The 116,266-nt window shown below is 45.1% G+C and overlaps 4 protein-coding genes across 20 annotated transcripts in view; 2 read left to right on the top strand and 2 right to left on the bottom strand.

The window, feature by feature from the left end:
* The first annotated feature begins 9,234 nt into the window (after window positions 1-9,234).
* masp2 (MBL associated serine protease 2) lies at window positions 9,235-18,481 on the top strand. Its single transcript, XM_076276817.1, has 10 exons — window positions 9,235-9,242; window positions 9,356-9,572; window positions 9,658-9,835; window positions 10,020-10,154; window positions 11,570-11,766; window positions 14,272-14,419; window positions 14,623-14,763; window positions 17,196-17,321; window positions 17,404-17,478; window positions 17,718-18,481. The coding sequence occupies exons 1-10, from the start codon at window positions 9,235-9,237 to the stop codon at window positions 18,479-18,481; spliced, it is 1,989 nt and encodes a 662-aa protein (XP_076132932.1).
* Window positions 18,482-20,368: 1,887 nt separating this feature from the next.
* Window positions 20,369-28,371, bottom strand: dffa (DNA fragmentation factor, alpha polypeptide). Of its 3 annotated transcripts, none has more exons than XM_076276082.1 (7): window positions 27,987-28,371; window positions 27,020-27,178; window positions 26,740-26,897; window positions 25,913-26,108; window positions 25,422-25,549; window positions 21,281-21,530; window positions 20,369-21,013 (listed from the first exon to the last, which is right to left on the bottom strand). In XM_076276082.1, the coding sequence occupies exons 1-6, from the start codon at window positions 28,078-28,080 to the stop codon at window positions 21,318-21,320; spliced, it is 948 nt and encodes a 315-aa protein (XP_076132197.1). In that variant the 5' UTR covers window positions 28,081-28,371; the 3' UTR covers window positions 20,369-21,013; window positions 21,281-21,317. The 3 variants fall into 3 exon arrangements, with proteins under 3 accessions (XP_076132197.1, XP_076132198.1, XP_076132196.1); XM_076276083.1 differs by having other exon boundaries at window positions 21,317-21,530; XM_076276081.1 differs by having other exon boundaries at window positions 20,369-21,530.
* A 100-nt stretch (window positions 28,372-28,471) lies between these two features.
* Window positions 28,472-87,877, top strand: pex14 (peroxisomal biogenesis factor 14). Of its 2 annotated transcripts, XM_076276080.1 has the most exons (10): window positions 28,472-28,576; window positions 31,650-31,694; window positions 56,196-56,280; window positions 65,234-65,365; window positions 68,748-68,833; window positions 72,598-72,700; window positions 76,758-76,855; window positions 83,424-83,515; window positions 84,743-85,220; window positions 86,490-87,877. In XM_076276080.1, the coding sequence occupies exons 1-10, from the start codon at window positions 28,541-28,543 to the stop codon at window positions 86,493-86,495; spliced, it is 1,161 nt and encodes a 386-aa protein (XP_076132195.1). In that variant the 5' UTR covers window positions 28,472-28,540; the 3' UTR covers window positions 86,496-87,877. The 2 variants fall into 2 exon arrangements, with proteins under 2 accessions (XP_076132195.1, XP_076132194.1); XM_076276079.1 differs by lacking the exon at window positions 86,490-87,877 and having other exon boundaries at window positions 84,743-86,470.
* An 8,585-nt stretch (window positions 87,878-96,462) lies between these two features.
* casz1 (castor zinc finger 1) overlaps window positions 96,463-116,266 on the bottom strand; it is a 185,274-nt gene continuing 165,470 nt past the window's right edge. For 6 of the 14 annotated variants that reach the window (XM_076276070.1, XM_076276064.1, XM_076276065.1 and 3 more), the window contains 12 exons: window positions 114,959-115,908; window positions 110,383-110,539; window positions 109,746-109,809; window positions 108,587-108,750; window positions 108,207-108,329; window positions 107,748-108,068; window positions 107,411-107,609; window positions 106,149-106,320; window positions 103,887-104,035; window positions 103,355-103,589; window positions 101,806-102,180; window positions 96,463-100,855 (listed from right to left, as the gene is read on the bottom strand). In XM_076276070.1, the coding sequence (XP_076132185.1) occupies window positions 99,516-100,855; window positions 101,806-102,180; window positions 103,355-103,589; window positions 103,887-104,035; window positions 106,149-106,320; window positions 107,411-107,609; window positions 107,748-108,068; window positions 108,207-108,329; window positions 108,587-108,750; window positions 109,746-109,809; window positions 110,383-110,539; window positions 114,959-115,908 (4,249 nt within the window). In that variant the 3' untranslated portion in view covers window positions 96,463-99,515. The remainder of the gene's footprint in view (window positions 100,856-101,805; window positions 102,181-103,354; window positions 103,590-103,886; window positions 104,036-106,148; window positions 106,321-107,410; window positions 107,610-107,747; window positions 108,069-108,206; window positions 108,330-108,586; window positions 108,751-109,745; window positions 109,810-110,382; window positions 110,540-114,958; window positions 115,909-116,266) is intronic. The other 8 variants (XM_076276067.1, XM_076276071.1, XM_076276077.1 and 5 more) reach the window with 4 other exon arrangements.

Here is a 116,266-nt window from a genome sequence, read left to right as displayed (position 1 = left end):
ATGTCAATCTGACCTAGGCTCAGACTGAGAGGAATCAATGGGAGATGTGTTTAAGCAATCACAATTAAAAAGTATGGGGAGGGGGGACTCTGCGGAAAATGTCACAGAATCAATCAGGTGTTCAATAATGGCAACAAAATAAATTATGAAATTATGATTCCTCCTAAAGTTGGGCTATCAGAGGTACTGTGATCAATCATGTTGAATCCAAAAAGATCATTGCGCGAGTGTGGAACATCTGGTTCAGCATGAAAATGACTGGTGGATAACAATGAAATGGTCTATTATATACTGTTGGCAGCCCTGAGCCAAAGAATGCAGATTCAGTGAAATCTCAAAGTATGGGTTCAATGGGCAGCTAGAGCTGAGTCTAGATAGTTGAACAAACAGAAAAATGCATTTATTGATAAATAGCCATCTGAAAAACATAAACACAGCTCAGCATTAGCTGATTGGCCATTCTTGAGGGTAAAATACTGGTTTGCTTTGACATATTTTAATTAATGTAAACATAGATTTTCGACTAGAAGACAACATTAATCAGCCAATTACAGGAAGACAAATTTCCGATTAATTCCCTGCCCTTTGCACCCCTACCTGCCGTTAACGTGTGTGGACTTGGCCGTTTCACAGGTGTGTCTTCTGTTATAGCCTTGTGAGCTTTTTAGCCTGACAGGATCTTGTGGTGACTAATGCAAATAAAAGGCAAATGTCAATCCCTCTTAGCGTAACCCTTTGTCGTCAAATGGGGATGATCACACCTCATTTTCTGAAAACTCTCCTTCAAAAATATGTGTGAAAAGGCAGGGCATGACCAGGGGCGACTCATTCATGTGATCTCTCTCTCTCTCTTTCACCTGCTCTCTCTCTCTCACCCTCCTTCTCTCTCTCACCTCTCTCTCTCTCTCCCTCTCTCACCCTCTCTCTGCTAATTTCTGTCTCTCATATTCTCTGAGCGATGTGTGCAAATAAAAAGCTGAAACAGGAATAATAATGTTGTTACAAAGTAGTGAAAATAGATTAGAAAATATATGGGAGGTGGTAGAAGAGGTTGCTTTCCCACAAAGGGAGTTTTATTCCATTTACATAGAAATGAGTGCTTTCAGTACATTTTGGAGAGGTCAGTCCAAATTAAATTTCCTCAAGTCACAAATTTAATTTAAAAAGGAGGTAGATGAGTAATATTAAAACATTGTTGAATGACAGTGCTATAGCTATTCATTTACTCAAATGTCTTATTTGTGTTTGGGCAAATGGTGACTTATGACTCTGTGCTGACTTCATTGCAGGAGTCTCTGTTTCATAAGTAAAAGATCTGTGATGTTGTTGAATGAGTTGAAGGGCGAGCTCCCTGTGCGCCCAAGCAAAGTTGCACGTCATTAGTTCTGAATTTTCAGACTAGCCACAGATGCCGATAGCCAAGAGCAAGCCTATTTATCAATGTCAGTCATAGTAAATTTGTTTAGTTGTGACATTTCATATGGGTTGTCTAGGGAAACCAAACACACTATGGGTGAGTAGCTTCAGATATTTCAACCCTCCCCCCTCACCCCTGTCCTTCCTCTTAAAGAAAAAAAAAGAAATGAAATGTCATGTAATAAACAAAACAATGACTACAGTGCCATTAGTGATAGAATTTCAATTTTGGATACATTTGATTTATTTGAGTCATTTCACAAAGAGTTCATTACCCTCCATCACGCAGCAGGGGAGGAGGACGGGGGGGCGGTGGGACTCTGTCTGTGAGACGGCTCACCCCCGCACCTTCCAACCTCCCCATAGCACCCTGCCACGGCTTTGTCTCATGACGACGAGGCCGCCCCAGTCCGACTGTGGGCTCATGGGAAAAAGAGGGGCTGAACGCGGAGCGTGTGGGAGGGTTGTGTGACTCACGTTGTAGTGAACTACAAGACGTGGGAGTGTGTCAAGCGTGTGACACACATTGCTCATGATCGCTGTCAGCCATGGCTCATCGTAGAGTATATTGTGTGGTGCTGTCGTGTCAGAGTAGACAAGGGATGATAACAGGTAAACGGGATAATCTGGGTAAAGTGAAATAACTCATTGGACAGTCACTGTCTCTGGCAAAATCTGTTGTGTACATGTGCCTAAACTTTTATACATACAATTTGTATCTTCATGTTGCTGCACCTTCACCAACACAATAACAGGTACAGGTTTACAATGCTCTGTTGAGTTTCTACCAGTGTTGTGTTACAAGAACTGTAACCAGGTCTCTCCCCACTCAAAGAGAGATTTGGGATGATACATTAAGCTGCACAGGTTAGTACCACTGGAATAATACAATTTCTCTTCTCATTGTGAACTAATGAGAGCTGATGCGTGGTGCTGTGATTGTTTGGCTAGTAAGTGCTGTCTAAAAGCATATCATTATCCCTCCCTCGTGTTCCAATGCCACAGAGATGACTGAGAAAATAAGATGGTACGGACTTCATGAAGGGATGGGGCATGCCGGTAACCATAGAGACCCTGCCCCTTGTCAGAGGGTGCCTGTTTAGGGGGAAGGGACAGGATTTGTAAGTGACAAGGCAAGAGGGGACAACTTTTACCTGCTTATTACTGTGTGTCTACTGAACAGATCGATAGGCAATTTGATTCTCTATATGTCTATGTTAAGGAGTTGTGATGTGTGATATTATTGATTGAGTCCTAATTGCCACAGAAAGTATTGTAATTTACAGACACATGTTTAAAGATCATCAACATGCCCATCAATATTCTCTTAAAGCAGGTGACAGTGACCATTTCTCTGTCTGATTTGCTCAGTCATGCTTAATGTTTAATAATACAATTGAAAACTCATAATTTTTGACTGCCACAGATCCTTTTCATATTGCTTGTTTAAGACACAATAGTTTGGCCCTTGACTTTATATCACAAGAATATATAATTACTGCACTATGTGATGACAAACATGTTTACTAAAGCAAGCACTCAACAAAAAAAATGTTTTGTCGGAGAGAGTCGCTTGATGCATGCTTTTCAGCAGCCCCGTGCCTCTGCATACACATGCGAGAAGGACTGGCTAACAAGCTGAGCACATGTGGAGGCATCGGCTGATTACCTGCGAGGGGACTCTTAGGGGCTCTCCTGGCCATTTCATCTCTCGGTGGCTATTAGAGAAAATATACTCCCGTGAGAAGAGGCCGACACATGCAATATTGACCATCTTGTTAAAGTGTGGCACTGACCTCTAAGATGAGTCCCACAAATGTCTCAATCGGAGAGACCTGGTCTTGCACACAGGAAAAAAGGATCAAATTAACCTATGGTCTAAAGGAGACGGAGACCTGTAATGAGTTTGTTGCTATAGTACACCATGGTATAGAATATGATTCTGACATTACTTACAACACTACAGAAAAAAAAACGTGTTACCATTCCATCCTCACACAGTCCGTGGTCTTGCCAAAAATCTACAAGTGCATGGAGGGTACAGTTTTACAACAACAGTCATTTAACATGATATTGTAAGAATATATAAACTATGTAAGACTTTTTCCTGATGATAGTACGAATATTAAATATACTGTAATTTACAGAAGGATTTATATGCAGTTGCAGTGACTTTCCCCCCTATAATCCTATATGTTGAAATGGTGCCATATGATTTGTTTTATTTCTTAAACATAGTACCTACATAATATAAAATGCATTTCTCAAAATATTTGTATCTGCTCATAGTGTCCAATTAACTCATGAGAAATGATTCTTCATTTGAAGCATTTTGAGTTTTGCTAATACACCCTAATGTATATCCTGTTTCACATTTTAATGCAGGTTAGCAGGTGGCTAAGTGTTCAGAAAGTGGTCTATTAGTGGTCTAATTCAGTTGTTGTAGGTACACTTATTCTTAACGAGGTAGTCAATGCTTATTTTTTATTGTTTTTGTAAACATTCTAACAGACACTAATGATTAAACTTTAAAAAATAAGCAACAACATGCTGGCAATCAATTACCTTCGATTCTCTTAATTATTACATTATGACAGCTCATAATTGAATTTGTTCAAAGAGCACTTTCAAAAGCCAGGCTGGTGGAAGAGTGCTTTTGTGAGCCGTACAAGAGACTGTTTGGACAGACCAAACGTGGGAAGTAATTCTCACAGCGGGATAGAGGCGACTCTGGCGCCCTGTTGTATGTAATCTGTGCTGGCATTACTCAATAATCTTTGTTTCTATCGCGGACAGAACAAATGCTAATGTAGAGAGAGCACATCTGTGAGCGCAGCACCTGTGCACCATCTCTCATCATTGCCTCCTCACTCCCAATCATAGATGAGTGTCGCGCTCTGTGTCAAGGCACCGAATTGTCAGAGAGCCGTGGGTGCACGGAACGGGCCATATGGGGACTTTAATCTGTGAAAAGAGGCATAGGGCTAAATTGAAAGAGTAATGGCCAGATGACGTCAGAGGTGAACTTCAACGCATGAGACTCAGCATTGATTTATCAACTACAATAAGGCCATCGTTAGTTTTTTTTCCTTTTGGTTAGGAAGGGGTTGGGTCTAACTAGAGCAGAATACGGCTTTTCTACCCGGACCGAGCTCTCCGTCGCCCTGTTTTTTTCATCTTCCTGCTGTGGCCGGTGTCAGAGGTAATCACCTCACGCGGCTCACAATTAACACCCAGATGCGCCCACGTCTCGTGTCACAGGCCTACACGGGGAACCACCGCTCACGTCTCCACACTTGTCACTGTTGTCACTCCTCAACACAGTAGGCTTGAATAGACATCCTAAATAATGTGCCATCTTAACGTGACTTGCTGCAAATCTACACTTAAAGTATGCATGTGTTTGCTGTCCTCTGAGAATGAGTCACAACCATGTTAATAGGCCTACTTTTGGTCATGCTTAATGGGGACCACACAGCAACACAATTTTATAGATTTGTCCATAAGGTCATGCCTATAGAAATTGACTGGGTATGGCAATCTGATGTTCTCATCCATGGATTGATTATTTATTGTAGTGTTTTGATGCATTGTTATTTTATAATTACTTGATTGATCACAATAGAGTTCTGGCAATTTCCCAGGTCCTGCAATTAGGGTCAGTGGTTTTGTATTGTAATTTCACCTAACTTTGTGATGGACACAATGAATGGAACAATGGAGTTGGTTTTATCATCACTGTGAATCCTGAGGCCATTCTATTGATTCTGTTTGCCTGAACAGGCCGCTGCTATCTGCTTGAGGCATCATACAACATACTACGTTGGATGGTAAGAAAAGATGATCCGTTAAGTGCAATGCAAACCCAAAATAAAACACCCAAGGTTTTCCATATATTGGGGACAGGTGTTTTTTATTTTTATTTTGAGGGATATCTTGCTGTACTAATAGCTACCACTGACAATAATGTATTTTTTGAATTCCAGTTTTAGTCTGTTTCATGCAGTCATGCGTGCTGTATATGTTTAATAATGGGGATATTAACACATCAGATATCAACTGTTTCCGCTGGAATTAATGCCAGTGAAGCATTTATGTAATGAAGCATGTATGTATCTACTTAGAATGATAGAACGAAAGAAAGAACTAGGAGAAGACACTGGGATTTTGTAGGCACATTTCCCACCATCACTGTCTGCCACTACTGTCAGTGTCAACTAATGTCATCCATACAATCTGCTCCATATATACCAAACAATTTAGAATTTCATTCAAATTCAGTACACTAAAATATCCGTAACAGACGTTACCTTACCAATTTACCTGTGTGACAGTTTTACAAGGCTCTGCACCTATGAGAGAGAAGCGGTAAGAGGATGAGACGATATATAAGGTTGGCGTGGGAGCAACAGCTTGTTTTCTGCTTGGCTGCATTCAAGTGTCTTTGCCATTCGTTCTGCACCGTTCACATCCTTTTCCTCTGTGTTAGTGATCCTCGCTTGGAGCTGCCACTTGACATCCAAAGCCCATTGTCAATGCATTTCTGTCTTTTATTTGTACCAGAGTGGTGCATAGTCTGGCTAATGACTTGCTGGCTTTTTTGGGTGAAAGCTCTTCATTATCTTTTACCCCAGGCGGCAAGCAGAATAAAAGACCTCAAAAGGCAATGGAGGTATATGGTTGACTCACAGTACCTGGTTTCAGCATGTGTGTGTGTGTGTATATGTGTGTGTGCATGTTCAGGCTAGTGTGTGTGTATGTGTGTTTCTCCTTTTATCAATGTGCTCATGTAAGTATGTGTGCCTTGTGCTTTCATGTGTGCACACTCTTCTACTGCTGCTGTTTCTGTGAAGGTGTACACGTAATATCTGGTATCATCATATGGTCTTTCAATACAGTTGCCCACACATTTCTCCATACACATCAACAGGGTAGCTGAGATCCTTCATCAGAAAACAAGTACAGTAAACAAAGCTAATGCAATATTCAACATCCAATATTTGAAGAAATTAAGTATTCTTGAATTCAGCTGTGATTACACTGCTAAACTGTTCATTGTTTTGTCATACCTCAGGAGCCCAACCAGATGGGAGAGTGGTCTAATCAAGCCATGAGTCATGGTTTTAGCATTAGAGCCATTACAGACATTGAAGAGCTCTTCACTGTTCTCAAGGTACCTTCCATTTGATTGTTTGTTTCTGATGCACTTTTGGAGTGCTTGGAGTGACGCATAAATAAAACCTGTCTTTGTTTCTCTCCCTAATTGTCTCCTTGAATTTCATCATTACCACTTCTTTCTTAGGATGTCAGTTTGTTTGGCTATGACATCTGCAGGAACATCATGTCAGTGTGATTATTCTTTCAGGCCTGAGGATTTCACAGGGAATCCTTTTATAGCCCATTACCTCTATAAGACAACGTCAAGGTATGCCACCTTTGTGACAGTAGGCTAGGCTATACTGGGCAGCGAGGCTTTGAGTGTTATTTTTGATGTCCCTCATCTTGACTGGATGAAGATTGAAATAGACAGCATTTTCTGACAGGGGAATTTTCCTGTCACTTGTTCATCTTTTGTCTCCTTGTTTCCTCCTGAAAAAAAATTATCACTGCGATGTCTTTATTTATCTGATGAATCTTAGATCGCAAAATGGCTCAGTGTTGCGAGAGCTGTGAATGAGAGCAGGCAAACAGAGATGATGGTGCTGTCATGTCGTGGAGACATATGACAGCAGGAATATGCATTTGCATATATGCATATGCATGCGATCTTTCTTTGCAGAATCATTCGACTCTTATGTTTACTTAACCAAATAGATTTTTAGTTTCAACACTTAAAAATGTTTGCCTCATTAAACTGAGAGAGAATGTTAGCCTGTCTAGGCTACCCCCGGGTGCGACAACACATGCCAAAGATGTTGGGTGGAGACGTTAGACAATACTAACCTGGTGAATTGCACAGGGCAGCAAATGAAACCAAAGGACAATTGAAAGCAGTAATGGTTTCCTGGAGCTTTGCATGAGTGTAATTACTGTGTTCCCCAAAGTCCCGAATGGGGCAATCGGGGGTCACTTCGAAATTACCTTTCTGCTATGATCCGTGATTACACTTTTTTTCCTGGGAGTGATACGACGGCCACCGATGCTAAATGCTTCCAAATGGAGGCCGCACGAAGAAGATCATAAGTAGGCTAACTGAGACGTTACATTCTCCATAACACACTTCAGCTGAGCTTTAGCAATCTGTGACCTTAGCAGGGAGGGGAGGTCGCAAGTGTGTAAGACGGGCCTAAGCGCCTGGGGCATTTGTGACAGAAAATTACCATTGTCGTTTTTGCAGATAATTATTATAATTCCCCATGAACCTCAGTCATTACCAGTGTGGCGTGGTGCGGAAATGGGGCTGTTTATTGAAAGCTTGCTTGTGGCACATTTGTGGCTTCATTCCTCCTCTCTAAAAGCCACCGCTTTTCAAACGACAGCTGAAATTTCATTTCATCTTGCATCACAAGGTGTAAATGAATGTGCGTCGGCCCATACAAAAGGCATTCAGAATGAACTCTGCTCTAAACATAATTGCTGCATCATTTTGGTGCAGGGCTTTCAGCTTACCCCCTTTTGTTTTCCAGTGATGCAATCTGAGGTCCATTCATCCCAACTCCCTGGCCTGATTGCCTGTCGGAGGTGCTCCATCAGCTCCTAACTCTTCCACTCCCCACAGCTAACTGGGTCACCCGAAACAACCCCACATGTCCCTCCAAAACTCTCCCCTGAAAAAGAGAAACATCCATATCCTTTTTTAAGGCGCGAATGCATCCAGGGCTCTGCATTCACACTCCTCACGTTTGCACATTGACATCACACCTCATCTCAGCCATTACAGCGTCTCACCTCAGCCATTACAGCGTCTCACCGTCAGAAACAATTAACCTGATTCAGGAGGCATTTTTTCAAATCTGACGTGTTTCGCGTCTCTCAAAGTTGCCTCGCTGTTGCAGTATTCAGCTCTTTTGTGCGTAAGCAGTTTTGAAATTCAGATATGATTCACGCGATGGCAAGGCCTGTTGAGAGCCTGAGTGCCATTTGTGAGGGATTCACACATTTGCGTTAATTGCCTTTCTCGACATGACAAGCTACCTGCCGCTGTCTTCTCTGTTGCGCATGGAGAGAAATGCTGTTCAAAATGTGTAGCCTTGTCTATGAAAACCTCAGGATGTCGTATTTGAAAAAAGGCAGAACATGAAAGGACCTGCATGAATAGGGGATTAAGACTTGGATTTTAATATTTACAAAAGTGCATTCATTTGAAAATAGACAAATCTCTGTGGTCAAAGGAACATTCACAAAGTCTCTTTGTGCTCAGTAAGGATTGAACTGTCACTTTAAAATGACACACACATTACAAATAGTGTTAATCGTACAAACAATAAAGAATGTTTCTCATGTCATGTTGAGAATATCTGGAGAGACCAAAAATGAATGTGTTACTCATCCAACTGCCAGTTCTAATTCGTATCAGTTACTATTATTAAAAAACATTTAAGTGCTAAGAGTAGGAGAACACTTCCAAGTGGGCTGTTGTTGAATTCATTTATTGAAATAAAGCATAGATTTAAACATCCACACAAACGTTTTGTAATGTAATTCAATACAATGATCATGTTTTGACCAAATCAGTAAACAGAAGTCATCAGAGCCTTTCCTCTCACTGCCTGCTCAGTGGGTGACTGACCTAAAGTCCAGTGTTAAACAAACATGACCAGTCCAAAACTTCCCAGCAGAAGCCTGAACTGTATTATCTGATTCTCTGCTGAAACTATCATGTATAGGTAAGCTCAAGGATTTGTAACCTGGACACTTATGAACTATAGGCTAGACTCCATTGTGGGTATTTCTCTAGATGGTGAGTATGTCTCTCCATTCCTCATTCTCTCTGTTGCAGTGTTGTTCTGACTGTCCTCAGCCTGCTTCCACTGGGCAGAAGTGTGGATCTAACAGGCCTGTATGGCACCTTCACCTCCCCTAACTTCCCTGACAACTATCCCAACAACCATCTCACGGTCTGGAACATGACCGCTCCAGAGGGCCACAGGATCAAGCTCTACTTTTCAGCTTTCAGCCTGGAACCCTCTTACCTGTGTGAATATGACTATGTTCAGGTATTCTCTGTGGCTCTAAGTTCTCCTTTAGAGTAGGACAGAATTGACACATCTCTTGTAACGTCTTTCCTTTTGTTCCAATAAGGTCTTTTCAGAAGGCAGTGAGCCTGTCCGCTTTTGCGGGGAGGAGGAGAAAGACTACGATGACGCACCAAAGAACACAGCACTGTACTCAGCTAAGAACACCATGTCAGTTGTGTTTAGATCCGACTTCTCAAATGAGGCAGAATACACTGGCTTCCAGGCTATTTACACCACAGAAGGTATTTATGTTAAGACGTAAGAGAATGGACTATTAAAAAGCAGACATATCTATCACCCAGCATTAGTCTATATTTGGCACTACTTATGTGTTTCCATATCAAACACCCCCTTGTGCACTAATGCACGTGAACGGTGCTTTAGCTGTTTTTTGGTGTTGAGTGACATCTGTGGTGTTTTGGACAGATATCGATGAGTGCTTGAACACTGCGGAGGATGGAGAGCCAGTGTGTGATCATTACTGCCACAATTATGTTGGTGGCTATTTCTGCTCTTGCAGAATGGGATACCAACTCCATCCAAACAAGAGAGCCTGCAATGGTAAGGGGAATACACAGAGGGCACCAGAGCAAACAGAATAATTGAGCTTATATTGTTGCACACTGAAAGGTTAGAGTTTGCTTATGCATTATGGACAAACTGGAGTATCGATTAAGCTAAATGGAATAGATGGTATGTTCCTTTAAATGCTGAATTATTGTGATTTTTGACATTTGACATTACAAACAAACAATTTTCTGTAATACAAGAATGTAAACAAATAAATGTTTGCTTGGCTTTGTTTAGCATGTGTTTCATTCTATGTTAGCCTAGTTGTTTGCATGTTGAAAATGACAAATAAAATAGACTGTGGCTGCTATCAGGTGAGGGTCAGTGTCTGATTGACTTTGAAGGCCTACCATCTGAACTCTGCTCCTTTTAAATAGACAATGATCAATGAGCTTGCGTTTTATGGTTGACTTAAAGACCAATGCCAATGAATTTAATAAATAATACATAATTCTTATGCTACTGGTCACACAACTGAGAAAAATATCACACTTTCCTTTTGCTCTCGCACCAACTGCATTCTGAGATTCCCTCTCCCCATCTCAACTGCTCATTGAAATGTTAAGAGCAGTGAAGGTTCGCTCCTTGGGAAATAGCAGCACTGGGTAAATTATAGGTTTCCATCAGCTGGCGGAGTATTCAGAGAGAATATAGCGTGCACGTCCTGAAACTGACTGTGTCGGCTTCAATGGATTTCTAAGGAGGGTATGCTTGCCGCGTTTGAGTTGGAAAGAAGATGTAACCATATCTTTTTTTTTATATTGTGTCTCCATCTCAAAAGAGTCAAAAGCTGTCTCTGAAGTAGGCATGAATAGAGCACTATAATATCCCGGCCTGCTTGCATCTGGAGGAAGCAGCAGACGCCAGTTGCACAATTGCTGGAACGGTGGTTAACAGACTGTGGAGAGGCGGACCGCTGAATAAAGCAGTTGATCTCTGTCAGTCAGCTAGAGTCTGGGTTAATTATCGCGGCCGCCTGAGGGAGCCGTGCTCCGTAGAGCAGCAGAAAATTGATACCTGTTTGCAGCTGTAATGGTGCGCAGAGGCTCGGTAATTAATCACAATTACCAACCCAGACGTTCGTGGTAATTGTTATTCTTTGCTTGTTGGGAAAAAAAATGGCATCACGTCATATCGGGAGATGAATAGATAGAGATGACGACCCCTGTTTAAATTTCCTTAATTATATAAATTACCAGAACTCTGCCCCCTTAAGATGGGTCCATCCATTTGTGGATTTCTTGTATGTTCATCATTTAGGCATAAATTCCAATGAAATGTACTCATGGTGATGTATCTAAGAAGCAGACAGAGCTTAAATTGATTTGTCTGAAATGACATTAATCGGATGTCTCTGGGGGGTGTCTGTCTCATTGTGGGTTTGTGTGTCTGTGTGACTTCTGCAGTGCAGTGTGCTGGCCAGTTACTGTCCCAGAGGTCAGGGGAGTTCACCAGCCCAGACTTCCCGAGCTTCTATCCCAAGCTCAGTCAGTGCGACTACACCATACACCTGCCTGAAGGCTTCGTCCTCATCCTGGACTTCCAGGAACCTTTTGACGTGGAGACACACCCAGAGGCCCCGTGTCCATATGACACCCTAAAGGTTTGTGAAGTACACTGTCAACAGGCGGTCTCATGGATACTGGCAGCTGTCAAAATAGCAAAACCTGGTAAATCACTGCCAGATTCAGGGAAACAGGCCCATTCCTGATGTTAGAAGGTACTACCAAATAAGGATATCCTTGTGGTATTACACTGCAAGTGTCTGTGGTTAGTGGCGTTACACCCATGGGTGGTGGACTTGGCATCAAACTAATCCTACCTCCATCCATTTGATGAATGCTGCAAGTTTTATCATGTTGAAAGCTTCTCTGCAATCCATGACTTTTGTCTCTTTCCCTCATACCAAAGGGTATGTTTTGTTTCTAAATAGATTTATACTATATTGATACTAATTTATTTTTCATTTTACAGATTAGAAGCAAAACATACTGTGCCCAAACATGATGACATCTCTGACAGCATTATTTAGTTTTAAAAAATCATGGTGGTACAAATAGTAGTCATGTTTTTATATCTAAGTCGTGGCAGTCATGGCTTACTGGATGTCGGTTCGATCCCCGACCAGTAGGAATGGCTGAAGTGCCCTTGAGCAAGGCACCTGTCCCCTCACTGCTCCCCGAGCACCGCTGTAGCAAGGCTGCTCACTGCTCTGGGTTAGTGTGTGCTTCACCTCACTGTGTGTTCACTAATTCATGGATGGGATAAATGTAGAGACCAAATCCTTGTACGCAAGTATACTTGACCGAGAAATCTGATTTACGTTTACATTTACATCTAAACATATAATAATAATCTAAGCATCATGTTTATACACAGGCCCAGGGCTCAAGGAAAATACATTGGAAAGTACATTATTGGCATCTTGGATTCTATATCTATAGATCTATCTATAGATTACTGTTTTTTTTTGTTATGCTCAAAAAGAAAGACCACAGTGTATATATAACCTGTAAGAGATAGCTTAATTGATGACTATGTAAGATAGTGTCTCAATTTAAATCCACAGATCTTAGAGAGAGTGGATTTCCAATGGGTTTTCGGTTGGGAAATAACAATTTTGTTGGAAAAAATGTAAATGTCTTATGAATGACTGGTAGAAAGTCACCATGAGTGGTGTCTTCCTAATTATATGGAAATCTAAGCTCTTCTCAGTGACTGTCAAATTTTGGACTAGAAGGCAGTGAAAGAATATTTTAGGAGAGGGCACACACCGACCTACTTTTAAGAACTGAGAATGTTGCCGTGTAACTGGTGGAAAAGGATAGGGGATACTGAGGGTGCTTAAAACAGGCCAGTGTGCAAGCCTAGAGACATTGTTGAACCAAACCCTTCAGTCTAAAGACTAAGACAGCAATCTGATACTGAGTTCTCCAAGTGTATGCATGTAGCCCAGTCTATGTGTGCTAATTACTGCACCCAGACACATTTCTCTTCAATAGCTTTACTCTGATTTGTCTGTATTATTATTATTATATTATATTATTTATTGGTGAAACATACTCACACAATACCTCTAAAGTGGCTCAACAGACAATTGTTTCAGCTGCTGAAGACTTTTGGGTCAGCCTATCATTTACCATGCAATCATTCAAACACACTGATCACTAGAACTGTAAAACATATGTGCTTCGTTTATTTTTGGATGGGATCTACCAGGCACCTGCTTAGCATCCCCTTTCTGTTGTGAAACTGAATGGAATTGAGTGCTGCAAGACAGATGCAAGGACTCACCCGCTCAGGCTATTGTGCTGAACTGAACCGGTAATGACCTTCAACTAACTCTATGTGGGGGAACTGCAGCTCTGAAGACAAGGTAGTCATTAGTCAACAAGGTAACAGGGATATAGATGCTTGAATGTTGTTGCATGTGGTCATATGTATATATCTGAGTCGGCTGTCTCGGATAATCTCATGAGGCTGCATCATGTGCAGTGGTAGTATACATGTAGGCAAACTGAGGTGAGACAGTCAGTTGTCCACACAATAAAACCTGAACCTCCAAACCCAAAGATCAGTCTGTATCGCTCAAGGACAGCAGCCAACAAGGTCTGCATTAATGGAACTCACCTCAATTGAAATTAAGCTGTTTTCATCTCACGCGCCTCAAAAAGTAAATGATGAATTTAGCACGTAGCATGGTTCTTTCACGGTGCATAATCAGACGAACGAGGGGATAAATCACAGGGGTCTTCCGGGTGTAAATCACTTCACCCATGCCTATACCTTCAGCCTCTTCAGTGGTAAAGCCCAGTTCATCACGATAGACACAGGGGCACTCTCTAAAAACCAATCAGTCAGCTGACGGCTGATAAATAAACAATGTATTCTTCCTCATGCCTGCTGATGAGGTTTGCAGGTCCCCTTCGCCTCGCGTGCTGCCCCGAGATGGATGGCTGAGCTGTTGCTTGCATTCATTGAGAGGTCTGTTATGCTCTTCTCATTCTGTTCTCATGTTTATGCGTACGTGTGTGTGTGTGTGTGTGTGTGTGTGTGTGTGTGTGTGTGTGTGTGGGTGTGTGTGGTTTGTTGCTTTGTGGGTGTCCAGATCACAGCAGGTTCACGGGAGTATGGCCCATTTTGTGGAACCACAAGTCCTGGTAGGATAGAGACCCATAGTCATGAAGTGCGTGTGATATTCAAGACAGATGATTCAGGAAGAAACAGGGGCTGGAAGATCAAATACACTAGTAAAGGTATGACAAGTTGTCGTATAGCAATGACATCATGGCTTTTCAGTGATATATGAATTAATTTAAAAATGAATAAATTAATTAATTTCTTCAATTGCTTCTGTGATGGAGTGAACACCTCTTTGATGTCTGTTATGCTGAATCTTTAAGTGAAGCTAAACACCTTTTCTCTATTTTCCCCCCATCTCTGACTGTTCCCCACACAGCCATGCCATGTCCAAACCCAGTGATTCCTGCGGGTGCTCGCATTGAGCCTCAGCAGTCTCAGTACATCTTCACAGATACGTTCACCCTGCAGTGTGAAACTGGCTATGAAATAAAACTGGTAATTGAACTGGATTTACCATGTGACTGTCAAGACTTTTGCAACCTCATTTCTAAAAAAAGGTCGGAGGGGGATGTGCATGTGTGCTTTAATTCTTCAAATAAAATACAGTAACTCCTGTTTTCACCAGGGTACAGAATACTTGGAATCATACCACGCAGAGTGCCGAAAAGATGGCACTTGGAATGCTGAAATGCCCATCTGCACACGTGAGTCATATACATTTACAGTTGGGTGCAAAAGTTTGTCACTTTAAAAATGACAAAAGGTGTAAAGCACAGAAGTGAATTGTCATCAACACAATATCTAATGCACAGTCACTTTTTACAAATGTTTCTTTATTATTAAAAGTAACATATAAATGGTTAATAGAATAAATAGAAGTGATCGTGAAAGTTTGCATCCTTCTTCATGAAATGTTCGGAAATACTTAATGTCTTCCCTTTTGCCTTTATTTTTAAACTCCTCCAATTTCTGTACCCTCTGAGCAGCTTTTGTGTCCTTTCAGGTGTACTTTGAGCCCATTCTTCCTGGCATATTCATACCAAATCTACCAGTTTACCTGCTGTCCACCATACAGAGGTGTTATATTATACTCAAGTCATAAGCCTGGGAGGGCCATGGCAAACCTTTCATCATATTGTTTTTTTAAACCATTCCTCAGTTGAGCTTTCTTAGTATTTGGGTCATTGTCGTGTTGAAGGATTCACTGCCTCTTCCTTTTTAAAGGTTGTATCAGCGATTTCAGGCCCAATGATCACATTCATCTAATCTTTCCTAACGATCCGCTAGCTGTCTACCCCATAGCAGGCCGTCAAAAAAACGTGTCTCTGTAGGCACCCTAGGCTCCGAGATCTGTACACAAAACCAATTGCTACCAACAAGGGTTGGCAACCCACTCAAAAGCAAAATAAAGTGTTTCAACCAATAGCTGACGAGATGCGCGTTTAGGAGAGTTTTAATTGCACGGGAGGGAGGGGGAGGGAGTAGCGAGCTAGCTCTCTGTTTTGTTTAAAAATCAACAGAAGTGACGTATCCCTAGCCTAGAAATCTAGACGCACCCTAGCGGCAGCAAATTACATTTGCTTCCAGGGCTAGTCTAGCAACTCTCCTTTGGCTTGTGAGCTCAAAAAATTAAACTTCTATCAGGCCAATCAAATCGTATATAGAGTCGTTAGGCGGGCTTAACATAATGATTGATGGCAGAGTTGCAACGGTTTGGCTTGAATTCCCTGCTACTTAATAACAAAGAAGATGGATGTTGCTGTTGGCCAACAGTGTGACACAAGTTTTTGCTTGTTTTAAGTTGGCAAAAGTTTAAACTAGCCAATTAGCTCCGCTGGTGGGAAACGCATGAGACTCAGCACTGTCCTATTGCGTGCAGAGGGAATTTGAAAGACAACCGATTATCCCGCCCCTCGGACTGAGCACTGCGAACGGTGAGTGCCCAGACCCTACATTTTAATGTGGGTCTGGACGTATCCCCGCTATCGCTGATACAACCTTTAACCTTGTCACTGATGCTAGGAACGCCGCCTTTGCTTTCAAATCTCTTCCTCCTCAAAACTCCTGGAGGACTGTATAAAACCTGCTGGGGGCCTGATCTGATCTGGCCCCCAGGCCTTATTGTTGACACCCCTGTTTTACACACAAGTCAGCATGCTTTGTACAGTAAATGCTAAAGAACATGATCAAGCCAAATGAGTTTTGGAACTAGAGTATGTGGTCACATGAGACCAAAGTCATAACAGCAAGAAAGAAAATTGCCTATGAGGAGAGCTGAATTCATAGCAATAATAAAACTTAATGGAGGCTGGATGTCTACTTAGTGGAGGTGTATATCTGCATCAGGCACCGGCTCTTTGCATCAAAGGAGGGCTATTTACTGTGTAACCACTGTACACATGAGAAATAAAAAAACAATATCAAAAGATTTTTTTCAAAACAAAGCCTCCTATCAACAGCCAAGACACTAAAGTGTCTGCAAGCACGCATGAATCCTTCATGAATAAGTAAAGTTTTGACATGGCCGTCCAGACTTAAATATAATAGAACACCTGTGCAGAAGGTTTAAAAATGCTATACATGGCATAGCAAAGTAAAAAAGTAGATTTAGGACAAATACAAAAGCTGAATACAATACTGCTGAAAACAAAAGCTGCTCAGAGGGTAGACAAAGAGATTGGAGGAGTTGCAGGCATATTGAAGACAAACTTTTGCACTGATAATTTGTATTTTCGATTCCATCATGTTTTTTTATACACTATTTGTCCGTATCTGTTACTTTAAATGATGTGAGTGTAGAAAGAACAGTTTTACACCATTAGTTATTTTACAGCCTAGAGGGACGCAAACATTTGTACCCAGCTGTAAAGTTTATTTTCAAAAAGAGAGAATATAATGCAATAATACAGTTAGGGACAGCCAATAAACAAATTTATTTTGCTTTTGCAGCTGTTGACTGTGGAAATCCTAATGAAATTCTAAATGGTGTTGGTGCTTACACCCAAACCACCTACAAGTCTGTGGCTAAGTACATATGTGACGCACCATTCTATACAACAAAAACTGGAATGAATGGTGAGCTTCTAAAAGCATTCTTGAGATTACATGGTTAAGGTGAAAGAATAGCATCTCACTTTACCATTCTTACATTTCCCAGAAATCTACACGTGTGATCACAATGGTATCTGGAGAGACTCATCTGGTGGCAACCAACCTCCTAAGTGTATACCTAGTAAGTGATTGAGCATGTTGTCTCTCGTACTTCCTCTCCAAGCATGTGTGAAAATATACCACCCAAAGGGCATTGATTATAGATTAAGCTGAAATCACACAAGTCACACCCTGGGAACTGTTAAAAGAAAATACAACCTGTTATTAGTCACACAGCATGAGAATACTTTAGAGACAGATTGTACAGTAGCTTTACATCGATTGTCTTGGACTGACTTAAGGTCTGATTATTTTATGCAGTCTGTGGAAAGCCAACTCACGTGGCCCTGGGGAAAATTATTGGGGGCCGGACGGTGGAGAAGAAGGAGATCCCGTGGCAGGTATTGGTCATCTTGGGGGGCCGCATGGTGGGCGGGGCGGCGCTCATCAGCGACGAATGGATCCTGACAGCCGCCCACGTCCTGCACGGTTACGGCGACGTCTCCAATCTGATAGTGAAGATGGGCATGGTGAAACGCAATGACCGGGAGGCGGTGCAGGGCCTGCCCGCGGAGGTCTTCATCCATCCGGACTATCACCACGATGGGGTCAACTTCAACAATGACATTGCCCTGATCAAGCTGCAGAAGAGGATGGCTATCAATGACATGGTCATGCCCATTTGTCTGCCGGGCAGAGATGAGAGATACACTCTGAAAACAGACAACATGGGAAGGGTGTCAGGGTGGGGTGTGTCACATCGCAACAGCTTAAACCTCCAGTACACTGACCTACCCGTGGTTGACCATGGGACTTGTAAAGCTATATATGATGGCATTAAGGAGAAAAAACTAACGGTGACTGAGAACATGATCTGTGCCGGCCTAGCCGAGGGTGGTAGGGATGCCTGTCAGGGTGACAGCGGAGGATCTTTGGTGTTCCAGGACAGCAACACCAAGAGCTGGTTTGTGGGTGGCATCGTCTCGTGGGGTTATAACTGTGCTGAGCCTGGCTACTATGGAGTCTACACGAAAGTTAACAACTACCTCTCCTGGATAGAGGACTCCATGGCTAAGAACATTTAAACATTACCTATATGTTTCATGCATGTTTTATGATAGAAAAGGGACTTGCAACATTGGAACATACAGTAGAAGTATTTTCTATTTCCCATTACTACCCTACTGGGGTTTAAATACTGCTTTGGACTATGGTACTCCATAAGAGCTTGTCTGTGATTACTTTACATGTAAGTGGATTAAGTCGCAGAACCCACATTGAGAAACAATCATTTCTGCTGAGAACTTAAGCACAACCAAAGAGCCACTTGTTGCTCTTCGAATGCGTTGATGCGAACAGGGGGGGTTAATGTAGAGGGGCTGTTTAAAAGTCAAATGAGCCACAGCGTAGTCTCCAGGCTCCTGATCCGTGATGTGCGGTCATTTACCCCTCATGCATAATGGAACTGATCTCGGCACCACCACGGCCTCCTTCTATCTAAAAACCAGTTAAAGGTTTCTCCTCTCATGTAATTGCCTCTCCACTGTCATTTTAGACCTGCAGTCTCCCAGTGATCTCCAGTCCCAACTAACACTCATGTGTCCCATCAAAAATCCTCATGCTACGTTCACTCTTAGAAATGTTTTCACCTTGTCTTCATAAACATGCAGTAATCACATCAACAGCCTGGTTATAATTGGGATATTGTGGGGGGGGGGGATAATAATTATTGTGAGCCGAAGTGATAATGTCCTCCCTTGAAGCCAAGGAACAAAAGCTATTCAGAGGTTATTGTTCTTGGAGGAGTCTAAAAGGACAAAGAGCCGAAATGGCAGGAATACAGATGTCTTTGTTTGCTTATTTGTGCCAATAGTTGTTATGGTCTACTTATTCCTGGAAGAACAGAGTATGTTGCTCACAGTTGGCTTGTTTGCCCTAAGGGTAGATCTATTGTCTAGTGACAATGTGGGCAAGTGTGTTCAAGAATATCGACTCAACGTATGACATTACCGTGACATTCAAACACACTATTTTTTCCCCTCCAGTCTGATCTTTTTGCAAATCACTAAACCATAAAAGTAAACATAGATTCACGTGAAGATAGCCACGTCTTTTGTGTTTTTGTTGTTAATGAAAATAAATAAATACTTGGAGCAAGTAAAATACAGTCCATGAAATGTGAAAAGAGGATATCGAGTGACAGATCACATTCTACACACAGAAATCAATCCCTGAGGAGAGAAAGCTAATGCTTTCCTTTCAGGAAGATGTCTGATCCAACAGGAACTGTGCACACTGTGACCTCCTGTGTGGCTGATGCTTGGCTTGCCTTTAAAAACCCATAAACCTCTCAGCCGCTGTCATCATAGCCAATGAACTCAGAAGCACACTTGCTTCCTGGATGTAGCCGAGATGAAAAAAAAAGATGCCGTGTGTTTTTTAGAGGTTGTGTAGTGTGTGGATATGTTCCATCGACTCTGGTGGCTTCTTCAAAACCTTGCCCAGTTTCCTTTCATGTCAGGGCCATCAGCAGGGCAGTACTTTGCCCCCACGTGCTCCACTCCAATCAGAACTGATGAGGGCTCATTACAGTGCCAGGCACAACAGACACCTTAAGAGAAAGTCCCATATCTTTAATGAGGCCACACTCCTATAGCAATGCAGTCCCTCCACGCAAAGCGCCCTGTGTTCGTCACTACGCTGCATTTTCATCATTAGAGATACAACCTGAGGTTTACTCCAGAGTCTGCTAGTGCCTACCAGTGTGTATGTTTATGTGTGTGTGTATGAAATGCATATCCGAAACATATTACCGGTAGCGGAGGATGTGAAATGTACTGTATATCTCAACTGCTGCCAATAGAAATGCATTAACAATTTTACAAATTATCTGCAAGTTGTTGAGTTGAGATTTAACACATTTTTATAGTAGCCTCTGAATTCATGTCCACACAATGATTATAAACAACACATATGACAAATTTAAATTTAATGGTAGAGGCTGGAGCCTAATAGACAAAACCCGCTCAAGCATATACTACACAGGGTATAATTCATTTTCTTAAAACAGTACAAAATCTACAAAAAAAAAATCCAAAACAGCAACAAATGATGAGTATTAAGAAAACCTTAAGATTGCTCTGCTGACATTTGCATAGGTATGAGGGTCAGGGGATTTTCCATGTAGAGCTCCGTCAGTTTTGTTAATGGTGTTGCTTACAGGCATTTTTATAATTTAAGTAAACCTCAACTTATTTCTAACCAATTTTCCCCATAATAAGAAAGGAGCAAGATCTTGTTGCCGCAGGTGCAGGGAGAGCCACTGAGTGCCATGTGTTCCTTATCGCTGCAAAGATGATGGAGTCACAAACAAGGATAATGAGAAAAAAAAAACAGCAGAAAAACACTCTGCCATTTAAGGGCTGGAGTCTGTGACTCACACTCACATAGAAAAACACCATAAGAGCAGGTGTATTGTGAGGTACAATACTGGATAAATATGGAATATTCTGAGTAAACAAGGGAATTTGGCACTGTGAAACACATCCCACCAGCGCTCATTTAGAAAGGCAGTGATTTTCTCCTGGTCTAATCCTCCACGAGAACCAGATATTTTTCTGAAAGGTAAATATTGGGTTTTAGGTGGTGAAATTGACAAATGGTGATTTTTTTATTTCCGTCACATAAATATTCTAACAAAATATATACTAACAGCAATTATTTTATCAATCCTTTCAGGTCAAAACACATTTTTATGAAATAATGTCAAAATGTAAAAAAATAAAATGCAACAAAAATCTTTGTGTCTGATTCCACACATATTTGGTCAGTCACGATTATCCTTGCTGAAAAGTACCCCTTATGAGATGTTTAAGAATAATTACAGCTCTTCGTGAAGTTCAGTTTCTTTTTATTCCTACTCTATTTGCTGCGTTTGGCCTTGATCTTGTCTGCGTCCTTTGTGCTTGATGCGTCGCTGGGCTGTTGGGACTGAGCACTGAGAGACGCGAGAGCCTGGACTTGCTGGAGACGTCCCTCCAGTTCAGCCTCACAAGCCTGCACCAGGGCGGCAGTTCTGTCTGCGTCCCAGCCAAGGATTTGCTTCATGAAGGCAGCACCCTTATTCACCACCATCTGCAGCAGCCAAAATATAACACATAAAAGTCAGGTTATGTTTTGGCCCACATGTTTGAAGTTTACAACCTCTTGTTGAGATCAACTACTGTTTTGTCTGGATTTATGCCTGAAAGGCAAGAGAGTTAGGAGAAATTAGGGCTGGGCGATATGGCCTAAAAAAAAAAGATTTATTTACGATTTTATTTTGATTGAAATCTGCATTTTTAATGGAAATCTGCATATCCTTCTTTAACAAGCATCTTACTCCATATCTTTAAGCAAATACAGTTGTTTATTTAAGATAAGTGTACGTATGCTTTAACTTTTGTTGTGGGATCCATATTTTTCACACATTCATGACCACTCGCAGTGGGAAAAACAACATAATCACGGGGGCGGTCCCTAATATTCCCAGGTGGCATGAACGGACCATAAGCCTCTATGCTTATGGATGACCTCACTAATGAGCGCCATTACTTTTGACATCAGATCCTGCTTATATTTGCTGCCCATCGGCAGCTGGATAAAATTTAGAGACATTGGACATAGCCTATGCTATACACACACACACACACCTATGCCAGATAATTTAGAGACATTGGACATAGCCTATCATTTTTCAGTAATCGGATTTAGCCTGTGCCAGATCATTTTTCAGTGATTGGATTTAAAAATCGATTTTTATAAAAACAAATCGATTTTTATTAAAAACCTCGATTTTCTATTTAAATCAATTTTATGCCCAGCACTAGGAGAAATTCCATAGTTTGTGCAGTGCATGGCATCATTTTTGCATGAATCAACTGTCAAAACTTGCTCCAAATTAATGCTTAGAGAACATCAACATGATTCCCTAGTCAATTGACTTGATCTCACTTTAAGTTGGTGCTTACGTTTGCAGAGCAACAGCGCCATACAGTGGATATTAGAACACAGTGTATATTAGTTTTGGCCACATACACTGGGTGCCATACAGACACAGAAATCAGGGCCCGTATTCACAAAGTTTTTTTATGGTTAAAAGTAGCTCCCAACTGGCTTCCTCATGAGACAATGTACTGTGTATTGGGGGGGGGGGGGGGGGGGGGGGGGTGCAGTGTGCTGTAAGTATGTTGGGGATGTGTGTTGGAGAAGCTTCCTGATGAAATAATGTGCTGTGTATGTAGGGGAGAGGGGGGGGGGGGGCAGTGTACTGCAAGTATGGTGAAGGGACTTACTATTGCAAGCAGAGCTGGTTTGGAAATTGGACTAATTTTAACATCACTTTTTCCCCTTTTAAAATATATTTTCTTTTTTTATTTGTTTATTTGTTTTGTTGTCTGTCTTGTATGTCTTGGTGTCACGCTGGCGACAACGCCGCTCCGTCCCGCATTTTTTTGTATTTGTTATTTTTTAAATGTATTTGTCTTGTCTTGATGTCATGGGTACGCTGGCGACTACGCCGCTCCATCCGGCATCTTTTGTCTTGTTGTTATGTGTCTTGTTTGTGGAGCGCTTTGGATTGCACTATGTGCATGTTAAATGCGCTTTATAAATAAATCTGACTTGACTTGACTTGACTTGGAGTTCCCATACCAGGTGATGATGCTACCAGTTAGAACACTCTCAACCGCTGAAGTGTAGAAGGCCTTCATGATGGATGTAGAAACTTTGAATTTCTTTAGCTGACGAAGGAAGTAGAGTCGTTGTCTGGACTTCTTCAGAACATATTGAGTGTTAACAGTCCATGTTAAGTCTTCAGTAATGTGGAGACCAAGGTATTTAAAACTTGTGACTCTCTCTACAGGTTGCCCGCTGATCATTAGTGGGGTGTAACTGTAGTTCTGCTGCTGCCTTCTGTAATCCACTACCATTTCCTTGGTTTTATTGACATTCAGTGTCAAGCTGTTAGATTGACACCACTGTGCCACCTCATCAACCTGATCCAAGTAGAGCTGTTTATTGTTGTTACTAATCAGGCCCAAGATCACTGTGTCATCTGCAAACTTGATGATGGAGGTATGACTACTGTTGGCTTTGCAGTCATGTGTGTAGATGTTGTACAGCAGTGGACTCAAAACACAGCCTTGGGGAGCACCAGTGCTGATGGTTAATGTGTCAGATGTCAGACCCCCCACTCTAACCACTTGTGAACGGTTGGTGAGAAAGTCAAATATCCAGTGACACAGGGTGGTGTTCAGTCCTAAGGCCTTCATCTTTGTGACCAAGGTGAGAGGTACTATCGTGTTGAATGCTGAACTAAAGTCAATGAACAGCATCCTCACATAATTCCCATTCCCCTCCTCCAGGTGAGTTAAGGTGGTGTGCATGAGGTTTGAGATGGCATCCTCTGTAGACCTGTTGGCTCTGTAAGCAAATTGGAAGGGGTCGAAGGAGGCAGGGAGGGATGAGCAGATAATGTTTTTCACAAGCTTCTCAAAACACTTCATCACTGTAGACGTCAGGGCTACTGGGCGGTAGTCATTCAGACATGATGGACTTTTGTTTTTCGGTACTGGAACAATAACAGACTGCTTGAGGCAAGTAGGAACTGTCTCTTGAGCCAATGATGTGTTAAAGATATAAGTGAACACAGGAGCTAACTGAGCAGCGCAGGATTTCAAAAGCAAGAGTAACAACGTCATCCATAGCAACAAAGACTAACTCTTAGTTTAGGAGTTGTCACTTTTCCTTACTAAGAGCAGTTCTGAAAGGCTTTGTGAATAACTTTTAAAGGAGAATTCCGGTGTGATATTGACCTAAAGTGTGTTGAAACATGATACCGAGTGTGAATGTCTCATAGCCCATCTCGGCTTGTCCCCTGCACTCCAAAATCTGGTGCTAGTTAGCCGATGCTACCAACAGCTTGTTCAATGGTGGTGCTTCGGCATCGGGCTAGCCGTGCAAATAAATCACTGTTTTACACCATTTACGAGGCTCAATGTATCTCCACACTTCATTGGTATACTACCGAAGGCCCTGACATTTAAAACGAGACATTGAGAACTTTGAAAAAGCACTGGTAGTTTACTTACAAGACGATTTATACAGACAGTATCTTCACAAAGTTTAGCGTTTGCAGCCATCTTGAATTTAGTCACGATAAGTTGAGCGACGAGTAAGAATGAACAGGTATGATAAGGGATCAGATTCCAAAAAGAATTCAGTGGAAATGCATGGATTCCAGTTTCTTCTAGTAGCAGCAACTAGAATCCATGCATTTCCACTGAATTCTTTTTGGAATCTGATCCCTTATCATACCTGTTCATTCTTACTCGTCGCTCGACTTATCGTGACTTCGTGACTTCGTGAAGATACTGTCTGTATAAATCGTCTTGTAAGTAAACTACCAGTGCTTTTTCAAAGTTCTCAATGTCTCGTTTTAAATGTCAGGGCCTTCGGTAGTATACCAATGAAGTGTGGAGATACATTGAGCCTCGTAAATGGTGTAAAACAGTGATTTATTTGCACGGCTAGCCCGATGCCGAAGCACCACCATTGAACAAGCTGTTGGTAGCATCGACTAACTAGCACCAGATTTTGGAGTGCAGGGGACAAGCCGAGATGGGCTATGAGACATACGTTCACACTCGGTATCATGTTTCAACACACTTTAGGTCAATATCACACCGGAATTCTCCTTTAAGAGAAAATTCCTCTGTAAAATGTTTTAGAGCAATTTAGGAGTATTCCTAGTGGTTAAGATAAAATGCTTCGTGAATAGGGGCCCAGAGCTATAGAAAGATCATATATATTTTAATTCATTCATTCATTTAAAGACCCACAAACATTAAAGGACTGTTAAAGTCATGTATGTCTGAATGTGTAAAGTCTCCATGAACCCTAACAGAATAACACTATTGCATTCCTCAATAAATGCAAGACAACAACTAATAGCCTATAAAGCAGTGTCATGTTTGAGCTACTTGCCTGTAGCTCTTGATTGGAGAGCCGTGTCTCTGGGCTTGTCTTGCCCTTCAAGACCATCAGCGTCCTAGTGTGAAACCCTGAGACTGAGTCCACCTCATCCATATCATCAGTCTCAACAGCATCATCATCTGTCAAGGTGGACAAAATAATGAAAGGGAAGTTCAAATGCTGAATTACATATAGATGGTTACTTCCAAACACTGCATTCAGAATACAACAACAGAAAATAACTTTGGCTCTAGAATAAAATGTCTGTATTGCTGAAGGGACAACATTCCACTTCCCCCCTCTTTGTCTTCATGACACAGCAATGCCACCCAGTGGCTCAAAGAATCATCTCACATTTCATGGCACATCCGCTCAGGGAACTAAGTTCAACTCAGACTCAGCCACAGACTAATTCTACATTGCCAGTATTGTGTTCGTAAAAGAGGAGTGGCAGAGGAACTGATACAGTATTTTAGGGGGGGGGGGGGGGAGGAACAGCCAACCTTCTCCCTCCTGACTGGCCTCTTGCTCTCGCTCTTTTTCCACAGTCTTCAGGTAAAGCTGCAGCAGCTCTTTGGACTGCCTGCTCTCCTCTCTCCGGTCCAAGACAGTCTGGAGTGTGTCCTGCAGGGCTTGAGCCTTCTTCTGGGGAAAGCCCAACGCTGACGCCAGGTCTGTGCATGGCACATCCACCAGGGTCTGTGGTTACAAACAATCACAACCCAGGCAATGTTTACAGGAAAGGCATGTTGTTGTTGCTGCTGCTGCCCACTGTATAAATGGATGTGCTGCTTCTGTACTGGAACATACTGATAGAAATGAGAATGGTTGGTTTTGTTCCAGTATAGTGTGAATACACCAATATGGTGCATATTCTACAGGAAAGGGACACTCCTACCACTGGCTGGTAACAACAGCAAGTAAAGTATTCTACTTTTTTTAAAGGTCACAGGATAGCTCTGGTTTGTCATGCAACACATCAGAATGAGGACAGAAGCGGCTTTGGTGTATGTAAAGGTTCTACTATATACAGTAACACAACTTTGGTAGTTTTTGGGACTTTCAGTAGGTGTTTCAAGACTCATCTGTTCACCTTGCACCTGATTAATTAATTCTTATGTATATTTATGTTTTTGAAAACTCATTATTTTCATTGTTGATATTTAATATTGTTATTAATATTGTTGTTATTATTACTATCACTGTTATGCTTAGTGTAGGCTTTTCAACTTTATTTGAATATGTTATTTTTAACACATGTACTGTAAGTCGCTTTGGATAAAAGCGTCTGCCAAATACCATAACCATGTGTGGGGGCAGTGAATTTCACCTGGAGCTCAGCATCAGACAACAGAATGATGCTGGCAAGGTTGTGCTTCAGCTGGGCAGCAAGACTCTGCCAGGCGTCTGTTTCACTGAACACCGTATCCACTTCATCATCATCCAGGGCTATGGATTCTCGGCTTAACCAGGCAGTGCCACCATCAACTGTGAAGAGAGAGAAGACATGTTTATTTTTCTATTTGAAAGCTGAAACTTGTTTTATCAAAACATACTGTCCAAGCTGTAACAGAAAAAGTAACATTTCAAGATTAAGAGAATCTGCTTACTTTTATTGATAGGGGCCCAGGACTCTTTTCCATGCAACAGCATAAACTTTGTGTTGACAGGTAAACACAGGAAATATGCATCATCTTCCACAATAGTTCCATCATCCTCAAGCACCACCGAGACAGACGTGTCAGGGGAGAATCCTAAAGTTTCACCTCCTGGCGGTTGAAATGAGAAAGGTCAAAGGTGGTGCAGGTAGTGAACGTCATCCTATTGTCTTGCTACTACAAAAAAGGAATGTTGCCCTCCTACTTTGCATTAGGTAGGGTGCCAGGTAGGGAGATTCCATCTGTGTGCAGATGTGAAGAAGTAAAGCTGACAACACTCAGACTCTGAATCTTGGCCTAAGTCCTGTTTTACTTGTTTGCATATTGCAACAATAAATAATAAGAGATAAACTGGAATTATGAAAAACATGGTACATGGCTTAAATACTCCAGACAAAAATGTGTTTCGTCACGCCCAGTGGCAGCGTTCTCGGAATGAAAAGCTCGGAACAAACCCATGTCTTCCCCTAACCGGGCAAGTCCGAACACGAATTTATCACCCTGCGTTTCAATATTGCACTACACATGGCGTTGTGGCCTAGGCTATGTGACAGCAACCGGTACTTCTCTTAACACAATAATACGCAAATCCTAATGTGATACAGCAGTCCTTAAATAAAGTCTCTGAATATAGCCTAATGTCTAAGCCAACCCAATCGCCTACAAGTTACAGGAGTCACAAGTTCACTGACATGACAGTTTGTGACTGATGGATGTGTCGTAGGTTATACTACCCTAAAGAACAGATCCCCCTACTAAATAAACTAAATAAAGAGATGGCCGTGATGTCAGCTGTAATTTACAACAATGCAATAAGTGTAATTGTTTATCTGACGTGGCCCTTCGTGTTTCCCCCCGTATTTCTTGGCTGGCATAACCTAAACACACGCACGCACCCTGGACAATTCCGCATTCTTACCTTTCACTTTGAGTTGATCCAATGAATACACTACAAGTCCAACAGATTTTTGACGGCTGAAGTTGCATACTTTACAAGGTTTAAGTTCTGCCATTGCTATTATTGACTTATGTACTATGTACTTTGTCCCACTGAGAGAGATAGTAAAAAGAAAAGCTAATTAATCATGCTGCTGCCCCTGGACAGTTTTCCCTCGATAGGTTTTAAACAGGTTTACAATAACCAGAATCTGGGAAATGGAGTGAGAGCGCTAACGACCAATCTTGCGCTGTCTGTCCGGCATGTCCGGTTACAACCAAACATTACATTACAACGTTAACTTAAAAATTAACAGAGAACAGCACAATGTTACTCTACAACACACTGTAGAAAAAAACTTGACTGATGTGGGCAGTAGCAGAGCCCGTCTATGGCAGTAGTCAGTAGTGTGTCACTTCCTTGTTTGGATGCTGATCACGATCTGCTAGTTCGCCTGCGAGGCGAGTATAGTTGATTGCCTATTACCTACGGCTCTGATGCATGTTAGCTAGCTAGCTAGCTGTACATCGAAGAAGATGGCATCCTCTGAACAACCTGAACACCAAATACAGGTAGTCTACAACATTTGGTGTCGTTCAGTGTGGGTGGCTCTAACGTTCTTATAGCCCCGGGGTATCATGGTGTCGTCTTTAGTTTGCTTAGAAAAGAGCATCTTATTGTTTTCACGTTTTGAAAAAGTTTTAGCCCTTGCTAACGAGCGTCATTGACAGGTGCGGGCCTGCATCGTACTCAAATGTAACTTGTAATAACAATGCCCTCCTTAACTATACTCTCTATACATTTGACAGCAGTTAGCTGCTATACAACTTCAAAATGTGTTAAATCCCGAGCAGTTCCATTGTTAGAGTTAACCTTATTCTGCAAGCTAGCTTGCAGTCAAGAGCTAACAAACAAGCTCCTGCAAAGCGTGTTGTGCTGGCCAGCTTTTAAGGCACTAACGTTAGTCCAACCTAGACGCACATTCTTGTCACAAAACGGTGCATTAGCTTTGTCAAATTATCTCGTGAGTCATGAGCTTTTACTTTGCAGGTGATGTCTCAGTAGTTAAATGACAGTTGACGGATCAGCTATTTCCAGTGTGGTTATTTATCGTGGCTGAAATCGCAAACTGAAGTATCAGCTAAGTCATGTCAAAAATGTCGAAATAAAGCTTGTAGCCTACTTAGTTGAGACAGTATAACATGCCCTGCCAGTTATGGTCCCATGTTGTGCATATAGTATACTAAGTAACGTTGACGGTGAGGTAGTCACAAGTTCTGTTATGTATGCAAACACCGCAGAGCCATTGACCTTTCCATAGATACATGTATAGCGTAGGGACTGATACACTAGTAGTAGGCTACAGTGAACTGTGCTGTAGTGATTATCTCGGATGCTTTGAATTGTTTTCATTTGGGTTTGCCTAGAGTAGGCCAAGTAGGCCTATGTTAGGTGTTTTCATATTCCATGTTGATCAGTTTTAAGCTTATATTCCATGTTGATCACTTTGGTTCACATTTTCGGCTTTTCTTTATATTCTTTGTGGCTAAACAGTCAGGTATTGTCTTTCTAAAAGAAAGGAATTTGCAACTGATGCTATACAGTAGAAATCTTCTTTTCATTCCCATTTTAAGATTATTCTGAAAGTAGAGCAGAAATGTGTAGGACCCCTCATTACACATCTTCATACAGTGAACTGCACATGTTTTAATTGTCAGGTTCTTAGTCTTATCTTTTAGCCTACTTTAATTGCACACAAGCCAGTGACATCTTTCTTGGCTGAGCTCACAATTCCATTGGATATGAGCACAGCATGAATAATTGTAGTATGTCTCACTTCTGGATTCAAGTTAATTTACACAAGTGAATTCAGAGTTTTTGTGTGAAGTCTGCTCTGTTGAGCCACAAGAGGATGCTAGCTGTCACCAAGTAAAGAAATTATAATCACAAAAAACTTGATGAAAGAAATGAAAACACTTTGAGACACTGTGAAAATAAAAACACTTTGACATGCATATTCTAGGCTATCTTCTGAAGGCCTGTATATACAAATCCATGTTTCCAAGTCTTGAGAGCAGTTTTATCAGTGTATCCATGCCTAAATTTGTTGTTGGTATGGCAATAAGCGGAAGAGAATTGGGCTCCTATTCAGCTATTGCATATCGATCCCAGACAAGACTGGCAAGATAATACCTTTTGATAATGAAACTGGGAGATTGCAAATTTATATGGCCATACTTTACTGAAAATGTGTTATCACAAAAACTGAAATGGCCTACAATATTTTGGCATTGAATATACAATGGAGGATTAACTGTATGGAAAGTAGGCCTAAAGATATTGGTCTATAGTTGTTATTTTCTCCATTTTCTCCACAGATGGCTTTGAACAAGAATTAGAGGCACTTCCTCTGTTTAATGCCTGTGGTTAGATAGATGGGTTCAAGCCCAGGACAGTTGTCATCTAAAAAGTGGTAATTACAGACTGGTTAACTCAGCTCTGTTTGAAAACAGAGACTGGAGCAAATTATTTTTCGGTTAATTATTTAGTAATACAGAAGTATTCTGTTTTTAGTTGTTGGTTTGATACCAGTCTTGTGTTTCAGTGTGCGATGCCCCAGTGGAAATGATTCCTCTGCATTCTTGCAACCCAAGTGGAATTGCTCAACATGAGAGTTTTATCTGCACCGCAGAGATTCAGAGTGGAATAGCCTTTCATGTTTGTGGTTGTGTATCCTGTTGCAATTTCAGCAGGGGTAAAGATCATGTGCTTAAAATGCTGAAACCAAAGAAACTGAAACAATACCTAATTAAACAAACACACACAAGGACACACATATCCACATACATAGGTCTACACACAAAGACGTGGACGCACAACCAGTAAAATAATATCTGTTAAAAAATTCTATTCACATTTAAGATACATGACACAAAATTTGTGACTAAAATGGGACAAATCCAACAGCAATACAAGAAGTGGTTCCTCCCTACGAATAGGCCCCATCAAGGTCAGGCAGAACAAGTAGGCCTGTGTTGTGAAACATGAGCAGAGAGAGAGAGAGAGGGGGGGGGGGGGGGGGGATGGAGCCATGGCAAGAGATAGCAGTTGGGCCAAATAGCCAGGCAAAGGGAAGTTGTAAAACGGTATTAAAATGAAGCATATTCAATTCACCTGGTATTATCCGTCTTCAGGCTTTATCTGAAACGTCTGCGGCTGTGTTGTGGCGACGGTCAGTGGGTTACCATATTCAATTAAGCCTCTCAGGCAGACATGGCGCATGCAGAACGGAAGCATCGCACAAATTACCTCTGTGCTATTTTCCTGGTAATAATGTTAGGCTGTCATGTGTTCAGATTTGCCCCAGCAGGTGGCTATTTACCCTTGACTGCCATTTAGGACACGTTTTTTTTTCCATGCACCCCCAGTTTGCCGAGCATGCATGTTTTGCTTGATGTTAGTCGTCCAAAACTGATGAATGAGAACTATCTTTATTACACAGGCTTATCTGTAAAACTATGATCTTATGTTGAGTGTAAAAAGATCTGTGCATTTCCGATGCATTGGAGAAGACCACGTCATATCATGTAGTATTGTATTTGTACCATAGATGGCGCTCTAATGCAAGCTTACATTCTATTTTAGAATGGCTCATCCATCAGAGAAGACGCCACTACGCGGGAAGCTTTGGTAAGACCTTTATGTATTTGTGATACTGCACACATTCTCTTAGACTCTACATTGTATTAATGGGATGATGTGTAGAGGCTGGATGTAAATTAATATAAAAGATAAAATAAAATAAATGTTTCCCACAGAATTGAATTCTATTTGTGGTGGTAGGTTTGCAGAATTAACCTGAATGCAACATTTTTTAACAAATTAGTGCAGTGTGGTTATGATTCTAACCAGATTTAACACAATTTAGTACAACCAGGAAAATCATTGTGTGGTGGTCAATGTTGATATTGTGGTGGGCCGCCACAAATAAGTCAATGTATGGGAAACACTGAAAATACAAAAATTTGAAACACCTTTTGTTTTGTAGAGTGTTGAAAATATGTATTTTTACATACACATTCATCTTTAAACCAAGGTATGGTTTAAATATTGGACTGAAAGAGCTGGTCAAGAAAACAAATGAAAAACAAAAGCATTTTTACCTCAAAACTGAAACAGAAATTGCTTGTCACCATTACTCTCAGATAAGGCTTGAATCCAGCCTTTAGACTCTAAATAGAAATTATACTTGATATATTAGTCAATAACATGAACTCTATCTGTGTAATTGTATTGAAAAGAGAATATGAGATGTTTTGTCATTTAAGACGATGGCAGATTTTGGTTTGTGTGCCAGAACTGGACAGTGTGACTCTGTCTACCCATATTTACTTGACCGTTAACTACATCTATACATCATGATCTTCTAATTTCAAGACAAATCTAAAGGCTCTGCTTGCGTTGTGTTGATCGTGGTGATGACATCTTTGTCATCTCTGGATAATTAACTATGCTATTGTTTCCTGTGTCAATGTAATTTCACGCCATGCATCATGTCTAACAGTGTTTAAGGCTCGCTCCTTAGCAGCGTAAAAAATGTAGATTATTAAGCCTCCTACTGTGGCTGGCTGGTCGAGGACTCGCCTTCTCTCTTTTCTCCCCCTTTTCTCTTTTTGATGAGCTGCTCTTTCCCAGTTAAGTGGATTATTACATTGCGGGATAATTCATGTCACAAGGCATTATTTGGAGGAGGTGAATAATTGAAATTTGTGTCTGAAAGGATTTTATCTGGATGAGAGGAAGGGGACCAGTGGAGAGGTTGGAGGGAGACTCGTATGCGTGCATGCGTGTGTGTGTGTGTGTGAGTGTGTATGTATGTATGCGTGTGTGTGTGACAGGCAGGGGACACCAGTCACGTTAACAGGTTCTGACTCACCTTGGCCCGTCAGCGTGCTCAGGCAGTGCGTTTGCCGCTCCTGGGTGCCACGAAGCTGCGTTGGGCTGGGGAGGCGCAAAAGGCTGACGGCGCCACCGAACGCCAGAAGGTTTAAACCTGAAGCTTCAAGCGCCAGAATGCTACACCACGCCACCCCCCCCCCCTCTCTAGTGCTTGCCTACGGAGCTGCAGAACACTCATTCACTCTTAAACACACACACACACACACACACACACACATACACACACACACACACACACACTCTCTCTCTCTTCTTGGTTTCTTTCTTGCACTCATTCACTCACTCCCTGCCTGCCTGTCTGTTGGTTCCTTTATTCTCCTCTTTGCGGTTCTTTTCTCCTGTCCCACAATCTCTACTCCCTCTCTCTGTTCCCTCCTTCTCTATTCTCTTCTCCTCTCCTCTGCTCTGTTCTTCTCTCCTTCTCTCCTTGCATCACTCTCCTCCTCAGCTTTCCCTTTCCTCCAGTGTCTTGTGACCTAAGGCCCTGACAAACAAGCTGCTCTGTGTATTTATCCGCTTCATAATCGCTGTTTGTTTGTGGGCAAATGGCAGTACCTGGACAGCCCCCCCAGGATCTTCAAAGACTCCACGCTGCTCATTTTAGGAATGAAAACACCAAACAGACCTTTTAACCCTGTCTGCTTGTTTGAAAATAGCGCATGCATTATTGATCATCTCTGGCTCCATGGCATACTATTCCCCCAAGGCCGAGTGTTCGTGTGTGTGTGTGTGAGAGCAAGGGAGGGATGACTGCTGCTGTGTGGTGTTGCCTTGGTAGCAGCTTCCTCAGCGGAACTGGTAGCATGGTTGACCTGGTGCGCTGGGTTGGGCCCACACACACCTTCACCACCTGACCTCCGCTAGGTGCTGAATGGGTGGTGGACTGTGTGTGTGTGTGTGTGTGTGTGTGTGTGTGTGTGTGTGTGTGTGTGTGTGTGTGTGTGTGTGTGTGTGTGTGTGTGTGTGTGTGTGTGTGTGTGTGTGTGTGTGTGTGTGTGTGTGTGTGTGTGTGTGTGTGTTGGGGGGGGGGGTTAGTCCGTGTACACACTGGGAGAGGAGAAACACAGGCGTGGTGTTTGGAGGTGGGTAAGGAGGGGAGGGGGTGGAGCTGGAGGGGAGGAGCGAGAAGAACATCCCGGTCTCGCAGCAACTTCAAAAGCTCCCCCTTCCCCAGGATATTAAGCGACTGTGATGAAAAATTTAGCGAGCGTTAAATAAGGCGCTTTGAAGTGATCTGTTTTGGCTCAGCAGTCTCTGAATTTCCGGAGCTCCCTCTGCTATCACCACCACAGTGGAGGAGAAGGAGGAGGAGGTGTGGGGGGGGGGGGGTGCGGAAAAACTGCACCAAGCTTAGAAATCGGGGGCTGGCTGACAAGATGCCAACATTACCGCTGCAGCCACTGGCATCACTCAGGAGAACTCTCTTTTTCTCATCCTGGCTCTGTCTTTCTCTGAAACACGCACCCTCGTTCCATCTTATTGTCGTTCTCCCACTTAGTTCATTTTTCCCCCTTTCTTCCCTCTTTGCTGTCATTCTTGGCCCCCAAGTCATAAAAGCCATCTGTTGCTCATCTGGTCGTTTTTTGAAAATAAAATACTAGCTCGGGGATGGGGTGGTTGGGTGGGGTGGGGGGGTCTCTCCCTCTCTGTGTAACTCAATATCAGGATACGTCTGATGGGCCCTTAACAATAAAACCTGACAGCACTCTTCCTCTTCTGTGCTCCGGGGGTTCATGAATAGGACCGTGGCAAGTGCCGAGAGACAACGTTTTACTTTTGTTGTCATTTCGGGGTTTCAGAAAAGTTAATTATTCAGCGAGCGCAGCGTGGTAATGACTCCAAAAAGGCTTCTCTTGAATCTGTCGGAAACTAGGCTGCAATTTACTTTGTCAAGGGAACCTTCCTTGAGCGTTTCTTTTTTTCCCTCTCTTTTTTGTATTCCTTTTTGTTCATTACTTTAATTGTAATTGTAATCCTTTATTGGACCTGTCTGCAGTAAAGGAGAGTTACGGCTGGTGCGGGGGCATGAAGCACACAGATATTTCATGGTTATTGAAGAAGACAGTCACTAGGTGGCAGCGAGTAGTTCCAATCCTCTGTAATATCATTGTGGGGGTGATGTGTGTGTGTGTGTGTGTGAGTGTGTGATTTTGAAAATAAATATTATTTTTACACATTTTGTGACAATATGCATAATGATCTCCCATTGTTATCACTGTATTTTTTTTTTAAATCACATTTTGTAAGTCGCCATGAAGTTTACACAAATAGACACAAATGAGATGTGGCCTACCTTATTTGCCCAATATGCTGGTATGGGGAAAAAGGGACTACTAAGTTAGGCCTACATCATGTTAACATCAATTATGAAAATGTTCTTATAAATCACTACAAACAAGTGAGATCACGTTTACGGAAGTGTTTTTTTTTTTATAAGCGTAAGATGGATTTTAACAACAGATTTCTGTCCACTGTGTTCTGTAACTAACTATCTATCAAACTCTAGGATTTCATTGGGTTGTTGTGTCCTTGTTGTGGTGCTGGCCTGTCCTGCCGAGTGCAGTAGGTGAGCTGCCTTCTTCAGTTTCTCCGAGACAGTCAGCCAGAGAGACACCTGAGTCTGTTTGGAGTGGAGGCTGTGTGGCGCTTGAGTCCAGCCTAATGATGTGTTGTTGAGCTCTTGGAGTCGATGGTTAATGACACAGGAAGGGCCTGCTGTTTTATTGTTGCTGTGTTGCACTTTTTCCTCGCCTCCCCTCCTCTCTCTGCTCTCTTTCTCTCTATCGCTCCCTCTCTCTCTTTCTCTCATTCTCTTTCTCTCTCCCCTCTCATCCCCCGCTCCCCCTCTCTCCTGCCTCCTTAGAGGTCTCTGTATGAATTCTCACTGTCACGTCCAAGGACGAGCCGAGCAGGGTCAGCTAATTGCTTTTATGATTATGATTTCACGTCAGATTTATCGTGCGTGCTCTGTGCACTTTTCTTGAGGTCCGCCAGCGACCTGGCCAGAGAAAATGAGTTTGCAGTGCGGTGGCTTGGACTTCTCGTTTCAGTGCAGGTTGCACTTTTAAAGTCATCATGCCACATTGGAGGTGAATCACCAAAGACTTTAATTTTTTTGGAATTCCTCTTTGACTGTACTTGAAAGCCCTGTTTATCTGTCTTTTCTTTTCTTTAAGTGTCCTGCTTGTGCGTAATCCCGGTAAGATCTGGTCTGTTTACTGGAATAAAATATGATTAATTGTTTGACTGGGCTGTGACACAAAGCTGTATTCATATGATTCCCTTTTGAACTTGTTGGGAAAAAAAATAGTCAGAGGACAGATACTGGTCCACTGTGTATTCTCGCATTTCATCTCTCACTTTGTGATGCCATTCTGAGTTACAGAATTCCTGTATTCCGCCTTTTCTGTACTTGGCAAATGTTGCTCTTTTTGATGTTGACAGTGTCTCTGGAATGTTCCCCGCTCGCTCTTTGAAAAGGATGAGTCGATAAAGACGACTGGGCCCCAGATTTCATTATTCTGTGGTTTTTCTCTCTGATGTGTTCTGTTGGACCAGATCACCAGGGCCTGCTCCCCAGAGGCACAATTTAGCAGATTTACGGCCGGACATCTTCCCACATGAAAAGGCCATTTCTTCCCTTATTTTATACTGCAGGGACAATTTTCATTCATAATCTGTATGCTGACTAGCCTGCAGTACAGAAGACCCTCTGTAGCATGGAGACTCCGCTGAGGTAGTGTGCCCCCACGTCGTCATAAGTAATTTGGTGCCAGGAGAGCATAACATAAAAACGTCTCACTGTTTGATCTGGAAATAGAGTAGAGAGTGTTTTTAGAGTTAGAATTAGTTAGGTGAATTTAGATTTTAAACAGGCTAGCGCAAGGATATATAGTCATTTGAAGTTGGATTTATGTTACTGTGAATACTGAAAATTACATGGGGTTGGCCAAACCCGACAATAAAAGATCCAGTTTATCTTGTGTGACCATTTTTAGTCTTCCCATTACTGTTCGTCTCATGTAAATTATATTTCCCAAACCTTTACTACTGGGTAAACACTGCTTCTTTTTTTTGTTTTGGAAAGAGCCGTCTGCCTAGAAAAATCTACATTGAAAGTGTTGAAAAGCACTCTGAGAGTGTGTGCAATTACACATGCTCCAGGGGAAATGTAAAATGAATCAAATGAACTCCACATTAAGCCGAGGTGAAGGTCACAAGGGCTCTCTACCCCCAACAACAGTGACGTATTGGTCATCAATGTTTTGAATGCTGTGATCTGACATATTGCACGTGCTTACTCCAAGGTCAGCTTGTATTTGATTTTCAGAATGTAAATATGCTCATTTTTCTCTGCAGTTCAAACTGACAGTTACTACTCTACACCCTACAGCCAGGCCTGTAATGATTCTCCGATGAAATAGCCCTAAAGCCTTGAAGACCTCTGAATATTGCCTTAGAGAAGACATTGTTCGCTTCTGAATTTATATGTTTTGTACATGATAAACTGGTAAATTGATGTTCCCTTGTCCAGACACCCCTAGATCCCATGAAATAATGAGTGGCAGTTTTATCTCTAATCACAAAGTAAAGCATGCCTTTGACCCGCCATTTCTCTTTAGGCGACCACCCCAAGGTGCTCAGGGCCCACTAGTACACACTACATCTTTGTCAGCCAAAGACATCAGCCACTACTTACACATGCAGCAGCCTCCTAGTGATGGAGCTCAGAGTCTCCCATCCTCTGTTTGCACCACTTAACCTTTACACCGCTCTTGTGACTTGAGTGAATAGGTGCACTAAATGGTCTTGAAATGTGTTTTTAAAGGTGAAGACCCTGATTGTCGCAGCCGAGCAGTGACAAAAGGAGAAATCCTGGAAACAACCAGGAGTTCCTCATCATCTCCAGATAGCACTTGCAGCCCAGCAGGTGTTCACCGGGGTGGGGCGGTATAGGACATTGTGGGCTTGGGGGCCTGGAACAGCACAGGAGAGGGTTATCCTAGTAGTGTCCGCAAACAGAACGTTACAACCCCCGTCTAAGCATATTTTGCTGACCAGGGCAGGATGGCCTGCTAGGCTAGGCGGGTTTGTCCCTACGGAACACGTGACGCTCCGACAGAATGTCGGCAGCCCCCTTGGGAAGGTCCAATTAGATTTGTCAGGCGAGTCAGAAGCCATCAGGACGAGCTGAGCGGTCCTCGGGGTGAGTCAGGCGGGCCTTGTGTCTGCACCGTTTCCCGGCTGATTCACTGTTTTTCTGCCGCCGTCACCGCCCTGCTAGGGGGCGGATACTTGTCTACCCCCCTCCGCCTTTCTCCTACCCCCCCCTCCTCCTCCTCCTCTCCTCTTCAGGAGAGTTTGGCTCACTGTGGATGTGTAGTGTATCTCCCTGAACCATTACAAATCCAGAAGAAGGCTTCCAGCATTTGTTAACCCCGACAGAGGGTTTGGAAGAGAGATGTTTTGCACATCAATCACTCAGTGGCTGACAAAAATACAGAGTCTCTCCCCCACAGGGTGTGAGCTGGCATGCACCAGAGGTGATATATCAACAGAAACAACAGTAGGTTGCCTATGCTCTACCTATGTAGACCAACACCTTAGTCTTGAGTAGTCCTGATAGCCGAGGGCTGAAGTTTCTGGTTTTGTCTCTGGGTTTGCTTTGGGCAGGCTTGTTCCTCTTTACAGCTGCCACATGTCTCCAGCGTCTCAAGCATGTAACAAGCGTTTTACAAGCACTTGTGTTGGCATCCTCTTGGCATGAGAACCAACACAACCCACCTTGGCATGGGAACTACCAGCACACGCTTTGGTTCCTTATTCTGACTAGTTCTTTCACAGTGAGGAAAAGATTGTCTCGGTGCTCTGGACTGTTTGCTTTAAGAGAGCCAACGCCTTATCCGTCCCGTTCGCCAAGTGGTGGTGCGTGTTCGGCATTTGACCCCGGGACAGTGGGTGTGATGCAAGCCTGGGAATTTCAATCTTGTCTCAAGGGGATGTCTCACAATGTCCACAGCCATTCCAGCCACTTTTAAGGGAAAGTTCTGTTTTTTTCCCTTCTCTGTCAGACTGTCATTCGAAGTCTATGATTAAGCCAAATTCAATAAAATTTAATTTGTACTTAGACAATTCTGCATTGCTTTTAATTCCAGCAAATACATTAATATAAGCAATATGTCAACTACAGATCTATAATTTCCCAGTTTTTTCTTTTTCCTAGCCTGCCCAAGCTGTGTCATTATGCATTTTCCTCAGATGACGGAAATATGACACCGTTTTAATTACAGCCCTCGTTGTGTTTATTTTCCTAACACGCCTGGGAAAGGGATACGGTACTGAATGGCCATTTACACCAGTCTGGCACTTTGTAATTACTTGTGTCTGATTTAAAGTTCCCCCTTTTCGTCCTCTTTTGTATGTAGAAGGCGAGTCGCGGGAGGGAGAGACTGGTCCGCGGTGAGACTTGGTAGTCTCAGGGCTGTGGTGAGAGATGCCTCTACTGTCAAGCCTGTTCACATCACCTTACAGCCAACCAACCCCCCCCCCTCCACAAGCCCCCAGCTCCAACCCCCACCAATGTCACTTTCAAGGCATAATTACCCAAGTTGTGTTGATTAGTATAAGAAGCAATTATGCCGACGTTTTCACCACCGCAAATGAGAGTCGCGGCAGCCACTGATTGACAGGAAGCAGGCCTGCCTTTATTAAGTAAATGACTATGGTAATTCAGGTACTGGGACACCTAGCATCTGATTTTTTTTCCACTGTCTTTTTTTTTTTTTTTTTGTGGCTGCCACCGGTGTCTCTCTTGGTTGTGGTCGGGGCCCTGTGATGTTAATGAAGAGTTGTGATTGAAGCTGCACGGGGTCCCTGTAGCGGGCGGCAGCTGGCTCTGGAGCGTTGGTGGCGGCAGCGGCTAGGAGGCCGGTGTGCCGAGGCCTGAGGCCCGAGCCTTTCCCACCAAATGAGACGCACAAAAAAAGACACGCAGCCGATGCTGAACCTCTGATATTTTTTTCCCCTCCCCTCACTCCTGCTTGATCAAAACAAAGCGCAGAAAAAAGGCGAAAAGATGAAAACAGATGCAAAGCGATGTCGAAGCAACACGTCCTCGCCCCCTCCCCCTCCCCCTGTGTGCATTTCTTTTTTTTTTGTTGTTCCATGTTTTCTCTTTTACAGCTTGTGAGCATTTTCAGAGGTCTAGAAATCAGAGGAAAAACTGATTTGTAATTGACACGTAGGGAATGTTCTTTATCTGGCTTCCCAGTAAGTTATTAGCAGTTAATTCATCTGCCAACTCCCCTGCAGCGCCAGTTATTTGTTTAAATGGTGGGATTCCCATGGTGCATTTGTAACTACAGCAGTGCAAAATGCTTCTCTCTATAATTATTGAACATTACACGCTGGCTTATGGTGGTTATCGGTTGAGGAACATTAGCGGGGGAACGAGGGAAGTCATTTATTCATGAATGAGACATTTTCTTAGTGGAATGTCTGACTTTAGGGTTTAAGGGAATTTCATTTTGCTAACTGCTAACAGGAAGATGCTAGAGTAGCCTTTCAAGAACTTTAAGGCCTCTTTCTGTGCTCCGCATAGCTCTGTTGTAATAGCTCTCCCTGGTATTATTTTACCCAGTAGCTGCTAGCATACACAGTATATAGCGCTCTGGAAAAAAATAAGACACCATTGCACATTTTTCTGATGTCATCCTACGGTTGCTGAGTGACATTCAAATGAGTTGATGGTCATATTCAAATTTGCAGTGGTCTATTATTTTTTTCCAGAGCTGTATATATATGTATGTGTGTGTGTATGTGTATACATATGTCTGTATATACACACACATACACATAAATACATATGTACATTAGGAATGCACCGGTCCGACTTTTTCAGTCTCGATACCGATACCGATGCCTGGGCTTTGTGTATTGGTCGATACCCGATACTGATCCGATACCGTTGTTAAATAAATAAACTGTAGACCTCACCATGTGGAAGAGACTAAAGGCATCAGGCTTGACTTGCACATTACTTTCCCTAACTAAAGAGTTCTTTCCTAAGACAAAATGTAACAAAATAACACTTAAGAATAAATGTAATGAATTGTTGTTGTTATTATTATTATTATTATTATTATTATTATTATACAATAAACAAGCAGCAACTTGGAGCTGCATTCAAATTCAAGTTCAAGTTCACAGTTATTACCAAATAATAAATCTAACAAGCATACGTAAAACACACAAATACATTTTCCTCCCAACAAAAACAGCTTTGTGCAAAACACCCCTGCCAAAACGGTTCACACCACTAACCACTCGCCAAACCCCTCTATTTACCAATAGTGGTGCACGAGAACTTAGGAAGTTCACACAGAGTTTGAACGAGCTTGAATAGTGGTGAATAAACGGTATATGGATTTGTACGTTTTAACTAATAAATTTTTTTAACAGCCAGTGTGAACGTTTGCATTTATTGATACCAGGCAAAGTTTATATACCGGTAGATAAGAGATGAAAATTACAATGTATTTGGTTTGAGTATTTTGTGTTGAACATCACGCATTTCATGTGTTGCCTAAAAATGCAACAAAAACCCATGAAGATTGTAATTAATCTATGGCACATGGTGGTTAATAACATCATGAATAGTAAACCAGAAATATAAAGCCTCACATACTGTAATGACAATGATATAGCCTAATGACAAACAGCATATGTAATAGTGGCAGGAAATGGCTAGTTGTGCGCTGGATCTGGAAAATTTCCCGACCCCCGATCCAGCTATTTTGTCAATATCGGCCCGATATCCAATCTAAATATCGGAACGGTGCACCCCTAACACACACACACATACACACACACACACACACACACACACTCACACACTGTATATACTGTTTCCCCAAAAGAGCCCAGACTGACTTCATGGATGTGCTTGTATGATTGTGTGTGTGCATGTGCTCTAGCATGGCAGGTGTGTCGAATTTATTGCATGGTTTTAAAAGTTGTGAGGAAGTGACTGTTGGAGGCAGTATATATATATATATACACATTACCGTTCAAAATTTTGAGTCACTTAGAAATGTCCTTGTTTTCATCATTAATGTTCGCTGATCTTTAATGCAATATCTACATAAGTACCGGTATACAGATGCCCATTATCAGCAGCCATTCATCCAGTGTTCCAAAGGCACTTTCTGGTTACTAATCTTACATAATGTAATCTGAAAACTGCTGTCCTGATTAAAAAAAACAATGCAACTGATATCAGCTGGTATTCTGTCTATAATAGAGTGGAATAGAAATTTCTAAGTGACCCCAAACTTTTGAACGACAGTGTACATGACTTGCATGGATAAGTGCCTGCTTTGTAAAAATAAACATATCACGCTTGGATCTTCTAATGTTGTAGTGTCACCTCCTTTGCCTCTTCTAAAGCACAAAGTCCTCTTCCACTTTTGCATTTGCCTACCACAGTCACTTCCTCACAACTTTTAAAACCATGCAATAAATTCGACATACCTGCCATGCTAGAGCACATGCAAACACACACATGCACACACACAATCACACAAGCACATCCGTGAAGTCACTCTGGGCTCTTTGGGGAAACAGTCTCTCTCTCCACAGTGAGAGTGCTAACCTCCCAGGAGTCACATATGTGCTGCATAAATATAATACCGTCATTTGCACCAGCACTCACAAGGCCTGCCATAATTTACTGTACATGAATTGAGTGAGTGGTGCATTGTGGAAAAGCATGGAGTGGCCCAAACCCTCATTTGTCACCTCTAATAAATGTTGCCATGTAAATTATGAAGTTCTGCTTCAGATGTAAATGCACTTTATTTCAGTCCCCTAATGCAAAAGGCCTCCCTCTCCAATACATTAAAGGGGGAAGTTGAAGGGGGAAGGGATCCAAACATTAAAAAAAAATCTTGCCGTTTTTCTTAATCAATAATAAGCTCAAAAGACTGTAGATGGTTTTGGGGGCGAGCATTATAATATATCTGAAGTCAAGTTCATAAATTATTGCCGGAAAAAGCGACTTGTACACTAAAAATGTAAATACATTAATGTTATTAATAATGCAGTGACTAATAGTTCTTTCAGGCCTGTAATAGCAGTTTAATGGAATATGACAGCAAGAATATATTACACTTCTTACATTTAGTCGAGCTCGCGCAGGACATTTATCAGTGCTTTTTGAAACATACTATTTTGATTATTTTGTTCGACTAATTGCTTCTCACTCCCCACCCGCCACTCCATCGCTCTGCCTCGCTAAAAGAGGGGAAAAAATAACATGTAATAGATATTAATTAATACTTGTCAGTTTTGGCTAGTTTGATGAAAACGAATGAAAGGGAGATGCTAATTGGGTTTATGTTTCGCACTGTGTGGCAACCCGAGATTATGGCTTTATCAGGCCTATCTGGGGGGAGCGTGCTGCTCTGTCTAGCAGGAACGATACTGGCTCCACTGCACAGGGGAAGGGGAGAAAAAAACTTTGCCGGTGGAAAAAAGGGTAGTGTCATTAAAGACATAGTGAAACTTTGCAGCTCCGTGCACTGGGAGGTTTTTTTTCTAAACAGACAGCCTGTATGCACGTGCCGTATGCACCACTCAACTGGACTGCATAGTGTCCACTGTTGAACTTTGCAATGGACCTCACTTTAGGTCTTGCCCTTTTCAGTTCAGTTCATTTTGATTTAGCCCACTGGCTACTGTATATCATTCCCTCTAGCTGCCTCCCTCCCCGTGACCTATTTTGTCTGTCACCTGTTGCTGCCTCCTGTGTGAGCACTAGGGGCTGCTGGAGACTGCAGCGTGCTCACCTGCTGCTGCAAGGTGCAGTGCCCTGGGCCCTGGGCTGCCTCTCTGCTGCTCAGTCCGGTCTGCATGACCCAGCCAGAGCAGCTGCCTCCACAGCACCTCGTGCGGTCATGCTTCCAAGGCCACGTCTCCACCTCGGACGGCCTGCTCTCCGGTGGGAGAGGAGTGAAGCTCATTGAGCTCTTGGTGTGTGTTTGTGTGTGTGTGTGTGTGTGTCTGTCTGTCTGTGTGTGTGTGTAAGAGAGAGGTGGATATAGACGGACGTTGTTTTTGATTCAGTGAGGCCTGCCGGTCTATTTTGTCAGGCTATCTCAGTGGTTCTGGCAAATGGGCTGACGTCACATCTCCGGCTGTGTGGCCTCCTCCAGGTGTCCCCCCCCCCCCCCTCAGGCTTCTGTGATGTTGCTCTTGGAAGGCAGCGCAGGTGGAGCTATCTGGCAGAGGATCCGTGGCCCTGGGCACGGTGCCGTGCCGTGCCGTGAGGTGCTGAGCTGTACTTTGTGCTGCTGGTAACAACAGGGCCATGAGTCGTCATTAGAGGGGGATACTCATGTGTCTAGGCCAGTTCACAAATGTACAGTTACATGATGACTCCCAAATACCCCCCTTCACACACACATGCACAGGCACAGAGTGTCCTAGTGTGACTGACAATTATCTGATGTTTGGATGATCTATCTTACTCTGATCTCCTTTCTCACTGTTCAGGTGGCTAGCATTGTGTATGTGGGTTGTTTCTTAAATCTGATCTTGAGATTAGGCCTGGTGGTTTTAATTTTATCAATTTATTTTTTTCCGTTTCTGTTTTAACTTCTGCTTTTTGGTGCTGTGCACTGTGCTGTTTTGGTTTTGTGATATCTTGTTTTGTGATATCTTGTTTTGTGATATCTTGTTTTGTGATATCTTGTTTTGTGATATCTTGTTTTGCGCATGTTTCCGTTTTTTGTTTTTCTGTGTGTTTTTTTTTTAATAGCTCAAATGCACAGAAAAGCTGTGAGGTGTTTGCATCGCAGGGTGGCTTCACAGAAACTGGGCTGAGAGGAAGGCGAGTGTGTGTGAAAATTAGGCCTCGTAAACCACCAAGTGGTTGCTGAATGGCTCACTGCTGAGAAAAAGTGTGTGTTTGTTTTTGTGTTGGTAAATGCTACTTCTGCATTTTGGTTCAGACCTAGCATTTAGGTCAGGTGTGTGAGAGTTTGAGTGGCTATATGATTCACTGAATCAGAATCGCTGCTGAGATTGAGTTCATCTACCGTCATTGTTGTGTTTGTCAGAGCCATTTTCTCAACAAAAAAAGGATTCACTACTCTACATGTTGTGGTATTATCATATGCCTGTCGTCTAACCTGCCAAACATGTAAGGGTGTCCTCTTCTCAGACTTTCTCTGGTTATGCATCTTTCTGGTTACACTGTCTCTCTCTCTCTCTCTCTCTCTCTCTCTCTCTCTCTCTCTCCCTCACACTCACTCACACACACACACACATGCTATCTACTATCACTGCTTTCCTGTCTTTGATCTCTCTTCAAGTGTGGAATTTAAGTGATCAGACACACACACACACACACACACACTCACACGCACACGCACACGCACACGCACACGCATACTGTCACTGTTTTTCTGTCTTTGCTCTCTGTTCAAGTGTGTGGAAGGGGACATTTAGGTGGTCAGGGTGAGGGACATAGCGCTTGTGGAGGTGGGGGCAGGTGGAAGGGGGTCAGGGAGTGGAGGGGGAAAAGGAAGAGGGGGCCCAGCCTGAATGTGCCTGTCCCCTGGGAATGCGCAGAGTGGCATTGTCATGTGTTTTTCAGAGTCAAGGTCGGCAGCGAATGTCAGAACAGGTGTGTGTCTGTCACCAGCTAACCCCCCACCCACCGCCCTACCCCAACTCCCTACCCCCCCTCCTGCTGCCAGCTCAGCCCCTCTGCTCTCACGCACCCTCGCGGTCACATTGGAGGGGCTTCTGCTCTGCCCCCAAACGTGGTCCTCTCTCCCCTGATATCCACTCTCATGCTGCCCCCTCATCTCCACCCCCAAGCCCCAGAGAGCTCTTCTGCACACCATACATATGCACACCACACCACACCTTCACTACACTGCAGTCGCCCACAAGGGCGTTTGCCTTGGGCTGTAAAGATAGGCTATTTATTGTGATTGTGTAGAATATATCTGTACAAATTGTATCTTTAATTGAGGAGTGAGGAGAAACAATGCGACAATATAGGCGTGTGAAGAAACAATGTGAGTTTGCTCCACCTGTTGACGTGGTTTGAGGTACAAGCCCTATTTTGCACAAATTGCGTGAGGGTTTTTTGTTTTTGTTCCTGTTGTGCTGTCAAGTCAGGTTGATAATTGCCTAGGAATGCAGGTTTGGGTGAAGCTCTCCCATCAGATTTATATCTCCGGAGTTTGGGAGCGTGTGCGTGGCTGGGTGGCACCTTTCGACTGCAGACATGCTCTGGGCAAGTATGCAGTAAAACCTGTAGATTCTGGCTGAACGCAGTGGAAAAAAGATGATCCTTTTAACAGACGCGCATTTTTCAAATTCTGTGGGTGCAGTTAAGTCACAGCGATGTTTGTTTCTCCGTCAACAGGCGTAAATCACTCCGCATAGCTCGAAGCCTTGTGGATTTCAGCTCATCGTCGACATTCAGGAGATGAATATGGTTTGGTTTTGAAGTAAAGAATATAAATGTGTAGGCTACTGTGACTGATACTACTGTGGGTCTAGGCCCTGATCCTAATCAGGCCCCATAAACCCTGAGACTAAGCCCCAATTGCCCTGCTGACCCTACCTAAGTAAGTCAACTCCTTTTTCACCACAGCTATTTATAAATGTATAAAGAGAGGATTTATGAACAATCAAAAACATGGCAGATTCTGATCTGATGATGTTGGCAGTCTTTGTTTTTGTGTCATGTGCCACCAGTGATGGCAGGTGGAGTGGGTGCCTATAGAGTGTGTTTGTGTGTGTGTGTGTGTGTGTGTGTGTGTGTGTGTGTGTGTGTGTGTGTGTGTGTGTGTGTGTGTGTGTGTGTGTGTGTGTGTGTGTGTGTGTGTGTGTGTGTGTGTGTGTGTGTGTGTATGCATGCATGCATGTGTGTATGCGTGTGCACGTGTGTACTGTACGTGTGTGTGTGTATGGAGAGAGGCCCTCCTCGGTTCGGCCCTGCCCTGATCCCGAGAGCTGGTGATTTTCCACTGAGCAGTGCTTCAGACCGTGAGGTCCGGCGTCTCCGTCGCTGCCTAATCACTTCTGACAGCACGTACTTAGAGACGGGGATCGGGGAGGCCGCTGTGCACGGCCGCTCCACGACCAGTGCGCTCGCCGCTGCTCCACCTACAGCCCACCAGTAGATGGCGATATTCATCTTCTGTGACCAGCCCCCCCCCCCCCCCCCCCCCCTTTGTCACCACAGTGCTCGTCTTCTGTCTGTCGCTTCAGCTTGCTCTCTCGCTCTCATTTTATTCTCTCTTTCAGTTTCTCCGTCTCTCCCTTCTCTCTTGCATGCTGTTAGTCCTCTCTGTTTCTTTCTGACTCCCCCCCCTTCTCTTTCATTCTCTCTCTCTGGTTCTCTCTCTCTCTCTCTCTCTCTGCCTCTTGCCCTTCCGTCCACTGTGGCTTCTGGGAGAGGGTCACCCTCGTCGTGGGTCGTGCCACTATTTCTTAGCCTTTTGAAGATGGCAAAACTGTTGATCCGAGACGCGTGATTAGCATCCTCAGATATTGAATGAGAAGGAGTCTTGAGATGATAATGTCACCGGAATGTCACAATCTGTCTCCTGGCGGTGTGGGCCTCTCTTTCCCCAGTGTCACATCGCGTGTGCCGAGTGGATCAATTGATCACTGGCAGGCTCTCTCCTCTCCTCTTCTCTCCTCTCCTCTCCTCTCTTCCCACCAGCACGCTGCATGGATATTAGCCCATTTGGTAATGAGGAGGCTGCTGCTGTTCTGCCGTGTCCAAAAATCACATCGCTGGTGCCAGAATGGTTGTGTGCCCAACCACCAGTGTGTGTGTGTGTGTGTGTGTGTGTGTGTGTGTGTGTGTGTGTGTGTGTGTGTGTGTGTGTGTGTGTGTGTGTGTGTGTGTGTGTGTGTGTGTGTGTGGGGAGCATTGCAAGTGTCTCTGTGTTTGACTGTCACACTGAGCATACAATCATGCTGCATTAGCACTCCTGTGTGCATGTGTTCAGTTCAGTTTGGAGAGAAAGAGAGAGAGAGAGGGAAGGGAGAGATAGACATAGAGGTAGACAGACAGGCTGAATGAGTGAGAAGGGGCTAGAATGAGAGAGAGACCCCTGTCAGTATTAGTTGCTTGTGACAGTGAGGCTCACCTCCGGTCTGCGTAACACAACTTGTGTGCGGTGCGTTCGCTTGGACACCCGCTCCACATTGTCGCCATTGGTGCTGTTTGCGTTTTGCTTCAATCAGCTAATTGGACATGACGGCTCATAGTCCCCCCCCCCCCCCCCCCACACACACCCCTTCCATCCTCCGTGCTCTCGTTCCTATGAAGGACAAGGAGCCAGTGCCAGCCACAAGATTGCCATTGTGTTTATCTCTGCACTTCTCCTTCCGAGTCTATTATTCATGATTATGTGGTTAGTCACTGGCTTGTGTGCTTTGCTCTGGGGCCCTTACTTTCTGTTTTGTCTAGGTAGTATTTGTATCTTTTGCATGTTTTCCTTCAAACAATAGGGGAAAGGTAGGCCACTCATTTGTCTGTTTAAATATGTTCTGGTGAGACTACAAAGAGATAATCATGGTTGCCTGTTGTTTATTGATGGGGTAATGATAATCTTTTAACAATAAGGGGGTTGTTTATTTGTCTGTCTGTCTGTCTGTCTCTCTCTCTCTCTCTCTCTCTCTCACTCTCACTGTGTGTGTGTGTGTGTGTGTGTGTGTGTGTGTGTGTGTGTGTGTGTGTGTGTGTGTGTGTGTGTGTGTGTGTGTGTGTGTGTGTGTGTGTGTGTGTGTGTGTGTGTGTGTGTGTGTGTGTGTGTGTGTGTGTGTGTGTGTGTGTGTGTGTGTGTGTGTGTGTGTGTGTGTGTGTGTGTGTGAGAGTGTGTGTGTGTGCGCGCATGTGTTTTGGCCCTGCCCTCTTCACAGCTCTAAGACATGTGGACCGGCCTGTCACTGAATGTCATCATTGACTGTAAGGGTGGGGGTGGGGGGGGGAATCAGCAAAGCTTCAAATTACAGGAAAGCAGCACTGCATTAAAGAACAAAGGAGATCGATGGCAGTACATTAAATTTTATGCGATTGGAAAAAAAAAATCAACTAATTAAAATTGATTACTCTTGCTTTGTAAAAGTGTTTTTGAATTAAATTATAGTATGAAAACATTTTGACCAATCGAGGAGCTGAGGAAGTATCCATTACTGGATTGCTGCTAGAATATTTGTGGTGGCTGAATAAAGTGTGTATTGTGTTTGTATAAGTATGCATGTGTGCTTTTAGTAAAAATGCGCATGTGCGTGTGTATGTGAGAGATTGGGTTGCCTACATATTCACTGTATATCCAGTGCAACTGTTCCCTCTGTGTTGGTGCTCCAGTTAAATCCCCATTGACCTTTATCTAGTCTATCCCCCAGTGCCTTGTGCTGGGCTCTTTTTTCACCTGAATGAAGACGGATCGGCGGAAAAAGTCCCTGCTGTCTTGGCACTGGTAGTGAGAAGATGCTTTTAAACCGAGAAGCAGACGCTCAGCTGGGGGCTGTGGCCTTCCCACCGGGAACGGATCACCCCTGCTGTTGATCTGCTTCCCTTTTCGGTTCGAAAGTAAGTGGCGATATTTGTCACTCGTTCCGGGGGAAGTGTTTTTTGAGGGCTTGAGAGACGTGCAGCAGCGGCTCATTCAAACTCTCTTCACTGACTGACTGCGCAATAAATAATTAGTTTGTAAAGCGGAGCATTTAATATGGCCCCTTTGCCCAGCTTGTCTGTTATTCCTGACAAGGCCAGGGCCTGTTAGCAGCACAGCACTGGGCCTTTTTGGTCTGATCTATACGACAGAAAGGGACACCGCCGCAAAGACCCTGAAAGTATCCCTAAACCGTTTAGGCCGCCTCTCTCTCTTTCTCTCTTTCTCTCTCCTTCTCTCTGTCTCTCTCCTTCTCTCTGTCTCTCTCTCTTTCTCTCTCTTTCTTTCTCTCTTTCTCTCTCTTTCTCTCTCTCCTCTCTTTCTCTCTCTTTCTTTCTCTCTCTTTCTCTCTCTCCTTCTCTCTGTCTCTCTCTCTCTCTCTCTCTGTCTCTCTCTCTCAACTGTCGATTAAATATTGATATTTTTTCCTATATCAGTACCGCAACGGGCACCTTCTCAGTAACCAGTTTAAACAGCCATGACATAAGACTCTTTGACGTGAACAGGCCCCGTTCTCATACTGTCGAAAAGGAGGGGGGAAAAAAGCAAGTGGAATAGATCAAATGAAACAGCCCGCCATGTTATTAGCGCAGTTTATAGGCTAGTTAGGATTATGACTTGAGATTAATCTATGTTAACAGAAGCGTTTCCAGTTGGGGGAAAAAAGGCGCTGTACACTTAACTTGTTCTATTGATTTTCTTTTTAAGAGGAATTATTGCACGTCTGTAATCGGAAAATAGTGAGCCTTACAATTACAGATTAGGAGCTGAGTCTATGAAGGCAGAACTCTGTCTCGTTGTGGGCTCCTTGACTGGCCTCTTATATAGAGATGGGGGGAGTGCATAGGGCAGGCTGATCTGGAAAGCCTTGTTTTCTGATGGACAGCTCTTACAGACCTATGGTGACGCCTCATATGATGTCTGACTTGCCACACACCCCCCCACAAAGACACGCTCATGAACATGTAAAACATGTTTGGGTGTTTGTGTTTTCCGATTGTGTGTGTATGTTATAGGTCTACTCATAATTGATCTAATGAAAGAACATTTTATGGGAAACATTTTAGGGAAGAAAATGCCAGCTGAGCATAAGTCTGTTGTGTGTGTGTCTGTGTGAGTGAGTGCATGGGGCGAACATGTGTATCTGTTTTCTCCCGATCCTGTAAAAATTGCATAACGTGCAGTTGATGTCATGTTTCGTAGCTTTTTTGCCCACGGGGGCCTCTGTTGTCACACATGCGAGGAGCTGCCTGTTATTTTTAAACCTTTGCAGAGCAAAACGTCAATGAAGTTTTCCATCTGCTTTTTTTTTTTCGGTGCACAGAAATGTTCTTTCTGACCTTTACTTTCAGAAGTTCAGAGCATTCAATAAAAATTGCCACCAACGTGATTTGAATATCAGCTGGCCCATCTGTTGTTGGGGCCTTGCCGTTCAATATAGACTGACTACCCGGAAAAGTGTTTATACTTTGTCATTAGTAATGAGGTTTTTTTGCATAGGTCCATGCATCATATTTGTGACCTTTGTAAAAGTAGATTTGACTCTGTAAAGAAAGGTGGGTAAACTGATATCTGGAGTCTGGCTTTTCCTAACCCTTTTTTGCATTTCCTTTTTTTTTCTGAAGTCGTTGCAGTTCGCAGAGATAGCAGGACTCAGACAAACACAGTGGATGGGCCTGAAAGGTCTTACTGCCGAGGAGTGCGAGGACTAGTCTGTTTCCCCACAGTTACACTGGCATCATTTCTCCTCTCTGACTGTCAGTCTATCTTTCTGTATCTGCCCCTCACACTCCCCCCCCCCCCTCTCTATCACCCACACACTAACACACACACTAACACACACACACACACACACACACACACACACACACACAGTGGCTGGCTCAGTGGCTCCTGCGCTCCGATTGGCGTGTCATTTTCTCCCCGTTGCTCCCCCAGAGGACTCACTCCCTCTCGAAAGGTCGCCCCGCGCGGAAAAGATGTCATAATTAGCAGGCCCTTTAAAGGTGTACCTTTAAAAGATTAAAAACAGCCTGTGCAGAGTCCAAACCCAGGCTAAGAGGAAGCGCCTAATTGCATCAGAATCCCATTCCATTTCCCAGGCTTTGGTGTCAGGGCGCTATCAGAGCTGAAAGCATCTGCAGGGCCACCACTCCCCACCATAGGATCAACCAGGAAAGCTGCTAATTAATATAGAGCTTAATTTTTCTTACCCTTTTTACCCTGTACACCCCCCTCCCCACCACAACCTCAGCTCTAACCCTCCTACATTAACTGGTTTCACATGTGCCAAACTATTGTTTGGGCGAAATTTGAGAGGCAACGTAACACAATTTTCCCCATGTCTATTAGCCTTTTATTATATCAGTGGTGCTTCTCCATAAATGTACAGGGCAATTTGAAATGAATTGATTCACACCGAGACTAGATCCTAGACTTGCTAATGATTTCCTTTTAGCTTCCTCCATTGATGCCGACCCCCTTCAGCCCCCCCACCCCCAGCTCTCCCGCCTGCTGGTTCTCCCCTTCTATCTTTCTCTCGGAAAGAGCGGTCATTATCACTAACAAATGCACAACCTTACCTTTTGTGCCACTGAAGGTTTGATGTGATAGAGCTCAGTAATATGAACTATGATAAAGCTGTGCTGAAGTGGTGCTCCTAACTAGGAGATACTAATGAAGCTACTAACTAGAAGGCCTCATTCGAAGTAGTTTTACCTTTCCAACATAGTGTAGTTATGACCCCAAATCTTTTGATCTTTTTTAATGCTGTTAAACAGTATACTTTTTTGCCAAAATCTGTTATTGTAACCCTCATGCCTGAGTTGGCATGAAAATGTGTTTAAAATGCCAGAGTTTGTTGATGCTGTTGTCTTCTTGGGTTGTGGTACACCCCAAAACTGCTGTAGTTTGATCATCATCACTATGTATGTGCGGACACAATGGTTTTCCTAAACGGGTGAGATCTGTGGCTTGTAATCATGGTGTTTTGATTATTTTCAAAGTTTTATAAAACAAATGAATGAAGAGACCCAAGGGCACAATGAAATGATCTGGCATCAAATCTTTGGTGACTTTATCCCCCCTACCACCTCCCGGAGAGGTCAAGCCCTCTTAGCTGATCTGCCACTTTTCACTTTGTCTTGAGCAGCCTTGAGTCTTGAGTGGAGAAATGAATACTCCCCAGTTGGCTCCAGTTGGCCCTGGTTGACCCCAAAAGCAGAGTCACTCCGGAAGTCTTCTCTTTCATATGTGGCGGTTCTATGGCAGGGTTTCTAAGCAAAACGTCCCTTTTATCTTTTATGGCTGAACATTTATTTTACAGCGCATATATTCGTAGAGTCAAACATCACATGCCCTCGCCAGAGAGAGGAAATCTCTAACTGGAAACACACTTCTGTAGTGAGTATTCAAGAGGATGTGACTAACAGGACTTCTCTGAAGCAAGCTGCGAGTACGCTGTAGCGTACATTTTTGTCATTTCATTTTCTTCTTTGCTGGTAGATGTTTCGAAAGACGACTAATTCTACCATGAATAAATGTAACACCACCATGACCAAGGTTCAAAGAGTGAAGTGCTGAATTTTATATTCAGTGTGTAACCTAATAACCTGCATGGGACATCTGCTGCTGCTTACTAGCACGGTTGCCTCCTCCATGAAGTCAGACATAGTGGGGCAGATCGAATTCAATGCGTTAATGAGTCACCCCAGCCCTAATTTTGGTGCAGAACTTATAGGACGAGTGTCAGGAGAAGTGCACCGCCCGATTCAAATCTGATAATGGCACTACAGGACTCCTAAGATCCTGTCTGGTCATCAACTTGCCTGTCTCCAGGCACGATGGGTAATGTTTGTCTCTTCCTATGATTGAGTTTTCGCCACTTTTTCGGTTACACCTGACACTTTAACAGTCATCTTATTTGTAAAGATTATCGGTTAGGACCCGGGAGCACTTTCAGTGCATTAGAAATTTTAGCCTTACAAGAAACATTAGAAAATAATGGTTGATTAACAAAGAGGTATTTACTGGTATTCAGCAAGGCAACATACACCAACCTCTTTAATTTAAGTTGATATTTAGCCTGTCAAACCAAATGTGCCTTGTACTGACATATAGTGATGCAGCCCTCTCCTTTAAAAGCTCCACTGTGCGCTACCTTATGCTACAAGGGGTTGATCTATAAGTCAATAACTGGATAAGACTAAAATCTGGGCAATGTGGTTATAATTGATTGAGATGTCTGGGTGGAACTTGGGGAAAGCAGGCTATGTCATCTGCAAAGAAAAGCACTTTTGTGCTCCCTGAAGATCAGAGACAACCCTGAAAAATAAATGGACACTGCTCCATCTGTCTAGGATTTAATGTTTTGTAGAAGTGTTTTTAATACTTGATAGCTCTCGAGTATTGATTGCCTTTTTTATCTTTTTTTTTTTTTCTCCCAAATTTCTGTCTGGTTATTTATCATATTCTATTGAGTGATTTAAAATGCTGATTATTTAATATTAGTCCTTTTTATAGCTTCAGTACACAAACCATCAAACTGGTCTTTATCACATTACTGAATCTTGACGGTGATCGTTTAAGAGATACCAACCATCTAAACATGCATTTGAATAGCAAGAAACAAACCCAACCATCTCAATGCAAGTTCTGTATGTTTATATATTTGTGCTTCTTGTATGGTTCTCATTGAGTACTGTTTTCCATTACTCTTATCAGAATGAATCCACATGCTTGAAGCTCCCTCAAAGCGTCATCATTCTTTTTGAAACAGATAGTGGATAGTCTGCTGTTTTTTTACTGTAACTGACTCTCCTCAAACATCCGCCAGCAAAACTGGTGGGGTGGGGGGTTCGCCAGGCAAGCGCTCTCATCTGCTTGTCACAATGAAGGTTCCGGGTGACTGGGCTTAATGTGCCTTCAGCATATAGAGATCCAGGAATTTCCACACCCCTTGTGTAACCCTTATGCACTTCAAAGGTCACCGTAATGTCATGGTGACACCCGAACGCAGTGGCCTCAGATGTATTGAGTGTTTTGTGTTGCGTGCGAGCCTGTGTGTGTTGGTTTGATATTCATTAAGGGGAGGGCCATATCAGGCATATGAATTGAATGATTTTAATAAGGTTAACACATGGTTATGTCTGTTTTGGCTTTGCCATGTGACAGATTTTTTTTTTTTGCAGACTGCAGTAAACTTTGATCCCCCCCCCCCCCCAATGCATTCTGCAAAAGCCTTCGGAAATCCTCCTTCTCTTCCTTAAACTGATGGGTATATCTTTATCATAGATTTTGATGGCAAAACCATGTCCCCTAACCCACTTTGTCTTGATTTGCTGCTGAAGAATTATATGGCCCTTCAGCCCCCTTCACTCTGTCTCTCTATTATATATTCCCCTCAGCCGATTTTCAAAATGCAATTCTTTTGGATTGAAACAGGTCCTTAGTATATGCAATGCATTACCCAAAATGAATTACCAGAGACAGTGCGCTCAATCACTTTCTTTCTTGCTTTCTCTCTTTCTTTCTTTATGTCTTTCTTTTTTGAGGGGGGGCCTCGGTTAAAGAAAAGAACAGTAATCAAAACCTTTCAACCTATTAGAGGGATGACTTTTACAATTGAATCACGGGAACCACAGGTGCGATAACGACGCATCTTAGTGCCAGAAGGGCCTGAGTGTGCGTTTTCTTTCCCCCTCCCGGCCTGCCAGATGTTATTTCATGTTTATCTCAATTTTAAAAGCACCACTTCAAGACCCCCTCCCCTGTTAGTCCCTCTTCAAACTCCACTTTTAATGGTGTTCGAGGTTGGGGGTGTTTTTTCTTTTTCTTTTTGCCCCCTCCTTTCTTAATTCGTAGAAAAGAGTGTTTTAAGTGGCAAATTAAGGTGGACCTCGAAGGAAAACATGGCCGAATCGATGAACGCCAGGCACTAACAACTACACGTGTTCTGACCATATTTAATTTCCTGCTGCATTATTACTTAGTCATTACGTAGCACGAGACCCAGTGATTTGATCATAATGCATTTTCGTCCTTAAGACTGGCTGGCCTGTTTTTTTTTTTTTTTTTTTTCCCAGGCAGGTATTCTGCAGCTATTAGATCCAGACGGCCACGTCTGCATTAAGTATGGATTTTCACCCGCGCTCACTTAAGATTTGGAGTTTGTCTTAAAGAGGATAATGGCAAATTAAACTCCATCCTCCATTTGTTCAGCAAACCTTGATGGGCTAATTTTATAACTGCTGATTCGCACATTCACCAGATTTATCTCTAAAGTGGCTAGGTGGTCGGCTCTCTTCCTATTCGACGCACTGAAGGAACTTTTTCACTGGACTCGAAGCAATCAAATCAGCTAATGTACTTGTGTTTTATAAGAGAGAGTGTGGCTTATTTTATGACATGTGAGACAGACGTTCCCATTAATTGCTTCTGAGTGCAGTGTGTGGATACGTTTTGCGGGGGGAAAAAGTAAGTTAAATAGCCTTGTGTTTCTCTGTCTTCCACTCTTCCACAGATTGCAACAGCAGTTAAATTTCTGCAGAACCAGAAAGTTCGTCAGAGTCCCTTGGCCACCCGAAAAGCATTCTTGAAGAAGAAAGGTGAGATTCAATATTTGATGGTGTTAGACAAATGGCAGTTTGTTGTGGGATTTTATCTCTGAGGCTTGATCATTGTGTGGAACTCACCCCACCCCTAGTGTGCTTGTGAATTGACAAAATACAGGCTGTTTTCACAGTGCGCCTCTTTCAGCACGCCACTCTTCTGCAAATTCCTCTCTCATCGTTCCCACTCTTTGAGCCACGCGGCTTCATCTTTTTTCATGTATAATCCAAACGGCCTTACACACACACACACACCCTCACACCCTTACACCCTCTGTGGCACAACTTTTGTTTTGAGAGAGACATATAGGCAACAAGAAATGTTAATCTGATGAGATCATTTGCCTGCAGAGGTCAAAGGTCGAGCCCCTGGTTGTGTGCCCTGGGGGGTCAGGTACAGGTCGATTTGGCCGCAGAGAGAGCCCGATCCCTGCCCCGATGGATAAATGACCCACTAGTTGGGACGCTTCCTTGGCAAACAGAAAATTAATATTGACAAACCTTGCTTGCACTTACGCTGGAACTGTCAATTATGGTACCTCCCAGCATTTTAAGGCTTTTACTTAATTTAGCTGTTATCATAAATATAGCAGGGCGTGCTGTGGAGAGTTAGGCTGTATCGACCAGATGACTCCTTTGCTGTGATCATAAATATTTTGTCTTAAAATATCTGTGCGCCAGGCTGTCAGTGGCTGCGGTTTATAAATAGTGAACCACATCTAACCGGAAAATTGTCCAGTTATTTCAGATGAGTAAATATATTTCATGCCCCATCTTTACCATGGCAAGTCTTTTTCCATTCTGGGCTGCAAGGGTCAGATATTTAACATTGGCTTCCATCAAAATGCAAATTTCCATGCTTTTGCAAACCACGCCACTCTAATCATTTGTTATGATTAGACTATTTGTAATCCATTAAGTCCAATGAGCTTCTTTTCAAAGAGTGAAGTCCTCCAGTTTCCAAATTGGCCTCCTTCTCCATGCTCAGGTCGACATGGATCTGGGTGTCATCTCGGTGTGGGGGATGTTTGTGTTAAACTCGCTTTATATCCAGCTCGGGCCTCTCATGTACTTCTACTCTCTCACAAACACACAGACACACACAGACATACACAGACACACTTTTGTATATAAGAATCATATTTTCTCTTCTTTTTCCCTGATCCTTTGCTGTAACAGTTGTATACGACTGGGACTAATTATTTGCAAAAAGCTCGGGGACTTGGGCCTCGGGCATTGCGGCAGTGGCATTGTGAAAAGTGAGCCTAAAAGCTCCATGATCAGTGGAGGAAACCAGAGATGAAATCTATTGTTGCCGGCTGCTATCATTCACGTGAGTGGTGTATTATGACTCCCCATATCTTTTGAAATTTTCCCCCCTGATCTGCGTCTCTCATTAGCTGCAATTCTTGCTTTATTTATAATTCAGAGCTGCGTTTGCCCATGTTGAATATGTAATAGGTTTACATGAAACGATGGTCTTTAGGTTTCCTGTAGCCTAAGTGTTTTCCGTTAACGTTGTATTATGTTACAAACATTATCAGGTTATATGTATGTTAAAAAACAAAAGGATGCCTGAAAAATCGTTCTAAAATGTTTTCCTCCGAGGGCTCTATTAGCACATTAAATATTTATATGCCAGCATGCTGCCACATTTTAATAGGTCAATTTCCCCAGTCAAGTGGGTTCAAAAGCAGCATATGGGTGCATCTGTACAAACTGAGGCCAGGGAAAGAGACATAACAAACATAAACAGCACAAAGGTGTGTCTCTAGACTGGTGCCTGCTTGACAGTCCTCAAATGTTTGAATTGAATGTTTACCTTATTATTTCCATCAGTGGGATGTGATCATGCTGGTATTAGACGGATGCACTGTGACGTCTAAATGACAATATTTTATGCAGGTAATGCCACTGGTTAAGTCACTGTATATGCCAAGTAAAGTGCTGAAAGTGATCACAACATAATGTAAATGTCTAGGATTTTGATAATTTCAGTGGTGGTTCATTTTATATTCTACCCTTCTTACTAAGAGCGTGTCTGAAATTGTTTTTCTTGGTTGCTAGCAGTGCAATTTGGTCTGCAGCAATAAAATCCACAGACACTTATTTCTGGCGACTTCATCGGGATCTGACAGCTTTTATTGTGAGATTAGAGAGAAATGCATCACAGTTTCATTTTAAAAACTCACTTAGATCTGAATATATGGCCGGGACAGTCATGATTGAGAAGCGCTGTGCACCCAGGACCATCAAAACAATGTCACCCCTGGGGCATTAGAGGAGCGTCAATAGATCTATACGTTTTGAAGGGTGAGGCACATTCTATTGCCATTCCAATTTGGTGTTGTGAGCAGTGGTGTTTTTGTAATTTATTTTTTATATATATGGACATTTGGAGATCTTCGAATGAGGGCACACTTTCCGGGTCACTAGCCTTTTAATTACCGAACCTTGTAACCGTGAGGTTATTGATACAACTGCGAGCTGATCGCTGTTTACAGCTGCCGGGGGCCGGGGGAAATTCATTTCAGCTCTTGAAATATCATTTGATTACTTCTTTCCATGCCGTCAGTAATTCTGGAAGATGGAGCTTTCCATCCATCGCGCTGCTGACTTTCATGTGACATTCACACTTCTCGGGCCATTTCAGTGAACTACGCCTGATAGCAGAGAAACGCTGCCAAGAAAGGCACATGGTCAAGTCTTTAGAAGCAAAATTTGTCTGTGTGGTGTTTTTAAGCTTAGGGTATATATTTTTAAACTTCTATCATAATGCACTTTTCAATTTACTTAAAACACTTTTGGAGTAAAAAACAAAAACAAAAAAAAACACCAACGTTAAAAGTAAGTCATAGAGGGCATGCCAGTGCTTTGAGAAGAGCAGTGTGTTTTGTTCCCATGCCAGCCAGGCAATAGCAGTGACTCAGTGTCTTGGTCGTGGTCAGAGGGACTGAGCACGCATGTGGGGGGTTGGTGAGGGTGGGTGGGTGGGGGTTGTTGGTGTGCTGTGCTGATGATCTTGTGCCCCAGACAGCTTTGAATAGCCCGGCTGTGCTGTAGGGTGAACGGCCCCATACATTTGCATGTTCTGTGAAAATAGCCTTGTGTCAGCAGAAGGCCACAGCTACAAGAGCCTCACCTTGAACAATGTAATTATGTCACTGTGTTATATCACTTTGTATCACAGCTCGGGCAATTTGAAGGGTAGGCTGGAAACTAATCTTCTAGGCAAAGTGCTGACTAATCTTGAACCAATTTCACTTTATTAAATCTTGTGTAATTTTTTTCCCTTAACCAGCGTCACGCAAACAGTCTATCTAAGCCTCTTCCGGCATGTTTTCCTTGCATATGTTCGAATGAGTTAATGTCATTTATTTTAAGTTAGAATTTAGTTTCATTTTTGGAGTGGTCCATCATATGCTGTAAATACAGTACCAAGAAACGACAGCTTGATGATTATGAGGGTGACCTTTCATTTTCCCTGTTTATGACTAATACCCATTAATTAAGTTAAGGGTTAGACCAAGGTCACTGTAATCAAAATGAAGTACAAAATGAACCACAGAACTGATTCTGTCTTGTTCATGCATATTCCTCTTGCTGCATAAAGGATTTAAAAGAATAAAGTTTTACATTGCCACAAGAAGTTACTAAAGCTGGGGAGAGCATATGATTTTCAAAAGCCAGTCTTGCTTCATTCAACATTAAATCTGGATCTGTTAGGCTGATGTCATGTCTTTTAACTGAACCATGCTATAAATTATGTATTTACAAATGTCTCTGACCATTACAGGCGATGGGGAAGATGTTTCTGGTTTTGTTTTGTTTGTGCTCTTTCAGCATATGCTTCTGCATAATGAAACATTTTCCTGAAAGCTACACATGCCCCCACAGATGTACGAGTTGTGTCATTTTTCTCTTTATAAAGCCACTGCTCTCAGCTTTCAGCATTGTGACCCCCGGAGCACCCTTGCAATCACACCCCAAAGCAGTCACAACGACCAACCCCCTCCGCCCGACCACCACCACCCATAACACCCCCTCACCACCCCCCTTCACAGAGTCACTGGCCCAAATATACTGTCCATCCTAATTTCTAATTCGCTTTAATGTCATATTTATGTAAATATTTCCTGATTTTACTCAGCTTTAACCGCGAGAAATGTCAAAGCTCACATAAAATAAAACAATACCATCTCCTGGTGGAGAGGAATTTAAATTGGATTCCTCCGATAGCCGGAGAAGAAGCTGGGGTGGGGGGTGTTGTCCGTGTATTTGTGTGTGTGCGTGTGTGTGTGTTTGTGAATGTGGGGTGTGGGAAGTAGCTGATGATGAGGAAAATGGGTTGCACTTTGATTACATGTTGCCGATTCCTTACACAATAATCTCTCCTGCAGATATTATTATTATTTACACGCACTATTCTGCTCCAATCTGCTGTGCAGGATGCCTCTCCTGTCCGTTTTGTCCTACGCCGCTTCCTTCAAGGGGATGTGTGATTGGTTTCGATACGCACGCGCCAAATATGTGCTAATGTTATGTAAACGGATAATTTCACACCATGAATTGACAATTACCTTTTTTCCTCTGCCTTTCCGCACACTTTGCCGTTTGCATTGCTTTGATTAGGAGACCGTCCTGCTGTCACTGTGAAATGATGTCTCAAAACAAGAACTTTCATTTGCGGCGTCTCGTGCGCAAGTACATGTTTTGCATGCAGCTGGCATCGCATGTGACCTGGGTGTAGGTTGCATTCATTGTTATCCGTGGATCATCAGCGGTTAACTATATATTCGGGAAGCCGTTTCATTTCACATCACAACTTCAGACTCTACACAGAAAAATACACACATCTGGTCTCGTTTCTCAGGTAGTAAATAAGTGCTGCTTCAGCCCTCTAGCTGTAAGAAAGGAACAGAAGCTGATTTCGGGCCTGAGCCCCAAATCTGATATTGTTGACCCGTATGTTGACCCGTATGTGGGCTTGGCACTCATGACCCGTCCAGTCGTAACCCTCCTCTGTGCGGTGCTCAGTGGTGATGGAAGGCCATCGGGGACCGAGAGGTTCTGTCGGTCGAACACCACACTCATGGTATGAAGGTAAGGGTATGGTTCATCATCCCTGATATTAATGGGCTGATGTTTGCAAGGGAGGTTATTTGACTCACCTCTCGGACAAAAATGGCAATGACCAAGGCCTGCGCGGAAGGCGAAGGGATTGATGTGGTTATAAATTACTCCACGGCGCCACCTAGCCCCGGCTCTCTGCCCACTTTGTCATCAACGGGAAGGCGATAAAGCAGGGAAATGAGAGCAGAGTCCACTTTTTTTAATACATAAATGAATAAGCTATGAGAGTGGTCATTATTTAGGGCAAGCAATTGTGCGGCAGCCCCCACTCCTTTCCCGGGGACACAATCCTGACATGCGAAATCTCGCCATGCAAACGCCTGCATGAGAAACGGGCCAAAGTTGCATTTCAGCCGCACCATAACCCATTGACCTCCATCTATTTATGACCCCTGACATTATTATTATATTATATTCCCCCCCTCAACCCATGATTTCATATTCAAAATGTAAGTAATTTTCACTCAAGGACAACTTAATAATTCAGTCCTTGTAGGACAGTAAAACAGCATTCACCTTTTAGCACCCAAAATATTTTAGTAAGCAATTTTATAATTGGTTGTTCGAGCTTGTTCTTAACCCATAAAGTTCAGAAGTGCCAGAATTGGAGAAATGCTGTTTTTATGGCTGACCGTGTCGCCTCCTTGCCTTATAGGGCGGGGGGAGAAATCGAGGGAAGTAAAAGAGGGGAAAAAAGAAAACAGCGGAGAAGAAGGTCTTCGAAAATAGAGCTGTAAATAACGGGAGGAGCAATGGGTTTTCCTTTAAATAAATACCGATCAGGTTTATGTTGAAAGACAATAGAAAACGTAGCCCAGATATGCAGTTTACAGTATTTATAGCTGTAATATCGAGGTGCCACCACCGTAATTTCATGCCCCAATGAGAATGGCAAGGTCAAAGCAAATGCTTGGGCTGAGCATCTGCTAATACGGTGACTCATAAACAGGCTGTGTGCGTGTATCAGGTGCACCAAATAATGCAGTATAATGAAATACAGAATAGCTTTCCATTATTGTTCTTCTTTTTTTTACAGTGTCATCATTAGGTTTAATTTATGTCTGAAGCTGGAAGGGTGTGTGTGTGTGTGTGTGTGTGTGTGTGGGGGGGGGGGTCATCCTTTAGCGGGTCGATCTGAAATGGGGGTTTGAAGGGTCACTCCACAGGTTTGGGAAACCGTAATAAATTTCAGGGTTTTCTTTCACGATGGCCGTTTTTTCCTTTAATATGTAAAACTTGGGGTTCACCTCGTGGTCTTTGTTGTTTCCAAATGCATCTCAAAAGGGCCTTTCATTTTCGACACCCTGTTGTCTTAATAAAGAGATCAGAGCAAAAGAAATGGATGAGTGAGCTTAAATTTGACAAGACAAAAACACATTTTTTAATGAATCTGCATGCATCAAATTTGTTTCATCTGCAGCAAAAGCCTTTGGTAGCTGTACACAGCATACATCCAAATACACAACGTGTGCACACATTTTCTTTGTTAATGCACTTCAAGAAAACAAGGTTTAGAAAAAAAATAAAGAAAAAAAAAATAAGCATCTCACATTGCAAGGTGAAAGTAGGAAATGTGACATTCCCAGGGGTATGTTTGCTATGTGGTAAGAGCGGAGGAGCATCCATGTCTCACTCAATACTCTGCCACCACCAAGTCTACTGTGGTCAGATGAATGGATGGGTCCAGGGACACGTTATTGCTTATTGGACAACGAGTGCAGACCGACTGCGCCAGCTCAGCACTCGGACTCGCCTGGTTCCTGGCACCCTTGACTGCCATGCAAGACAGGCTGGCCAATATTTGCCCTAAATTATTCAACAATTTTCATGGCCATTTTAGTCCCCGAGAGGCCTCCAGGTTGCTGTGCAACCGTAAAACGGATTTTTTTTCTTTTCTTTTTTCTTCCCCTCTTATAAAAAGACCCTCCTTGTGGCTTTGACCTTAACCTCAGGATTTTCTGCCAGAGTGATAAAAGTGACTAAATGCTCATTTTAATGAAAATGGTGGCGGTGTATAAATTACATTAACGCCCTTGTGCCGGAGAGCCGAGACACAGCTGAACAGGGAATGACCCCCCCCCCCCCTCCGGCCTCCTCAGCCACCACCTTTCCAGAAACACATGCTCTCCCATCTTCACTGCACTCGTTTTAACCCTTGTTCAACCAAGCAAGCGCCTGGTTCCGTCATCATTATCACCAGCGTCGGCATGTGGTGGAGTTCAACAGTTTGCGTCCCCGAGGACGCGTGCTGATCCGGAAACTCGGTTGTGACGTGCTTCAGGTGTCTGTCTCGTCAGGCTGCAGGCTCAGCCCTCCAATCCCCCCTCTCCCTCCCCAGGGCCGCCTCCGGCCTGCCCACACTCATGGGCATCCGCGCCTGCTCGGTGTCTGATGGGTTTATTTCAACCGGCAGGTGGAGGTGTGTGTGTTTGTGTGTTTGTGTGTGTGTGTGTGTGTGTGAGAGAGAGAGAGAGAGAGAGAGGAGAAACGTCTGTCTTGTCTTTCCCCCCCCCCCTTCCCTTTCTTCTAAACATCTCAATCGGAGCAAATCCTCTCTGCCTTTTTCTCCCCTCCTGCCTCCCTCGCTGCAGCGGAGCTTGAGAGCTGCCGGAATTGAATGGGCCCAAAGCCCTTGGGAGCGGCTGTAGTAAACAGCTCTTTCAGCAGGGCCCTGACAGAGGAGAAATGCAGCATGAAGAGGGAAAGCCCACTCAGTTAGGTGCGGAGCTAAATAAATAAAGACTGAAGTGACAGACCCCCAGCGCTCGCTGGACAAACAGAAGGTCAGGGCAGCAGAATGGATGCCCCCTTGATGTGATGTGTCTTGAACTAGTAGGTTATACTGAGTAAAAAAAAAAAAAAGCGGAATTGAAGCCAGCTCGCTCCTAAATAACTTGGCGAATGTACTTAATTAATGTGTTGCTTTCTATCTGAAGTTCCCACTCAGGGTAGATTTTCTTGCCAGGAGTGCCGAAATGGAGCAGTAATAGGGTTTGTTTCCATCACCATGGATATCATTACTTGTTTACTTACTGATGCCAAATAACGGCGAAAAAGACACCAGTGACTGAGTGTGGCATTGGAAACATAAAGCCCCGTCTTCACACAAAAGGAAATGTTAATATTAGATCCCTCCCCGTTCTCTCATGTTCCAGCAGGGAGCTTCTGAGCAATTTAATCATCCCTAAAATCGTTATAAAAAAGATCTGAAGATTAAATTATATTGGCATTTGCAAAATTATGTAATACATTTACATTACAATGAAGAAATTAAAATAATGCATTTTCTCTGGCTAGGGTTTATGAGTGCTCCACCTGGGAAATATAGTGTTGGAGGTGGACTGCCTCAGTTCTCCCAGCCTGGCCCCATGGGCTCCGTACTGACAGCCCTGTGCCTTAGCAGGTAGTGTCCTCCTTGAATGTCCATGGACAGCACCTTGGCTCATCTTAGGGACGGTTATTGTGTTGTTACTGTAAGTGTAGGGTGTGTGCATAGTGTAAGGTGCTGAGCAGCCCTGTGTGGGTAACAGCAGTGCTAGACAGCAAATTTCAATCAACCTGCATTCTCATTAAGACAGATGGAGAGTAGCGCTAATGCATTCATTTGAGACTCCCTGAAACATTCGTTTGGAGGGGGAAGTTAAAAAAATCGTTCTTTTTTTTTTCAAGGGGTGAATCTTTTGTGTTTTACCAACTAAAAGCAGTCTTTTTCGTCATCAATGTGCTGTGCAACCGTACTGATAAAATCAGAAATGTTGTAAAAGTGCTGGTGTTATCTGATGGTGTTTTGTTTTCTTGTTTTTGTCTCTCTGTGCAGGTCTGACAGATGAGGAGGTGGAGCAGGCCATCCAGCGCGCGGGCGTCACGGACGAGCCGCAGGCCTTGGCCCCCACCCCCCTGGGGCCCCCCCACCTCATACACCCCTCCCAGCTGGCCCCTATACCACACAGTGAGTGCCCTTCTGCTCAACTCTACATGCATCGTAACCACTAACCCCTGCACCCCCCCACTCCCCACGAACACAGTGATTTACTGTGACCGTGGTGAGAGACCAAAGGAGCTGGCCTCCACCAAAGTGCCCCTAATGCTTTGGAACGGGTCATTTTTGCGAGCACCATGAATGGAAGTATGCAAGTGTGCCCATTGAGTTTAGCCCAAGAACAGACTAAACAGTCTAACCCCTGGTTATAATTCATTGCTCCAGTCTACTCCGCAGTCCTCTCGATTCATCGCCATATTTACAATAAATGCATACAGTAAGTCTCTGCCTGCCACTTCCTAAAGCTGTGGTTATTGTAACACAGTAACACATAGCTCCGGCACTTGCAAAGGCCTGTAATTAATTCCGATCCGACTCTATGACAATGTGGGCCATGTGATATCCTGACCACTCCATCACGCTGATCTGCCGCAATCCCATCTCTCTCTCCCTCTCTCGCCCTCCCTCTCGAGGCCACCCAGGAAAGGGCCTGGCCGACCAGTATCTTTATTACCACGGCGGGTTATGAGCCGGCCGGCCAGCTACTACCGCCTGATTTACCAATGCAGAATGCAGAAAGTCCGCATAATGCTTAACCCGTATGACAATGATTCCAGATGTATTCCACCCTCATTTATTACTGCACCGTCCTTGACTCCCCGGCATCTCATGTTTTGTAATGAAAGTGATGTTGATGGGATGGCCATGTAGTTAGGCTCCAGCCCGACTATAGTGGGGGGTTTTATATCAAAACGGCTATAAGAGAAGTGCATAATGAGGTGAGTGCCGCGAGTCTTGTACGGGGGTCAGGCTGAGAAGAGGGGGCCACCTCTCTTTGATGTCCTTGTTACGGGGACGATACGCGGGGACCCGCATCCATCTCTGTCGGAGTAATGGATACTCTGATCTCTATTTTCAACCCGCGGAAGGACAGTAAGGCCTCTTCTGAACCCAATAAATTTGAGAGGAGATTGGAAAAACGGGGGGAATGGACTGCTCTAGCCTCACACCGTAAGTGACCAAAAAAGAAGCAGTCCCATAGAGTGGGCGAGATGGGAAGTGAGAGAGAGGGTTGTAGGAGGGAGGGGTCGCGTTGAACTCAGATGGGCTTTGCTAGGCTGGGTCTGGGGTTGGGGTTGGCCTCCTAGAGTCCAGAGGAATGGCCATCCTCCTCAAGGACTCAAACCCCCCACCCCACCCCACCCCCACTAACGCCTTCCCTCCAAGGCCACTTCAGCAGCAGTGGTAGCAGCTTGTCAACCAGCCATGGATCTGGAAACATTGGCACATCTCAGCTCTAAACTTGCATTAGACCTTAAAGCCGATCATCGTCTTAAACCCTCTTTAGGTCCTGCAGCTTATCCTGGCATTAAGCAGGTGTTTTATTTTATACAGGTCTGTTTACCTTCCAGCCTGGTGTGTGTTTAAGTAATAAAATTGCAGCAAAGCCCACAGTAAAGGCCCAATTCAGTCGAATGTCCTGTGAATTTTGTTAGTCCTCAACCTTCGCATGCCACAGCTCATTCTGTGTTGTACCTGCTCTGCCAAAAACCCGAGGGACAGCTTGAAACGTTCATGAAATGCACTTGTTTACTGTCTGGGCTGGAATGACAGAATCTGATGAGTAACTTGGCATTGGAGTATTTGGGATTTCTTGCCTGAATATGCTGTGGAAGTGCAAGTGCCCCGAGGCAAGGAACATCACCTGGCCTAACCTCGAACGACGTACAGCAAAGGGAATGACTTCAGAATTTTATTTACACGTCAAATCGCATGAGTGTCATCAAAAATTTAATCAGCTGCTAAATCGACCGTGGTGACTTGTTTTTTCCTCAAAGCATCAGGAACACGATTTGCCTTCATGAAAGAAATTACAAAAACAAATCGAGGAGTCAATTTGGCCAAAGTGTACTTGCTCCATTATTAAGAAGGTTATGTTTTTCGTTGTGGTTTGTTTGTCTGAAGTGGATCCAAATCATGGGGTGGATCCACAAATGTTTTCTCTTTCTTTAACTTTCGGAGGTCTGAACTGACTGAATGCCCTTCTAGTTTTGGAGTATAGGGAAACCATACATGTTATTGCTAAATTTCTCACCATTTGACAAGTAATGCATATTGTCTAACTGATGTCTTTGAAATAGGGCATGACTGGTGTCTCTGGAATCTTTAATTAGTATTTAATAAGGTTCTTATAGTCAGGAACTAGGTGGCTGTTTATGCACAATTTTTTTCAGTAGGATATGGCCTTTGACTTTATTTAGCATCATTCACACTTTGTTTCACTGCAATTATTTTGTTTTTCTTGATTCATACTCATAGTGTCTGGCTTCCTGGCAATGACCTATTCAGGTGCAAGGTATGCACAGGTGTTAGGACCTGCTTTGTATCTCGTGTGAGTCCTGACAGACTTGCTTGTCTCTTAAGCAAATGTCTGCTGTCATTTCTTGTCAGTTTATGCTGCGGGAGTTGCTTACTTTTTTATATCGAGGGCAGGTTTGGTTGTTTTCTTTTTTCTCTCTCACTTTTTTGCTGGGTAAACCTTCTGTAGAGACTGAGAAAGGGTGAGAGCAGAGGGGGATGTGAGAAGGGTTTGATGTGGTTTGCATTTCCTGGTGTGTACTACGCTGCTAGTGACTTTGCTAAAGTGCAGGCAATCCTCATGACAAGAACCCTCTCCAACTGAACTTTCATTAACACTCGCTAGTGACATCATTGCTAAATGAGTGCGAGAAAAGGGATATTTATATAAGAAAAGAAATGGGAGTTTTTTTTATGGAGGGGGATTTCCACTGACTAAACTCCCCATGTTGACTCAAACAGACTCTCAGCCTCCTCATGTAACGTATACAGCAGGTGCAGGTGTAGCCCAAGCCTTGGCTCATACTGTTCATCAAATAGGCATTCTTTTCCTTGCTCTGCTAACAGCATTTTGTGTCTGAATGCAAAACCTGTCATGATTCATTCAACATCTACAGTATGACCTATAAACTCAGCTGTTTTGTCAGTTTTGACGAGAAACCATTTATTTGTTTGTTTTGAAAACCAAACCCAAATTAATTCCTCTTGGCATTCTCGGAGGATGATTACGGTCTTGCTCAGTATGGTTTAAAACACAGCTTACTCTATAACATCACAAGCAAAATAAATGTAGCATTTGCATTTTTCAATTACTCTCAACACCCCCCCCCCCCAGCCCCACCCCACCTGCATTTACATTTGCTTCTAGCTGGCGGCGGTTTTAATAACTGCTGCAAGTATGACAACTTGCTTGAGTTGTTGTCATCCTTAAGAAAGAGTAATATGTGGCGTTGTGTGCTCATCTGTTGTTGTTTGTGTCCGTGTCCTCCTACAGGTGCTCCAGGGTACAGATGGAGAGACTACGGCGCTCTGGCCATCATCATGGCTGGCATGGCCTTTGGCTTTCATCACCTCTACCGGGTAGGTCACCCCCCCACTCATTCATCAATGTCTCCTAGGTCCACGCAAGAGATTGTAACAAGGGAACAGGCTTGTCAGTTTTCAGCAGCTGTGCTCAGTAGCCTGTTGAGTGTGTGCTTAACACCACTATAGTTTAGTAGTGTGCAAAGTCTTTGTCCCCCTCGGGGAAAGTTCTTTTTCCGTTGTTAGCCTGTATGGTTGTTTGAGTAGGTAATTGGCTGTTTAGCCCAAAATGTGCAGTGAAGATCACCCCCATCTCTAGTTGCTAAGGCTAGTCTGGTGTGCGTCATGGACATGACCTCATCCCAACCTAAGTCCTTTTCCTCAACAACCCCCTGATCTTTACTTTTTTTCCTGCCTTTCTCACCCCCCTCCCCCATTTTTTGAAAAAAAAAGATGAAAAAAAAAAAGGAAAGCGCCTCGGTCAGTGCCTCGGCACGTGTCCCTTTGATGTGTATGTGTGTGTAGGATGTATTTGTGCTGGGCTGTGCGTTCGTTCGGCCCGAAGGCGGTGGTGAGCTGAGCAGGCCTGAGCGGGCTGCGCGGTAGTGTGCCGGGCAGTGGGAGGGGCGGTTGCCGAGCGCGCATGGGCCTGCTTTCCCCACCGACACTAATCCCCACGCCGACCGCAGAGTGGCATGTGGAGTCGATTAGTGAGTTTTATAGGTGGTTTGGAGTGAAGCATATGAACCCCCCCACTCACCCCCACCCCCAACCTCCCATCCTGAGATGACCAAATGTGTGTGTGTGTGTGTTTGTGTTGCCCACTTGGGCATGTGTGTGTGTCCACGTGTGTGTGTAAGTGTGTGAGAGACTGTCGCTGACTTACAGCACTCCCATGATGTCATGCGCAGCGGAGCGGGCCCCTGGCGCTTTATTTGTCGTTGTGGGCGTGCACGGCCCACGCTTGGCGTCAGGCTGCGGGGGAGCACTCGCTCGAAACCGCCGTTCTCGGGCCCACTTCAGTCGCCGCGGTCTCCCGGCCTTCTGCCGCTGCCTGGGCCTGTGTAGGCATCATGGCAGACGGCCCTGACCTGGCCGGGTGGTTGCAGGAGGGGGCTGGACAGGGGCAGGGGCAGGGGCAGGAGTGCCAGGGTGCAAAGAGCCCAGTGCTGGGCTGTCACTGGCCTGCTGGGAGACGAGATGGTGGAAATGTGACACCATGTGTTCTGATGATGATTTTGTGTGTGTGTGTGTGTGTGTGTGTGTGTGTGTGTATGCAGCAGGCAAGCCATGAACGACCAAATAAATGATTCTGTTTTGCATCTTTTTTCTGTGTGTTCTCTCTGAGATCTATTTGAAAAACTATTTTTGGCTTGTATCTGCTTGCATTATTTCCTCATATTTCTTTCATACGGCATCTCATCTCTCACACATTCTCATCACTCTTGATCTCATCACCAACCCCAGCATTCTCTCTCTCTCGCTCTCTCTCTCTCACTGTCCCTTCTCACCCTCTTTTTCTCCCTCACTCTCCTCTCTCCCTCACTCTCTCTCTCTCTCCCTCTCCCTCTCTCTGTGTCGTACTCTCACATCGTCTTTCACACCCTGTCTGTCATTTGCCGTGCCCGTCCTGTTGCCCTGTGCCCGGCGCGGTGTGGTGCGGTGCTGTCGGCGCATGCCCACGGTGGTATGGGAGGTGGGATTCCCCGGCGTGAACCCACTGCCTACCATCATGTCACCAGAGCGGGCACCAGGCGTGCCATATGCCCCGCTCGCACCCCCTCCCCGCGCCCGCATACTTTATATATGCTATAGGACGTCGTGCCACCACCGCGCGCACAGCAGCCAACTTATTAATTACGACGGTGTTGACACTTATTTAATCTTTTTCAACTTAAAAGTGTTTATTACCTCTCCCGGTGTCAACAACGCTGGCTTGGCTGCGAAAAAAGTTGCCTGGGCCAACTGCTCGGCTCCGCTTGGAGACGGCTTCCCGCCGGGTTGTTTGTTCGTGCTGCTGGACCTGTCTGTCACAGTGTCTCCGCATTTTTTGGGTGTTGTCATGGCTCTTTTCACATCTGCTCCTCAATAGTGCTGAAATGACGTTACAGTGCCCCCCCCCCCCCCCCCCTTTAACAAACACATGCCTGTGGAAGTAAAAAAAAAAAACATTTTTAGCATGTTGGTCATGATTTTGAAAAAGTGTCACACCCATCTTTTTGTTTTGAATATGGCATCTGACGCAAACTGAGCAGGCTGCCTGCGACACTAGCTGATAGGGGCCTCATTAAGCTCGAGTGCATTTTTTTTGCCCCTGTCCCTAGTGCCACATTTGGCGAGCGAAAAAAAAAAAAAGGGAAAAAAAAACAACAGACACTTGGCGATCTCCTGTCTGGAGTTTTCTTGACACCCACTTTTTAAGTGGTGGGCGACTTTTAAGGAGCAGAAGGTTGGAAGCGACTGCCAAACCTGGATGCTCAGAGCGCGCGCATGAAAAGTGCTTGTTGTACAAGGCTTTGCTCTGACAAGCAATTGTCTGCGGAAGGTGACATGTTCTAATGGATCCGCCAGCCCGTGGGCAGAAAGGCCTAATGAAGTTGAACCCGGAGTCACGCCCCATTGCTTAATTCTTGGCCTGGATGTCAGCTATTGAGTCAAATTGCACTGAATGAAGTGAGAAAACCACAAGACTTTCCACCAAGACTTGAGAGGAGCGGGGCGGCCTGGGGGGGTGGGGGGGGTTTGGTTTTGCACAGACGTGGACTTTTTCGGAATTCAGTTTAATAACATTCGGCGGCATTTCTCACCAAAATAAACACTGCAAACATCTCAGCTATGCAGACTATATAGAATTCCAGAATCACCACAATGTGTTATATTGCGTAAGTTGAATTACTGGGAAGATGTGTTCTTTCTTAAAAAGCCACTTCCTCCACATTCTCATTTGAACTATGCCCTGTTTGAACCGCCTCAGATGAGGTAGGCCCACTGTGGTAGGCTCTCTCTCTTCTGGGTTATGTTCCAAGAGGATAGGATAACAGACATTAGGACTGGCTCTCAGTCATTGCTGTTGCACTAGTAACGCAACACACATCCATACACACACACACACACACACACACACAAACACACACACACACACACACATACATAAACGCATGCATACACACACACAGTACAGTCTCACACTAACCATTCATTCACTTTAAATCATTGTTAGGCTAACCATAACCAGTATTGTGTCTGTCAGATTTTGATTTTGTCTGAAAACCTGAAAGACAGCTCCACAGTGAAGCCAAGTTCTGGCGGTTTTGTCTTTCCCATATTCACTTTCAGTTCTCCGTTCTCCATCCATCTCTGTGATACTCCACAGAATAAATACATCACTCAGACTGAATCAGTTTTTCCGGTGAGCCACAGATCTTGTGGAAAGCACACTCTTTCTCTCTCTCTCTCTCTCTCTCGCTCTTTTTCTTTTGCTTTGCTTTCATTTCCAACCTCCGGGGTTGGTTCCAAATGTGCCGCCCACCTCCCCCATTGTCCCAAATCCATCAGCCCTGTGTGTTGGTGGCAGTGGACGACTGGTCACTCACCCCCGTGGGCTTCAACCCCTTTGTCCCTTTTACTCGGAGGTTTCAGTGATGACTACCCGTGCCCTCCTCCTCATCCAACCCCCCCCCCCCCCGTCCACCACACACACACACACACACACACACACACACACACACACACATCCACCTCCCTCCCTCACCCCCCCCCCCCCCCTTCTCCGCGCTGCTTTCTGTGGGAATTGTAATGGTGTGTCATGTCTTTAATTGCAGAAGTACATCCTTCCCCTCATTATGGGCAGCCGAGAGGACAAGAAGCATCTGCAGCGCATGGAGGCCAGCATGGCGGAGATGAGTGGCACGCTGACACAGACAGGTGAAGATTAATATCTTCATCACTTTTCCTCCCTCCTTAACATTTTCCTTCATTTATCTGTCGCCAAAATCTGCTCACATTTTACAAATGACGCTGCTGTCATTTTGCTTTAATTTGAAATTGGTTGTTTACTGTCAGCTCAGCCTCAATTAATTACGTTTCGCTGAAAAGCTCTTAACCTCAGAATATTAATGAGGGCGAGAGAAATGACAGCATTTCTTTTTTTTTTTTTTTCAACCACCCCCACACCCCCTTAAACTCCATGGCGAGAAAGTTCATTTTAATTTCTGGCATGGAAGTGTGTGTGTGTATGTGTATGTGCTTGTGTATGTGTGTGTTGGGCATGTTTGCGTGTGTGTATATGTGTATGCTCATAGTGGGTGTGTGTGTGTGTGTGTGTGTGTGTGCGAGGGACCAGGATTGTGCTGGTGATTAAGTGTGTTTTGTGACAGGTGCGTCTGCCGCAGTCGGACAGGTGAGGAATTTCAGCCCGCCTGACTGTGAGGGACGCATACCTCCCCTGCCAGCACCGCCCCACCCTCCCTGGCACCCCCCTCGTTTCCCCGTCGCCCCCGTGTGTAATTAAACAAGCCGGGAAGCATGAAAGCTGAACGCGGGACATTTCTCACCCAAAGAAACTTTGTCTCGTTAGTGCTGCCGCGGAGGACAGAAGCACCGCTGTGTCCTCCCCCCCTCCAGTTTAAAGGATGCCTTGTGCAGCAGCCAAGAAGGACATCAGCGCAATAGACACGAGAGTTTGATAAGCCTCTCCTCCAATGTGTGATCCAAAGACAGATTACACACAACAAGATGCAAAACATTCTCAACACAGCTGCGGTGCTCTTTTGTTTGTGTGTTTTTTGTTTGTTTTTATTTATTCATGTTTATGACTGTAAGCCCCATATTGGAAACAACTCATTGGGAGTATGATGAAATGATGACAGAAGGTAATCTACACTGAGAACTAGAAAAGCCCTTGTCTTTTGTCCGCAGTTAGCCGCAGTTTGGCGAAAGCAAAGGGAAGCCATTGGACAGTGTTGCTTTCCCAGGCAGGCAAACAGAGGAAACAAACGCTTTGTTTTACCCAGGCTGTGTGGATATCGTTGTCCGTCATGCTCTCTCTGGCGTGCTCACAACACATCCATTGTTTTACGAGGCCCTGGGTTGCAAAATAAGCAAATCGAATGCACAATTAAGTTGCCAAAGGACATTGCCAGTTGCCAGCATAGTCATCCATTCTGCTGTGTTTTAATACACCTTTAAATCATCATTCTGTGAGCGGTGGGGGGGGGGGGTCAGACTGGCTGAAGATAAAGTACCATTTTAGTATCTTCAGTATTTGAATCTAATCTTGCATGTCTATTGTGCAGTGCAATGGTGAGGGTGTGTGTGTGTGTGTGTGTGCGCACATGGCGTGCAAGGCTTGCTGTGTGTGGCTTGCTCTATCTGATTAACAAATGAGACTCTGAGTCACTGTATATTTTTTTTTTGTGTTTCACGTATGCAAAAAAAAGGAGATTTCCTCTGTTAACATATTTCCCTCTGCCTGTCTCTGTCTCTTTAGTCCCTTTTGAAGAAATACAACGACGTGACTTGGGCATTGTTTATTGTCTCATGCAAGTCCGTCCACACACACACACACACGCACAGTTGCCCTGAGGAAAACCTGTCACTCCTGTGTGTGAATTTCCAGGCGGAAAAAGCTCTACCTCGCCCCAGCCACTCAGTCCGTCACGCCGCTGATATAATTTGCTGTGGCTGCAGTAGCCGAGGCTGCTATTGTAGTTAATGACTGTTTCAGTTAGCAGTGGGGAGAGGGTTGCAATTACACTGAGAGCCCCCCACACACCCCCCCCCCCCCCCTCCCTTCACTGCTCTGCTCTGCTCTCCTCTCCTCTCCTCTCCTCGCAACGTGAGTAATAGCCGCGGACTGCCTTTGCCCGAGCCCCTTGTTAAAGTTCATGTGTTTCTCCGCCACCGAACGCACCAAAGTGATGTATCCTTTTGAATGCGGCGGCTGGCTCTGAGTGGGCCCTGACTCCCATTATGCTCCCCCTCAACCCCCCCCCCCACCCCCCTCACAACTTCACACACAGACAGCTAATGAATGGGTCTTGGAAGGCCTTCAGCGGCACAAGCAGGCCCATGATGGAATTGCGGCGGCTGTTCCGGGCCCCCTTTTGTCGGCCCGAAGGAGCATATTGGTGACCAGCTGGCCATTAAAGACACAGACAGGGCCCGGACATATGTAGTGTACATTATGTGGTGGTATTTACTGAATAATTTACTGAATACACAGAAACACACACACACACACACACACACACACACACAAACAGACACAGACACACACATGGCCTGGCCTGGCTCCGCACAGCAGCTGGGGAGACCACTCGCGCAGCATCTCAAATTCACCCCCTGTCTCCTGTGCTCCTACAAAGAGAGCATTTGTTTCAACTGCGGCCAGGGGCCAGACAGTGTCTGTCACTCACGTTGAGTGTTTGAAAACATTATCCCGAGGACCTGTTTTTGCCTTTTCCCTCTAAGGAGCACAGTGGGCATTGAACCAGACACCTAACCAGATGCCAGAAGGACATCAAGTGTGTATTTAACCATCTTGCCTACTGCAGTAGCATTGTGGTCCTTTTTTTTTTAATACAGAGTGTTTATTGTGCGATTCCCATAATGGCTGGTAACCAGACTGTGGCTACTGGTGTCCCCATATTCTTATCCCTCGTCTCACACGCTCTCAGCCAGAGTCCTCCTCCCTCCCTGTCCTCTATCCACCCTCTCCACAGCTCAGCCCTCCTGCCTACCCAACAGCTGTCGCAGGGCTCTGGGCGAGCTGTGGACACGAGGTGTCTGCCGCAGGACAGCAGCTAATGTTCATGATGTGCGTTACCTTGTGTTTTGAAAGACCCCATTCTCTCCCAGTATAGCCTGTGGTAGCGGGGGCAGAGAAAGGGGGGTGGGACTGTAAGGGTCGAGGGGCGTACCAGTAGCCGAGTGTTTGCGAAGCCAACAGTCGACAGCTCTAATATCTGTTGATGCTAATCCAATTAGACTTAACACTTTTTTGCCAAGCATGATTTATAGGCACCTTTTATTGGTTTTCTGTAACATAATCAGCGGGGGAAACCTAATGCATTGTTTGGGAATGCGCGTGTGACTGGAAGCAGAGGCGGGTGGTGGGGGGGGGGGGGGCAAGACTAGCCAGTCAGCCGGCCGGCAACAGGCTCCCTGTGTGTTCTGAAACGATACACCCACCGCCCGCCAGCTCCAGATTCTCCCCCATCTTATTGCCTTTTATTCCACTCCGATCCTCGCAGTGCCATCCCCAACCCCTTAAACGCATAATTCAATCTTTAAAGTGGGAGCGAGTCGGTGAAAAGAAAAACAAAAATGGAGGGGCCGCAGTTATTGAGATTAGCACAAACACTTCGTCTGGGCTCCCCTCCTTCCGCCCCCAAATAAGAGGGAGTCAGATAATTTTTGCTGCCTTGTTGGTTGTTTGAAACATTGGAGATGCATCTGAAACCCATGTTTAGACAGCTAATGGAGGTTTATAGACTGTGATTTAATAGAAGATCAGACAGTAGTGATTAATCTCGGTGCGGCTCCCTTTGTACGTATCCATTACATTACTGACAGAGGTGCAAATCAAATCACAGGAGTTTGCTGGAGCTGAAGGTAATTGGAGAAAAATGTGCTTTTTGAAAACCTGAATAACTCTGGCGAAAACAGGGGGGGGGGGGTTGTGTTGGATTGCTGTTGACACGGGACACAGCTACCATAATGATTTTGTTCGTCAGCGGTGTATGCTCATTCATCAGGGTTTTTCTCCAAATGAGCGCTAAGGTGGCTCACAACCTTGTCTGTATGGAAATCCATTTTTTAATATGGTCCCTTATATTCACTTTGTTATCCTTGGCTCTCTCTCACTCTCTGTGTGTGTGTGTGTGTGTGTGTGTGTGTGTGTGTGTGTGTGCGTGCGTGCGTGCGTGCATGTCTGTGTGCCTGCGTCCGTGCTTGTATGTGTGTGTGTGTGTGTGTTCAGTCACCCAGCTGCAGGTGACCCTGGCCTCGGTGCAGGAGCTGCTGGTGCAGCAGCAGCAGAAGATCCAGGAGCTGTCTAACGAGCTGACCACCTGTCAGGTATCCACACCCCTCCTACTCAATTACACACACACACACACACAATGGTTCTGCAGTACTACACACCTCTTCACTAAAGGGAGATGTCCCTGATATAGACTATGCATATTTCAGACTTAAACAGTCTGACTGACGTCATTTGAGCAAGTTTCAGGTCTGGTCTGTGAAACTGAGATGCCTGGTTTAGAAACAGTAATGCTTTTCTCAGGTAGATTTTTATCTGTGTGCCTTTTTCTGAAATGCCTGCATATATTCAGTCAAAGATCCTTGATTACTATCTCCGCTTTAAAGGGACACCAGGCAACGTTTTCGTGTTAATTAATCATCTTCGTAAGCCGGTATATGTTTAAATGACTCATTACGGGGCGAATGAAGGCTCTCTCACCCGCCCCTACTGCCTGTAGAAAGAATATCGCACTTGCAAGTTTGGTGTATCCTACCCGCCGACCGAAGCATGATCAGTTTACAGCACAGAGGCAGGCTAACGAAACGCTAGAGATTGTTGCAAACGTGTGTATAATGGCAGAGCCGGCGAAGAAGCAGCGAAAACCCTTGACGGAAGACGCAAAGAAAAGGAAAAGAGCTTCAGACCGAGCGAGGGGGAGTTTCGTAGAGAAAAAGGATCAGGCTTGCCTGGTGTCCCTTTAACCCTCTCTGATTCAGTTGTTGTCCCTGACATGACACTGCCCCAACCTCACAAATATTTATCACCAGTGCACAAAAAATAAGAGACATTCCTTTCTTTCATAGGCATTCCTTTCTCATGATCACAATCACTGTTGGATTTTTTTTGTTAGAAAAACAAGTAAGGTTGAAGTCATGGGTCTTCTTTTGAGATGAGAAAGAATCTGACTATGAATCGGTCACATTCCTTTCACAGTACTAATCTCAGACGTCCTCCAATGGCATCCTGCATCCTGCAACCTCTGTTTTTTTTTTTGACTCCGCTATGTGAAAGTAGATTTATGACATGGCATGGCTGAAAGGCATCTCATATTTGCTGCCTCTTGAACTCTTCCTACTTTTTCAAACTAAGGCGCAACCTCTGAGAAGCCCTAACACAGTGTTAAAAACAATCGGACAGTAAAAAAATAGATTTGATTAGATTAGATTCAACTTTATTGTCATTGTCAAGTACAGAGACAACGAAATGCAGTTCCAAATAAATTCCAACTGTCAACGTTTTATTGGTACTGATACCTTGAACTGGCAAAAAAAAAGATTAAGTAAATAAACATTCCCACTGACGGGCGTTATGTGTGAGCTGCGGTAAAGGCACAAGTCCTGTCCGTGATATTCGTGAGCCAACAATGGGTGAAGTCATCACACCACACTTCAGTATTCAGAAATCCGGTTTTCTATTTCCGGCCTAAGCTGCGTTGTATTGATTTTAATGTGATGGTAGACAGTGTCTGACGTATCCTAAGCCATGTAAAAGTAAACTTATATGTTTTTTTTTTTTTTGTCAGTCATATAGACTATCCATATTGAGTGCAGAATTGTCAAGTTAAAGATTATTCTAGTTAGCCTGCTGAGACTGCACCAAGTTATTATGTAAATAGAATGGACGGAAGATGAAAACCGTTTTTTACAGGGTTTCACGAATAAGGTGGAAAGGTGTGGTTGCTGGCGTCTGAGGGCCAGGCTTTCCCATCCAGCGACAGGCCCAAGCCACCCGCCAAGCTTGTCTTTAGGAGGCACTTTGCGGCCAGCATGTTTCCTGCCTGGCAGGCTGGATCTGAGGGCTACTCGCGAGCTCGTCTCTCAGAGAAACCACACGTCTAATCTCTTATATCAGCTGCAGTGTGTCTTAAGACTGCAAAGATTAGAGACTCCTCATCTTTTGCTTCCTCTTCGTTTCTATTGCAGCCATCAATTTGACTTGTCAGCCTCCAAAGCAGTCTTAACTGTCTTAACCGCCTTAACGGAGCTGTGTCATATGTACCGCCATACGTTTTCTGAATAAAAACAAGCAATAGTGCTGTACTCGAGGGTGGTTACATTTTAACCCATACCAGCCTTTCACTAGATTCATTTCAGTTTTTGCAAATTTACACAAAATATAGTTTATGAAAGTAATTCTGCTGTGGTAAAACTGGAGGCATTTCCACAATAACAACAGAACATCAGTCAGTTGGTCTGGGAAATACCACTGCACAATACAATGTGTTATAAATGGAATTTCCAAGTGATTGTGTTAGAATCTAATTCTAAAATAGCTCTTCCAAAAATTGACACCGCCCATGTAGTGTTATCCCAACATCTGCGCAGTTGTGTTTGTCATTCATGGTACTACATCATGCTTCTCTCCTGTCACCGTTTTCCCCGTTCAGCCATTTGGTTGCTCATTACCTTTCATTACATTCCTCATCATCACTATATGTGCTTCACTACCTCTTTAAAAGCCTGTGTCTATAATTCATAAAACATTGCCTGCATGCTAGGCAAAAATTGGGCATTAAAGTTTGTGTCTACGTACCTTTTAGTGTTTAAGCCTAACTCGCTTTGTGTCTTCTAACACTATGGTAAATCTTTATTGTAATCAGTGCCAGCGAAACGGGTAGGAAAAAAAGCTTTTGAATTGCAACTGAGATAATGTTTTATGTCCACAGCTTGTTAAGCACATGGGTGTTTGAATGTAGCATCTGGATCCAGCAGGAAAGCATATGTGAACACATCTGCCTTCAAGCGCAATTGTGGGAGAAAAATATGAATCCTTCCCCCACCCGCTCTTTCTCTCGTATTTTCTGTTCCCTCTGAAGTTTATCAAAACTGCCGACTCACCATTCAGGGCCTCCTCCTTAGTCCCTTTCCCAATGTCCCTTTATCCGTACTCCCTGACTCAGCAAAAAGCTTGCACCGCATCAGTGAACAAGGCAGGCCTCTAATCAAACGTCGAGGAACTGGAGTTTTGCTGCCGTCTATTGTTGAGTACACTTTCGTTTTCCCCAACTAACTTCAATTTGACTATCGCTTCCCTTCAAAGTCAAAGGAGAGACGTAAACAATAAACAAACAGAAAAAAGAAAAGAGATATTGAATTAAAGCGTGTCGCTCTCATTTGCCATGAGTGCCTTGTTGGACGGCACTAGTTTATAAAAAGTATATTTCACATCAAAACACCCATTAAACAAATCATAAAGTCTGCTTTATGGCCATAGTGTTGATCTTAAATTTTCTGTGAGGGATGCTGGCCCCTGTTGTCTCGAGCCATATGGGAAATTGGAAAATTGTTTTCAGGTCTGGGGCGGCCGATTAAAAACACATGTTGAGCCGCTGCACTACTTATCATTCCCCCCCCCCCCTTCTCTCTCAGTTCTGGCTTTCTGTCCCCCCTCCTCCTCGCAGCACGCCGCTCTTGGCAATTAAGGCCCGTAACACGGAAATGTGCCTTTAACCCAAAACACATGGCAACTTCTGTTTCCTCGGCAGCTAAGTAAACATTTCTTATAGTCCCAAACCACCGAATTACAGTGTGTTCTTTGGGTATGTTGCAAGGCGGTGCTGATATAAACACACTGGGTTTGCTGTGGTGAAACGCGCCCGGGTCGCCGCGGCGAGACATTTACATGCCTGGCGTGCTCCTATTGCACAGGCTCTGTGCTGTGTCACATCTCGCGTTAGCATCTAATCTTCATCCCGCGGAATTCCCTGCTTCACTATCACTTGTTAATGTTAATTCCCGAAGGCAGAGTGTGTTTCCAGTCGTTCTGGTTAAATGAATTTATTTCAGGATGTTATACATGCAAAGAAAAAGTGTTCATTTCCGTTTTTTTTTCTTTCTCCCTTCACAGATCTCTACTCGTTTGCTTTAATTGCTCCGCTGTTTAAATTCAGTGATAGTTCGCTCTATTAGCGGCTGCACATGAAAGATTAGGAACTGTTCAATTTGTAGCAAGAGGGCTCTGCCACTGGGATGGCGAATAAATAGACTGAAATAAATTGTTCTAGTGTTTTCACTCCAAACCCTCCCTGGGGATTTATTTTCAAGCCGATTCCACCATAAATATACATGCCCCTTTTTTCTCTTACAAGTGGTGGGGAATACTATCACCACACGTAACTGAATTAATTTGCATTCAGACGTTTTTAAATTCCTGCTTGTTAAGATATTATCGGAGCGCTAATGGTCTGCAGGCGTTGGAAGGCTTTAATGTATTCAGTGTCGAGGCTTGTCTCCAGGCCCTGTGCTCGAAGCCCTGCGCGTGTTTGTATTACACCCTCACGCTACGGAGCTGTCCTCCGCCGCCTCCTCCAGTAATTACCAGGCTGAGAAGGAGCAGTGTGCGGGACAGTAAACACCATTGACCTCCCCCACCCCGTCCCCCAGCTCCTCCAGACGCACCAACCCGTAACCGCACTCAACCGGATGAACACTTCCGCTAGCGCCCGGCCTAAGGCTTGAACCCAAGTTTTAATGGCTGTTGGCCCGACGTGCGTTTGCATGATCGGAAGTGACAGCACAGGCAGAAAGGGTGTTACCTGCGACTACCTGAGAAAGCGGCAGTGGCAGTAGCAGCAGCAGCAGCAGTGGAGTGATGCGCCCGGCAGTCTTAATATCTTTAGTCTTTTTCCCCCCTTTTCTTATTTAGATTTTATGTTCGGGAAGTGTAAGCCGGTGCCACTGAAGCAATTAATTTTTTTTTTCATATCCAAAGGTGGAGTGAGGAAAGAGCCCATTCCAGCCGTATTATGTGGGGGCCGTGGGGACCGGGGGGATTAAGGAGGCTGTAATGAGGGGAAGCCTGTAATAAGAGTGTCTTCATCAGGCGTAATGCGCACAGGTTAGATCAGATGGGCCCTAGAAAGAGACCGCCCCTCCCGACACACACGCGCGCACGCACACATGCACACACACACACAGGACCTTATCAGGAGGGGTTTAGTAGCCGATAGGAGAGTGAAACTTCAACCTCTTTCACTCCCCTCCCTCACACACACACCCCTCACTCCAAAGCCCCCTCTTTCCACTGTAAATGAGTCTGATCCCTTTCAGATGTGATTCAATTAATTTCCTTTAGATTAAATTACATGCACAAGAGTCCAAGTTACCCCCCTGCCCCCCTCCCTCCCTCCCCAGCTCACCCTTCCACGCAATAGGGGGTCTGTGGTTGCTAACTAGCTGTCTCTAGTGAGTCCCGGTTTCTTAATTACACTTTTATTTTTCTTTCTCTCACTTCCATTCTTCCAGTCTCTCTTGCTCCTTCATCTCTCTCACGTCTCCCTGGATGCCTTGTGGAGAGTACTGAGGGTGGGGTGGGTTGGGTTTGGGAGGAGTCCTGTTTGTTTTTGTGTGGATGGTTCAAAGCAGCAGGTACACCTAGCAGGGTTGTTGTTGGTTTACTTGCACTCTCGCCGTGATCGCGGGACCAGACCCAAGAGCCTTCCCCGTAATCCTGGCTAACGTTTGCAGTCTGCAACGCTCACCTCTCTCCCTGGGCTCGGCTGGCGAATTAAAAAGAGTGAGCTCTCCAAAACGCACAAGTGCCGCTGTGCATGATCCTCAGCTGAAAGAGAGGCAGCCTATTGAAAAACACATTTAAAGAGCTTCCCTCCAGCAAGCTCGAGCCAGACAGTTGTGTTTTTGTGTTTCTTTTGCTTGGTCTTAAAGTTACCGGTCATTGTTCGATGACCTCATTAGACCATCTGTTCTTAAAATACAGTTAAGAAAGGAGGAAAATAGAGAGATGGATTTTTGATGGTAATTTGCCATTCAAATATTTGGAGGCCACTTCATTTGGACATCACTCCCCTTTGGCAATTCATCCCATGCCAGGCGGTATGTGATAACGTTCACTTGTAATAACCCCCCCCCCCTCCCTTTTCAGTCTCAGGTGCCAAATGAATGCTTCCATTGTTGTGAGGGAGACCTCTTATCAAACCCCCCTGTCCTGCTCAAATCAGCAGTCGGAAATATGGAAAAATATGTAAAAGCGCCATGATTAAATTCCCACTTGGCTTTTTCTCTTTTGCTTTTTATGGCGAAATCTTCCACGTCAGAAAACCAAGCTGAAAGGCCTCAATTGTATTTCCCCTGTTTTTTTGTTTTTTTTCTCAGCCACTCTGAGCTTGACACTGTGAGTTGGGAGTGTGTGAAAGGAAACAGTCTTTATTTCTATGTGTGTCAGTTCATCTGCTTTTGCATCGTTGCGTCACCTTTTGTCTTTAGTGCGCAAACATTAAGCATGCACTGAGAAGCCATGTGTGCATGCCACATTGGGAAATTTTGACATAGCTATACATCAACTCAGTGACTCTCTTTCTGTAGAAGGTCCCCATGTCTGATTTACAAACAGTTTCCCCCTTTAGATGCATGCTATTCCTTTCCTTCATGGTTGTAATATCATATTTCCGTTATAACATTTACTCATCACTTAGAAGAGCAAGAGCTAAGGACTTAAGCGAGGAGAGTGTTTGTTTGAATGATCTTTCACTCCCTCTCTCTCTCTTTCTCTCTCTCGTTCTCTCTCCCTCCCTCTCTCGTTCTGTCTCTCTCTTTCTCTCCCTCCCTCCCTTGCTCTCTTTTTTTTTGCTCTCTCCCTCTCTCTCTCCCCCTCTTCTCTCCACAGGCCTCCTCCACCACCAATCGCATGCTGGAGTCCCAGACTGTTAATGAGCTGAAGGCGGAGATAGCGTCCCTCAAAGGCCTTCTCCTGAGCAGGTACAAGGGCCACTTAGCAGCATCCAGCACTCCTGCTCAGTCTGTGCTGAGTGGGGCCAGAGTCCTTCATGTCAGAGCCTTTGCCCTAAATATTTACACTAGTAACTGCACGCTCTCTGGGCCACCCATGGGCATATAAGCTATCTTCAGGTGTTAAGGCCGTTAGTTAACCCAGTTCTCAGGTGCTGAGTGGAAAAAATATAAAATTATCAAATAGAGAAGTCAAACTGCTTACATGTAACTGTACGCTGTGGCATTCTGGTGCTGCCTGCAGTTGGGGGAATTTGCATAGCCGGGTACCCAACTTGAGGAAGTTATGCGGCTTCCATCTTGGGCGCATTCAGGCTTGGCCGTTTGTATTCTGCATGGATGTTTTAGCAGATAACTGCATTTGAAACATTCTGATCTGGAGCTGTCACATTTTCCCCTTCAGCAGGGCATGTCAGTGGAACTGGCTCATTACTGGTTAATGAGCCCTGCTGTACGCCCAACAGGTCCCCTCACTGCCAGAAAACACATTTCTCTCACACCCTCATTAATATTCATTTGATTATGTATGTCATGCAAATTAAGATCTAAGTAGTTGTATGCGTCTGTAAAAAATCACACAGATAATAGCTCTCCATTTGGTGCAATTTTCTATTTTGCATTTTCTAAATCTGTGTATTTAATCTGTATCTGCCTTTATAAATGATGTTGTTATTTGTCTAATACACTTATATAGGGGTGAAACAGTGTGATGAAGACAAAGACACACCATCTGTTATCAGACATGTTTTTAAGGCCTGTACAAATCAAATGCACTGCTATCTAGCAATTGATCTCTTTTAAAGAGTGATGCTAACTTTGTTGAAGACTTACTTTAGCTACTTGGTTTCACATCTTCGGCAGGTGTGTGAGACATCTGGTGTATTCCCTTGTAATTACCGACAACATGGGAGAGGTTTAATAAAGGGTCTGCTTAACTGTTCAAAAAGTATGTGTACAAACAATAACTTCAGAAGTTGGAGTTTACGATGAGATTGAGATTGAGCTCCTGACTTCTGTGTGCTCTTGAATCCTACAGCTTTTTAGATTTGATTTGTCATTCTGACCAATGCTGAGCCAGCGATTCTGAATGTTTGAAGCTTTTGGAGTGCCAAGCACTATTTAGGGCAATTGAGTGTAACAATGCATTACCATGTGGCTCAGTCTCTTATTTGCCCCACCCCCTCCCCGTTTCCCCAGGAGACAATTCCCAGCGTCCCCCTCCGTCCCCAAGATCCCCTCCTGGCAGATCCCACTGAAGCCCACCTCCCTGTCCAACCCGCCGTCGCTCAATCACACCAACAGCAGCAGCGACATCTCCCCGGTCAGCAACGAGTCGGCCGGCTCCTCGCCGATCAAGGACTCCCACAGCGCCGCGGCCACGCCCTCGGGCTCGCACGTCCTCAACGGGGAGCCCGGCTTGGGCGCCATGCTTCCGCTGGACCTCAAGGACCAGGTGCGCATGGAGGTGCAGGGCGAGGAGGAGAAGAGGGAGGAGGTGGAGGAGGAGGACGAGGACGAAGACGAGGAAGAGGAGGATGACGACGATGACGTGACCCGGGCGGACGAGGAAGAGCGCCTGAGCGTCCAGACGGAGGACAGGAGGGGAGGGGACGGACAGTTCCACGAGCAGGTGGACAAGCTGCGGCGCCCGGAGGGAGCCAGCAACGAGAGCGAGGTGGACTAGAACACTAACACACACACACACACACACACACACACACACACACACACACACTCAAACAAACACATGTATATATACTCTCGCTTACTCACATTGCCACATACAAACCCATGCCATAATGGTCCTGCTCCGCTTCCAATTTACGTGTGTTGTGTGTCTCCTAGACTGGCCTACCCTCGTCCTCCTCACACTCACACTCACACACTCACCCCCAGTGTGCAGTGTGTCGGAGGAGAGAGAACAGCGAAAAAACCTTCCATCTTTCTTAGGACTCGTGGCTCAACATCCTCTTTTTCTCTTTTTTAATCTTTTTTTTTTTTTTTTTTTTTAAACGTCATGCAGCATAACAGCCATAACAGCACAAAGTTTATTGCATGTCTGGGCAAGAAGCGAGTGCACACTGTGGAATTCAGCCCACAGTATGAATGAGAGAGAGGGACGGAGACTGGAGAAGAAACAACATGTTTCAGTTCAATGGTTAGATCAACACCAAGCCCTATTTTTCATTTTTTTTTTAGTTTCTGGGTTTGTTTGAGTGCATCTCGCTGATGGCTCTCTGCACGCACCACACATGTCTAGAGCGTCCACTGCTTACCATCTCGGGTCACCTTATGATGTGTAATTACTAGCGCTGTCTACTCTAAATGTTACATTATACTCTGCTAGTAAAACAAACTATAATGTTTAACACAGACTGAAGAGGCTATATATATATATCTATATCTATATATAAATGCCTAACGATGGACACCAAAGAGTAAATGTACATTTCACTTCGCTCCCTGGGGACACAGCTCAGCTTGTTTGTATTTTCATCACTTTTAATGGTAACATGTAAGGGTAAGACACATGCAAAGGACATTATCACATATTGTTGGTCACCTACATCACCAGTCTGCGGTGAGCTTTCTGTTATGTCTGTGATACAATAGGCCTTTTTCTGCTTTCTGTAAGGACATCAAAAATAACGTCACGGTGATCTCTGAGAGTGATTTTTTTTGTTTTCTCTTTGTGTTATTGTTTGGGTGGGGAGCGGAAGGGGGATGATGGGGGCAGGTTGACCGTGTGTGTGTGTGTGTGTGTGTGTGTGTGTGTGTGTGTGTGTGCGCGTGCCCTAGCGTGTGTATTGGAGCGTGCACACACACACATTCACTGTAGGAGCGAGGAAGATAAATGCTGTTTTTTATGGGCTCCTTCTTCTCCCTCTCTCTCTCTGTCTTTCTCTCCCTCCCTCCCTCTCTCTCTCTCTCTCTCCGCACACAGGGCTGAGGAGAGCAGCGGCTGGCGGCTCCGCTGCGTCCCGGCAGTCTCCAGCAGGGCGGGCTGATTTGGTTTATGAAGTCTGTTAATAATCAAATGATCAACAAATAACAGATGTATTAGTTCATGCAGCTTGAAATGTCAAGGAGGCTCAAATCGGAAATCTAATACCGAAAGCCTGTTATATGATATTATATTACACGACAAACCCTCCAGTCCAAATTATATGGGGCCTCCCACAGTGAATAATCTTAACATGAAACAGTGCTGGGGTTTCGTAATTAAACCGTGTAAAACAATGGATGTTTGCTGTGGCAGGGCTGACAGTTATGCTTTCCCTGACACTCGGATTTGGGCCTGGTGAAGGAGCTCAGGAGGGGTTGGTGTGTGGAGGTGTGGGTGGGTTGGGGTGGGTTTGGGTGCGGGGGTTGACACCCCCTGATGTAAATGAAGGCTAACGTATGAATACTTAACTAATCCAATTACCCCCCCTTCAGCAGATGATGAACGGGAAAAAAAGAGGGAAAGAGTGAAGGAGAGGAAGGGTGAAGAAAGAGAGAGAGAGACATAGAGAGAGGGGGGGGGGAGAGAGAGAGAGAGAGCTCCACAAGTAAGAATTAGCGTGCAGGCCCTGTTGTGGCATTTTCACTTTTAACAAATGGCCTTCAAAGTAACACGATTAGGACAGAGGCAGGTGAAGCTTCATCCCACACAGTCCTTCTCTCCCTCTCTCTCTCTCCCCCTCTCTTTTTCCCTCTCTCCCTCTCTCCATCCCTCTCTCTTTCTCTCCCCCAGTGAGAAGGCACAGAGCCACCTCTCTCTCTCCACCATCGTCTCCTTAATCAGAGCGGAGCCATTGTCACAGTGCCGAGGATAAAGCCATGCACGCTCACGACATACAGTAATGCCAGGGAAAGTTGTTTTAATTTTCTAATGGATTGTTATTGATCCGAAATAGTAAAAGATTATGAAGCGACCAAGGTAAATCATTTTGACTGAGGCGTAGGTGGGGGGGACCACGATGACTCGAGAGGGGTGTAAAGATCCAGCCATCACTCTTACCTCCGACTGGAGGGGGACGGAGAGAACTGTGTGTTTGTGTGTGTCAGTGAATGAGTGAGTGAGTGAGTGAGTTGGTTGTGTGAGTGTATGTGTGTTTGTCACGGTGTGTGTATGCATTTGCCTGTGGATTGCTAGTTGCTTGGTTGTGCGTGTGTTTGTCTGCTCTCGAGTCGTAAGGGTGAGACCTTCCATTCGTTGTAATGACACCCTTAAAATTGCCTATTTGGCTACTGTTCATTATCAAGAAAATGTACCCAACTGATGTTTGCTGCAATTACGAAATATCAGAAAACATGTAAATAATGTACTTGTAATAAATTCAACAGAAAGCACAATATTGTGTTTGTCAGTTTGTCATTTTTTCATGTAAAATAAAGATACAACCATTATGTAGTGCACAGTATACACAATTAATGTGTGTGTGTTTGTATCTGTGGGCGTAAGCATCATATGCCTTGCATTTATGCACTCATATGCAACATAGTGCAAAAAAAGGCCATCATCTTGGTCTGTGCATTAGTATTCATGAATCTTTAATGTCTGAATATTTATCCAGGGAGAGAAAAAACAGGCCTAAAATAATGTACGTCATTTAGCAACAGTGCTGCGAAAACAAGATGTTCACAGATAGCAGAATTGACTCATGTTTAGAGGGGCCGTTTACTCTGCATGTTTTAACAGCGACTTTGTCGCCTTGACTCGCACATTTTTACTTGGGATCAGCACTCCTCGTGGCGTTTTCAGTGGGATCTCTATTAAGAGAATTTCAATCGATAAACCTTGATCCTAAAACAGCATTCTTAAAAAAAACACCATTCCCCTGTAGTAAGCAGTCCGAATATTCCAGTGCATTATCAAGTTTATGAATTTAATTTGTCTGTCAAGGTCCAAATGATCAATAGCATTGCACATATTGATGGGGTGTATAAACTTCTTGAAGGTTCGATACCGCATCCCTTTGTAATCCATTAACCTCTCCCTGGAGTTCAGGCCAACCTGAGATTTATAGGCCCAGCTGTAATAAATGCACTTGTACATCATTTAGTGTCTTGTGGGACCAGCAGTGCACTCCTGCCCAGAAAGCCTTGTCTGGCCTAATCTCCAATTCTTATCTCCATTTTAAGGAGGCCGGCCTGCCTCAGCCCCCAGCAGCCATTCAGTCAGTCATCTGGGCCAGACCGTCGCCGGCCGGCCCGAACAATTAACCACCAGCATGGGGGGGAGGCTGAGTGAGCAGGTCAGTAAGTGAGTGAGTGAGAACTGTAGGGAGGCGAGTGGAGATGAAGTGTGCTTGCAGGTGAGCTTTATTTTGATGACTGAGCTGAACGGAGCTGATGGTGTGGGTGTGGGAAGACTGTGTTTTTATTTATTTATTTGTGCCGTTTTCCGGGAGCCAGGAGCCGCTTTAACCTCATCAATTGCCGCGCTAAACGGAGGAGCACTCGATAGCGGCTGGCGTATTGATGCCGTGGGGGCTGAGAAGAAGCTCCTTGGTGCGTCCCGAAATGAGCACTCAGCAGGTTAGGGTGGCGGAGTGTCTCCCAGGGATCGATGCGGAGGGCTACTATCCCCCTCTCAGGCAGCCCTGGTTACCCACCTGCTTCCGTTGGCAATGCCCAGCCTTAAAGGTTTGGGTCTCTTATCTATAGACCCACTGTCCTTTCTGTGCAGGCGTACGCTTACCCTCTGGTCCTGGAGGAAGCACCATGTGTAGCGGTCATGTTTAGACTTGGTGACCGTTTCCTCACGTGGGAGTGCCTTTGCATAGGAAAGGGCAGGGATGACATTGGCGGAATGAGACGGTGAAGCAGCGTTTCCCTATTCCGCGTGGAGATAAGACCTGGCCATGTACAGTTCAATTGGGTAAGGTTGGGTTTGGAGCACCTCAGTGTTTCCTGCGATGTCCGTACGGGGAGACCCGGAGATACGATCGACGGGACAGCATTGCAGGGAAAATGCAAAACGCTGCTCTGCAAATAGGGGAGTCACTTAAACTTTTAACCATGGTTAGGCTACTGAACCAGGCATCTATTTTTTACTCATTCGGAGTGAATGGTGATCCCTTTGGGCGTTGTGAGACAGACAGCAGACCTGCCGCAATCTCGTCTCTCCCTCTCTCTTGAGGTGAGAATGTGAGTTTTTTGAGGCCAAGGTCACAATGCCGCTTGCCCTTATAAGGCCTCAGCAGGCCTCAGTGGTAGCAATCCCACAGTCATAAAGCACTTTGTCATGCTCGTTGCATAAACTCTCCACAATCGAGCGGGATCACATTTCTTCTCCACATCGCCGCCTGTCACCCCCCATGTCCTCCTGGCCCCATTTCAACTCGAAATGGAACAAATATGTGCCTGCCGGTGCGGCACAACAGAAGCACGTGCAGCAGAGCTGCCCCTTCGGAGCGAGCGGCTTTTAGTTTGAGTGGATATGGGGGGGAAATCGAGAGAGAAGGAGGTGTGAGTGTTTGCATGGGGCTAAAAATGGGAGTAGGAGATGATGAAAGGATAGTGGTTTGAGGGGCGAGTGGAGAGGAGAGGGAAAAAAACAATAGCAGGACCATGAAAAGAGGTTAATAAATCTCCCTGGAAGCTGAGAGCCCCTGCAAGTGGTAATACAGGAGACAATATTTATGAATTGCCCCAGTAATGAGGCATCAGAGCCGTGGCGGATATGAGAAACTCGGCAGGAGAAAAATGCCCTTGTCCCGCACCGGTGGAGAGCAGCGGCGGCTGCCGTTGCCATTGTGAGAAGAATGGATTATCCAGGGGCGCTCGTCAGCCTGTTGAGCACCCCGCCACTGCTAGGCATCGCTGAGGCAACAGGTGCGAGCCTCGCCGGGCGTTTGTGCAAATTAGACAAATCACGGGCCCATGTGCGGAGTACCTAAAACATGCCAGCGGCCTGGAGGGGAGGGGGAGGGGGAGTTGGCTGTTCCTGGGAAAGAAGGGGAAAAGGAATGAAAGTCTATGGAGGTAATTCAAATGAATGTGCATTTCTATTTTTAACCTCTTTTGTCTTCACATTGTCTTCCTTTGTTTCTCTTTGAATCCCTCTCTACCCCCTGCACAAACTGCTAGTTATTACACATGTAAAAGAGCTGTACTTTTTGCACTATTCAAAGTAGAATGGCATTATAATCTGATAAGACATGAAGTCAACAGTCCTTATGTTTACATGGCGCCTAATAGGAGTCATACTACAGCTGCAGTAATATCACTGTGCCAAGCACGCAATGCTGCTCAATGATGTTACTGCATAACACATGCATTTGTCAGTTAGCCTGTATTTTGTGAGTGTCAGGACACAATTTTGTTGACAGGTTTGGAGCATGTAATCACACACTCTGTTGGTTCATTCATTTCTACACACTCTAGCGGATAATCATTCACGTGGACATATAGGGAATGTACTTTCTAACTTAACGAGGAAGTGAGTATATGATCCCTAACTGCCTCTTTAACACTCCTGTGGATAGAACTCGAAACAAGTTAAGTGGAATTAAAACTTGCTATAGTGGACTTAACTTGATTCCAGTTATATCCTGTGGACTATTTAATGAAATATGACTCATAAGAAACTGCAGTTTTGTGTTGACGATTAAGACAGTCTGCATTCTTAGGTCGGTAAATTGTGTGAAGAGTGTGACCTGCAGTGTGTGAACTGGAAATAGAGAGCTAGATAGAGGAGCAGCCAGTGAGAAATCCCTTGTCTGGCTCTTCTCTTTCAACCGCCACTTTCTGACCCGCCTCCTGTCCCATCTGTGATGCAGTTAGCGTTCATGGTCAGTTGGTGGTTTGGTCGCGGGGTGAGCCACGGTGGGCTAAGGGTTGCGTGGGCTGGAGAGGGGAGATGCACAGTCGTCGACCTTGTCCTCCAAACCAGGCCTGGATTGTCACTGCGAAACACAATCCACATTTTCCGAGCCCTCAGAGGGAGAGTGGGGGAGGGGGGAAAACGCAATCCCAAAATCCCTTGGTGCACTCTTAACCTCCTCTTTGAAAGGAGAGGAGTCCTCGCAAAATTCCTCTGGTAACAGAAAACCACAGTCAATGGTGCGCATTTTCTATTCTTAGCATCGCTAGAATCTTCCCCAACCCTCTCCTTCCTTCCTCGCTCCAAATGTCACGTTGCTGATTTATTCCCTATTAAATTACCACGTTTTAAGTGAGAGGACTACAGCCCAGTGAGTCCATTCGACAACCATAATGTGGAAGATTAGCACAAGCAGCGACACACCTGTTGGCACTCTGTGTGTACGTGTGAGCGCATATGTGTGTGTGTGTGTGTGTGTGGAGGCACAGCTGTGGCCCCCCCAAAAGGGAGCATTTTAAAAGGCCTCTCTCCTTATTTAGCGTGACCCCTGCGCACTGCGCTTCTTTTGGACATTCAGTCATTCTCTCCAGTTAATGCTGCTGGCAATAACAGCAGATAAGTGGAGAGGGGAGAGACGTCATGTCCCCACAGCACTGGAGTTCTGACAGAAGAGTTCTTTTAAAGCCTTCGCTCAACCCATCCCCTCTCACTTGCTGCGGGGGTAGGCGCCGGAGGTTCTTTTGCCCTTTGTGATTTTAAGTCGTCTGTTAAACTTAACTAAGAAAGCGTGATCCCTTCATGAACATTTCCCTTTTGATAACCGTTGAGTTGAACACTCATGATGAGATCAAGAGCGCACATGAATAGAAGAGAGTGGAATATGCTGGGGTACTATATGTCCTAGGACCTAGGTTCTCCCAAAGAGCTGTTCTGATCCTTTTCCTCTAGCATAATTTCATCTCTCTGTAGGCCCTGGGGTTTTCTCTTTTTCCATGTTGCAGATATGGCACAGGGCACAGACAAGCACACCCAAGCTTGTGCACTTGTCCTTCACTAAGCCTGACTGCCAGGTGTGCGCATGTGTGTGTGTGTAATGGCCTCGTCCTGTGCCGTCCTGCCCGCCTCACAGCACTCTGTGCCATTTCAGTTCATTCTCTGCAAATCTGCCAGGCTTCCATTCACTCAACAATGATCCCACGCCCCTCCAAGCCCCCCATGAGTCATGTCAAATTACCCAAATTTATGGCCTCGCTCTCAGGATTCCCCTCTGCTGCCGGAGAATATGGGCCTTGCTCGAGTGTGCTGTACGCAGGCCTGCGCGCTGCAGAGCGGAGCGGTCAGCTCTGCTATTCGGCCCCTGGCGCGCGCGCTCACCCGTCCGCTCCTCTCTGGAGCCCCAAGAGCGCTCCGCAGCTTGCTCCCAGGCTAGTACTCTTGTTCTGGAGCATGCAGGCTGTAAAGTGCTAAAAATGTTCTCCCTACTCTCTCTCTCTCTCTCTCTCTCTGTCTCTCTGGGTCTCTCACAGCCTCTCTCTCTCGCTCTGGAGGCTGCTGGTTGGGTTTTTAAACAAACTGCTGGACTTGTAATGGGCCCTTGGACGCAGGCCACGGCAGATTAACAGTTTCATGCACTCTACGCTTGTTGTCAGTTGCCAGTTTGTGTGCTTCTGCAAGGCTTCTTGTACAAGCTTTTGGATGGATAATTTATATCAAGGGTAAACCATGCATGACCCTTAGATATTATATCTACACGTTTTTGGTAATAGATGAAAACAACATTTGCTATGTATGGGTGTCTAGAATCGCACAAGTAAGTGTATGTTTGTGTGTGTGTGAGAGAGGGGGCTCTTAAAATAATGTTCTTAACAGGTATTGCACATTAAGACAAACAATATGGTAAGTGCAATAGAGAACCATATAATGTTTATTAATGACTGCTAACTTGTTTATTACATTTATTGAAACCAAACTTTAATTATGTCTGGGCTTTGTTGACTAACTCACCACCCAACTCTGAACAAATGAATGTTGTGCAGTCATTAAGTCTCCTTCAGAATGCCTCTTCCCTCTGCAGCCAACTCTCGAAGTCCTCTGTCTAAACATTAGTTTGAAGTAGTTCTTGGAAGCGCTTGCAACCATCATAAATACTGCATGTAAATAAAGTCAATTAAATACAAGATCATATAAATAATCTAAAGATTTTCCTTTCCACAAAAGGCTTTTATTTATTTTGAAAAAAGGTACCACATAATTCTGAATATAAACACTTTTTTATTACCTTGGTTTGGCCTTGTGTCTGAACCAAATGCCACAAATGGAAATGACCAGTGTGTCAGTCATCACAATCAAAGACATTCTCTCAGAATTCTTGTATTATGTGTTTCATGAGGCAGTGATGGTGTCCCTGTGTCACTAGTTGGGCATGTTGTGAAATTCTTCAGGAGTTACTGTGGGGTGTGTTTTTGCTTGTATCATAACATCGACAAACATAAACACATTTGATACTGTGTCATGGGCAAACTTGGAAATTTTAGGTGAAGTGAGACAAACATCTGTTTATCTGTTTATTTCAGGACAGCGAGTGAGCTACATTTACGATGACTTTTTCCAATGAGCAGTGCATTTCATTAATAGATTTAGCCATAAATAGAGCAATTGGCATTTAAAGGTATTGTATGTCAGAGTGAATTAATATTTTCCCACCAAGCCAAGCATGTAGTGGTGCTTAAATGTGACACAGCCAATAAAGTCTTGTTAATGTTAAATTGGCTGCATGAGAGTCCAGTGTGCTTTTATTTCCCTGTTGGGGTCCTTGAAGTTAATTTTTCATTCAGGCAACAGCTGCAGCCAATAGTACCGAGGTGTCCTTTTTTGTACTGTGACCGTGGCTTCCCTGAAACGAACCCACATGCTTCACAGAAGAGCATGGAAATGGATAAGAATTAGAAGGACACAACTCAGAGGGCACATTTTCTTTTGTGTGAAAGCAGCCCACTCTGCTTTTGAGTCGTATCAAACTCAAACAAAATTTTGATGGCCAGTTCTGTTGCCTGAAAGCACTGTTAGTGCTACCTGCACTGAGTGCTTTGATTGGGCAAACTTGGTGGAATGTCTGCTGTGACTTTTCAAAGAAGGGAAATAAGGGCAGCCTGCATACCCCCCCAAGAGCCCCCCTCCCTCCACTCCCGCGTGTGCTCTTAACATAAGATGCCATTGACGAGTGCTCGGCCTGTCTGTGTCTGAGTCTGCCGTGTCTCTGCCATGTGACTACAGCGGCTCAAACATATGCATGGCCCACCTGTCGCCTTCTCCCTGCGCTGACTGCTGCCATCCCTCTCGCAACCTGTTCCTGGCACATCAACCTGCCGCACGTCAGGACGGGGCTGGATCCCGCCCGTTCACCCCCACCACCACCACCTACACCACCACCACCACCACCACGCTGCACACAGCCTTGGGAGCTCCGGGGCCTTGTTTCATTATTCTGTTCTCTTTTTTTTTGAAAACACAACACTCAACCAACAGATATTTCCTGCCACAACACAACGCCAAGTAACAAACCCCTTTTTTGTTCGTGCAAGACTTTGGAAAAGGGATTTAATGGCTGAGATTGAGTAAGGAAGTCGAGAAACTGGCTTGTGGCCTGTTTTTTTTTAGCCCCCCCACCCCGCTCATGTTTTATTGAGTGGAAAACAAGTCATGCAGGGAAACAAGTAAATAAAACAGGGAGAGACTGGATAAAACTGCACTTCATCCATCTGGCCGCATTCATCATGTGCAGGAACAGGTGCACGATGGCAGCGTGTTAGCAAATGTGTTGTAAGCAATCACAAGGCCCTCACTTGCTTGTCCTAGTCATGTGCAAAAATGGCAGAGCATGAATGTGAAACAACTTGTCTGAAAGTTTTACTCTTGATTCAGGCATCAGGAAATCTTTATATGAACAGAACACACATCCACAATAACTGATCATATAAACAGTCAATAAAAAAAAGGGTCCACATGCCATTTTGCGGTGTTCTTATTTAATTCATTTCATAGCGAGCAGATAATCGGCTGTCTTGTCTTGTTGTCCTCCTCTTTGTCATCTCCTCATCATTAATTAAAATGGTCAGATGATCAGGGCCTTTCAGCAGCAGCCTAAGCAGGATTTGGAGGTCGCTTCCGTCTGGTTTTTGTGTAATATAATTTTCATGTTTTTATTTATTTATTTTTTATTTATTTCTGCTTTTTTCCCCCTTGGTGAGATTATATACAGGATGCCAGCTGGCAGACAGATGGTGATGCCTTCACCCGTTTTTTCCCCCTTTCTTTTTTTTCTTTAAAGGAACATCACAAGGAAGAGGGGGATGAGGAGGAGGAGAGAACAGCTGTAGGCAGAGGGCTACTCTGGCCATTGTGCGGTTTCTCAGTAGCTGGCTGGCTGTGGGGGTGAGTGTGTAAGAGGCAAGGATCAAATCCAGCCATCCCTCTCCAGATAAATAGATTAAAAACCTGCACTAGAAATGATCCCCCCCTCCACTCCTGACCGATTGCTCCGTAGATAGGGGGAAAAAGGCTAAGAGAGAAGGGAAAAAATATGTAACCCTAGACGATACTCTTGAGAGGTATCTCAGTTATTCAATAGGCCATAATTGCCCTGAATAGACAACACAAAAACACATGCAAAAGGCTCAACCCAACAAAGAAAGCCAAGGTTATGTCATAAGTTAGTCACTGTAATGAATAGGGTGAAATGAGGCACTAACAGGGACTGCTGCGCTGTACGCACTGGTGAAAAATGTCTACTTTAACAGCTGCTCTTGGCTACAGTAGCAACAGAAGTCTGTTGTGTTTCTTGGTGCCACTTCAGTGCGGAGGGGACTGTTCTCCCTATCTTTCCATACTGTCACCCAGGGGGACGCCTGGCGAGTGTCACCCAGCCTTCTTGCCCAGCAGCAGCGGGGACGCTACCTGCTCTGACCCCTGGTTGAGACTAAAGACAGGGTGCCTCCTCTAGGCCCTTGTGTTTTTTTTATACACAAACTGCGTATAACGGCCCAGGTTTATACCAGGGCAAACTTACACTGCCAGTGGTGCCGCTACACATTCATGACAACATGGGTTGTTATAATAATTAGATTTTCTTTATTTTTTGACTTTTTACAAATCCTGCTATTTTACACACATAAATTGTATTCAAGTGCACAACGTATCTCCCAGCCAAATAGCCATTTCAACAGTTTTTTTTGTTTGAATCTGAAAAACAAAACAAACAAAAAAAAAGCTCTGCCTTGCACTCAAGGACAGAGCAAAAAGAACACCTAAAAGGAGTCATGCCAGAGAAAAATGTCAACAAATAATCCAATTAAATAAATTTGAAAAAATAAACACACACAAAACAATGACAAATGAAAGCAAATAAAAGGTGGTGTTAAAGCAACCAGAAACAGCCATCAGTGATTCCATATCACTATGGATTAGGTGACATTAAAATGGTTTGAGGAAATGATGAAAAACACAGTAGAGTATGAAGTGACTCATTGCTGCTTCAGTGCTTTCTGGTCAGAGGGCTCTATTGTTTTTGGGAGTATTGATACAAAAAGAGTTCACACACACACACACAAGCAAACTATACTGGTACTTTTTCCATTTTTGACTTTTTATTTCTTTATTTCTCCTTTTTATTATTTTATTTTTAAAGGAAGCTTTTCATCAAAGAGCGTTTTGTTCATATATAGTTTTTTACAGAAGAAAATACTATACAACCTTTTCCACCTCTTGAAACAGTATCTTGAAGATATTCATCTACACATGTAATTACCTCTATTCCAATAGTTCTTTTCAAAGTCATGTTTAAGAAATAATTAATCATAATTTCCTTGCCACAATTTTTATTTATTTTTTTTCCCCTTTTTTTCTTCTTTGTCTTCTTCATCTTATACAGTCATTCATTTTAAACTGAGGCTGGGCTACAAACATTTTTTGTTGTAATTTGGTTCTATCTGAGCACTGTAATCATTTCCTCTGTCTAGAATTCATTTCAATCACAGCTCTCATTAGTGTTCCTCGTTAGGGCACGCAGGTCCTGGCATGCCTTTTCCCATATTGAATTCATCCAATCACGGAAGCAAATAAAATCACTCCTTATTTTTTTTTCTTTAAATAAAACACAGAACAGGAGATCTTTGTCACACTAACAACTATTTGTGCATCAACGCAAAGTGAGCTAAAACAACATCATAAAGCAAAAACTTCCCTGTTAAAAGATATATGCCATATTTTTTTCTCATGAAGTAAAAATGAACCTAAAAAGTGCAAAAACACCCTAATTGTTTTTTTTACCATTGCAAGGTCACATAAATATTAAATAAAACCATTATAATTGGAGCTTAACCACAGCCATGGTAAGGAGAAAACAACAATAAATGTCATAAACACATTGTTTTCTGTCTGTACATTTCAAACATGTTTCCCAGCGCGGGAGAGTGTCCTTTAGCATGTCTCTCTGGACGTGCTGTCTCTCCATAAGTTAGACAGTTGGGGCTGCAGGAAAAGATAGTCCCGTGACGAAGCCTCGTCCACTTGTAAGTAATCACATGAGGCCTCTGAAAAAAGGAAGCTTCAAGAACTCCACCATGTCCTCTTGTTTGTTTAATTGTTTTCCTCTCGTGCTACAAAATCTCTTTTTTAAAATAATAAAAAAAAGGAACAAGAAAAGATACAATACCTGCTACGTTTTGTCTCTCATCTCTCAACTCCCTCTACATTCAGACCTCGCAGGTCCTCCATGTGGATGGCTACTTCAGTCCACATGGATCTTGAAAACCACCAGGCCTCCAGTAACCCCCTCTTTTATAATGACTGGGCAGGTAGCACCAACATATTCTCTTTCGCTCTCTCCCTCAGAATCCACCCTGCTAGCTAACCCCATCTCTGCACACCCATCAAATCAGCAAGGTAAAACTGCAGCATCAACTGGTCATGCATGTGCAACTGGAAAATGCCGCCACAAACAAAAGAAAAATAAAGCAAATAATGCGAATGGTAACAAATCATTATTTTTTTCTGAATATGCGTTTTGTTTAGCTTTTCTCATCTATAAAAGTGCACTAACCATATGCAATGCCAACAGGGTCCACAACACAACAAGAAAATATCTTAAAAAAACACACACAAAAAAAACAAACAAAAAAATAATAAAATCTGAATGAACCAAAACAAAAATCTGAATGTTGAAAAAATGAGCTTTTGGTGTCTGTCTTTTTTTTTTTTGTGTACAACCATAATGTGCTTGGGCAGCTGCATACACTGCGATCTGGGCTTTGAGGTCTGAGTTCCCTGGCCGCAGTTACTGGTCTCTGTTTGGACTGAAGGTGACCGAGGAGTCAACTGTCCACATGGAATGGAACCTACAGCATAACAACTGACCATTATGAGTGTGAGTGAATGAACCAGGAACAAACAAACAAATAAAGAAACGCACAAAAGAAATGTCACCCTGCAGAAAGGATCAACGTAGAGATGTGGGAGCCAGAAGCGCACATGCAGGCCCCTGCAACTTCACTGATAAATAAGTCATCATAGAATAACAACAACAATAGTTGAAATCAGTTATTTTGAGCACATTCTCTTGAATTCATTTTCCGTCAGTGTACAGTATTTTGTACGCGTTTCCCTTTTTTATTAGGTATAAGGGTTCTGCAGTTCATGTGATGACTGCTTCACAAAAAATTGTATATCAATGTCCACACACAACTACAGTATATAGATATATTTATATATATATAGTTAGATTTTGTTTTTGTTATTTTTCCTAATTTTTTCCACACACAAAAAAGTAAAAAACAAAACGGAAAAAAATAAATAAATTAGTCAAACATGCACGCACACAAAAAAGACTGATGTGTAGGAAATGGTTTACACTGCCAGCCATGTGTAAAAGAGGGCCTCATCTGCCTGTTTCTGTGTTCATTTCTTAATGCATAATTAAATTAATAATATTGGTCATCTTGTAAACATCATAATAAATCATTTTTGGGCCTTCACGTTTTTTATGTAGTTGTTTTCTTGTCATCTGCAATGTTGCTAACCATGATAAATGAGGCCACTTTCATTCTTGTTTCTCGTTTGTTCATAGTTAGTCGTCGAGGTGGCTCTTCCCCTCCCACTGCTGGCTCACGGGTCGGCCTCGTCCTTGTCCTGCTGCGAGCTCTCGGCGTGATTGGTGGGCGCCTCGAAAGTCTCGCCGTTGTCCTTCTCGCCGTCGGGCTCCGGCATGGAGTCTTCGTAGGAGTCGGTGTTCAGGTCGTCCTCTGGCTCCTCCTCCTCATCTTCCTCATCCTCTTCCTCGGCCATGGGCTCTTCCTCGGCGGACAGGTCGTCCTCGTTCTCGCCGGACGTGCCAGTGGCGTCGTCTTGGCTTCGTGTGGCTGCGGCGGCGGCGAGACCCAGAGGCCCTGCGCTGGACACAGGCGTGCTGGATCCAGGGCCCATGCCCAGGCCGTCATGGTGGCCCATTTTCTTGCTGAGGTCCAGTGAGTCGTTGAGACCGAGGCCGGCGGCGTTCTTCAGAAAGAACAGCGAGCTGCTGGCATCGGTGCCCAGGTTGAGCGAGCCGTCCAGGCTGATTCCCTGGCTGCCGCCGCCGTGGTGGTGGTGGTGGTGGTGGTGCTCGTACTCGCTGGCCGCTCCTGCCGAGGGCAGATACATGCTGCCCCCGGGGCCGTGCCCCAGCCCTTGCGCTCCCGGAGACATGGAGTGCATGCCGACGGGCACCTGGGCCACTAGCCCTCCCATTCCTCCGCTGCCGGCCACTGCTCCGCCGGCCTGGTGTCCGGCCTCCCGGCTGGGCGAGGAGGTGACGGTGGGCAGCTCTCCGCGCTCCTGCTTCTCGTGCTTGCGCTTGTGCGAGTCCATCTGCGACATGCCCACCACCGTGTGCTTGCACTCGGGGTACGTGCAGTGGAAGTGCGAGCACTTGAGCTTGTACTTGCAGTCGGCCACCTCGCAGTCGACGCTGGAGCTGAACTGGCAGAAGCCGGCGGCGCTGATCACGTCCTGCTTGCCGTGGTGCTTGCGGTGCGCCGTCACCTTGGTGCTGTCGGTGCAGCGGAAGCCGCAGCGCAGGCAGTGGAAGTGCGTGCTGTTGCCCGAGAACTGGCAGTCGGGGAAGTGGCAGCTGAGCGACGACTTGAAGCGCTTGAAGTCGTCCAGCACCAGGTTGTCCACGCGGTCGTGGTGCTGCGCGTGCTTGTACATGTGCGTGCGGCCGCAGAACTTGTAGCCGCAGTTCTCGCGCGTGCAGTGGTAGTGCGTGACCTTCAGCGAGAACTGGCAGCCCGAGTCCTTGCAGTCCTCGTACAGGTCGTAGCGGCGGAAGCCCTCCAGCATCATGCCCTCGTCCAGCATCTTGCGCGAGGAGGCCGTCTTGCGGCGCTTGCCGTAGGGCGACATGTCCTCGATGATCCAGAAGCGCTTCTTGGCGCCTGTCGCCGTGGGGATGGAGATGGTGTTGCCTGTGAGAGGAAGAGACAGAGAGACATTATGACCCCACAGTCAGTCAACCCAAGCAGGCCACAAGTAAGAGCACAAAACACCCAAATTAGATCTCTATGGCATAGACCCCCCCACCCACACTCTCACACTGATTAACCTAGTTAATCCAGATCCTTACTTAGCTCTGTTTGTGACATAAGCCTTTTAATACTTTTTTATAACACAGTGACACAATGACACAGGAGCAAAACCTTCAATGAATATTAGTCACTGGTAATAATAATGATAATAAGAGCTTGACATTTTAACGGGTGTCTACCAGCTTACACAACAGAAGCCGGAGTAGCCCTGGAACCCGAGGCACCTCTAAACCCCAGTGCTTTATGGGAAGGGCACGCTTCAGCGAGCAGCCTGAGGTCAGTGCTAATGATGTGATCCTTGTTCTGGCCCGGCGAGAATCCGAGGCCTCGATAAAACTTTAGCATGATTAAAATAGGGGCCCCTCTTAAAGCAGCCGGCTAATGGAGGCTAACCCAAGGGCCGGGGCCCTAATGGCAGGTGTGTGATATACTGCCTCATCACTGCGGCACTGTAACTACCTTCCATTACTAACTGGGTCTAATGGCATTTGCTTAATGGAAGGTAAGGTGTCACCTCACCTAGAGGGAAAGAAAATACGAGCTAAACAAACAGACAAATTGCCTTCACGTGCAGATGTCCACCCCCCCCCCCCCCAACCTCCCCACCCCCACCCCACTCCCTTTACAAGAATTCCTTCAACAGAAATAAAAGTGTTTATGAATGTGACAGCTCATGTATTGCGTCAAATAAAACATATGTTGTTGTCGTTATAAAGATGAGAAGTAAAATGACACTGTGTGATGCTATGCTAGAACATGGCTGAGGTAGACAGTCTAGGTCTGACACAGTGGCTGCTGCGGTGTTTGGGTCGGTTTGGCGGCATAAGTACCTGCAGCATCCTGCACTATAGGGACGTCATTTTTAACCGGAGACGGAGTGGCAATGATGGGGCTGAAAGCTGGTGTGTTGGTTGGCATGACAACGCTCCGAGTGGCTCCGAGAGAGGCGCTGAGCAGAGAGTAGGACAGACAGGATGGAGACAGGAGGTATGGGAGAGAAGGGAGGGGCGGCCGCAGCAGGGCCGGAGGGTAGGAGGAGAGCGTCGGAGACTGGAGCGGGGCCGCCGACGCCTGAGAGGGCGGTGGAGGAGGTGGCGGAGGAAGAGGAAGAGGAGGAGGTGGAGGTGGCTGAGGGGCGTTTGGGGGAGCGGGAGTGTCGGCTGGGGCAGTGGAAGCAGGAGGTGCACCGGCCTGGCAGCCTGGTCCTACAGCAGACAGGTTGTCCAGGAGGTGGAGGAGGAGGAGGAGGAGGAGGAGGAGGATAGGACAGGACACACACACAGACACAAAGACAGACAGGTGCACAGTGGACACACACACACACACACACACACACACACACACACACACAGGAATGGGAGGTAAAGAAGGGGAGGGAAAGATAAAATAATGAAATAAAGCGAGCCAGATGACAACAAAACCCAAGCAACAGCCAAAAGCAACAATGGTGAGAATGGAAGAACAACATTTTGAAACAAAACGATGAAAGTGTAGAAAAAAAATCATTCAGTGAAAGAAAGACTACTCGCTCACTAGAATTTTCTTTTCATAAAGCAGAATCAAAGCCCTGAGTTTAACCACATCAATCTAAATTTACCAGAAGAAAAAAGAAAGGAAGAAAGAGAGAGAGAGACAGAGAAATGCATCAGATCTGTTTTTTTTCTCGCTCATTGTCAGCCTGCACTGCCTCCTCTCTGAAGTTGCCAAGGGGATGACATTAATGTGCGAGAGGAGGTGGAGGGAACCATATAATAAATTTACTGCCCCATAATTTGATAAATGCCATTACTGTGGAAAACATTTGGCGGGTCTGATGTTTCATGGACAAGTGGTTACTTTTATGAGACTCTCGACTACAAGGGAATGAATGCGAAGTGGGAAGGGGGGTAACACACACAAAAGACGTGCCTTCTCCCTGAACACTTAGCGTGAGTGGACACCAGTAACACAATAGTGACTTAAGAATATCTGGACGTTCTAAGAGTGAGGGTCAGCAAATACTCCTGAGTGTTTGTCCATAATTGCGTGGCCGTGGAAACCCGATGCTGCTTTCATACATTAGAGTGTGTGTACACTCAAGAAGAACGGTGAGAGGGTATACGTAAGTCCACTAAACAACATGACAAGTATATTTAGACAGCCTGTCATGTTGCGTCTTCATCACAGGCACTGAAGAAAAGAGTCGGCGTTCACGTGCTACGTTAATTACGCTGAGGGCTTCAATCTTTAGGAGTTTGCTTCATCTAGGAAGTCTCTCGTTCGAGCTGTTCTCAAAAGCGAGGCGCTTGAGTCACGGCATGTGTCTGTGTGCCTGCTGACTGGTGGAGCCGTGGCACGTTTGGCGGGCTCCGACGCGCGGGGTGGGGAGCAAAAACCTACCTGCCGGCGAACTCTCGTTGCCCACGGGGGTGCTGGTGCAGCTGCGGTCCTGATTGGACGACTCGGAGGAGAGCCCCAGCGGGCTTCCTCCCCCCATGTAGTCCATGTAGTCGTCGCCGTCGTCCATCATACTGGAGAAGCCGGCGGTCAGGCCTGGCTGGCCGCCGCCCATGGCGCCTGCAGCCATGCTGGCCATCTGCTGGAGCTCCTCCGGACGCTGGGCAAGGGGCATCATCTACGGGAGGGGGGAGGGGGTTGACGGGAGATGTCAGAGAGAGGCCTTCAGCCAAGTGTCGTCATGCACACTTAGACATAATGAGGGGGCACAGGGGCCTACAGGTCGAGGAGCTCCAGGCTCCGCTGACAAAGCCACTTTGAGGCTTATACGGTTGGATTATAAGACGCCGCATCAGGCGAAATAGGCAAAGCAGTTGTCTCTATGATGAGAGAAGGGTGAATCATTTCTTTATCCGGGCAAGCTGATGTGAATGGGGCCCTTTAAAGACGGCTGGCATTGGTGTCGGTGGCTCACCTGGGAGGGAACCCGGTCAAAGTTCTTTCCCAGCATCCTCCTCATGTGCTTGCGCGCGTGCGAGGTCATCTGGTGCTTGAGCAGGAAAGAGAACTGGCAGCCCTCGCGGATGCAGTGGAAATGGCTGTTCACCTGGTTATACTTGCAGCCTGCGACGGGAGGAAGGAAAAAACACACACACACACACACATACACACACATACACACACACATACAAAACCACAGACAGTCAGAGACGCTCTTCTTCAAAAGAGGACATAGTTTAGCACGCCTTCCCTACCGCAAAAAAGCCTATTTGATGAGCCCAAAAATGTAGCCGCAACAACAATGAGAGAGAGGTGAGCTGGTGAAGCTGGCTGGATTTGTGAACTGGGCCGTAGGAGGAATATGGATGAGTCCGGTGTCACACTGTGCATGTGAAGGCTTTTGGAAGATTAGACCTGTGGTGCTCTTTTATTACAATGACATCTTTTATTCAATTTGGAATTTACATAAATAAATTCTCACATTCAGCCAGGCAATAATGCACAACCAGGCAAACCAAAGTAAACATACAATTATTTCTATATTAAATTCATTTTTCAAAAGCCATCTATTGTCGTCGGCTGTTGTTTTCTGCTCTTTCTCCACCACCACTTTTCTTGTTTAATGCGAAGGCTGTACAGATTTTAATTGCTATATGTTTTCAAATTAAATGCCGGCTTTTGTGCCGGCTAATCAAATATCGTAGGAAGCTGGTAATAATTTTATTATGAATAATGCACACTAAAAATAATTGAAAGAGCAACATGTGGGGCAGGTGCTGGCTTGTCAGTTACCATGGCAGCCGCGGCGCTACACAATGCTTGTTGTCATTAAATTGCTTTTGTACACACTGACGTTGCACTTGACAGCATGCAAAGTTGGGTAAATAGCAGTAACTGGTGAAATATCAGGGGCCTGGCGTGTGCGAGGGACCGGATCTAGGAAACATCATCACCAGGGCTCTGTTTAATGTGGCTGCCATGGATACCGCTGTCGGAGTCCAGCTGAACCATCAATTCTTTATGACTCGAGTGCTTGCTTTTGTAATATACCCCCTCCCTCTCTCTCTCTCGCTCCAAAGATATCACTGGCAGCACTGTGCAAAGCTTTCCAGTGCATACACACCTTTGGAGCTCTTCTACAGTTGCAGATGCACTTTGTTCTCAAAGGAAAGTTCCAAGGAAGTTTCTCTTTATTATCTTTATTCTTTTCCCTCTTCATGGAAATGAGTGGGTGAGAAAAAAAAAAAAAACCTTCAGTTTGCTCTGTCGAGATGTGCAATGCTGTTGCTGATGGAGACTGGGTAAAGAGCAGCCACACAAACACACTGCGTCAGACAGGCTGGGTAATTAACAAACCTGCGTAATTGCTCATTCCTGACAGGTTAAATATACCCAAGAAAACAACTTTGGTTTGATTGCCTACTATAAATACAGAAGTATTAATGTATGACAAAAACCCGGGGCCAAGCGTTGTTTTTTCTCTCTCCCAAGGGCACCACTTAATCTGCAGGAAATGCAATGGAGCTTCCCTGACAATTAGAAACTCGGAGGCCAGAAACACCACGCAACACGCAAACAGTAATCAGCGCAAACCTGGAATAACACTGTTGTCATTGTTTGATGTGATTGTGTCACTTTCGATGTTAAATACTAAAAGGGTGTGATGCCGGTGAACAGATGTCACCAACTAATGGGATACATGGGACCAAAAAAAAAAAAAAAACAACTTGGCAAAAAAGCTGCTAAGTGCGTGTGTGTGTGTGTGTGTGTGTGTGTGTGTGTGTGTGTGTGTGTGTGTGTGTGTGTGTGTGTTTGTGTGTGTGTGTGTGTGTGTGTGTGTGTGTGTGTGTGTGTCAGTGTTTTTCTTTGCGCCGGGTGCGTTGGTCTGTGAGGGTGTGACAATTAACATCTCAGTGTGGGGGGTGCGAGCGCTTCACGGGGCAGTTGGAGCGTGTGGAAAGAGTGTGTTCATTCCTTCCTTCCCTCCATTGGCCGCGACAGTGCTCTTTACATCCCTCCCCCAGTTTCACAGCTCGTCTGGTTCCTCCGCCTCCCACGCCGGAACGGTGCGAACCAGCCAGATTTCATGCCCCTCAGAGCTTTTCCAGTGTGCGGTCAGTTTGCCGCGCACATGAGGTGTGCAGCGCGAGAGCGACTGTAGTTTGGATTGGCTACTTCAAATTAAACAGCTGAGTGAATGTGAGGAGTGATGCATTGTGGGGGGTGTAGTTCTCACCTAGCCTGCCACACTCTTCTCTCTTGGTGAAGTACTTAAAGCCATTGGCAGCCCGCCTCTCGGCCTTCTCGTGCTTCTTGACGTGCCAGGGCAGCTTGGTGGTGATGTTAGTGACGAAGAAGCAGCCAGGGCGCAGACAGTGGTAGTGACCCCTCATGCGGAACTCGCAATGCTGCGGAGAAATGAGGAGTCAATGAGGAGGACTTCACCAATAACAATGAGTGAATGAGGACCTCAACAATAACAATGAGTGAATGAGGACCTCAACAATAACAATGAGTGAATGAGGACTTCACCAATAACAGGCCGCTGGAGTGTTTACATTAACTCACTCAGCTTAGTAGTACACGCTACTGTGAGAGCCCATACATTCTAACCGCAAAAATTAACCACTGGGGGAAAAAAACCTAGATTTTTGACATGAATGCATTGCATGATGATAGCACTGTGCTAAACAGTGAGGTGTGCTGCACTACTTTAGATGAAAGTAGGTTAAATCACCACTGGTCCGCTACAGAATACTTTTATTTTCATTTAAAGTTTTTTTGTTTGACTTTGATGCACAAAATCCCCGACACTTTGGCCACAACTCATTCAGCACAGAGTTCAACGCTGGTTACTTCCTCTAAACTCATTTCTAGCTAGAACCCATTGACGTGCGTATGTGCGTGCGTGTTCGTGTATGTGTGTGCGCGTGTGTGTGTGTGTGTGTGTGTGTGTGTGTGTGCATGTGTGTGTGTGCGTGTGTGTGTGTGTGTGTCTGTGTAACCTGCCTCTAAACTGCCATCTGTTAGAGAGCCGCACAGGAGTGGGGCAAACAGGATGAGCTCTCCTCCTGAGTGGCAGCGAGAGGCGGGGGATGTTTAGGAGAGAATCCTGGGAGATGCATACACTAGATGAACTCATTTCAAACATTTAACAGCCAACGAGGCCACCGAGCAAAGGGGTGGAGATTAGGTAGAGTGTTTTTTCCCTCTACTAGCTTGACTGCTAGAGCCGTAGATTGGATAATCTGCCACTTTTGAGCCTGGTATTGGTTTTATTATTTGCTTTAAAGAGCCCAAAAGTTTCAGGAAAGCACCTTGAAACCATTTTAATTGCTTTGGCACAAAATAAATAAAATGTAATCAAACTGGATTGAACAATAAAAAAAAGATTTCAGTTCACTTGGTCTACACTGGAAGTATGACTTCTCTCTTGCTTCTTTTGTTAAATGAAAGATTACGTTTTAGCCCTTAACCCTCTTTTGTCCCTGAACCCACCTGATTTGGACAGAGACACTGCAGCGAGTAGTAGGAGAACTGATCTCGCACGTTGATCAGGTTGTTGTTGGGGTTGATGTGGTCCAAGCAGTGGGACTCGGCCTTCCCAGAGGTCTTGCACACATACTTGCAGTTCCCAAACAGACAGTGGAAGTGGAACTTATTGGAGTACTTGCAGTCTGTAGCGAGGCAAGGGTCACTGAGACAAAGAGAGAGCACGTTTTAGTGGACAATGGAGATCGGTTCACTTCTCAGAAACGTCAGTGCAGTACTGAAAGTGCAGTGGAGTAATATGGTAATTCACATGGCTCTTGATAGAAAATGATTGGTCACTTACTTGTCCTGGAACTGCAGGAATCCAGGCTTGACCTGAGGCTTGGCGTTCTCCAGTGAAGTGGTGGCCAGGGGTGAGGAGGCGGGCAGGTTGGGCATGGAAGCGGGCAGCTGGGGGATGGAGCCGGTCAGGTGCTTCCAGGCCAGCAGGGAGGGCGCGGCCACGCTGTACCCGCCCGAGGTGGCCAGGCTTGGGACGTCCATGGGGGGAGTGTTGGCCATGGAGATGGAGGTGGCCAGCTGGCTCTGAGGCCCCTCGGAGGCCTCCTTCCCATCACTGTACGGGGACTCGGACTTCACCTTCAGATTGGCCCTGAAGTGAAAGCTGAAAGAAGGCCACAGTGTTATGTTAAATAATGCTGGGGTTTAGTTACAGTACATGTTGTAGTTATAGTTACAATTACAACTAGAGTAAGAGTAAGTTAAAAGTTACTCTCGATGTAATGGAGTGGTGGGTACATACTTAGCGTGTTTAACGGCTCCATCCACTGTGCTGAAGAGAGCTCCACAGTCTTCGACCAGGCAGTGGAAGTGAACTTTGTGTAAAAAGTCACACTGAGCTTCACAGAAATCGTCGGTGTCAAACCTAAAGGATGTGAGAGATAAGGCAAGCGAAAACAACTGTGAGCATATTTCCTTGTACCTGAACAATGAACTATATGTGGCTATTTTGTGTTTTCACACCAGTGAGTTTATTCTTGCTTGCAAAATCTATTGCTGGGCTATGTTTTTGGTGGTTTGCACTGGGTATGATCTGACTTTTTGGTAGTCTGCTCTGTTCTTAACTAGTGCTACTCTTTGCTGCCACTGTTCTCTAGGCCTGACTGGTCTGCTGTGCTGTACCTGCGCAGGTAGGTCCTCCACAGCTCCACAGGCTTCTCTGGCAGGGGTCTGCCCATCACGCGGCACAGGTACTGGGCCGCCTCCGAGGTGTCCGTCCCCTGGTTGTTCTCAAGCTCCGTCTTCAGGTTCAGGGCGCTGAAGAAGCCCGGGTTGACCTGCGTCATCTGCAGAGTGTCGGAAACAGGAGGGGAACAGTTACCACTCCGCTAACAGGCTTGCTGCATCTGCTACTGCAGCTACTGTCGTCACAGAGGAGACGCTTCAGCTAAACACAGGCCTGCTAAGTTTACAGCCTGTCTGCCCCCGGGGCTGATGCCAGACACACACGTCAAACGTCCTTTGTGCCCCCCCCGTCCCCCCCCCACCTCTACCTCTCTCCAGCCCACACTTTTTTTTCTTGTGTGATGTAGGCTAGTTGTTTCTAGCGAGTAGCAAATTTCATAATTTCGAATAGACTGACAAAGCCAGAGTGAGTAAATAATGCTACAAGCCAGAGTACTGTCAAGGCTATGAACCATAGCTGTTTTGTGCTTCCTGAATGTGTATCCAACAAGAGCAGAGGAGGGGGGTGGTGGGGGGAGAGAAAAGTGAGTAGCCCGGAGGAAAAATGAATTCTGAGACGTCTTTAAATCATCAAGGTAATGGAAGCCAGCACCGCACATTTGTATTAGTCAGAGGGAGGGGGGAGAAAAAGATGTATGATTAAAACAATGTCCATTTTAATCTGTACCAAAACACACAACATTTAAATATCCGTCCAGTAACGTTTACAGGCGGTAAAAAATGAGGGTGACGGTTGCTCTTTCCCTCCACCCACCTGACTTTTTAATCAAATAATTTACAAAGTCCATAAATAAAGACAGAGCGAACGGGCCGAAGAAAGGGGAAGAAAGGAGGGAGAAAAAATGCCTGCCGAGTTCAAAACAGCTCATCAAAAAACAAACATCTCTATATATCTGGCGTGGCGTGCAGCTCCTGCTTCATTATATTAATTTGTGAGCGGCGGGCAAAAATTACAGGAGGGTGAAAAATGGCTGGAAAATTTAAATGATACAAACTCATCTTATTAGTGGTCGAAACATTAAAAAAAACAAACATCCCCCGACGCGCCGTGCTAATTTGTCTGGGGATGAAAAGCGTTTTGATGGATGGATCTTACCTTATTCATAAGTGAGGATAAAAGAGATGTATTTGCCGGTGCAGGGTGTCCATTTGATTCATTACTAGAACAAGGAAAATGAACAATGTTTAGTCAAGATTTGCATGGGAATAGTAAATATTATTATTTATCACATAGTGTGAATATGCAAGACAAGAGAACGGGAGCGATTGCTCTCCGAAAATGAGTTATATAACTCATGAAAATAAGCAAGGGCTGTTTTCATATAAAGGGTGGATATTGATTAAAACAAACAACCAAATAGACAATATATATGTCCATGCTGCGCATGCACCTATTGAGGCAAAAATGCTGTGCTTAATTTTTTTTTTAAATCTATTATTCTGTGAAGTTTTACATCAATTTTTAGGGGCAGGATGGCTTGGTGCTGATCTCCAGCACCTTGACCGTGGATGCACACCCACCCTGGTCTAGGGGAGGGTTTGCAACACGAGCACTCACGCTAATTAACACTACAGGGCATTATACCAGCCGTAAATCAGACCCAGACACAGTGGATAGACACACAAGGCCCATCATTAGGGCTCTCTTAGCAGTGGCACAGGGCATTGATCTTTCTGGCCTGGACACCCCCACCCCCCCACACACACATCCACACACATCCACACTCACTTACTGTGCAACCGGCCACGGGCCGTACCTGTGGTCTTTCTTACTCAGGTCCAGGCTGTGCTCCTGCACGGAGTCCTGGGAGGCCCCTGAGGCTCCATCCACGGGCTCCTGCTTCACATGAACCAGATTGAACTGGTTGGCAGCGGCAGGCAGCCCATTCCCTAAGGAGTGAGAGAGAGAGAGCGAGAGAGAGAGAGAGAGAGAGAGAGAGGGATAGAGAGAAGAGAGGGAGGGAGAGAAGGAGAGAGGGCAGAGACAACAAAGTTATTGTTGGTCAGCATTATTATGCTGTGACGAGATCCAATCTGACTTCTGTCCTGGCCGAAGGAGGACTCGGAGTGATAATTATGGCGGAATTATGTCAGGCCGTCAGGGCTTTTAGACGGTGATTGAGCGGCGGGTGGAATGGGGGAAAAAGACTCCTTTTTCAGCAGCACTTGTCACATCTCGTTTGCTGGCCTGCCTCTTAACTGGTCATTACCCAGGATGCTAATGCTGAGGGAAAGTGGCAGCTTCAGACTGGACACCCATCCCCCCCACCCTCCACACACACACACACACACACACACACACACCACTTTCACCAACCCCCTTTCTCCTTCCCATCACCCGCCACGTCCTTGTTGGCCTGACAACGGACGGCGCCCGGCACCACTGAGCATGCCTGAGAGGAGCGTCTGCAGTGTCGGTCAGATTGGAGGTGACAGCCAATCAGATCAGTTCAAATAGCGTGACCTCTCGATCGGATTTTTCAAAATAGGTATTCAGTAGATGTGGTGAGTGAGGACAGGTGTGTGTGTGTATGTGTGTGTGTGTGTGTGTGTGTGTGTGTGGAAGGAGGGAGGAGTGAAAAGATAAAGAAGGGGGTAAAAATGCTGACAGGAATGTGTTCCCTGGCTTTCTCCGCAATCCCCAAGTGATTGAAATATTAATTTGTCCTCAGGCTACGCCGAGGAAGCCCTGGCTTTTGGTAGTCAGTAAGTGGTGTTTTATTAAAAAAAGAAAGGGGAGGATTGCGAACGGGCGTCCCTGGCATAACCTCTTGGCGAGAGTGCTGAGTGCATCAGCCGTGATTGGTTTCATAGGGGGGCCGTGTTGTTTGTGAGATGGGTGGGGTGTGTGTGTGTGTGTGGGTTGATATGCTGAGGAGCAGTGACAGGCAAGGACACCGCAGAGTTCCTCTGGCCTTGGCCCTGTGGCTCTGAGGGCCACTGCCTTTCTCCTGCGAAGGGGCGGCATGGAAGGAGCCTTTTCCGCTTGTGTTTACATGCACACACACACACACACACATACACACACACACACACACACACACACACACACACACACACATGCTGCTGGAGAAGGGTTGGACTGGTTGACTCTAAGCCTCATGTCTAAAGGATTTGGATGTGTGTGTGTGTGTGTGTGTGTGTGTGTGTTTTTTTATCTGGGTTCAAAGGGGATGTGTCCGGGGTGTCATGGCTCAGAGCTGAAATTGGCCTGACAATGGCGGAGGGGTTTTGTCGGTGTCAGGCTGGCTGCTGGTCCCATTGTGTGTCTGCTGTGTAATCCTCATCTGATTAATGATTCACTCACTACCCCTCCTCTCCTCTCAACCCACCACCCCCCACCGCCCCACCCCCAGAGCACCAGCCCCTGCTCAAGAAAGAAGAAGGAGAAAAGATGAAGAATAAGAGGTAGACGGAGGAGAAGTAGAAGGTGAAGGAGAAGAAGAGAGAGAGATTGAAATTAAAAACGACAGCGGACACCCATGCACCCTCCCTTTCACCACAACCCTGATGGGAGAGAGAGAGAGAGAAAAGAGAGAGAGAGAGAGAGAGAGAGAGAGACTGAGAGAGAGAATAAGAGCAATTATCAGGGCAACCTCGCCAAAGCGTCACCCGATCCCTGGCGGGGCCTGGCCCCAGCGTTGTCACAGTTGGGATCAAATTGAGCCTGAGCCCTCTCCCTTGGCCCCACGTCTCCACACGCACAAACGCCACAGCGGAGGCAGAGGCAGGTGAGGCGGCGGCGGCAGCGGCAGCCACCGCGCAGAGGGAAAGTCATTAAAACATTTATCAGGGCTAATAATCTGCCCGCGCACAGTCCCTACTACAGCCATCTTACAGCTGGGGGAGAAATGAAATAAATAAGTAAAGTAAAAAATGGGGGGATTAAAAAGGAAAGAGAGAAAGGGAGAGAGAGAGTGGGGAAAAAAAGAGTTTGATCTCAAAGCAACGTTTTCTGGAAATTATCCAAGAGTAACAGTGTAGCGTGTAATTACTCCCGCTAAGTTGCAACGCTTGTGAAAGATCATTTGTACTGTGGCGCCAATTAGTCAACCCTTCAGAAGCTAGAATCTTTAAAAAACACTCCAGGGGAAATTGGTGTGAAACTGATAAAACAGTGAATATTAAATAAAGAGTGAGGTGGTGAGGGAGAGGAAAGAAAGATACCTCAGTGCAGCGCGGCATCAATCAGCCGCTGCACATGACGGAGCCCATCTCACGAAGAAATAGCAACAGTTCCAGATGATTATCGTGCTCACTGGTGCCTAGCTCAGAAAAAAAAAGAGACGACCCCCCTGCCCTCTTTCCTCCTGGGCTTTGAAACTAGCCACAGCGTAGAACTCTCAGTTCACTCTGCCCTTGCAGCTTCTCACCACTTCCTCTCTTTAAATTCACACTAATTTGTTCACACATATTTTCTCGGCAAATGTGGCAAAATAAGAAACGAGTGCATGACGACCCCCACGATTCTAACAAACCATGTATAAATGTTTGTGTGTGTGTGTGTGTGTGTGTGTGTGTGTGTGTGTGTGGGAAGGTGTGTATGGCAGAGGCAGGGGGGTTCTCAGAGGCCGGTAAATTAAACATGAGGCGTGGTGCGGCGGGGCAGGAGGGGCTCGGAGAGGAGCTGGGACAGAGCGCTCCACCCTCCCCCCCTCCCCCCTTTCTCTCCGCTGGATCACTGCGACTAAGGGGAAGTCGCACCATCTGCGCTCCCTCTCCTCCCATCCACCTCCACCGCCTCCCACCACGCCTGTTTCCCCACCCGCCAGGCGCACCCACCTCCCAACCCCGGCCTCTTCCACAGCCCCGGCTCCATCTCTCGCTCCCTACCTGCTGGAGTGGGCTGTGGCTGGGTTGGGGCCCCCGTGCCTCCCTCCCTCTGTCCCTCCGTCCCTCAGCAGCTGCCCTGCTCTCCCAGGGCCTGTCCTTCTCCAAAAATACCAGCGGGGTCCTAATCCCCCCTCCCTTTACCCCGCTGCAGACTCCTGCTTATCCCCGCTCAATCTGCAGCCCACCTGCTGCCGACTAAACCCACCCCTCCACAAACACACACCCTGGAAGATCTCATTACCAGCATCCCCCCCTCTCCCAAACACACACACACACACAGATCAGCTAAAACACTCTCACTGACGTCTTAATAAAAGGTTTAGAACCTGTTCATTTTACAGGTGATGAATGACTGTTTTATGACTGACAGGTGATGACTGTTTTATTTTCCTTCCTCCATGTTTCATGTTTATCAAAGAAAAAAATTTACTCTGTGTATGTGTTTTGGGTGTAGCCTGTACATCTCAAATAGCCTTTATTATAACTGACAGAAAGTGGAGAGGAAAGTAGTTGACGAATATTACCAATAAATACCATTGTATGTATTTTCGAGATAGAGGCAGTGAGAAAGAGAGTGTGTAGAGTCAGTAGAAATATGAGCAAAATAGAAAGTGACAGAAATACCCTTTTGACGTAAATCTCCTAAGTCATCACGCAGGTCTTGCATCACAGTCATTTCATGCTTTCCCCTTTATTTCTGTATTTGTTTTGCTTGCTTTGCTTGCTTACAGTCATCAATGCACCTAACATATATAACTATAGTTTCCTCATTCAATTCCTGACTGTAACCCTATTCAGCCTCCATTTTGTGCCGTAAAGACTGCCATGACCACAAGATAAGAGGCTGCAGATGGAAAAACAAGCTTGCCGAGCCTCCACTGAATGCTATTAGATGGCTTTACAAACAGTGCTCTCATCGGCAATAATTTACTCATAAATGAATTTTGTCTATCAAGGAAATGGCAGGCGCAAAAATAACAAGCCCCAGGTAACAGACCACGCCTTTGCTTAGTCTGGCCCAACAGTGTTTGTCTTGTGGATACAGTTGACTACTTTGATGTGCTAGTTCTGATGCTGTGTGCAGATACTGTTTGAGCTCGATTGAGTAGAGAAGTATGGGGGATGGGGGGGTGGGTGAGGGTTATGTGGGGCAGGATGTGGCTTTGGTCACGCTCTGTGAAGGTCCGGCATACATCGGCCTCTTTGTTCAGGTCAATTTGCTGGGGCATTTGTGAATTTACATACAGCTGCTATCTCTCTTACGATCTCTCTCTATCTCTATCTCCCTCTCATGTGGATAAATGAATGAGTGTTTTCCAACTGTTGCCTGAGGAAACACCCAATGAGATTATGGGTGTGCAGAATTCTGTGCTGTGTGTGTGTGTGTGTGTGTGTGTGTGTGTGTGTGTGTGTGTGTGTGTGTGCGTGTGTGTGTTCTGAGTGGTGTGGCTGTGCTGTATCATGTCTATTGCTCACCTGTGTCCAGGTTGCCTGCAGGTTTGAGGGCGGCTGCAGCCAGTCGGGCCATCATGGGTGAGATGAGGCCCTTGCTGGCCGAGATCTTCTCCATGATGGAGGCGGTGGTGTAGGAGGAGGTGGGGGTGGAGGCTCCGCAACCACCGCTGCTGCCGTCCACACCCATGGTGGCGCAGCTCTGGGCGAGTGAGTCGCTGACCAGGGCGTGTGCGCCAGAACTGGCGGCGGCCGCGGCGATGAGCCCCGAGGCAGCCGAAGGCGGCAGCTGCATCGGCAGCCGCGGCATGAGCGGGAAGAAGGGGTTGGCGCCGGTCAGTGCTGAGTTGGACAGCGCCAGCGCCACCGGCATGTTGCTGGGCAGTGCCTGCGAGAGCAGGCTGGACATCCGGCTGGCCGGCGGCAGCGAGGCGGTGGACTTCACCAGGCCGCCGGCCGAGAGCACGCCCGAGAGGGCACACGAGAGGGCACCCGAGACCGCGGCGGAGGTGGTGGTGGGCGCCATCAGCGAGTGCCCGCCGCCTCCCACCGCTGATGACCCCTGCTGCTGCTGAGCCGTCGGCGAGGCGCTCAGGCTGGAGTTCTTGCTGCTGATGGCCGAGAAGTCCATGAGGTCGTCGTTGCTGGACTCCTCTTGCTCCTCCTTGGGCAGCAGGAAGGCGGACGAGGCGCCGCCCAGGCCCAGCATGCCGCCCGAGCGGATGTGGCGGCGCTCGTGCTTGCGCTTGTGCGAGGTCATCTGGCTGGTGGAGGTGAAGGTGAACCCGCAGCCCGAGCGGATGCAGTGGAAGTGGTTGGTGGCCTTGCTGTAGACGCAGCCCTCGTACTTGCACTCCTCGTACTTGTAGAACTTCTTGAAGCCGTCCTTGGCGTAGGCGTCGTCCTTGATGTGATAGCTCTTGTGCTTCTCGATGTCACACTTGTTCTTGAAGGTGAAGGTGCAGCCGGGACGCCTGGCGAAGGAGGGATGGATAATGATTGATTGTGGTTGGGTGCGACAGATACTTTTTAAAAAATTCCTATCGGTGTGCGGTGAGTCTCGAGAGGTTATACAATCACACCAGCGAGTCCTTGGTCAGTGGACACTAGCTGTTGAAAACCAACAGTTTATTTTGAAAAGACCACAGAGGTCTTGTTGGGTTTACAGAAATATCAAAAACGAGCTCCTAAGCCAAACATTTGGGTTTGATTTCCCACAACTTTTAAAACCTCACAGTCTCACAAAACCAAGAGGCCCTGTGCACCAGATAGTATGGTCTGGGTTTCTGCTGGTGATTTCTACTCATAGCATATGGTATAATATATTCATGC

Source organism: Alosa pseudoharengus, unplaced genomic scaffold, assembly GCF_046254945.1.
Source record: "Alosa pseudoharengus isolate Yale_2024_CS ecotype anadromous, Long Island Sound unplaced genomic scaffold, YU_APseudo_1.1 YU_APseudo_1.1_scf_9, whole genome shotgun sequence".
Classification (NCBI taxonomy): Eukaryota; Metazoa; Chordata; class Actinopteri; order Clupeiformes; family Clupeidae; genus Alosa; species Alosa pseudoharengus.
The sequence above is the reverse complement of the archived record's forward strand: the minus strand, read 5'-3'. Positions and strand labels throughout refer to the sequence as shown.

Excerpts from the sequence above, each read along its gene's own strand:
- dffa (XM_076276081.1), bottom strand. The coding sequence starts at position 28,080 with ATGGCAGAACTTAAACCTTGTAAAGTATGCAACTTCAGCCGTCAAAAA. Across the intron at positions 27,179-27,986 it reads GGATCAACTCAAAGTGAAAG|GAGGTGAAACTTTAGGATTC; the intron begins GTAAGAATGCGG and ends TTCAACCGCCAG. Across the intron at positions 21,531-25,421 it reads TCTCCAATCAAGAGCTACAG|ATGGTGGTGAATAAGGGTGC; the intron begins GCAAGTAGCTCA and ends TGGCTGCTGCAG.
- masp2 (XM_076276817.1), top strand. Across the intron at positions 10,155-11,569 it reads AAACAAGAGAGCCTGCAATG|TGCAGTGTGCTGGCCAGTTA; the intron begins GTAAGGGGAATA and ends TGACTTCTGCAG. Across the intron at positions 17,322-17,403 it reads AACAAAAACTGGAATGAATG|AAATCTACACGTGTGATCAC; the intron begins GTGAGCTTCTAA and ends TACATTTCCCAG.
- pex14 (XM_076276079.1), top strand. The coding sequence starts at position 28,541 with ATGGCATCCTCTGAACAACCTGAACACCAAATACAG. Across the intron at positions 31,695-56,195 it reads CCACTACGCGGGAAGCTTTG|ATTGCAACAGCAGTTAAATT; the intron begins GTAAGACCTTTA and ends ACTCTTCCACAG. Across the intron at positions 56,281-65,233 it reads AGCATTCTTGAAGAAGAAAG|GTCTGACAGATGAGGAGGTG; the intron begins GTGAGATTCAAT and ends CTCTCTGTGCAG.